Genomic DNA, 144,179 nt, shown 5'->3' on the forward strand with positions numbered 1-144,179 from the left:
ACTCATCTTGATACAGTGAGGGCAGTCGTCGAATCTGGGACGTTTCAAGCAATTCCTTCAGTTGGTAACTGAACACAATTTTCAGTCTCAATTGGTGCTTCGTCAACTGGTATTTGAGTGTTATCATTATGCTCTATCAAATGATAATCACTAACGACTTCCTGTGCATATGATATATCCAGTACTTCTGGTTCAGGTGTTTGAAATATGTTTTGATTATTATGACATTCATTTTTGTCATGAATTCAGTTCATTGAGGAGGCTGAAACTGAACTGAGCTGGCCGGTCACTGGCGACCGGGTGGTACAATACCGAACTGATCGGTCACTGGCGACCGTATAAAATAACACTCCCACATAGTGAATGAACCACAAGCCATATCGCATAAATCTCAAAAATAATCATTTTCTATTTAATGCACGTAAAATAATTAACTGACGTAATGAAAATTCCTGTAATTTTACCAACTGGATTGGATTGGATCGTCCACAGGCTCGCTGCAACCTAACTGTGCCATGAAAAATATGCAATAGCTTAAACTTGACCAACTATGCAATTTACGTTCAAAAGATGCGACTATGATGCCTAATGACTTCGCATTTAATCATGACTCCGAGCCAACCTGAACCGACATCGAACCGACGTATATTCATGATTAAAATACGCTGAAAAATCATAAAATAATGCTCCTAAAATGATAGGGTCGAAATCTAGGTGAAATGGAGGCCAAAACACGAAACGCTCTTTCGAGAGTCAATTTGGCACATCGTACCGTAAATTCTCGTACGACCTCAAAAATGATCCGAATCACGAACGGTCAAAAACTTGACCTTCCTAGCTCAATGAGGCACTGTCTAGTCCAAGGCCATGGGCTAAAAGCCAACCAAGAACTCAAATGAGCCTTCTAAACGACACAGCAACTTGCTGTAAATTTCCAGCAGCTGCACACCCGTGTAACTTGTGTTGTTTTCGAGACTACCGGCCATTGGGGCGTGAATCACCGACCAGAGACTCTTACCAACATCCCAAGGAATGATTTGAACCATGGCTAAGGGCCGTAGGCCAGCCACAATCCGCATCATACCAAAACTCAACCGAAGGGTCTAACCGAGAGCCAACGTGCATGCGTGTGTAGTGTTTTGCTTAGATCGATGTCTTGCGTCATTTCAGTGGCCATTTGATTGACCATGGCATGATCTAGACATCTAGGAGCATGATATGAACCGTGGCTAAGGGCCATAGGCCAACCAAGATCCATACCAAGCAACCAAAAGAAACGAACCGAAAGCTGTCCAACCGAAGTAGCCGAAGGGGTATAGGGGCTGTTGTGATGTTTTTATTAAAAACCGATGAACCATCGACCAAGCCACCAAAAGGGAAACTTAGTCACGTCTTAGACATGTTAGGGAAGTGATCCAACCATGGCTAAGAGCCCTTAGGGCAGCCAAGATCAGATCCAAACCCCTTGACATAAAAACTGAAATTTTCGAACTCAAAAAGGGACACAAATGGTGTTGCTGTCATTTCTTGCTTTCCAGAGAACATGGGCTGAAACCGATGGACAAATGTGGTCCTAATGCATCCTATTACATGTATATAAGTCGCCTTGGGAGCCTGGAGTCGATCCAATACCTGAAACTCACAAACCAAAAGAAACCGTGAAGCTTGCCAAGGAAAATCGAAAATTCTGCATGTGTTGTTTCAAAATGTTTTGACATGGATCTCGATTTTTACTTGAATAAACATGATCATGTACTGAAAAATAAATGATAATATGACTTGATTGAGGTTTAGAAAGAATCTATACATGCCTTGTTATCTTTTGAAATAGAAACGAAAAGAAAAGACGAGACGGCGCGGAGGAGACGGAGTGGCTTCCTTTTCTACCTTGCCTAAGCTCTCGATTTTTTCTTCCCTTCCCTCTAGCTAAGACTCACGATTTTTCTACTGAAAATGAGTGTGAATTCACTCTGAATTTTCGAAAAGGAGAGGGGGGTAAAAATGGTTAGGAGGGTGAGGGAAGTGGGTGCAAGATATAAGGAAGATCCAAGACCAAGTCTTCCCATTTTGAATTTTTGAAGAATTATGGTTTGATATCAAATGAGTTGGTGGATGCTTCTAGGAGGTAGTGGCCGATTTTTGCTTATTTTCTAGTCTAGGATATGTCCATTTATTTAATTAAATTATGCTCCCAAAAATCCTAGAATTATCCTACTAATTACATGCAAAGAATTGGTCAAAGTTGATGAGTTGGAATGAATTGCTTAATAAATCCAAGGGGCCGAAATCATGCTAATAAAATGAGTGGGAAGTGTTGGTTATCTAGTCAACTAATAATCCTTGAAAGCCTTACTAATCCTTTAAATAATTTATTGAGCAAACCTCTTAATTTAATAACTTAAATGAGTTCATTTCTTAATCACCTCAAATAATTTAATCAAATCCTCAAACCTCCCTTTCTAACTTAAATGAACTTAGTTGCTAGCTAAATTAACTTCTGGAAATAATTCTCGAATCTTAAATTCTATCTCAAAACTCCAACTCCGGTCCGGCCTCACTGAAATAACTGAAATGCTAAAAATCAAACTACTGAACTGAAATAATAAATAATTAACTTCAAACAAATGCATTTAAAATATTTATGCAATGAAGTCAATTAAATTTAAAAATCTAGAATTATGCATGGCTTATACGTCTACTGATTTACGGGTTCTACAATCCTCCCCCCCTTAAAAGAAATTCCGTCCTCGAAATTAGAACTCACAGAATAACTCGAGGTATCGATCTCTCATCTCCGGCTCAGACTCCCACGTAGCTTCCTCCTCTGAATGGTTGAGCCATATTACTTTGACTCGCTTAACAAGCTTGTTCCGAAGTTTCTTCTCCTGTCTTTCTAGGATCTGCACGGGTCTCTCCTCATAAGATAAGTTCGGAGTAAGCTGCAACGGCTCGAAATTCAGCACATGCGAAGGGTTCGCCATGTACTTTCTCAGCATGGAGACGTGGAACACATTGTGTACTCCGGCCAGATTCAGCGGAAGAGCCACACGATACGCTAGCGTCCCAACTCTGTCGAGGATCTCAAACGGTCCAATGAATCTCGGAATGAGCTTCCCTTTCTTCCCAAATCTCATGACACCCTTCATAGGTGCCACTTTCACGAAGACATGATCGCCCACTGCAAACTCTAAGTCTCTCCTCCGCTGATCGGCATAACTCTTCTGTCGGCTCTGAGCAGTCCTCATCCTATCACGGATCTTGACTACTACATCTGTTGCCTGCTGAACAATCTCTGGACCCAACTCTACTCTCTCTCCTACTTCATCCCAATGAACAGGAGATCTACACTTGCGGCCATACAGCGCTTCATACGGAGCAATACCAATAGAAGACTGGAAGCTGTTGTTGTAGGTGAACTCAACCAGTGGCAAGTTCGACTCCCAACTCCCTGAGAAATCGATGACGCAAGCGCGAAGAAGATCCTCCAAAATCTGAATAACTCGCTCCGACTGCCCATCCGTCTGCGGATGGAAAGCTGTGCTAAACAGCAACTTCGTACCCAAAGTCGAATGCAAACTCTTCCAAAATGAGGAAGTGAATCTGGGATCTCTGTCGAATACGATCGAAACTGGAATACCATGGAGTCGGACTATCTCTCAGATATACAGCTCTGCATACTGAATCATGGTGAAAGTCGTCTTAATAGGCAAGAAGTGCGCTGATTTGGTAAGACGATCTACAATCACCCAGATGGCATTCGATCCTCTGGCTGACCTCGGCAATCCGGTCACAAAGTCCATGGTAACATTCTCCCACTTCCACTCGGGAATAGGGAGAGGCTTGAGCAAACCTGCTGGTCTCTGATGCTCGGCCTTCACTAACTGGCAAGTCAGACACTCGGACACAAATCGCCTGATGTCCTTCTTCATCCCTAGCCACCAATACAATAGCTGCAGATCCTTGTACATCTTCATACTCCCAGGGTGAATGGAGTACGGGGACATGTGGGCCTCTAATAAGATGTATGCTCGGATAGAATCACTGCTAGGAACCCATATCCTATCTCGGTATCTCACAATACCGTCGCTGACTGTATACAAAACACTGCCCTTGGCTTCATCTCTCTTCTTCCACTGTGCCAACTGCTCATCTGCTGCCTGACCGCTGCAAATACGGTCAATAAGAGAGGACTGGATAGTCAAGGTAGATAAACGAGGAACTCTACCTCGCGGATAAGTCTCAAGATCGAACTTCTGCATCTCAATCTGAAGAGGTTTCTGAATCGTCAAGTGAGCCATCACTGCGACTTTCCTGCTCAAAGCATCCGCAACTACATTAGCTTTACCCTGGTGGTAGCTAATGTCACAATCGTAATCTTTCACAAGCTCCAACCAACGCCTCTGACGCATGTTCAGCTCCTTCTGCGTAAAGAAATACTTGAGTCTCTTATGGTCGGTAAAGATCTGACACTTCTCTCCATACAGATAGTGCCTCCAAATCTTCAAGGCAAAAACTACTGCGGCCAACTCTAGATCATGGGTGGGGTAGTTCTTCTCGTGGATTTTCAGCTGTCGAGAAGCATACGCTATCACTCTCCCATGCTGCATCAAAACTGCACCTAAACCAAACTTCAAAGCATCGGTATAAAGGACAAACTCGCCGGATCCTGACGGTACAGCCAAAACGGGTGCTGAGATAAGAGCTTGCTTCAAAGTATCGAAGCTCTTCTGACACTCCTCGCTCCACACAAACTTCACATTTTTCTTTGTCAGTTCTGTAAGTGGAACGGCAATGGATGAGAATCCCTGAATGAACTTCCTGTAATATCCTGTTATCCCAAGAAAACTGCGGATCTCTGATGCTTTCTGAGGCACAACCCAATCTCTGACTGCTGCAACTTTCGCCGGGTCTACCTCAATGCCACTGCTAGAAACATTGTGGCCCAAGAACGCCACCTTCTCTAACAAGAATTCGCACTTACTGAACTTTGCGAATAGTTTGTGCTTCTGCAATGTCTGCAACACTGTGGTCAGATGCCTGCTGTGCTCCTCCCGACTCTTGGAGTAGACGAGAATGTCATTTATGAACACTATCACAAACTGGTCGAGGTACGGCTGAAATACGCGATTCATTAGATCCATGAAGATCGCTGGCGCATTTGTCAGACCGAACGGCATCACAAGGAACTCGTAGTGACCATAACGAGTCCTGAAAGCTGTCTTCGAAACATCAGCATCTCTCACCCTCAACTGGTGATAACCGGAACGCAGATCTATCTTGGAGAAAATCGAAGCTCCCTGCAACTGGTCAAACAGATCCTCAATCCTCGGCAGTGGGTATTTATTCTTCACTATAACCCTGTTCAACTCCCGGTAGTCAATGCAAAGCCTCATCGAGCCATCCTTCTTTTTCACAAATAAGACCGGCGCGCCCCATGGAGAAAAGCTCGGGCGAATGAACTCCTTGTCGAGAAGTTCCTGAATCTGCTTCTTAAGCTCTGCCATCTCTGTCGGTGCTAGTCGGTACGGCGCTTTGGATATCGGAGCCGTACTTGGCATAAGCTCAATGAAAAACTCCACCTCTCTCTCGGGTGGCATACCAGAGACGTCTTCCGGAAAAACGTCTAAGAAATCTCTGACAATTGGAACATCTGAAGCTGTGTAATAGCCAAGCCTGGTGTACGGTACGGTTTAAGTTTTCATAAGTTTATTGACTACTTGGTCAAGTTTAGGTATAGTTTGGATGTTAAGAGTTTCGATTTATGATTTATAGTATGGTTGGTTATAGATGATGTTTAGTGCTTTTGTAGCGGCGTTACAATTAAATTCATGATAAATTGTATATTGATCCAAATGAGGTGAGGCCTTTTCCATTAGAAATATAAGACATAGAGGTGTAACTTTCTTATTTTGAGTTTTGTTCAAATCATTGTGGAAGGTAAGCCAAAAGTGCCCCGAAGTGTTTCATGTGTTTCGACGTTCCACCAGTGACACATGCTGGGAGAATGGGCATAACTTTTTACTCAGACGTCTAATTGATCTGCAATTTTGAGGGATTCAAGATAGGACATAGAGATACAACTTTGTGGTTTACCACTTTTCCAAATTATGAGAGGAAGAGGCGTTTCAGAAGCAATCTTTAGAGTGGCAGTGCGCAGAGTGCGCGCCCGAGCGGGAATAAATGTCCGCCCGGGCGAGCCTACTTCGAAAATTTTGGATTTCTGGCCGAGAGTTCCACGCCCGAGCGGAAAAATATGTCCGCCCGAGCGGCCAGCGATTTTTAAAAACGTGTTTTCGGATTTTATGTGTTTAAATGCAAGAGTTGGTCACATTTTTCTCATTCTTCCTTCTCACTTTTCGTTTCTTCTTCTCTTGGGAGACTAGGGTTCCAATTTCTCTCCTTTCTTTTCTTTAATCCAAGCTTCTTGTTAGTTATTTGTGTTGAGAGCAAGATTATTTTGGGATCAAGGAAGCTAAGGTAAGCTTTTGGTTTGGTTATTTCTTAGTTTTTAATATTGGAGATGTTATGGGTTTGTGATGGTGCTGATTCTTTGGCTTTTGTGGTATTGTTGTTGGGTTATTGGGTTATTGATGGTGCAAATTATGGTTTATTGTTGCAGGATTGCTACCAAGATTATAGATTCAAGGTGTTCTTGTGGTTGGTAAGTGGAATTTCATCCTTTGTGCTCACATGATAATATATGTATGGTATTTCAATGGTTTTAATGTGTTATTCCCTTTGATTCATGTTTATGTATTGATACACTTGTTATATATATTGGAGGCATTTTATGTCTCAATTATTGAAAAGGAAATACAAGAGAAAAGAGTTTACAAAGTGTTTGTTTAAATGCCAAAGAGAGAATTTAAATTGATTTATGGATTGATAGATACATAGTCAGAGATTGTATGCAATTAGTTGATCAACGACCATAGGCTTATATCCCTCAGAGTTGTCGATTTATATCGATGGGATACGAGCACCACAGACAGAGTTACTATTGATATCAATCCACCATAGTAAAGAGAAATACCATCTCATTGATATGCTATTGCTATGTTATTGATATTCATGTTTCAGAGTTGATGGTATTTTTGATTTCAAAGCCATGTTTTACAGAGTATGATATGTACATTGTTATGTAAGAGTTCAACTTGCTGAGTTTTATACTCATTTCTGTTATTTCATGTGATGCAGATAAGAGCGACGGGCCGGGACGTTGATTGAGGCCGGAGTCATATGCATACCATGTTGGAAGGAAAATCTTTTGATGGCTTTTCGGAGCATGATCATAGGAATGATAGTTTGTATTTTTTTATATCATTTAAATGATCATGTTTTGATGTTGATGTAAACATTTTTATAGAAATGTATTTTGAAACTTCCTTCCATTTGAAAGAAAATTTTAAATTCCGCTGTGTTTTTATTGTAAACGGGTCGAGGTGTCACATTTAGTGGTATCAGAGCACCGTTCTTCGGACCAATGCATATGACTTCGTCTACTTTCAACTGTCCGGGTATGTTTTCTTTTGCATCTATTCATTGTTATTTATTGTTATGTCTTTTGCGAGCACATTGTAGAGTATGCCTTCTAAGCGTAAGGCGTCAGAGGGTGAAGATAGTTCTTCCTCGAGGGTTGTCGACGAGTTCGGCAAGTTGCTTAAAGAGCAAGCCAAGGTTCATAGCGAACAGATCCAGCAGTTGCTTCGTATGCAAGGAGCAGGCCAGGGTAGAGGCCAAGTGAGAGGCCAAGTAGCTCAGGCAGTTGGAACTGATGCCGTCTTTTCTGCTTTTAAGAGAATGGATCCACCGGAATTCGCAGGTAGCACTGATCCGTTAGTGGCTGTCGAGTGGGTCAAGGCGCTTGAAGCAATCTTCGACCATCTTCAGTATGAGGATAAAGACAGGATCAGCTGTGCAGTATTCATGTTGATAAAGGCTGCACGTATCTGGTGGAATGCCACTAAGGTTGGTGTAGATGTTTCAGCTTTGAAGTGGCAAGAGTTCACAGACCTGTTCTATGACAAGTACTTTCCCGACGCACTTCGAGCTAGGAAGGTGACTGAGTTTCTGGAGCTTCGACAGGGAGGCATGAACGTTGATGAGTACATTCTCAAGTTCGAGGAGGGTTGTTTATTTGCTCCGTATATTGCTTCAAATGACAAAGATAAAGGTGTTCATTTCATTCGAGGCCTTAGAGCTGAGATCAGGAGAGATATCAACATGTCCAAGGCTGTGACTTTCAAAGAGATTGTGTCTAAGGCGTTGTTGGCCGAACAAGACGAGAAGGATATCGCCAGAGAGAGGAAGGAGAGGCATCAAGCTGTTGCTCAGAGAGGCCAGAGCTCGAATCAAAGAGGCAAGGATCGTTTCAAAGGGAAGGGCAAGATGGAATCGAGTCCTAAACCACTGGCAGTTCCATTTGATCCCGAGAAGCCTTTGTGTCCCAATTGCAGCAGACATCATCGAGGAGAGTGCAGATTTGGCACTCATATGTGTTATCGTTGTGGCACGGCTGGCCACATTGCTAAAGATTGTCCAAGGGGAGCGAGCAAGGATAAGGTGCAGGGTCGCATCTTTACGATGACCAAGGAAGGTATAAACCATGATTCTTCTGTGATCTCTAGTACTATTTTAATTTCAGGCAGAGTAGCTACGACTTTGATTGATACAGGTGCTACTCATCCTTTTATGTCTGAATTGTTTTTGAGATCTTTGGGTATAGTTCCTTCTGTTCTTTCCCTCCAGTTCAATGTTGTTTTGCCTTCGGGAGATGTGTTGTGCCCGACATCGATTGTGTATGCGTGCTCTGTTCAAATTGATGGGCGTATGGTTTTTGCTGATTTGATTGTCATCCCGATGGTTGCATTTGATGTTATTCTTGGCATGGATTGGCTATCAACCTATCGTGCAGTGATTGATTGCGTTGCTAAGACGGTGACTTTTGCAGATGATGGCAATAGGGAAGGTATGCTCGCCAGTGCACGTACTTCGCTGGCCCTTCTTTTTATTTCTTGTCTTGAGGCTGAGAAGTTTTTGTGTAGAGGTTGTGATGGGTTTCTGGCTTCGATTGTGGATGTTGATAGAATGATTAAGTTGAATATAGATGATATCGATGTTGTGAGGGAGTTTGCTGATGTGTTTGAGGATGATGTGCCGGGTTTGCCGCCTGATAGAGATGTGGAGTTTGTGATTGATCTGGTTCCAGGTACGGTTCCTATTTCTAAGGCTCCGTACAGAATGGCCCCTACCGAGATGAAGGAGTTGAAGACGCAGTTGCAGGATCTTTTGGATAAAGGTTTCATTCGACCGAGTTCTTCACCTTGGGGAGCTCCGGTTCTTTTCGTCAAGAAGAAAGATGGGTCGTTGCGGCTGTGTATCGACTATAGGGAGCTCAACAAAGTGATTATCAAGAACAAGTATCCGTTGCCACGGATAGATGATTTGTTTGATCAGCTGCAAGGTGCCACTGTATTTTCGAAGATTGATCTTCGGTCTGGCTACTATCAGTTGAAGGTTAGGGAATCTGATATCCTTAAGACAGCGTTCCGGACCAGGTATGGTCACTATGAGTTTCTTGTGATGTCTTTTGGTCTGACCAATGCTCCTTCAGTTTTCATGGATCTGATGAACCGTGTGTTCAAGCCGTATTTGGATAGCTTCGTCATTGTCTTCATCGACGACATTTTGATCTATTCCAAAACCAGAGAGCTTCATGCAGAGCATCTCAGAGTTGTTCTTCAGTTGTTGAGAGAGAAGAGGTTGTATGCTAAGTTGAAGAAGTGTGAGTTTTGGTTGGAGCATATTTCTTTTCTAGGCCATGTTGTTTCGAAGGATGGCATAGCTGTTGATCCAGCAAAGATTGAGGCGATTCAGAAGTGGCCTATTCCTACCACTGTCTCAGAGGTACGCAGTTTTCTTGGGTTGGCAGGTTATTATCGTCGTTTCATCTCAGATTTTTCTAAGATTGCCCTGCCGTTAACCAATCTGACGAGGAAGACTGTGAAGTTCGAGTGGTCCAATGATTGCCAGAGTGCATTTCAAGAGTTGAAGGAAAAGTTGACGACAGCTCCTGTTCTTTCATTGCCCAGTGGTTCAGAGGATTTTGTTGTGTACACCGATGCATCGAAGAAGGGTCTTGGTGCAGTGTTGATGCAGCGTGGTAAGGTCATTGCCTATGCTTCTCGCCAGTTGAAAGATTATGAGAAGAATTATCCGACGCATGATTTGGAGCTAGCAGCTGTGGTTTTCGCCTTGAAGATTTGGAGACATTACTTATATGGCGAAAAGTGTGAAATTTTCACGGACCACAAGAGCTTGAAGTATCTGTTTTCCCAGAAAGAGCTCAACATGCGACAGAGGAGGTGGTTAGAGCTTGTCAAAGACTATGATGTGACGATCAGTTATCACCCGGGGAAGGCGAATATAGTCGCTGATGCTTTGAGCCGTAAATCGAGTTCTTCTTTGAGTTTGATGATTCAGCAGCCGTTGTTGTTAGACTTGCAGCGAGAGGAGATAGCTTTGGTGGTTCCGGGGACCATTGCTCGCCTTTCAGCGTTGGTCATTCGGGCTACATTGACGGACAGGATCCGTAGAGAGCAGACTGTTGATGTTCAGTTGACAGAGATGAGAGCTAGAGCAGAGGAGAAAGGTAACTCAGAGTTTCGGGTGAATGGAGATGGTTTGGTGACTTTCAGAGGCCGTATTTGTGTTCCTATTGGCGATGATATTCGACGAGACGTCTTGACAGAGGCACATACCGCACCATATTCGATACATCCAGGCAGCAGCAAGATGTATCAGGATCTTCGTAGACTGTACTGGTGGCCAGGTATGAAGAAAGATATTGCCATGTTTATTTCTCAGTGTCTAACTTGTCAGCAGGTGAAGATTGAGCACCAGAGACCTGCTGGGACATTGCTATCTTTGCCGATTCCTCAGTGGAAATGGGAGCATATTACGATGGACTTCGTGACTGGTCTTCCCAGAACGCAGAAAGGTTTTAACTCTATTTGGATTATTGTCGATCAATTGACCAAGTCAGCGCATTTTCTCCCAGTCAAGACGACGTATTCCATGAACCAGTATGCCGAGGATTATATAGCAGAGATTGTTAGACTTCACGGTGTCCCTGTGTCGATTGTGTTTGATCGTGACCCTAGATTTACCTCAGAGTTTTGAAAGAGTTTGCACAGAGCTATGGGTTCACGGTTAGCTTTCAGTACAGCATATCACCCTCAGAGCGACGGTCAATCAGAGAGAGTTATTCAGATTCTAGAGGATATGCTCAGAGCTTGAACTATTTATTATTCTGGTAGCTGGGATTCTAAATTGCCTCTTGTGGAGTTCACGTACAATAACAGTTACCAGGCGACGATTGGGATGTCACCGTAAGAAGCACTTTATGGCAGGAAGTGTAGATCTCCCTTGTATTGGGATGAGATTGGTGAGAGGAAGATGTTGGGTCCAGAGTTGGTCCAACAGACTGCTGATGTAGTTACTGTTATTAGAGAGAGGATGAAGACAGCGCAGTCGAGACAGAAGAGCTATGCGGATGTACGTCGTAGACCTTTGCAGTTTGAGGTTGGCGATCACGTGTTTTTGAAGATAGCACCTCTCATGGGTGTGATGCGGTTTGGCAAGAAGGGCAAGTTGAGTCCGAGATTTATTGGCCCCTTTGAAATTTTGGACAGAGTTGGTGATCGAGCCTACATGTTAGCCCTACCGCCAGATCTTGACAGAGTCCATAATGTTTTTCACGTATCGATGCTCAGGAAGTATATTGCGAATCCTTCCCATGTTCTTCGCCACGAGCCATTGGACTTGACGCCGAATTTGACGTACCAAGAGATTCCGCTTCAGATACTGGACCGCAAAGTTAAAGTTTTGAGGAACAAAGATATCAGCATCGTTAAAGTCCTTTGGAGGAATCATTTGATTGAAGAGGCTACGTGGGAACCAGAGGATGAGATGAGAGAGAAGTATCCTGAGTTGTTCGTGCAATGACGTCAATTTCGAGGATGAAATTCCTCTAAGGAGGAGAGATTGTAATAGCCAAGCCTGGTGTACGGTACGGTTTAAGTTTTCATAAGTTTATTGACTACTTGGTCAAGTTTAGGTATAGTTTGGATGTTAAGAGTTTCGATTTATGATTTATAGTATGGTTGGTTATAGATGATGTGTAGTGTTTTTGTAGCGGCGTTACAATTAAATTCATGATAAATTGTATATTGATCCAAATGAGGTTAGGCCTTTTCCATTAAAAAGATAAGACATAGAGGTGTAACTTTCTTATTTTGAGTTTTGTTCAAATCATTGTGGAAGGTAAGCCAAAAGTGCCCCGAAGTGTTTCGTGTGTTTCGACGTTCCTCAAGTGACACATGTTGGGATAATGGGCATAACATTTTACTCAGACGTCTAATTGATCTGAAGTTTTGAGGGATCCAAGATAAGACATAGAGCTACAACTTTGTAGTTTAACACTTTTCCAAATTATGAAAGGAAGAGGCGTTTCAGAAGCGATCTTTGGAGTGGCAGTGCACAGAGTGCGCGCCCGAGCGGGAATAAGTGTCAGCCCGGGCGAGCCTACTTAGAAAATTTTGGATTTCTGGCCGAGAGTTCCGCGCCCGAGCGGAAAAATATGTCCGCCCGAGCGGCCAACGATTTTTAAAAACGTGTTTTCGGATTTTAAGTGTTTAAATGCAAGAGTTGGTCTCATTTTTCTCATTCTTCCTTCTCACTTTTCGTTTCTTCTTCTCTTGGGAGACTAAGTTTCCAATTTCTCTCCTTTCTTTTCTTTAATCCAAGCTTCTTGTTAGTTATTTGTGTTGAGAGCAAGATTATTTTGGGATCAAGGAAGCTAAGGTAAGCTTTTGGTATGATTATTTCTTAGTTTTTGGTGTTGGAGATGTTATGGGTTTGTGATGGTGTTGATTCTTTGGCTTTTATGGTATTGTTGTTGGGTTATTGGGTTATTGATGGAGCAAATTATGGTTTATTGTTGTAGGATTGCTACCAAGATTATAGATTCAAGGTGTTCTTGTGGTTTGTAAGTGGAATTTCATCCTTTGTACTCATATGATAATATATGTATGGTATTTCAATGGTTTTAATGTGTTATTCCCTTCATTTGATTCATGTTTATGTATTGATACACTTGTTATATATATTGGAGGCATTTTATGTCTCAATTATTGAAAAGGGAATACAAGAGAAAAGAGTTTACAAAGTGTTTGTTTAAATGCCAAAGAGAGAATTTAAATTGATTTATTGATTGATAGATACATAGTCAGAGATTGCATGCAATTAGTTGATCAACGGCCATAGGCTTATATCCCTCAGAGTTGTCGATTTACATCGATGGGATACGAGCACCACAGACAGAGTTACTATTGATATCAATCCACCATAGTAAAGAGAAATACCATCTCATTGATATGCTATTGCTATGTTATTGATATTCATGTTTCAGAGTTGATGGTATTTATGATTTCAAAGCCATGTTTTACAGAGTATGATATGTACATTGTTATGTAAGAGTTCCACTTGCTGAGTTTTATACTCATTTCAGTTATTTCATGTGATGCAGATAAGAGCGACGGGCCGGGACGTTGATTGAGGCCGGAGTCATATGCATACCATGTTGGAAGGAAAATCTTTTGATGGCTTTTCGGAGCATGATCATAGGAATGATAGTTTGTATTTTTGTATATCATTTAAATGATCATGTTTTGATTTTGATAAAAACATTTTTATAGAAATGTATTTTGAAACTTCCTTCCATTTGAAAGAAAATTTTAAATTCCACTGTGTTTTTATTGTAAACGGGTCGAGGTGTCACAAGCTGCCTGGCTGGGTTCCTCGGGGACAGATAAAAAGGTCGCTAGAAATGCTCGACACCCTCTATGCATGAGCTTCCTAGCCTGAACATATGGAATAATGCGCGGTAAAGGAAAGTACCTGTCCGGCTCAAATAAGAACTGCTCCATTCCAGGCGGTCGGACAAGAACGGATCTCCGCTGGAAGTCTATCAACACTTTGTTCCTCAATAGCCAATCCATCCCTAGGATGATGTCAAATTCAGGCATCGGTAGCACAATCAGATCCGCATAAACAAGATAACCGTGCAGCTCAAGGTCTATATCTCGGATAACATTGGTAGCTGCCATCTCCTCGCCTGACGGCAACACTACTGAAAAGGCTGTATCTAGCCCGAAGGTCTGGATCTTGAGAAAGTTTGCAAAGACCTCCGAAATAAACGAGTGTGTGGCCCCTGAATCTATCAAGGCCTTGGTAGCGGAACAAGATATAAAAACTCTGCCTTGGGTAGGCAGATTCCTCTGAGGGCACTGCAGCAACATGTGGTCTGGACTGCCACACTTAAAACACTTTCCTGAGCCAGCCATACATGCTCCAGGATGGCGACTTGAGCACCTGGGACAGACTGGGTGCTCCTGAGTCCTCGGGGCTGGGCGTCCCCGCTGCTGCTGCTGGCCTCGGTTCCTGGGCGGTCCATGAAAAGGCCTCTTATTATGCTGCTGATGCTGATGAGGAGGAGGGCGGTGCGGTGCCTGGACTGGGCGCTTGCCCTGGCGATCCCTCTCGATATCCCGCAGATCCTGCTCTGCGGCTAAGGCCTTGGAGACGGCAATCTCATAAGTAGCAGGGTCAGATACCCTAACATCCCGGTGCAAGATCGGCCGTAAACCCACCAGGAAGTGCATCAGCTTAGCTCTGGCATCATTCGCGATCAAGGGCACAAAGTGGCAGCCCCTCTCGAACTTACGGATGAACTCCGTAACCGTCAAATCCCCCTGCCTCAAACTCATGAACTCGGTGGTCAGCCTGGTGCGAACCTCCTCAGCAAAATACTTGGAGTAGAAAACTTCCGTAAAGCGAGTCCACGAAAGTGTAGCCAAAGTCAAGGCTACCGAAGCTCCTTCCCACCATAAGCGGGCGTCTCCAGTTAACAGGTAGGTGGCACATCGGACTCGGTCTGCGTCTCCCAGCTCCATAAACTCGAAGATAACCTCGAGGGATTTGATTCATCCCTCGGCAACCATGGAGTCAGATGTCCCAGAGAATTCCTTCGGGCGCATCTTCATGAATCGCTCATAAACAGCCTCGGGCCCTGTCGGCCTGGCTGCGGCTGCGGCTACGGCTGCGGCATTGTTCCCCGCAAACCGTGCGAAGAACTGTGCCATCCCAGCTAACATGTGGGCACTCATGTCCGGTGGGGGTGGTGGAGGAGGTGGTAGGTCTCCCTCCGGTCTACGCTCCTCCCTGTCCTCTCGGCGAGGCTCCTCCTCTCTGTTGCGCTCTAAAATAAGTCTAGGGGGCATACTGTTCCAACATAACCCATACGTAACTAACATGCATAATTCCATAGTTTATTTTAAATGAACACTGAAATACTGAAAATTTGGAAGCATGCTGACAAAATAATTCATGCTTTAACTGAAATGCTGAACAAAATGCTGAACTGAAAAACTTACAGACCAAAGGCGTGGCTTCGTGAGCTTCTCGCGGTCAGTAGTAGTGAAACCCTATACAGAACCACCGCTCTGATACCAACTGTAAAGGGCCAAAAACTCCTTTCTTGAAAATTTGCGGAAAATTAAAAATTTTTATTTTTTAAAAGAACTTAAATGGCCTCATTTATAAAATCGACTGATGAATCAAGTTCAATGTTTAAAATAATAGCAGCAGAAGAAAATAAAATTTTGCCAGCAATAACAATTTAAAAATTATCCAACGACTGATAAAAATTGTTTGCGGAATAAAATAACAACTGCTGCACTGAGGTCCTCGGGTGCCACTACTGCCGACCCAAGCTGGCTCACTGGTCCCTGCCCTCGGCCCTGGCCTCATCAGTACCTACAACAATCAAGTCTAGTGAGCCTAAAGACTCAGCATGCATATATCGCAAGTAACGAGTAAAAATCTAAATTAAAATATGCATGGGATAAAATATCATGTCATGAGGCATGCTGAAAATAATCTGTACTGAGCAATTATAATACGTGCATAACTGAACTGAAAATCACTGTAAAAATATTTGCTCCTTGGAGCCTGTACTGAAATATCTGGTAAAATTTTCTGTTGAGATTATGTTTTACGCCTGTGGCCACTGCACTAAGCTGAACTGATCGGTAACTGGCTACCGGGGAGGCTGAAACTGAACTGAACTGGCCGGTCACTGGCGACCGGGTGGTACCATACTGAACTAATCGGTCACTGGCGACCGTATAAAATAACACTCCCACATAGTGAATGAACCACAAGTCATATCGCATAAATCTCAAAAATAATCATTTTCTATTTAATGCACGTAAAATAATTAACTAGCGTAATGAAAATTCCTGTAATTTTACCAACTGGATTGGATTGGATCGTCCCCAGGCTCGCTGCAACCTAACTGTGCCATGAAAAATATGCAATAGCTTAAACTTGACCAACTATGCAATTTACGTTCAAAAGATGCGACTATGATGCCTAATGACTTCGCATTTAATCATGACTCCGAGCCAACCTGAACCGACACCGAACCGACGTATAGTCATGATTAAAATACGCTGAAAATTCATAAAATAATGCTCCTAAAATGATAGGGTCGAAATCTAGGTGAAATGGAGGCCAAAACACGAAACGCTCTTTCGAGAGTCAATTTGGCACATCGCACCGTAAATTCTCGTACGACCTCAAAAATGATCCGAATCATGAACGGTCAAAAACATGACCTTCCTAGCTCAATGAGGCACTGTCCAGTCCAAGGCCATGGACTAAAAGCCAACCAAGAACTCAAAAGAGCCTTCTAAACGACACAGCAACTTGCTGTAAATTTCCAGCAGCTGCACACCCGTGTAACTTGTGTTGTTTTCGAGACTACCGGCCATTGGGGCGTGAACCACCGACCAGAGACTCTTACCAACATCCCAAGGAATTATTTGAACCATGGCTAAGGGCCCTAGGCCAGCCACAATCCGCATCATACAAAAACTCAACCGAAGGGTCTAACCGAGAGCCAACGTGCATGCGTGTGTAGTGTTTTGCTTAGATCGATGTCTTGCGTCGTTTCAGTGGCCATTTGATTGACCATGACACGATCTAGACATCTAGGAGCATGATATGAACCGTGGCTAAGGGCCATAGGCCAACAAAGATCCATACCAAGCAACCAAAAGAAACGAACCGAAAGCTGTCCAACCGAAGTTGCCGAAGGGGTATAGGGGCTGTTGTGATGTTTTTATCAAAAATAGATGAACCATGGACCAAGCCACCAAAAGGGCAACTTAGTCACATCTTAGACATGTTAGGGAAGTGATCCAACCATGGCTAAGAGCCCTTAGGGCAGCCAAGATCAGATCCAAACCCCTTGACATAAAAACTGAAATTTTCGAACTCAAAAAGGGACACAAATGGTGTTGCTGTCATTTCTTGCTTTCCAGCAAGCATGGGCTGAAACCGATGGACAAATGTGGTCCTAATGCATCCTATTACATGTATATAAGTCGCCTTGGGAGCCTGGAGTCGATCCAATACCTGAAACTCACAAACCAAAAGAAACCGTGAAGCTTGCCAAGGAAAATCGAAAATTCTGCATGTGTTGTTTTAAAATGTTTTGACATGAATCTCGATTTTTACTTGAATAAACATGATCATGTGCTGAAAAATAAATGATAATATAACTTGATTGAGGTTTACAAAGAATCTAGACATGCATTGTTATCGTTTGAAATAGAAACGAAAAGAAAAGACGAGACGGCGCGGAGGAGACGGAGTGGCTTCCTTTTCTACCTTGCCTAAGCTCGCGATTTTTTCTTCCCTTCCCTCTAGCTAAGACTCACGATTTTTCTACTGAAAATGAGTGTGAATTCACTCTGAATTTTCGAAAATGAGAGGGGGGGGGGGGGGGGGGGAATGGTTAGGAGGGTGAGGGAAGTGGGTGCAAGATATAAGGAAGATCCAAGACCAAGTCTTCCCATTTTGAATTTTTGAAGAATTATGGTTTGATATCAAATGAGTTGGTGGATGCTTCTAGGAGGTAGTGGCCGATTTTTGCTTATTTTCTAGTCTAGGATATGTCCATTTATTTAATTAAATTATGCTCCCAAAAATCCTAGAATTATCCTACTAATTACATGCAAAGAATTGGTCAAAGTTGATGAGTTGGAATGAATTGCTTAATAAATCCAAGGGGCCGAAATCATGCTAATAAAATGAGTGGGAAGTGTTGGTTATCTAGTCAACTAATAATCCTTGAAAGCCTTACTAATCCTTTAAATAATTTATTGAGCAAACCTCTTAATTTAATAACTTAAATGAGTTCATTTCTTAATCACCTCAAATAATTAAATTAAATCATCAAACCTCCCTTTCTAACTTAAATGAACTTAGTTGCTAGCTAAATTAACTTCTGGAAATATTTCTCGAATCTTAAATTCTATCTCAAAACTCCAACTCCGGTCCGGCCTCACTGAAATAACTGAAATGCTAAAAATCAAACTACTGAACTGAAATAATAAATAATTAACTTCAAACAAATGCATTTAAAATAATTATGCAATGAAGTCAATTAAATTTAAAAATCTAGAATTATGCATGGCTTATACGTCTACTGATTTACGGGTTCTACAGATTCGATTAATTCCAACTGATTTTTTATTTAAAAGTCTTTTGAAAAGCTTTATCAGTTGTGAAGCAGTATGGTCTTTAGATTTGAGAAAAATAACTCAAGTAAATCTTGAAAAATCATCTACGACTACCAAGGTGTATTTCATTCCCCCTAAGCTCATGACTGGTATAGGACCAAAGAGATCCATGTGCAACAGTTCTGAGCATCGGGATGAAGATTTACAACCCTTGTTTTTAAAAGAAGATCGTACTTGTTAACCATACTGACATGCTGAGCAAAGTTTTTCTTTTGAAAAGTCTATTTTGGGCAAACCAGTTACAAGTTCATGTTTACTCAGATAGGCAATGGTTTTAAAGTTTAAATGGTTTAGTCTCTTATGCCACAACCAGTTTTTAGATGATTTGGAAGCAATAAAACAAACTGGTGCATAAGTTTGATCATTCCAACTGATTTTATATGTGTTTCCACAACGTTTGCCAGTTAGTATGATTTCATCAGTTGAAGTTTTGACTGAACATGAGTTTTTGTCAAAAAGTACTGAGAATCCACTGTCGCATAACTGACTGATGCTGATCAAGTTATACTTCAGGTTTTCTACTAATAGAACATCTTTAAAAGTAAAGTTACCGTGGATAAGCTTACCCTTACCCACATTTCTACCTTTGGAATTGTCCCCAAAACTGACATTTGGACCATTGTATTTGATCAGTTGAGATAGCACACTTGCATCTCCTGTCATATGTCGCGAACATCCACTGTCCAAATACCATATTGAGTTCTGTTTGTACCTGTTACCTACAGTCACACACATAATATAATTTGGTACCCATATCTATTTGGGTCCTGAACTGATTAGTCTTTTAGGAACCCATACTTGGATTAGTCTAACAGACTTTCCAGTAGCTGTATTCCAAATGGTTTTTCTCGGCTTTTGTGTGCTTGTGTAGTGTAAGGATGATACAATTTGTGTTTTAGCTTTATTCAACTGATTGTTCGTTCAGTCTATATCTCTTCTGAACAGGCTTGGAGTTATAGTAATTGGAATAGCCATTCGAATAGTTTTTGTAAAATCTCTTTGATGACTGACTTTGTGAATTAGTTGAGAATTTTTTACTATAACCAATCCCATATCTTCTAGCCTTGTTCATATTCTCAGTAGGTTGCTCAATCAGTTTACTGGGCTCAATTTGTTCTTGTACCACTGCTGATTTGACAAAGTGAATGTATTTCCCTTTGTCTATTGTTAGCTTTAGTTGAGTATCATTTGGATACATTTCTCCTTGAGTGTTGAACCCTAAACCAGTTTTATCAAAAACTGATTTTTGTGAAATCTGCATCTCATTTAGTGCAATAGATGATTTGTTCCAAGACTGAATAAGCTCAGTTTGTTTTGAGTTTTCAAGCATCAACTTCTGTATTAATGACTGATTTTTGTTTCTTTCTGCTTTTAACTCAGCAATTTCCCTTTTTAGACTCAACCCATCAAATGATTCATCAGTTTTGGTTTTATTGTCTGTGGGATCAGTTTGCTTTGCTTTGATTTCTTCAAATGATGATGCAAGCTTTTGATACTCATTTACCATGTCATGTAGTGTTAGAATGAGTTCTTCTCGTGTGAAATCAGTTGAGCTGAAATCAAATACCTGTTGGCTAGATGATTCTTCTGCTCCATCATTAGCCATCAAGCACTTTACTTCCTCATCATCACTAGAACTGCATGAGCTTTCTGGTTCCGACTCTTCACTGTCAGTTTCTGCCCATTTAGATTTGTTTTCTTCAGCTAAGAGTACCTCATGTTTCTTTCTGAAGACCTTCTTATCTTCCTTGGGTCTTCTTTTGCGTTCATATGATTTCTTTCTTCTGTCAGTTGAGCCTTGACTGTCCTTCTTGGGTTTAGGACAATCAACAATGAAGTGACCTGATTTGCCACAGTTATAGCAGCCATTTGGTTTGTAACGCCCAGACATTCGTATGCATATGATGTAAGGTAAAGATTATGATTAAGTATGGTCATTATTCCTCTTATGGTTTATTATGATAATCATTCGGAGATATGTGATGTAATGGTGATGGTTTATGGTTTCAAGATGTGATATGAATGGTATTGAATGATTTAGAATGAAACCGAGAATGTATGGGTAGAATAGAAAGTTGATATTTAGCCAAATAAGTAATAGAAGTGCTAAAACGGTAAGAAACTGTGGCAGTAGTTGTGGTTTTTAGAATAATATTTTGTATATTGATCCAAATGATGTGAGGCCACTTTCATTAGAAAGATAAGACATAAGGCTATAACTTTTTTATTTTGAGTTTGGTCCAAATCATTGTGGAAGACTAGCCAAAAGCGCCCCGAAGTGTGTCGTGTGTATCGTCGTTCCTCCAGTGACACATGTTGGGAGATAGAGCATACATTTTTACTCAGACCTTCAAATGACATGAAGCCAAGTGGAGAAGCAAGCCAAGACATAGAGCTACAACTTTGTAGTTTACCATTTTTCCAAATTATGACGGGAAGAGGCGTTTCGGAGGCGATCTTTGAGGAGGCTGTGCGCAGAGCGGCGCCAGAGCGGTAAGAAACTACCGCCCGAGCGCCACTGGTTCTGAAATTTTGTGTTTCGGGCAGAAACGTCCGCGCTAGGGCGGTAATGTATGACCGCCCGAGCGCCCAGTACAGTACAAAAGCGTGCTTTGGGTGTTTTAAGGTATAAAATCGGTTGAGACTCTCATTTTTCTCATTTCCCTTCTCCTAATTTCTCTTTTCCATCGATTCTTAGCCAGGGTTCCTCATCATCATCTTCTTCTCTTATTCAATCAAGCAATTAATCTTCAATCCGGAGTTGGAACTTCATCTTTTTAGTGTGAGGGGCAAAGGTAAGTGGTTTTTATTCTTGTTCTTGAGTTAATGAAGATGGAGAAGTTAGGGCATGATGGTTGGGATTCTTGTATTGTATTAAATGATCATCTAATGTTGTTATTTTGGTGTTGATGGTTGGTTATTGGGTTTATTATTGTAGGATCACCATAAAGATTTAGGAAAGCAAGTGCTCCAAGTGTTGTAAGTGGAATCATTTCTTCAATGCATCACATGATCCTATATGTATGTGTTTTGATGATTTTATGATGTTAACACCTTTCAAATTCCATTCATGATATATATATATATGTAAATATGTATATATGGTAGTTCAATTATATGCATTTTGAATGAAAGGAGTTAAACTTTTCAAGATACCTCTAATGTGTTTGATAAAATGCTTGAATGATGTTTTATATGATTGAATGATTGGATTGATAGTGATAGTAGTGGTGTTGCCTTTGGCAATTCTAAGTCCGCAATGTAATTGGCCAATTAAGGATGAAAACATGTGCTCTCTTATAAGATGCATTTTATACAGAGGTACGTGTCCCTCCTATAAGATTCGTTTTTACGGAGAAGGTTAGCAATGAATGAACTATCTTATAAGAACTATCAATTCTTCAGTTAATCAATGAAATGAATATCATCCCTGTGTATTGTTGTAATATGATTCTTGACTGATGATATTAATGATGATTCGACGTTTATGAAATGAGATGGTTAATGTTTTCAAGAAAATAAAATTGAGGCTATCCCTTTTATGTTTTACAATAAAATGATATATATGTATCTTGTTAGTATTGATTCCATTTGCTGAGTTTTATTCTCATTTTAGTTATGTTCATGTGATGCAGGCACATGTAAGAAAGACTGATCATCCCTGAGTTGTCGAAGCGAGAGAAGGGAATATGCCAAACCTTGGAGATTTTGAATGGACGTTATTTTGTTATTATCAAGCTTTTGGCTAGTTTGGAAAAACATTGAAAATCTTGTTTTGCGCTTTGGTTTTGGCAAGATGTGTAGATACTTTACACACTGGTATCTGATGTATATGAAAATCTTTTGCATGTGTATTATGTGTTGTTTGAGGCAGGTGGCATGTCCTATTTACGGGGAGATGCTGCCCAAATTTTTTTTTAGATTAAAACATTTTCTCCAATTATATTTTAAAGCTTCCGCACTAATTATGCATCTTAGTCACGAGTGTTACATTTAGTGGTATCAGAGCCGAGATTTTCGGACCAATGATTTGGCATATGACTTTCTCTGCTGTCGACAATTCGGTGTGTATGTACCTTCATCATTTGATATAATATGGATGTGTAGCCTCAATAATTATGATATGTTATGTATGGAAATGGTTTTAAATTAATATTTATCATAGGATCATGCCGCCTAAGAGTAAAGCACCAGAAGGGGAGGATAGTGCATCATCTAGAGTGGTTGGTGAATTTAGCAAGTTACTGAAAGAACACGCCAAAGTACACGGCGAGCAAATCCAGCAGCTCTTGCGAATGCAGAATGCATGGCGAGGGAGAGAGAGAGAGCAAGTGAGGCCCGAGCCCAGTATGGAAGGCGCATTCGAAAGATTTCGTAAGATGAAGCCACCAAAATTTGATGGTAGCACTGATCCCATGGTCGCCTTGGAATGGGTCAAAGCTGTGGAGGCCATATATAATTATCTTCAGTTTCAAGATATAGATCGAGTCAGCTATGCCATTTTTCTACTGACCAAGACGGCGAGGACTTGGTGGGACGCCACCAAGATATCAGTTAATGTCTCGGCACTCAAGTGGCAGGAGTTTAAGATTTATTCTACGACAAATATTTTCCTCGAGATGTTCGAAGTCAGAAAGTGAAGGAATTTTTAGAACTGAAGCAAGGAAATATGTCAATGCAAGAGTATATTCTCAAATTCGAAGAGGGGTGTCAGTTTGCCCCATATCTGGCCAGCAATGACATCGAAAAGGGCGAGCATTTTCTTAGAGGTGCCCGGGCTGAAATTAAAAGAGACGTTCGAATGTCTAAAACTACTTCATATAAAGAGACTGTTGAAAAAGCAAGGATGGCCGAGCAGGACGAGAAGGAAATTGAAAGAGAAAGACAATTGAAGCCCCAAGATTTTTCTACTAAAGGCCAAGGATCCGGATGGAAAGGTAAGGGCAAGTTCAGAGGCAAAGAAAAAGAGGAGCATCGATCCAAAGCTCCTATGCCACCGCCTACATATGATCAACCTGTATGTCCAAAATGTGGCAAAATGCATATAGGTGAGTGCTTGGTTGGAAGTAATCGATGCTTTCAATGTGGAGGTGTTGGACATGTTATCAAAAATTGTCCAGTGAAAGGTGAGAAAGGGAAAGATAGAGTTCAAGGCAGAATCTTCATTATGACCAAAGAAGGCGCAAATCCTGATTCTTCTGTTATATCAGGTACTATCTTAATTTCAGGCAAAGCCGCTATTACATTGATTGACACTGGTGCTACGCATTCCTTTATGTCAGAAATTTTCTTGCGCTCTTTGAATGTTGTTCCATCTTTTGAACCCCTCCACTATAGTATTTTGTTGCCGTCGGGAGACGAATTATGGCCTTCTAGTATTCTTAAAGGTTGTACACTGCAAGTAAATGAGAAAATCTATTTTGCTGATCTTATTATTATTCCCATGGTGGCGTTTGATGTTATTTTGGGAATGGACTGGCTATCGTCATATCGTGCCGTTATTGACTGCGTGGCTAAAACAGTGCGATTTCCTGCAGAAGTTGATGATAGCGGGATTTTCCAGAGTTCAGGTATTTCGCTTGACACTCCTTATATTTTTTGTCTCAAAGCTCATGAAATATTGTCAAAGGGGTGTCATGGGTTTTTAGCTGTTGTGATAGATTTGAATACTGAGATGAAGATTGAGTTGAATGAGATTGAGGTAGTTCGGGATTTTCCTGACGTATTTGCGGATGATGTGCCTGGATTGCCACCTGACCGTGAAGTTGAGTTCGTGATTGACTTGGTTCCAGGTACTGCTCTGATTTCAAAAGCTCCTTACCGAATGGACACGACTGAAATGAAGGAACTGAAGAATCAGTTGCAAGATCTATTAGACAAACATTTTATTCGTCCGAGTTCTTCTCCGTGGGGAGCTCCGGTTTTATTTGTCAAAAAGAAAGATGGATCTTTGCGGTTGTGTATTGATTACAGAGAGATCAACAAAGCCACGATCGAGAATAAATATCCATTGCCGAGGATTGATGATCTCTTTGATCAGCTACAGGGAGCGAGTGTGTTTTCAAAGATCGACCTGCGTTCTGGTTATTATCAGCTGAAAGTTAGGGAAGCCGACGTCCCTAAAACTGCATTCAGAACCAGGTACGGCCATTCTGAGTTCTTAGTCATGTCATTTGGGTTGACGAACGCTCCGTCTGTCTTCATGGACCTAATGAACCGGGTCTTCAAGCCGTATCTGGATAGCTTTGTTATCGTTTTCATTGACGATATCCTGATTTATTCCAAGACTCAGGAACTTCATGTCGAGCATCTCAGAACTGTATTGCAGTTATTAAGGGAACAACAGTTATATGCAAAGTTGAAAAAGTGTGAATTCTGGTTAGAGCAAGTATCATTTCTGGGCCATATCGTTTCGAGAGAAGGCATTGCAGTGGATCCCATGAAGATTGAAGCTATTAAGAAATGGCCTATTCCTACGATAGTCTCCGAGGTGCGTAGTTTTCTTGGTTTGGCAGGTTATCGACGTTTTATTGCCAATTTTTCAAAAATAGCCCTGCCATTAACCAATCTGACGAGGAAAGCGGTGAAGTTTGAGTGGACAAACGATTGCCAGCACGGATTTCAAGTGTTGAAAGACAAGTTGACATCAGCCCCTATCCTAGCACTTCCGTGTGGTACTGAAGATTTTATTGTTTACACTGATGCGTCAAAGATGGGACTTGGAGCTGTACTGATGCAGCGTGGGAAAGTAATCGCTTATGCTTCTCGCTAGTTAAAGGATTACGAAAAGAATTATCCCACCCACGATCTTTAGTTGGCTGCAGTGGTCTTTGCTGTGAAAATATGGAGGCATTATCTGTATGGCGAGAAATGTGAAGTTTTCACAGACCATAAGAGCTTGAAATATCTATTCTCTCATAAGGAACTCAATATGCGGCAGAGGAGGTGGTTAGAACTTGTTAAAGATTATGATGTGACCATTAGCTACCACCCAGGTAAAGCAAACGTCGTTGCAGATGCTTTGAGCCGCAAGTCAGTTTCTTCTTTGAGCTCAATGATTCAGAAGCCGTTGCTATTGGATCTTCAAAGGAGCGAGATCACTATGGTAGAGCAAGGGACCATCGCTAGAATTTCAGCTTTGGTTATTCGACCTACATTGACAGATAGGATACGACGAGAGCAACCTAATGAAAATCAGTTGATGAAATTGCGATCTAAAGCCAATGAGAAAGGAAACAGAGTTTGCGATGAACACTGATGATTTTTTAACGTTTAGAAGTCGGATATGTGTTCCCAGTGGTGATGAAATTCGACGGGATGTTTTGACAGAGGCTCATACCGCGCCATACTCGATACATCCAGGTAGCACCAAGATGTATCAGGATCTCCGACGTCTCTACTGGTGGCCAGGTATGAAAAGTGATATCGCAAAATTCATATCCGAATGTCTAACATGTCAGCAGGTAAAGATTGAACATCAAAGACCTGCTGGAACTTTGAAATCCCTCCCAATACCTCAGTGGAAGTGGGAGCACATCACCATGGACTTCGTAACGGGACTTCCAAAAACACCAAAGGGTTACAACTCCATCTGGTTGATTGTTGACAGGTTAACCAAGTCGGCTCATTTTCTTCCAATCAAGACGACATTTACAATGAACCAGTATGCTGAAGTTTATGTAGCTGAGATTGTGAGACTTCATGGTATCCCTGTGTCAATTGTATCTGACCGTGACCCGAGGTTTACTTCCGAATTTTGGAAGAGCTTGCACAGAGCCTTGGGCACCAGGTTAGCTTTTAGCACAGCTTATCATCCTCAGAGTGACGGGCAGTCAGAGAGGGTGATTTAGATTCTTGAAGATATGCTACGAGCCTGCACGATTGATTTTCCTGGTAGTTGGGATTCTAAATTGCTACCTGCGGAATTTACTTATAACAATAGTTATCAGGCGACGATTGGCATGGCACCATACGAGGGATTGTATGGAAGAAAATGTAGGTCACCGTTGAATTGGGATGAAGTCGGTGAAAGAAAGATGTTAGGACCAGAATTGGTTCAACAGACAGCTGATGTGATTACTTTAATCCAGGATAGAATGAAGACGGCCCAAACCAGACAAAAAAGTTATGCCGATAACCGAAGAAGGCGTTTGGAATTTGAAGTTGGAGATCATGTATTTGTAAAAATTGCCCCTCTCAAAGGCATTATGAGATTTGGCAGGAAAGGAAAGCTGAGCCCAAGATTTATCGGCCCATTTGAAATTCTGGACAGGATAGGAGAAAGAGCATATCGTCTAGCCTTACCGCCGGATTTTGATAGAGTCCGCAATGTATTTCACGTCTCAATGCTCAGGAAGTACATCTCGAACCCTTCCCTTGTTCTCAGACATGAAGCGTTGGATCTGATGCCGAACTTGACTTATCAAGAAGTAACAATCCAGATTTTAGATCGCAAGGTTAAAGTACTAAGGAATAAGGAGATCGGCATTATCAAGATTCTTTGGCGTAATCAGTTGGTTGAAGAAGCAACGTGGGAACCAGAGGAGGAAATGAAGCAGCGATATCCTGAGTTATTCGCACAGTAATGGCAATTTCGGGGACAAAATTTCTTAAGGAGGGGAGAATTGTAACGCCCAGACATTCGTATGCATATGATGTAAGGTAATGATTATGATTAAGTATGGTCATTATTCCTCTAATGGTTTATTATGATAATCGTTCGGAGATATGTGATGTAATGGTGATGGTTTATGGTTTCAAGATGTGATATGAATGGTATTGAATGATTTAGAATGAAACCGAGAATGTATGGGTAGAATAGAAAGTTGATATTTAGCCAAATAAGTAATAGAAGTGCTAAAACGGTAAGAAACTGTGGCAGTAGTTGTGGTTTTTAGAATAATGTTTTATACATTGATCCAAATGATGTGAGGCCACTTTCATTAGAAAGATAAGACATAAGGCTATAACTTTCTTATTTTGAGTTTGGTCCAAATCATTGTGGAAGACTAGCCAAAAGCGCCACGAAGTGTGTCGTGTGTATCGTCGTTCCTCCAGTGACACATGTTGGGAGATTGAGCATAACTTTTTACTCAGACCTTCAAATGACATGAAGCCAATTGCAGAAGCAAGCCAAGACATAGAGCTACAACTTTGTAGTTTACCATTTTTCCAAATTATGACGGGAAGAGGCGTTTCGGAGGCGATCTTTGAGGAGGCTGTGCGCAGAGCGGCGCCAGAGCGGTAAGAAACTACCGCCCGAGCGCCACTGGTTCCGTAATTTTGTGTTTCGGGCAGAAACGTCCGCACTAGGGCGGTAATGTATGACCGCCCAAGCGCCCAGTACAGTACAAAAGCGTGCTTTGGGTGTTTTAAGGTATAAAATCGGTTGAGACTCTCATTTTTCTCATTTCCCTTCTCCTCATTTCTCTTCTCCATCGATTCTTAGCTAGGGTTCCTCATCATCATCTTCTTCTCTTATTCAATCAAGCAATTAATCTTCAATCCGGAGTTGGAACTTCATCTTTTTAGTGTGAGGGGCAAAGGTAACTGGTTTTTCTTCTTGTTCTTGAGTTAATGAAGATGGAGAAGTTAGGGCATGATGGTTGTGATTGTTGTATTGGATTAAATGATCATCTAATGTTGTTATTTTAGAGTTGATGGTTAGTTATTGGGTTTATTATTGTAGGATCACCATCAAGATTTAGGAAAGCAAGTGCTCCAAGTGTTGTAAGTGGAATAAATTCTTCAATGCATCACATGATCGTATATGTATGTGTTTTGATGATTTTATGATGTTAACTCCTTTCAAATTCCATTCATGATATATATATATATGTAAATATGTATATATGGTAGTGCAATTATATGCATTTTGAATGAAAGGAGTTAAACTTTTCAAGACGCCTCTAATGTGTTTGATAAAATGCTTGAATGAAGTTTTATATGGTTGAATGATACGATTGATAGTGATAGTAGCGGTGTTGCCTTTGGCAATTCTAAGTCCGCAATGTAATTGGCGAATTAACGATGAAAATATGTGCTCTCTTATAAGATGCATTTTATGCAGAGGTACGTGTCCCTCCTATAAGATTCGTTTTTACGAAGAAGGTTAGCAATGAATGAACTATCTTATAAGAACTATCAATTCTTCAGTTAATCAATGAAATGAATAACATCCCTATGTATTGTTGTAATATGATTCTTGACTGATGATATTAATGATTATTCGACGTTTATGAAATGATATGGTTAATGTTTTCAAGAAAATAAAATTGAGGCTATCCCTTTTATGTTTTACAATAAAATGATATATATGTATCTTGTTAGTATTGATTCCATTTGCTGAGTTTTATTCTCATTTCAGTTATGTTCATGTGATGCAGGCACAGGTAAGAAAGACTGATCATCCCTGAGTTGTCGAAGCGAGAGAAGGGAATATGCCAAACCTTGGAGATTTTGAATGGACGTTATTTTGTTATTATCAAGCTTTTGGCTAGTTTGGAAAAACATTGAAAATCTTGTTTTGCGCTTTGGTTTTGGCAAGATGTGTAGATACTTTACACACTGGTATCTGATGTATATGAAAATCTTTTGCATGTGTATTATGTGTTGTTTGAGGCAGGTGGCATGTCCAATTTACGGGGAGATGCTGCCTAAATTTTTTTTAAATTAACACATTTTCTCCAATTATATTTTAAAGCTTCTGCACTAATTATGCATCTTAGTCACGAGTGTTACATGGTTCATCTTTGGAATTGTTCCTTTGGTATGGCTTCTGGAAGTTCCCTTGATTCTTTCTCATGAACCTTCCAAATTTTTTGATGAATAATGACATAGCATCATTACTCAACTGATCAGCAGATTTTTCAACTGAACTGATTTGTTCAGTTCTGACAGCAGCTAGAGAAGTTGTGGCTGCAGAGGTAGATGGTTCTCCTTCTCTGGTCTGCAGCTCAAAATCATAAGCCTTTAAATCAGCAAACAAATCATGAAGTTCAATCTGATTCAGATCTTTGGAATCCCTCATTGCCATGGTCTTGACATCCCATTCTTTGGGAAGACCTCTGATTACTTTTAGTGCAATTTCTTTATTGGTATAAACTTTTCCAAGTGCATTTAACTCATTGATGATACTGTTCACTCTTTCATCATACTCGTGCATTGATTCTCCTGCTTTCATTTTAATGTTATCAAACTTTTGAACAGCAACATAAAGTTTATTTTCTTTGGTTTGATCATTTCCTTCACACAGCTGGATCAGCTTTTCCCAAATTTCTTTGGCTGTTTTACACATCTTTATTTTGTTGAAAGTTACTTTGTCCAGCGTTTTGTACAGAATGTCTTTAGCCACATTGTCAAGATTTGCTTTTCTTTTGTCTTCAGTTGTCCATTCATCTCTGGGCTTTTCTGTTCTTTGTGGTGCCCCTTCTGTTATGGCAACTGCTGTATTTGCTTTTATAGTCTTCATGGGTCCATCAGTTATGAAATACCACATGTCATCATCTTGTGCAGCCAAATGAGCCTGCATTCTGATTTTCCAATCATCAAATTCTTCTCTGGAGAACATGGGAATTTTGTTGAATGAAGTCATGCTGGCAAGTTTTTAGATCAAAAGTATTCAAGAACAATATTCAACCGCTCTGATACCACTTGATAGGATCGATTAACGTATCAAGATTGTTTAGAAAGGGGGGGTTGAATAAACACTCACAATTAAAACTGATCTTTTCAAATTTTGAGTTCAGTATGGTGACAAACTGATTCTCGGAATCTTGTTTGTCAATGACAATCATTTAAACTAAAGTAGTTGCGGAAAATAACTGACTGAAAGATAGAATACGAAACTGAAATAAAATAGGCAAGGGTTGTTTCTGGATTTTCGAAGAATTTAATTACTCCTACGTCACCCCTTCTATCTCAAGGATAGGATATCCACTAAAAGACTTTGATCAAATACAAGAATTGTACTGACCCACTTCAGTTTGGACTTAACACTGCCAAAAACTGAAACTCTTAGTTTAACAGAATGTTCTCAGTGCGTAACTGATCTTAGCACTATCGAATTTTAACGATTATTACAACTTGCTAGTGAGCTCAAATTGTAGCCTTAACTGCTACGAATATATCAAGTAAGATTGAGCTGAGATTTTGACAGAGTGACAACAAGCTTTTTGAATAGTGTTGACTCTCTTTTCTTCAGCTGTTCTTCTTTCATATTTATAAGCTTCTTTTCTCCAACGGTAACTTGAGATGAATTTGAATCTTTGTATCCGTTGATTTCTACTTGATTATTCCTTGGACATTGTTTGCTTCATTTATTGTGATGCGGCGGCTTAATTGCTTTCGCCGAAATGCGTTTTTCTAAGCTGAATTGATTGAAGTGCGGCGTTGCAATCTTCTATGTGTTCTTTCCCGAGATATGTTCAGTTGAAGGGTGCTTAGCATACGGCTGAATATATCAACTGATCAGTTTCCAACTGATCAGTCAGTTGATTTCAGTTATTAAGTCCAGTTGCTGAGTTCAGTTTACTCGATCAATTGGTTCGTATTTTCAGGTTATTCATATTTTGTCAAACGCCGGAATTTAGTTTCCAACAAATTGGATTGAAGAACGAATACCGTATGATATTGTTTTCATTTTTCATATTTGATTTGATTGAGAATATACAAATTTGGTATTGGAATTGTGTTTATCAATCGATTATGAGTTGTTGAGATTGGTATCTATTGATATTGTATAGCCGGTATCTCGAGATTGTGCTGTTATGCCGTCGAAACAGAATTAGATTGAGATTGATCAACTCATGTCTTGAATTGAGTGGTATATTGATGTTGTACTTTTCGAATGTCAATCCACAGTTGGTATTGAAGGCTTTGAAGAACGATCAGAGCCAGATTGATATTTGATTTCGTTGACCAGACTGATCTACGAAAAAAAAAGGTATAAATCAATGTTAAACCGGGAAGATACGAGTCGAGTTAGAGAGAACTTGAGTTTCCCAAAACCACATACTTTATTGTAATTGCCTTGATGTTTGCAATTCATGAGATTGATATGCTTAGTTTATTGATTTATAGCAAAGCATGTATTGAGTCTTTGCCAGAGGTGCCAGGTCATTGGACATTTGGTGTATATCGATGTGCTTAGGAGTAGATCGACTCCTATTGTAGAGATTCGATATAGAGGGCCAATGTCTGGAAATAAGAACGTACCACCACATAGCTGAGAAGAGTAGGTGGGAGACTTGTTGCGTTCTTATTCAACCGGGATCCCTAGATAAGAGTCGAGTTAAGATTATGAGTTAAAGAGTTTGATTTATTGCTTTGTATGGATTTATGCTTTTGTAGACTACAATGCATATTGTTTTCCATATGTTATATGCTTTGGTATATGTTTGTTTGAAATGCATGTATACGTTGTTTATACTGGGAATATATTTCTCCCCGGAGTTATCCGGCTGTTGTTGTGTTTGTATGTGTGCATGACAACAGGTGGGACATGATCAGGGTCGAGAAGAGGATGAATGATCGAGATTAGAGTGGAGATCCGGGCCTAAAAGTAGAATTGATTTTCAGCACTTGATATGTAGTGGATGAACATTAGTTTGTTATGACTTTTTTTCGTACAAGACTTGTACTTTGATCTTGTTGTAGACATTAAACTTGATCTTGTATTTGAATGAGATGGGACCTAACTTATTATAGAAATATGTACACTTGTTTATAAGGTGTTCAACATTAAAAAAAAAAATTACGACCCAGATTATTTGAATTGATCCATTTAATCTTAATGATGATTGGAAGATTGAATTAGCGTCCGAGTCCCCACAAGTTGTGACTGACGATGTATATGTATACGATGACATGATATATGATGAGCTGAGGCCAAGGCTCAGTGGACGGGTAATGCTGTCGCTGATTTCCCCACCGTCCGGTACCGTGGTTACACGTAGATGGATCTATCAATAGAGTTGGTATGATAGAGCTGATACGAAAGTCATGACTAATTAACTGAATTCAATTAAATGAAAATTTATACGCATACGATGACACGAGATGATATGTTTTGACACGAGATGATTTTACACGACATGTTTATGTTATGCTTTTATGTTCATGAAAGATATGTTGAGTATGGTATTTTTCACTGCTACGTGCCTTGTATATGTACGTGTTATTCTTGGTACAAGTGTGTTGAGTTTTTAGACTCACTAGACGTGTGTGATGCGGGTGAACTTAATGATGAGAAGACTGGAGATTCCGAACTCTGAGTAGGCAGAACTGGTGCGGTGACACGACCCGAGGACCGCATATTTTCCGCATTATTATTTACGAGTTTTGAGAGCTTATGAACATTTGAGTTTGGTTATTTTAAACTGCACTATTTTTACTCTCAAATATTTAAGATCATTTTTTAATGTTATATTTTCTGTAGAGCGCATGCATGCAAAATGTTTAAATTTTATTTCGAAAATGCAAGCTTTTAAATAATTAAAAAATATATATATTTCCGCACTTTTAAATGAGTAGACGTTTCACATACACCCACACGTCTAAGGCTCAGTTCACGTGATTTTGAGGGAAAACCTCAGCAAAGATATTCCTCGTCTCTTCGAAAACATTCCTTGGAGTCGAGACTTGAATATTCGTGCATGAATCATGCAATGGCAAGCCTTATTCCTTCTTTTCTCATCATCCGTACCATATTATGTGTGGATATGTATCTTTGCATCAAAAATCTAAAAGCCTCATAGTATTTTAGTTTGTAAGGGTTTATACAGAGAAAAACTTGATTTTTCTTGCATAAGTTGATGTTCCTTGTTGGTTTGAAAAGGGCTGACAGGTAAGGGACGATATGGGAATGATTTAGGGGCTGTGTAGGAGTCATAGATTGGGTTGATCAAGACTAGAAGGAGGCGAGGGGAAGGAGCGTTCGGTCGTGCCTCTTAAGGGGTCTAGGGCTTGCTTTGTTTGGAAAAGAAAAGAGGGCTGTATAGGGGCTGTCCAGGGAAGGGGTTGGGATCATGAGGGTCCTAGCCACGAGTCATGGGGGTCCAAGCAAGGCTGGGGGGTCGAGGAAGGGTAGGTGCACGACTAGGGCTCAATCTAGCCTTGCGCGTGTGTGTTTGGGTCGCACCATGAACGTCCTTGTGCATGACGCATTAGGGCTGGTCCAGCAGCGTGCTAAGGGTTTGGTTATAACCTAGGATGGTTGGTTAGGGTCTGGTCTCGTCGATATGGGGCTAGTATCGAAGGAACTTGGGATTTGTTGGGCTAGAGTTTGGTTCGAACATATGCTAAAAATTCAATGGCTTTCTAGGCATTTCCAAGGGTTCTAAAAGGCTTCAATTGGGTTGAAATGAGGTTGATTAGTTGTTAGTAAACTATGGTTAAGTTTCGGGTTGATTCGGGTTAAAACCAGGATTTCGGTTCAAGTTTAAAACAAATTGCGAGTTTAGTCGACGAGCTTAAGTTTACGTCTAAGAAATGTTCATGGGCATGTTTTAAGGAGTTATGGTAAGTTCAGATGGATTCGGGTCGAAGTTTAAGGTCAAGAGATAAAAAGGGAAAATTAGGGTTTCAGTAGCAAAACAGTCATTTTACACCTGAAAAATGTTAAGAGTCCTGGAATTCTCTTGAATGTTGTAATGAATGTTAAAATGCTTATTTTAAAAGGTTATGGAATTTTATGATGAAAATGATAAATGCTAAAATACATGATGCGTTATTTGTTTAAAAGAAAAATGATATTTATGCATGTATTTTATAAAGCGATGGAAATGACTGGAAATGATGAAAAATGTTTTGAATGAAGTGACTTAGTAGTGACGGTAAGGAAATGTGGATTCGTGAGGGACAAAGCCCTAGTAGAACCCATTTACAGGACAAAGCCCCGTAGGAACCCAATACTTATTGTAATGCCAGGATACTCGTAAAAATGATAATAATGCGTTTATGTAATTTATTATGTAGTTATTAGCTCATTATGTTTTACATGTTGATTGAGGTATAGATATTGAGATTGAATATGATTTCTAGATTGTCAATAGTGTATTGAGAAAGAATATTTGTGTAAATAGTGATAGTAGGAAGGGTAGGTAAAAGTAGTGTAATGGGAAATGTAGGAAATGAGATTAAAATATGGCAGTTCTTACGGGTTTTAGTATATTGATTTGAATATTGATCCAAATTGTGTGAGGTTACAACAATTAGAAAGCTAAGATATAATACTACAACTTTCATGTTCTGGGTTTTGTCCAAATCATTGTGGAAGACAAGCCAAAAGTGCCCCGAATTGTGTCGTGTATATAGTCATTCCTTCACTGACATATGTATGGAGAATAAATATAACTTTTTAATCAGACCTCCAAATGACATGAAACTAATTGGAGATTCAGGCCAAGGCATAGGGCTACAACTTTTACGTTTACCACTTTTTCAGATTATGAAAGGAAGAGACGTTTTTGGAACGATCTTTTATGAAACAGTGTGCAGGGCCTTAAGTTTCTTGCCCGGGATGAAGAGAATGTCCGCCTGAGCGCCTTTATACAATATTTTCCCAAAAGTTGCTCGCCCGAGCGGAAGAAAATGTCGGCCTGAGCGCTGCCTCATGTATAAAAAGATAACCATCGACTTTTCCAAGCATTTCCACCATTCTCCACTTCATTTACAGCAAGGAACTCGAGAGCAATAAAGAATTCTTCCTCCAAAAAGCTCCTTTCTTCATTTCTTTAATCATTTTGAAGTTAGAATTAAGTTCTCCATCACAAGGAGTTTCTAAGGGTGTAAGTTTTCTTCTCTTTTAGTTGTTCTACATGTAGAGGGGTAACTTTCACCTAGTATAAACATTAGTGACTGAATTATTGATGTATTTGACAGTATAGGAGCGCGAAACATCACCTCAACATAATATTCATACACTTGGACTGTAAGTTGGCATGTTCTTGAAGTAATATATGAGTAATATTATGAATTTCAAATGCTTCCCATTGTTTATTGATATATGTATATTGTTAGTATGTTTATCGATGAAAAACACCATATTCCAATGTTATGTATTAAATATGAAAGAAAGTCATAAATATTGAAAATGGGTGCTATGTCATCAACATGAAAGGAAAATGACTGATTTTTATATGATATAGAGCTTGTTGACATCATGGGTGGTTTTAAGTCCACGAAACCTATTGGCCAATATATTTTCATGGGGTGTGGGGTAGCCAAAGGTGCTCCCTGACCTCCAACATAGTAGTAGCTATATAATAAAGCAAGCACAGTAGTATATGTCAACTAATGAGGCTCAAGTACAAACATGAACATGAATATATGATATGATATGACATTGTTTAAAGACTCATTGTTGATCACGACTCGATATGTGTGGGGACCCGGGCTCTAACTCCATTCTTTTCGGGATTAATTGGATCTATATTCAAAATGTGGGTCAAATTTTCGCTTTTTAACATTAGTTCAAATGTAAATACTAAGCGTAATATCTTTCTTTATTTAATTACAACACATATAATATACATGTCATGTTCTACTACAAACACATCACTAGTGTTTAATACAAACCATAAACTACAAGTAATACAAATCTAGTACAACATCACTAGTGATCTTCTGCGCCCGTAGTCACCACGCTATCTTGATCTCATCTCTGACGTGACCCAGATCCTGCCCCACCTGTTGTTATGTACACATACAGACATAACAACAGCCGGAAACTCCGGTGAGAACAAATCCCAGTATAAGACATGTATACATGCTGATACGAAATCATAAATCATGCATGAAAGCAATAACCATGGCTCCATAGTCTATGAAACCGATCTATCTAAACATGCAATTCAAATCAAATCATGTCTTGACTTGAATCGACTCTACTCTAGGGATCCCGGTGTGAATAAGACGTCAATGGCTGTCACCTACCCTCCCAATCGGGGTGACTGTACGTCTTATTCCTAGACTTCGGTCATATCTGTATCGAATATCTACAATCGGATTGAATCTGGTCCGAAGCGTCGATACCACCGAACATCTAGTTTGGCAAGTCTGCCAATGACTCTCCTATCTCAAAGGCTTGAATGTAAATCTATAAATAAGACATCATCATATCAAAAGATGTGAATATAAATCTATAAACACATCCAATTCATATCAAAAGATAAACAACAATTCTAGTATGTGATTTGGTTGGGAAACTCAAATTGAATCTCATTTGAGTTGTGTCTTCCCCAAACAAAACATGAATTATACCTTTCGTCGCACAATGTCTGTCGATGTCGAGTCTCGATGACGAATTTGTCACTATCAAATCTGAAATGGAAATGTTGATACATATTCTATCAATCTCTAATCTCAATTAACACATATCCAATTCAATACTTGACCTCGGTACCATTTGACGGCATAACAACGTAGTTTCTCAATACCGGTCAATCCAACTCTCAACATATATCACAAATTCATAAGTCTCAACTCATAATCATCATTATAAGCACATGATAGTACTCAAAATCTGCATATTTAACTCTAAATATGCTGGAAAATCATAACAATTGCATATGACATCCGATAATCGATCTATTTACGAATATATAGTCACTAACTTCACAATAACACATAATCTAGTGTAATTCACAATTTCCCCAACATCAATATTTCAAATCATGCAGGAAATGAATGAAACTTACATCTCCTTAAAGCCTTTGATGAGAGGAGTTCAAAACCGAAATCGGATTAACGTTTGGATGTGAAATTCTTGTACAAACTAGCTTTAAAAGAAGAGAACTTTCCCTTTCCTTTAACTTTTCCCTTTCTCTCGGTGGTCTCAGCTGTGCTAGGAGAGAAATGAAGACACACACTATATATATCTTGCATGTTGAGGGGCAAGTGTCATATTTTTCAAGTAACACGCATGACCGTGGGTGCGGTAGTTCATGAACCGCGGGTGCGCTCAAGCTTCGGCGGTCCATCCACTTTCCAAAATCGACGACCGCGGGTGCGCTACATATAAAACCGCGGGTGCGGTGACATCAACGTGGGTGCGGTTACGTTTGAACCGCGGGTGCGGTGTCATTTCTGTAAATACTTTCCAACTCTCTGTCCATCAACCGCGGGTGCACTCTTTCTTGGACCGCGGGTGCGGTGACCCTACTGTAAAAATGGCTAACTTTCTGTCCATGCACCGCGGGTGCGGTGCTTCTCTAAGCGCGGGTGCGGTCCCTTTCTTCAAGCAACACTTCATCTTTTTATTTTATCCACATACAATCTAGGGCATTACATTTCTCCCCCTTTTAGATATTAGTTCGTGCTCGAACGTGAAATTAATTAATCAAAGTATGTACAAACAGCAGTAAAATCAAAAGTTGAATAAATACTCACATCATGAGAATAACTCGGGATATTTCTGTCTCATATCTGCTTCTGTCTCCCAAGTCGCTTCCTCGGTGCCATGACGACTCCACTGGACTTTCACTAGTGGAATAGTCTTCGTTCTGAGCTGTTTCTCTTTCCGATCAAGAATCTGTATCGGTTGTTCAATATAACTCAACGTTTTATCCAGCTCAGCTTCGTCAGGCCGAATGACATGAGAATAATCTGGCATGTATCTACACAGCATCGATACATGAAAAACGTCATGTATCCCGGATAGAGAAGGAGGAAGAGCTAGTCGATATGCTCGATCGCCAATCTACTCAAGAATCTCGTATGGACCGATGTATCTAGGAGACAATTTCCCACGCTTGCCAAATCTGACAATGCCTCTGAAGGGAGAAATCTTCAAGAATACTCTGTCCCCTTTTTCAAATACAAGTGGTCTACGTCTGATATTGGCATATTTGGCTTGCCTATCCTGTGCTGTTTTCATTCTTCTCTGAATGATCTTCACTTTCTCAATCATTTCACGGATCATATCAGGTCCAAGTTCTGGTGCCTCAGAGATATCATCCCAATATAGAGGAGATCTGCATTTCTTGCCATACAAAGCTTCAAACGGTGCCATCTCGATGCTCGTTTGATAGCTGTTGTTGTACGAGAATTCACACAACGGTAGTGAATCTTGCCAACTAGTGCCAAAGTCTAGCACTACAGCTCTCAACATGTCCTCTAAAGTCTGGATAGTCCACTCTGACTGTCCGTCTGTCTGGGGATGATAAGCAGTGCTCAGGTGCAATGTCGTACCTAAAGCCTGCTGCAGACTGTGCCAAAAGTGAGAAGTTAATCGTGGATCACGGTCTGATACGATAGACATCGGCACACCATGTAATCTGACTACTTCTCGGACAATAATCTCCGCCATCTGATCATGTCTGTACGTCATTCTGTACGGAATAAAACACGCTGATTTGGTTAATCTATCTATCATAACCCAAATCGCATCACAACCCCAGGATGATCGAGGTAACTTCGTCACGAAATCCATGGAAATGTGATCCCATTTCCATTCAGGAATAGACAAACTCTGAAGTAAACCTCCGGGCTTCTTTCTTTCGGCCTTCACCTGTTGGCAATTTAAGCACTTAGACACATATTCGGCAATATCTGATTTCATCTGTTTCCACCAGAATTGTGTCTTCAAGTCGTTGTACATCTTTCTGCCGCCAGGATGAATGCTGAACCGACTACAGTGCGCTGCTGACAATATATGTTGTTTCAACTCTGAAACATCTTGCACTACAATACGGTTATTCACATACAGGACAAAATCACGTACCAGATATTCAGACTGATGTCCTGATCTGATCCCCTGAATTGATTTCTGTATATTCTGATCTGTTCTTTGAGCTTCTTTGATTTTCATAATCAAATCTGGCTCAACTTGAATCGTGGCAATTCTCAATGGTCTGCTATCTGTGTCAGATGCTAAACCAGACAAACAACAATCTTCAACTAAATTCGAAACACCTATCGTCGATAAGGATAGGGCACAAACCTTTCGAGTCAAGGCATCTGCTGCTGCATTTGACTTCCCTGGATAGTACTTGATCTCGCAATCAAAATCTTTCAGTAGATCAAGCCATCTACGCTGCCTCATGTTCAGCTCTGACTGAGAAAACAGATACTTCAGGCTTTTATGGTCAGAGTAAATCTCAAATTTCTCACCATAAAGATAGTGACGCCAGATCTTCAAAGCAAAAACAATAGCCGCCAATTCAAGATCATGAATGGGGTATCGAATCTCGTGTGGCATCAGCTGTCTAGAGGCATATGCGATCACATGACCTCGCTGCATAAGAACACATCCCAGCCCTCTGTGAGATGCATCACAATATACAACGAAACCGCCAGTACCTGAAGGAATCATCAAGACAGGTGCACTGTTCAGCCTCTTCTTCAATTCTAAGAATCTAGACTCACAATCCTCAGACCACACAAATGGTGCATTCTTCTATGTCAACTGGGTATTCGGCTTTGCAATACTGGAAAAATCTTTGATGAATCGTCGATAATATCCTGCCAGACCCATGAAACTGCGTATCTCAGGCACAGAAGTCGGTCTCGGCCAACTGATCACAGCTTCAACTTTACTCGGATCTACAGAAATACCATCTCCCGATATGATATGACCCAAGAAGACAACCTGTCTTAGCCAAAACTCACACTTTGACAGTTTAGCAAATAATCTTTCATTTCTCAATGTTTGCAACACAATTCTTAAATGATTGGCATGCTCATTCAGATTCTTTGAATACACCAAAATATCATCAATAAAAACAATCACGAACTCATCCAAGTACCTCTGAAAGACACGGTTCATCAGTCCCATAAACACCGCTGGAGCATTCGTTAAACCAAAAGGCATGACAACAAACTCATAATGTCCATACCTGGTTCGGAATGATGTCTTTGGTATATCAGTATCTCGTACTCGCAGCTGGTGATATCCAGATCTCAGATCGATCTTGGAATTGATAGATGATCCCTGCAATTGATCAAATAAGTCGTCGATACGAGGCAAAGGATATTTGTTCTTTATCGTTGCCTTGTTCAGTTGTCTGTAATCTATACACAATCTCATAGAACTGTCTTTCTTTCGCACAAATAGCATTGGTGCGCCCCAAGGAGACACACTGGGTCTGATATATCCCTTGGCTAGAAGATCTTCTAGTTGTGCTTTCAATTCCTTCAATTCTATAGGCGCCATCCTATACGGAGCTCGAGATATAGGAACGGTACCTGCAATAAGATCAATGCTAAAATCCACCTCTCGAGCTGGAGGTAACCCTGGAATCTCGTCAGGAAATACATCTGCAAATTCCCGTACTACTGGCAAATCTGCCAATGTTGGGCTCGATTTCAGTAAATCCACTGAATAAATAAGGAACCCTTTTGCTCCTTGTTGCAATAATCTACTCATAGTCAGAGCAGATACTAAGGGAATCCGAGATCTGGAACCCTTACCATAGAATTTCCACTCCTCTGTCATTTCAGGTCTGAATCTGACAATCTTGTGAAAACAGTCTACAGTGGCTCTGTACTTAGCCAACATGTCAATCCCGACAATACAATCAAAATCAGATAAACCAAGTACAACACAGTCTAAATCAATCTCATGTCCCTCAAACTGTAGTATACAATGTCTAACTGAAGTTACAGATATCAGACCACTTCCCAACGAAGAAGAAATAGACACTACAGTAGACAATGACTCTACAGGCAATGCATGTGTCAATGCAAAATGTTTTGATATGAATGTATGTGATGCACCTGTATCTATCAATACATATGCAGGATAACCGCAAAGAAAACAGTTACCTGCAATCACCTCGTCTAGTGCATCTTGGGCTTGCTCTTCCGTCAATGCAAACACCTGAGCTTGTTGTCTGGGAGGTTGGCTCGATGTCTGGCCACCTCTGGCTCTAGGCTGGGACTGTGTTGGCGTGGGCTGGAAGGAATGGACAGACGAAGCTTGCCTCTCAGGCTGAGTCACTGATGCTGATGACCCTGCACTCTGAAATCTCTGTGCACCTCTCTAGGGACAGACTCTGGCGAAATGTCCCTGTTGCTTACATATGTTACATCTGCCCATCACCCCCTGACACTGCTCTGTGGCATGTCTGCCTCCACAAGTAGTACAATACACACCTGTCACATCTGTACTCTGACCAGAACCTCTCTGTCTTGACCCACTGGAGCTCGATGAACTGCACCCTGCTCTCTTGAACTGCTTACCCTTAGCTTTCAAAGAATCTTTCTTCCCACTACTACTGATTCCACTATCAAATCGAGGAGGAGGTGGTGGAAACTGTGTGGCGAGCGGTGGCGGTCTCTGAACCTGAACACTATAGGAAGCTCCTCGCTGCCTAATCAAGCCAGCCTCTGCTCCCTTCGCTCGATTCAGCGCATCAGAAAAAGTGTTGGGTCGCCCTGTGTTCACTAGGGTAAAGATATCCGGATTCAAACCATTTATGAACTGATCGGCTACTGCCTCATCATTCCCTGCTACATGAGGTGCAAATCGAAGCAAGGACGAGAATTTGGCAACATACTCCTCTATGTTCCACTGGCCCTGTCTCAAGTTGGCAAATTCGGCCCCTTTGTCTTTTCGATACGACACTGGAAAGAAACGTTGATAAAATTCATCTTTAAAAACTTTCCAAGTAATATCAATACCTCGATGTTCTAAGGCTCGTTTCGCCGTTAGCCACCAACTCTTGGCTACTTCTTGCAATTGATGCCCAATCAGCTTCACCCTACGTTCATCTGTATAGGCAAGTGATTCAAATAACATCTCTATATCATCCAACCAGCTTTCACAATCCACTGCATTTTCTGTGCCCTTCAAGGTAGGTGGATGGAATGATTGAAATCTCTTCAACAAAGTCTCCATCGGTGTCGCAGTCACATTCATCTGAGTACCCGACGTACTACCCTGTTCTGGCACTTGACCTGCAGCTGGTTGTGGTATTCTTCTAGGCGGCATATCTGATTATCAAACAGATTAGGATACAATCTATACAATCTATCTCAGCCCTCTTCTGATCATATACCTCTGATCCAGAATCGGTTCTGATTCAGTCTTTACAAGTATATGATGTAAATCAACTCAGAACAATACAACATATAATAGGGAAAGGATTAAATCATGCTAGCACATCAAAAGCAAGGAAGAAGACTCGATCTACCCCGCTTATTCTATTCTATCTCAATCTACAGAAACTACTGCTCTGATACCACGTGTTGTGGGGACCCGGGCTCTAACTCCATTCTTTTCTGGATTAATTGGATCTTTATTCAAAATGTGGGTCAAATTTTCGCTTTTTAACATTAATTCAAATGTAAATACTAAGCGTAATATCTTTCTTTATTTAATTACAACACATATAATATACATGTCATGTTCTACTACAAACACATCACTAGTGTTTAATACAAACCATAAACTACAAGTAATACAAATCTAGTACACCATCACTAGTGATCTTCTGCGCCCGTAGTCACCACGCTATCTTGATCTTATCTCTGACGTGACCCAGATCCTGCCCCACCTGTTGTTATGTACACATACAGACATAACAACAGCCGGAAACTCCGGTGAGAACAAATCCCTGTATAAAACATGTATACACGCTGATACGAAATCATAAATCATGCATGAAAGCAATAACCATGGCTCCATAGTCTATGAAACCGATCTATCTAAACATGCAATTCAAATCAAATCATGTCTTGACTCGAATCGACTCTACTCTAGGGATCCCGGTGTGAATTAGACGTCAATGGCTGTCACCTACCCTCCCAATCGGGGTGACTGTACGTCTTATTCCTAGACTTCGGTTATATCTGTATCGAATGTCTACAATCGGATTGAATCTGGTCCGAAGCGTCGATACCACCGAACATCTAGTTTGGCAAGTCTGCCAATGACTCTCCTATCTCAAAGGCTTGAATGTAAATCTATAAGTAAGACATCATCATATCAAAAGATGTGAATATAAATCTATAAACACATCCAATTCATATCAAAAGATAAACAACAATTCTAGTATGTGATTTGGTTGGGAAACTCAGCAGCATTGGTATTTGTGTTGAAAATATGGTGCCATTATCTGTATGGTGAGCGGTGTTAAATAAACACGAACCACAAGAGTTTGAAATATTTATTCACGCAAAAAGAACTGAATATGCGACAACGACGTTTGTTGGAATTATTGAAATATTATGATTGTGTTATTAATTATCATCCAGGTAAAGCCAATGTTGTTGCAGATGCGTTGAGTCGAAAATCCAGTTCTATTTCCGCAATGCAAGTACAAGAAAAAATCTTATGGGATTTACAGAACTTGAAGATTGATGTTATTCTAAAGGAAGCTGCAATTCAGTTATCATCCCTCGTGGTTCGACCAACACTTGCAGACACGATCAAGGAAGAACAAAGTGCGGATAATGAATACAACAACTGATATAGCGAGATGAGGAAAAAGGAAATTTGAAATTTGGATTGAATGGGGAAGGAATATGGACATATCGAGGTAGATTGTGTGTGCCAAAACAAGGAACAATAAGAACCGACATTCTTATATATGCACATGCTACACCCTACTCGATCCATTCAGGAGGCACGAAAATGTACAAAGATTTGAAACCATTATTTTGGTAGCAAGGTATGAAAAAGGACATTGCTCAATTTGTTGCACAATGTCTAACTTGTCAACAGGTCAAGACTGAACAACAAAGACCATCAGGACTCCTGAAACCACTACCCATTCCTGAGTGGAAATTGGAACATATCACAATGGATTTCATCCTTGGTTTTCCTAGAACACAAATAGGATTCAATGCTATATGGGTTATTTTGGATCGACTTACGAAATCAGCTCACTTTCTTCCGGTGAAAGCCACATACACGATGAATCAATATACTGAAGAATACATCAAAGAGATAGTGAGGCTTCATGGCATCCCAGTGTCCATTGTATCTGATAGAGATCCAAAATTTACATCTTCATTTTTGAAGAGTTTACATCATGCTATGGGAACTCTATTGGCATTCATTACAGCATTTCACCCTCAAACTTATGGACAATCAGACCGAGTAAATCAGATCTTAGAAGACATGTTGAGGGCTTGTACTATTGACTTCCAAGGTAGTTGGGACAGTAAACTACCATTGGCTGAGTTTACATTTAACAATAACTATCAGTCAAGTTTTAGAATGGCACCATATATTGCATTATATAGTAGGAAATGTCGATCTTCAGTACATTGGGATGAAATAGAAGAAAGAAAGTTATTAGGCCCTGAATTGGTATAACAGACAGCCGAATTGGTAACCACGATTAGAAAAAGAATGCACACTGCACAGAACCGACAGAAAAGTTATTGAAATGTCTGTCCTTTTTATTGCTTTAAAAGTACTAGAAATTTTTTTGTTTTCCAATAATATTTTCGGCCATGCACATATACCACATAAAAATATTTTACCTATTAAAATAAAATATCAACCAACTAGCATTTTAAAAGTCAAATGAAATAGTCATAACAATGAAATCGTCAAACGATTACCAAACCTAAAAAGCAATAAATTTGAAAAGTATAGCCCATACTAAAACTCTCAAAATCTATCAAAATCATAAATAAATAGTCTTAAAATCTTTAACTTAAATCATGAATCATAAATGCGGAAAAGTAGAAGCGCTGGTCCTTGGGTTGTGTGCACCTTCAGTCCATTCAGTTCATCTATCAAGACCTCCCTCAAACTCAACTACATCCATCACACCTAGTGAGTCTAAAGACTCAATACATCATAATCTTTATAACAAATAATAAGTAAAAAAATTGCATGCAATAGTGAAAATACTTTGACATAAAAATAACTTTTTCATGACATGCAAACATAAACTTAACTTTTTCCTCAACATGACATGACATAAAACCTTTTTGATGATCATAAACATTTTCCTTTTTCCTTTACTGAATTCAGATCGTTAATTGTGACATTCCTCAAACCTCAAAAAGTCGATGGATCCATCTACATGTAACCACAGTACTGGGCGGCGGAGGACACCAGCAACACTCTCACCGGTCAACTGGGCCCTGGCCTATCCTCTTCGAATAGAATACAATCGTCGGGGCTCTCTCTGGTGCCTTTTTCCATAAATGGGCTCCCTCTAGGGCCTTCTCCCCTCACGATATTCTCATTATTACCTTAAACCTCATACCTCAATAGTCACAATTACTTCACTTCCTTCAATGTTTAGATTCTCATTACTTTATAAAAATCATGCATAACATAACCTTTTTGTTTTTGAAACCAAGCATGCAACATGTCTTATAAATGTCTTCCTTAAATCATAAAAATCCAATAGACATTTAAAACTCATAATTTCATCATGTAAAATTTCATAAACATTCACAAATAATCATAATATCACACAAACAGTATTTAGAGCACTGCCATAATGTTTACTAATTTTTAGGTGTAAAAAGACCGTTTTACCTCTGGACGTGTCATTTTACGTTTTTAACTTTTTCTTGATTTATTGACTCTAACATGTCCCAAATAATTATTCAAGCTTAAATTAAAATTCCCATAACTTTATTTAGCTTAAAAACTAGGCTTTTTAACGAATTCGTGATTAATCGTTTTGACGGTGTTTTAATTCCGAAAATCCCCAAACATTAATATAAAATTCCTAAATTCAAAACTTAGTCTTTTTATATTATTTTAACCCTCGTGAACCACGACTCGCCCCCGTGAGCCGTATTTCAATTTATTTTAGCTATTAAAACCCTAACTTGACCCTTATTGGTTAGCACCGAGCCAGCTTTCGATTTCTCGAGCCACCCTCGAACCATGTTGAACCAAACCCTAACCAACACCCTTAGACACCCTACTGGACTTTAGGAACCCTTAAGAACAAGCCCCAAACCAAAAACGTGACCCCCTTACCAATACCATGCAGTAGCCGAGAGATGCAATTTGTGTCGACTCTAGTTTTGTGGTCTTAGAAACCTAGCCGACGCCCCAGCTCCCAAACCAACCTCTAGTGCACCTACCTAGGATCCTAAAGACTTGTCATAGCCCAGCCCTTGAGCCCTGGACCCAGCCATTGCTTCCCTGTAAGCCGCGCAACCCCTGCGCAAAAACTGCACAAGGTTCTCGGGTAGGAGTCCTTGTGTGCAAGGACTCCTCCCAGCCCTCTAACCCGAGTCATTGCTTGGCTAGGACTCTACCCTAGACTCAACCAAGCCCCTGTCCAGCCCTGAACCCAAGCCAAGGCCAGCCCTCCCCTTAACCATGAAACCCGAACCCATAAACCCTTGACAACAAAAACTATTCCAACATGTTGCTTATTTCCTTCGACTTTGAAGTTTTTTAGGCGTGAGTATATGACTCTAAAACAGGTGTACTAAACCACTCTTGATCTTAACTTACGTCATGGCAGCCCCTTAACCAAATAATATACAAGTTATTTTAATCATAAACCATGTTTTAACATCACATATGCTTGAAAAACAAAATATAATCAAGGGCTCCTTGTTTAATCATGCAAAAAATTTTAAATATTTATTATGATGTGAAAGACGAGAAAAGGAAGAAGTATGGCGTGCCTTTGTGTTTTAAACGCACAATTAAATATTGACGATGCAAGGAAATTTGACGTAGGAGACCCTAGGATGATTTTCTTCCAAGCCTTGATTGTTTTCTCCCTTCCAACTTTTGTGTGTGCCATGTCTAGGGTGGGAGAGAGTTTCTAAATTTTAATGAGTGAGAGGCGTGTACAATGGTAGGGTTTTGGGGTGATTAATATATTATATATACTAATCAATTCTTTAAGCAAGGCTTTAGGCCTATTAAGTAGGTAAATAGGCCCATAGTGCTTAATTATACTTTAATTAAAAATATAAAAATTGTGGGGACCCGGACGCTAATCATCTTCTTAACCGTCATTGGGATAAATGGATCATTAATTAATTTGGGTCTAAATTTTTTTTTAAAATTTGCGGAACGTAATGTAATTCAATCTAATATACATATCAGTATAAAAGTACAAGTCTTGTACAACAAACATCAAACTCAAACTAAGGTTCAACAACTAAATGTCAAGTGCTGAATCCTTTCTACAGCAACGTCAAAGTTCGTAGTTTCCACTCTAATCACGATCTCTCATCATCTCCTCGACCATGATCCTGTCCCACCTGTTGCCATGTACTCATACAAACGCGACAACAGCCGGATAACTCCGGTGAGAATAAAATCCCAGTATAAGCAATGTATACATGCGATGCATAAAATCATATACAAAAGCATAAACCATGTATTAAGAACATGAATCATAATTTATGACACATTAGTAAATATAGATAAAACTCTCTAACTCGTCATCTCCGACTCGACTCATCTCTAATCTAATGATCCCGGTTCCTGGACATTAACACATATATCGAATCTCAGCGATAGGAGTCGATCCGCCCCTAAGCAATATCAATATAAGTCAATAATCCAGTGTCTTGGCATATCCGCCAAAGCTATCCTATGACAATGTGCAATGGGCCAATGACCACTCTATCACTGTCTGGCCCTTCTGTCAATGACGCTCGCTCAATAGCTATCGGCTATTCTATACTTTCTATAAATCAATAGTTTAATCATATCAATGTCAAAAAATTGCAATAAAATAAAGTATGTGGTTTTAGGGAAACTAGAGTCCAATCTGACTCAAGTTAATCTCCCGGTTAACATCGACTTATACCTTTCATTCCTAGTCTCGGTATGAAGAATTGGAAATTCTGAATTCAAGATTGTCTCTGTCAATATGAAATGACATATCGAGAATAGTAATATCAACATTCCATTCCCAATTCAATACTAAATCCGATCAATCTGAATCTAATTCAAAATTAACAGCATAACGGCACAATCCCGATATCCCAGTCAATACAATATTAACAGAAATCAATTACAAATCATAACCAATATCCGATACAATCCAGAATCAGTCAATAATCCAAATCTGTTCAATTTCCAATTAATATAATCGGAAAATCATAACAATTTCATAATCAATCTGTTATTCTATCTGACTTCGATTCTACGATGTCTACATATCCAGAATACCATATAATGATCAAATAATAATTCCTCCAATATCATAATTTCAAATGATAACAGAACTCAATAAAACTTATGTCCAGTTGTAGCTGTTGAAAAGAGGAGTACAGAACCGTGCTCGGATCAAACTTCGGATTATCGGTGCATGTAAAATCAAATATTTAAACTTGGAGAAACTTGGAGGAATTGCTGGGAATCTTTCGGTTTTCTTCCTTGAAAAGGCTTGGGGAAATGATAACTTTATATATCAAATGCATGACAAGTGTCCCACTCAAGTTCGAATATTATTACTTCAGCCCCTGAACTCTTCACTATTTGCAATTCAGCCCTCAATAACTCTTTTTAATTCCATTTCAATCCTAATTAATTACAAAAACCATGGAATCTAATTCAACATTCCAAAATTCATAAATTAAATAATCTCGGATTAAAATGATAAAATCTCGGGCCTTACAATTCTCTCCCTCTGAGACATGATTTCGTCCTCGAAATCGTAGGCAATCAGATCACATAAGATAAGAAGATATAACAGAAGCTAAAAAAAAGACTCACATCAGTGAAATAACACTGGGAATTCCTGTCTCATATCTGATTCAGTCTTCCAGGTAGCTTCCTCAATGCCATGACGACTCCACTGGACTTTCACAAGCAAAATAGTCTTCGTTCTGAGCTGTTTTTCTTTACGATCAAGAATCTGAATAGGTTTCTCAACATAACTCAGACTTTCATCAAGTTCGGCCTCGTCTGGCTGAATAATATGAGAATCATCAGGGAGATATTTCCGCAGCATAGATACATGAAAGACATCATGTATTACAGATAGAGAAGGCGGAAGAGCAAGTCGATAAGCACGAGTACCAATCTTCTCTAGAATCTCATAAGGACCAATGTAACGAGGAGACAACTTCCCTCGTTTGCCAAATTTGATAACGCCTCTAAAAGGAGAAATTTTAAAAATACTCTATCTCCTTGCTCAAACTCTAGAGGTCAGCGTCGAATATTCGCATATTTGGCCTGTCTGTCCTAAGCTATCTTCATTCTCTTCTGAATCATCTTCAGTTTCTCAGTCATATCTCTAATCATATCGGGTCTAAACTCAGGTACCTCAAAGATATCATCCCAATAGAGAGGGGATCTGCACTTCTTGCCATACAACGCTTCAAACGGTGCCATCTCTATACTCGTCCGATAGCTGTTGTTATAAGAAAACTCACAAAGTGGCAAAGAATCTTGCCAACTAGTGCCAAAATCTAACACTACAGCTCTAAGCATATCCTCCAATGTCTGGATAGTCCTCTCTGACTGACCGCTTGTCTGAGGATGATATGCAGTACTCAAATGCAATGTAGTACCCAGAGCATGCTGCAAACTGTGCCAAAAGTGTGAAGTAAATCGAGGATTACGATCTGATACAATCGACTTCGGCACACCATGCAATCTGACCACTTCTCTAACATAAATATCTGCCATCTGGTCATATCTGTACGTCATTCTGTACGGAATAAAACATGCTGATTTGGTCAATCTGTTAATAACGACCCAAATCGCATCACAACCTCGGGGGGATCGCGGTAGCTGCGTCACAAAATCCATGGAAATGTGATCCCATTTCCATTCCGGAATCGATAAGCTATGCAGTAGACCTCCTGATTTCTTTCTTTCTGCTTTCACCTGTTGGAAATTCAGACACTTGGAAACAAATTCTGCAACATCAGTCTTCATCTGTTTCCACCAAAACTTTCCTTTCAAATCATTGTACATCTTTCTCCTACCAGGATGAATGCTAAAACAATTTCTGTGCGCTTCTGCCAGTATCCGCTGTCTCAATTCTGAAATATTCGGCACAACAATACGATTGTTCATATACAGTACATCATCACGTACCTGATACTCTGATCGATGACCTGATCTGACCATCTCAATTGAGTTCTGTACATTCTGATCAACTTTCTGAGCCGCTTTTATTTTCAAAATCAGCTCTGGTTCGACTTTAATAGCATACAATCTCAGAGGCTGACAATCTGTTTCAAATACTAATCCAGACAAACAGCAATATTCTATCAAATTTGAAACACCTATTGTCGATAAGGACAAAGAACATACATTACGACTCAGTGCATCAGCTGCTGCATTGGACTTTCTCGGATAGTACTTTATTTCACAATCGAAATCTTTCAGCAAATCAAGCCATGTTCTTTGTCTCATATTCAATTCAGACTATGAAAACATATATTTCAGACTTTTATGATCAGAATAGATTTCGAATTTCTCACTGTACAGGTAATGTCGCCAAATCTTCAATGCAAAGACAATTTCCGCCAATTCAAGATCATGAATTGGATAGCGAGTCTCATTTGGCTTCAACTGTCTCGAAGCATAGGCAAAGACATGCCCTCGCTGTATCAACACACAACCCAACCCTCTGTGAGAAGCGTCACAATATACAACAAAATCACCAGTACCTGACGGGATAGTCAACACCGGAGCACTGGTCAATCTCTTCTTTAACTCAACAAAACTGGACTCACACTCCTCAGACCAGACAAATGGAGCATTCTTCTGAGTTAACTGCGTAATGGGTTTAGCAATATTCAAGAAATCTTTAATGAATCGGCAATAATATCCTGCCAAACCCATAAAGCTGCGTATCTCTGGTACAGATGTCGGTCTCGGTGAACTGATCACAGCCTCAACCTTACTAGGATCAACTGAAATTCAATCACCAGATATGATGTGACCTAGAAATACAACCTGTCTCAGCCAAAACTCACATTTCGACAGTTTGGAATACAATTTCTCAGCCCTCAAAATTTTCAACACAGTTCTCAGATGTTCAGCATGTTCTATCATATTCTTCGAATAAATCAAAATATCATCGATGAATATAATCACAAAATCATCTAGATATTTCTGAAACACACGGTTCATTAATCCCATAAACACAGCTGGAGCATTTGTTAAACCGAAAGGCATGACAATAAACTCATAATGTCCATACCTGGTTCTAAACGCTGTCTTCGAGATATCAGAATCTCTGACTCTCAGCTGATGATATCCAGATCTCAGATCGATCTTGGAATAAACAGATGATCCCTGCAACTAATCAAACAAATCATCAATTCGAGGCAAGGGATATTTATTCTTTACCGTTGCTTTGTTCAGTTGCCGGTAGTCAATGCAGAGTCTCATTAAACCGTCTTTCTTTCTCACAAACAGTACTGGAGCACCCCAAGGAGACACGCTCGGTCTGATATACCCCTTGGCTAGTAAATCCTCCAACTGTTCTTTCAAATCGGTGCCATTCTGTACGGAGCCATCGAAATCGAAACTGTACCTGGCATCAACTCAATACTGAAGTCTATCTCTCGAATCGGAGGCAATCCCGGAATCTCGTCGGGGAGAACATCTGCAAACTCGCATACCACTGGCAAATCAGCCAATGATGGGCTCGATTTCAGTAAATCAATTGAATAGACAAGGAATTCCTCCGCTCCTTTCTGCAATAATCGAGTCATAGACATGGCAGATATCAAAGGAATCCTAGATCTAGAACCCTTACCGTAAAATTTTCACTCCTCAGCCATCTCAGGTCTGAATCTAACAATCTTATGGAAACAATCAACGGTAGCTCTGTACTTGGTCAACATATCGATACCGATAATACAATCAAAATCAGACAACCCAAGTACAATGCAATCTAACTCAATCTTATGCTCATCATACCGCAGTATACAAGATCTAACAGATGTCACTGATATCAAACATGTCCCCAAAGGAGAAGAGACAGATGCTACAACAGCTAGGGACTCAACAGGAAATGCATGCATCAATGCAAATCTCTCAGAAATAAATGTATGTGATGCACCAATATCAATCAATACATAAGCAGGATAACCAGAAATAAAAGAGTTACCTGCAACAACATCATCAGGTGCATCCTGAGCCTGCTCCTCTGTCAAGGCAAATACTCTGGCCTGCTGTCTAGGAGGCTGGCTAAAAGACTGGCTTCCTCCTGGCCTCTGCTGTGATTGGGTTGATGAAGCTGGCTGAAAAGAGTGAACAACTGATGGTCGTCTCCCTGTCTGAGCCACTGATCCAGATGACTCTGCTCCCTGGAATCCCTGGGAACCTCTCTGGAGACAAACTCTGGCAAAATGTCCCTGCTGTCTGCATATACGGCAACTTCCAAACACTCCTCGGCACTGTTCTGTGCAATGTCTCCCTCCACAAGTGCTGCAATAAGCTCCTGTATAACTCTGGCCCTGACCGGTCTGTCTCGAGCCACTAGAACTGGATGAACTGCTTCCATATCTCTTGAACTGTTTCCCTCTAGCTTTCAACTGATCTTTCCTTCCACTGCCATTGCCACTCTCAAATCTGGGAGGAGGTTGTGGAAACTGAGCTGAGGATGGTTGTTGTGGTCTCAGTGCTGGTGCGACATACGAAGTTCCTTTTAGTCTAATCAGACCAGCTTCGGCTCCATTTGCTCTATTCAAGGCATCAGCAAAGTTGTTCGGTCGTCCAGTGTTCACCAATGTAAAAATGTCAGGATTCAAACCATTGATAAACTGATCAGCAATAGCTTCTTCATTCTCAGCCACATGCGGAGCAAATCGCAACAATGTAGAGAACTTGGCCACATACTCCTCAATGTTCAGCTGACCCTGTCTCAAATTTGCAAATTCTGCCCCCTTGTCTTTCCTGTACGATACTGGGAAGAATTTTTGATAAAACTCAGTTTTAAAGACATTCCAGGTAATAGTCGTACCTTGATGCTCCAAAGCCCTCTTTGTCGTAATCCACTAGTTCTTTGCAACGTCATGCAACTGGTGCCCAATCAGTTTCACTCTCCGCTCATCTGTATAATCCAATGAGTCAAACATCATCTCAATGTCATCTAGCCAAATCTCGCAATCAACTGAAGTCTCAGTACCCTTCAGAGTCGGTGGATGGAACGACTGAAATCTCTTCAGCAATGTCTCCATTGGTGTTGCTGTCACATCCATTGGAGGATTCGAAGTATTGCCCTGTTCTGGGATTCGTCGGGGAGGCATATCTGATTATCAAAAGTGTTAGCAACCAAATGTGACAAACCTGTTTCAGTCTTCCTCTGTTCATCTTACTGCTGATCAAGAATTGGTTCTGATTCATTCTCAATTAATAAACATTACCAATCAAATCAGCTAATTCAGGTAAATATTTATTAAAGCAGTAATACATGCTAGCAATCACAAGCAGGAAAGAAAACTCAATCTACCCCGCTCACTAGCTTCTATCTCAATCTAGAGGATCTATAGCTCTGATACCACCTGTTGTGGGGACCCGGACGCTAATCATCTTCTTAATCGTCATTGGGATAAATGGATCAATTAATTAATCTGGGTCTAATTTTTTTTTTAATTTGCGGAACGTAATGTAATTCAATCTAATATACATATCAGTATAAAAGTACAAGTCTTGTACAAAAAACATCAAACTCAAATTATGGTTCAACAACTAAATGTCAAGTGATGAATCCTATCTACAGCAACGTCAAAGTCCGTAGTCTCCACTCTAATCACGATCTCTCATCATCTCCTCGACCATGATCCTGTCCCACCTGTTGCCATGCACACATACAAACGCGACAACAGCCGGATAATTCCGGTGAGAATAAAATCCCAGTATAAGCAATGTATACATGCGATGCATAAAATCATATACAAAAGCATAAACCATGTATTAAGAACATGAATCATAATTTATGACACATTAGTAAATATAGATAAAACTCTCTAACTCGTCATCTCCGACTCGACTCATCTCTAATCTAATGATCCCGGTTCCTGGACATTAACACATATATCGAATCTCAGCGATAGGAGTCGATCCGCCCCTAAGCAATATCAATATAAGTCGATAATCCAGTGTCTTGGCATATCCGCCACAGACTTGGCATATCCGCCAAAGCTATCCTATGACAATGTGCAATGGGCCAATGACCACTCTATCACTGTCTGGCCCTTCTGTCAATGACGCTCGATCAATAGCTATCGGCTATTCTATACTTTCTATAAATCAATAGTTTAATCATATCAATGTCAAAAAATTGCAATAAAATAAAGTATGTGGTTTTAGGGAAACTAGAGTCCAATCTGACTCAAGTTAATCTCCCGGTTAACATCGAATTATACCTTTCGTTCGTAGTCTCGGTCTGAAGAATTGGAAATTCTGAATTCAAGACTGTCTCTGTCAATCTGAAATGACATATCGAGAATAGTAATATCAACATTTCATTCCCAATTCAATACTAAATCCGATCAATTTGAATCTAATTCAAAATTAACAGCATAACGGCACAATCCCGATATCCCCGTCAATACAATATCAACAGATATCAATTACAAATCATAACCAATATCCGATACAATCCAGAATCAGTCAATAATCCAAATTTGTTCAATTTCCAATTAATATAATCAGAAAATCATAACAATTTCATAATCAATCTGACTTCGATTATACGATGTCTAACATATCCAGAATACCATATAATGATCAAATAACAATTCTTCCAATATCATAATTTCAAATGATAACAGAACTCAATAAAACTTACGTCTAGTTGTAGCTGTTGACAAGAGGAGTACATAACTGTGCTCGGATCAAACTTCGGATTATCGGTGCATCCAAAATCAAATATTTAAACTTGGAGAAACTTGGAGGAATTGCTGGGAATCTTTCGGTTTTCTTCCATGAAAAGTCTTGGGGAAATGATAAATTTATATATCAAATGCATGACAAGTGTCCCACTCAAGTTCCAATATTATCACTTTAGCCCCTGAATTCTTCACTATTTGCAATTCAGCCCTCAATAACTCTTTTTAATTCCATTTCAATCCTAATTAATTACAAAAACAATGCAATCTAATTCACCATTCAAAAATTCATAAATTAAATAATCTCGGATTAAAATGATAAAATCTCGGGCCTTACAAAAATATTTTTGTTAAAATAAGTTTGTGAATTTATTAGCCGAGTTACCAAAAAGTTCGTATTTTTGTTGAAAAACCAACATCGATAAAATTTACTTCCCGACGTATAAAATCACCTCGAAACTCCTTATTTTCAAAAATATGAAAACCATCAACCCTATTTTAAAAAATTAAAAATAATTATTAAATAAAAACATTTTACGTTTTTCAGCCCTCGGTCTCCGTTCCTCGATCGCAACTCGAATAACCTTTAAAAATATATTTTAATGCAACCATGTAGAAAAATATATTTTAAACATGTAAATATGCACAACATATTTAATTAATGCAATTAAAACAATTTAATTAAAATACAAAGAATTTAATAATTACATGTATGTGGTTTACGTGAACCTTTAAATTTTCGGGGCATTACAATCTTCCCCCCTTAAATTGATCGCTTATCCTTAATAACCCAAAGTTTAGATTCAGTTCTAGTATCCCAAAATTCACGCTTCCGCAGCGCTACTCTGATCAAACTTAAGTTCTAGAATGTCCTTACGTCTCCTTGATCCCTATTAAAATTTTCTTCTAAATCCTTATTTTAAAATCGCAACTTAAAAAGACCCATAATGCTTAGTGTTATTACTATTATAATATCAAATTTCAATTTTTCTTACAATTCCCAATATTAAAGATGGATGACCATACTTATCGTGTATTAATTTCCTTATTTTATACCTAAAATATTCATCAAACTATCATATTTCAACCTTAAAATCCCAAACGCATCCGCTAACGCTTAAATTTTCAAGCCTAATATCGATTCATCCTTAAAAACTCTTGATTAACATTCCTTATAACATTATAACCAAGATATCCCAAGGTTCCAAATATTCTTAAAAATCTAAATCATTGGAAACTCTTATCAATTAACCCATTCAATTCTTACTTATTGTTATACTAGTTTCCAAATTCCGTAATAATTTCAAAATAAATTCTTAAATTCCTAAAAAATCATCCTAGTTGGTCCCAAATTTTGAAAAAAATCCTACGATTAACCCATAAGTTCTTGGTATTCTTAATTTCCTTCTACAGTTTCCCATAACATAAATTTCGAAAATTTAAACTTATTTACCCAAAATTCAATTCTCATAACCAATCTCAACTTTCATCAAAACTTAAATCCCCAATTTATACATTTCTATACTCACGAAGTCGTTTAAATCCTCGAATCATTATTACTTATGAGTAATTCCCCAAAAATTAATTCATCTAGTAACCACGAATCATAAATATTTTCTTAGAAAATCTACATGTCCCAAAAGCATTCATAATATTCACGAATAACATATAGCCCAAAAAGTAGAACGTCAATACTAAAACCCAAAAATTAACATAGTCCAATTCCACCACGAAGCCAACATGCATTGAAATCAAATCATTTCTTATTTCATATCGTATCACGTATAAAAATTCTAATACATATAAATCATATATCCTCATAATGCTTTTAGACATGTGACGTAAACATATAATTCATATAATTATGCAGGTAACATCATAAAATCATATAAACCATGTAAAACTTACAACTTTGAGGCTTGACGACTGATCTTCCCGGCGCTGATGGTGGCACAACCCTTTACAGGACCTTTGCTCTGATACCAACTGAAACGTCTGCCATTTTTATTGCTTTAAAAGTACTAGAAATTTTTTTTTTCAATCATATTTTCGGCCATGTACGTATACCACATAAAAATATTTTTTATAAAATATTTTACCTATTAAAATAAAACAAGAACCAACTAGCATTTTAAAAGTCAAGTGAAATAATCATAAAAATGAAATCGTCAAACGATTGCCAAACCTAAAAAACAATAAATTTGAAAAGTATAGCACATACTAAACCTCTCAAAATATCTCAAAAGCATAAATAAATAGTCTTAAAATCTTTAACGTTAATCATGAATCATAAATGTGGAAAAGTAGAAGCGCTGGTCCTCTGATTGTGTGCACCTTCTGTCCAGTCAGTTCATCCATCAAGACCTCCCTCAAACTCACCTGCATCCGTCACACCTAGTGAGTCTAAAGACTCAACACACCATAATCTTTATAAGAAATAATAAGTATAAAAATCGCATGCAATAGTGAAAATACTTTTACGTAAAAATAAATTTTTCATGACATGCAAACATAAACTTTAATTTTTTCCTTTCTTTTTCCTCAACATGACTGACATAAAACCTTTTTCATAGTCATAAAAATTTTTCTTTTTCCTTTATTGAATTCAGATCTTTAATTGTGACTTTCCTCAAACCTCAAAAAGTCGATGGATCCATCGACATGTAACCACAGTACTGGGCGACGGGGGACACCAGCAATACTCTCATATGTCAACTGGGCCCTGGCCTATCCTCTTTGAATAGAATACGATCGTCAAAGCTCTCTCTGGGGCCTTTTCCCATAAATGGGCTCCCTTTGGAGCCTTCTTCCCTCACGATATTCTCATTCTTACCTCAAACCTCATACCTCAATAGTCACAATTACTTCACTTCCTTCAATGTTTACATTCTCATTACTTTATAAAAATCATGCATAACATAACATTTTTGTTTTTGAAACCAAGCATGCAACATGTCTTTTAAATGTCTTCTTTAAATCATAAAAATACAATAGACATTTAAAACTCATAATTTCATCATGTAAAATTTCATAAACATTCACAAATAATCATAATATCATACAAACAGCATTAAGAGCACTGTTATGACGTTTACTAATTTTTAGGTGTAAAAAGACTGTTTTACCCCTGGACGTGTCATTTTACGTTTTTGACTTTTTCTTGATTTATTGACTCTAACATGTCCCAAATAATTATTTAACCATAAATTAAAATTCATATAATTTTATTTTGTGGGGCCCCAGGTACGACATCTAATATTAATGATTGTAAATATAACAAATCCAAATGATTGAGTAAAATACATAATTTGTGGTTCACAAATCCACGTAAACATCGTCAAAATAATTTAAAATGTCTCAAATATTTGAAATATAAATTTTGAACATGCCCAAAATAAACTAGTGAGCCAAAGTAATCCAAACATCATCACATAGCTCCTAAGACCCGAGAATCCCACTCTAACTCGTATCTCCTCGCTTGGAGCTGGACTCTGGCATCCTAAGCCTCGCCTCACCTACCGTCAAGCACATGAAAACAAGAGGTAGCCGACGTGCCGGTGAGTATAAACCCAGTATGATACAATCAATAACATATGAGAATTAAAATTTCAAATATCTCATATAAAATTCATAAAGATGCAATATAACGTAATGTATGATCAGAAGCTGTGGGGTATCAATAAATCTCAAGATCAAGTGAATCATCTGGTCACAGGGTACTCAAGGGAATAGAATCACCCAGCAACATCCACCGACTCATCCGCTCGGGGTGGGGTGCTATGTTCTATAATCCCAGGACTATGGTGCGCCTATAGAGAGTGTTCAGGCCATAGCAGCAACCTCCGCATACACTATGCCAACTCAACTATAGCCCCATACGTCCAACAAATCAATAAATCAAGGCGACCTCCGCCATATCAAATCTGAATCAAAAAGAGGCTCAATATGCAATGTAATGATGCAAATCAATATCATCATCTCAAGACAACAATCATCATCAAATCACAAGTTATTCATCGAGCCATAGAAATTTCAAATTAAAATAAAAATGATACTTTTACCTCGTATGTTACCGACCGTAACATACCTTTCAAATATTACCAAATGAAGATCGAAATGTGTAGTTGAGAAGTCTTGAACCTCTGAATTCTACTATAACTCAAGAACTCAGATCATTTATCAAAACAAAGCAGTTTCTTTACAAAATTCATAATTAATACAATACTGCTTCAAATAAAAATCCGCAAATTGGATATGCAAGAAACTCATATCCCAACAATTCTTCTTCACAAACGTTTGTCAAATAAAGTCATTTAATCAGTCGTTCATAATCTGAAACATACAACATAATTTTCGAAATCCTGCATCAGTACAAATCTGGCATAGTTTAGTATTTGGCGCATAACTCCCTCAATACTCAATGGAATCAAGCCCATTTTATCTCATTTTGAAGACAAGATAATGTTCTATAACTTTCATTTGAACATCAAATTCCAAATCCCAACCAATAAATCCCAGAATTCGGATAAACAGAAGGCATGTACACAAATCTGCTCTAACTCGGATTTCCAGACCAGTTTTAGTAAACATAGCATATCTCTTTAATTTCGTCATGGAACTAAGTGATTCAAGAACCAAATCGAAGCTAACTCAATTGTCTACAAGTTTTATGAAGACCATAACATCAAAATCCAAATAGAACCATCCCATATACCCGAAATATAGTAGGCATAAAAACTGATCTGACACAGAAACAAGAAACCATGCTCATATCCATTTTAAATTCAAACCAACTTACATACAACATCTTCAACATCTTAATATCTCAAATATCAACTCAAATATCAATTCTATACTTCAACCCATTTCCAAACTTGAATAAAAATGGGAAATACTTACATCATCTTGAAGATCTTGAAGAGATGATCACAAATCTATACTTATTTCAAAATTTCCTTGAGCAAATCTCCCTTAAATTGAAGAAAAAATATAGAAATGGAGAGGAGAGAAAAGTTTCGATGGAGGAGGAGGAGAAAATGATTGGAGGATGAATGGTGGAAGTCAAAGTGTGCTTAAAAAAATCGATTTTCGCATCTGTTAGCGCCGCAACACCACTTTTCAGCTCCTCAGCGCCAAAGTTGCGCAACTCTAGCGCCTAGGCGCCACTATTCTAGCGTCGCAGCGCTTGAATAGTGTCGATGAACAGTAACTTTTTTTTTTATAAATTTGAGCATTACAATTCCTCCCCTCTAAAAATAGATTTCGTCCTCGAAATCAAGTCATCAATTTCAAGTCTACGATGTAATGATCAATACTTAAAGTAAGACTGAAAATAGAAGCATACTTCATTTGAATAACTCTGGATATTTACGTCTCATGTTGTCTTCTAATTCCGAAGTTGCCTCCTCGACACCATGTCTATTCCACTGTACTTTAGTAAATGGTATAAATTTATTTCTGAGTTTCTTATATTTTCTGTCTAGAATCTGAATCGGTCTCTCAATATAGCTCAAAGTCTGAACTAACTCAACCTCGTCGGGTGGAAGTACATGAGAAGGATCTGGATGATATTTCCTCAACATAGACACATGAAAAACATCATGAACAACTGATAATGCTGGAGGAAGAGATAATCTATAGGTCAAATCACCAACACGTTCCAAAATCTCATACGGACCTATGAATCTCGGTGATAATTTACCCTTCTTTCCCAATCCAACTGTACCACGAAAAGGAGATATTTTCAGAAAAACTATGTCACCTTTCTCAAAAATCAACGGTCGTCTCCTGATGTTCGCATACTTAGCCTTCCTATCCTGAGCAGCTCGCATACGACTTTGAATCAATATCACCTTCTCTGTCATATCTCTTCTCATATCAGGTCCTACAATTGGTGCTTCAGATAAATCGTCCCAATACAAAGGAGATCGACACTTCCTGCCATATAGTGCTTTGAATGGTGAAATTCCAATGCTCACTTGATAACTGTTGTTATAAGAAAACTCGACAAGTGGTAACGAATCCTGCCAACCAATACCAAAATCCATTACTACAGCTCTCAACATATCCTCTAGTGTCTGAATAGTACGTTTTTATTGTCCGTCTGTCTGAGGATGATATGCTTTACTCAAATGCAAACGAATACCAAGGGCCTTTTGTAAACTCTGCCAAAAATGAGAAGAAAATCTGGGATCACGATCTGATACAATGGACTTAGGCACACAATAAAATCCCAAAACTTCTTTGATGTACAATCTGGCCATCTGATCATGCCTATATGTCATCTGATAAGGAATGAAACACGAAGACTTAGTTAATCTGTCAACGATAACCCAAATTGCATCGCAACCACTCAACGACCTCGGCAATTTCGTGACAAAGTCCATGGTGATATGGTCCTACTTCCATTCTGGAACCTTAAGGCTATGCAAAAGACCTCCTGGTCATTTCCTTTCTGCTTTCACTTCTTGACAATTCAAACAATGAGATACAAATTTTGCTATGTCAGATTTCATTCTTTTCCCCCGAAATTGTTTCTTCAAATCATTGTACATCTTCTTACTTCTAGGGTGTATACTAAATTTACTGCAATGAGCGTCACGCAAAATCTATATCCTCAACTCTGAAATATTAGGAACTACAATATGATCATTTACAAACAAAATACCCTCATTATTGACCTGAAATTCTGATCGATGTCCTGATCTGACAAGTTCAACTGATTTCTGAATGCTTTGATCTAACCTTTGGGCCTCTTTAATTTTTACAAACAACTCTGGCTCTGCCTGAATCGTAAATACTCTTACAGGTTGAGTATCTACCACAAAATCCAAACAAGTAAGACAACATTTTTCTACTAGATCAGATACACTGCTAGTGATCAATGACATATTGCATACTTTTCTGCTCAAAGCATCGATTGCTGCATTAGACTTTCCTGGATAATATTTTATTTCGCAATCATTGTCTTTCAACAAGTCTAACCAACGCCTCTGTCTCATGTTTAGCTCTGCTTGTGAAAAGAGATATTTCAAACTCTTATGATAAGTGAATATCTCAAATTACTCCCCATACAAGTATTGACGCCAAATCTTTAAGGCAAAAACCACTGCTGCTAGTTCCAAATCATGCACTGGGTATCTAGACTCATGTGGCTTCAACTGTCTTGAAGCATAGGCGACCACACGACCATGCTGCATTAATACACAACCCAGTCCTTGATGTGAAGCATAAGTGTGCACTGTAAATCCTTCTACACCTAATGGGATAGTCGGAACTGGAGCACTAGTCAATCTCTGCTTAAGTTCAACAAAACTAGCCTCACATGGCTGCAACCAAATAAATGGTATATTCTTTTGTGTCAGGTGGGTAATTGGCCTCGCAATCTGTGAGAATCCTTCAATAAATCTGCGATAATATCCTGCCAAACCCATAAAACTACGCATCTCAGGAACTGATGTCGGTCTACACCAATTGATGACTGCCTCAACTTTACTCGGATCAACTGATATACCAGCACTTAAAATCACATTTCCAAGGAAAACCACTCCATCCAACCAAAACTCGCATTTGGATAATTTAGCATACAACTTTTCTGTTCTCAAAATTTGCAACACAGCTCTCAAGTTCTCGGCATGCTCAAATTCAGATTTTGAATAAATAAGAATATCATCAATGCAGATCACAACAAATTGATCTATATACCTTTGAAACACACGGTTCATCAAATCCATAATTATTGCATGTGCATTGGTCAACCCAAAAGGCATAACCAAAAATTTAAAATGCCCATACCTGGTACGGAAAGCAATCTTAGGCACATCTGCCTCTCTAACTCTTAACTGATGATATCCGGATCTTAATTCAATCTTAGAATATATTGAAGAACCCTGCAAGTGGTCAAAGAGATCATCAATCCTTGGCAAATGATACTTATTCTTTACTGTGGCTTTATTCAACTGTCTATAATCGACACAAAGCCTCATAGACCCATCTTTCTTCTTCACGAATAAACAGAGCACCAACCCTTTAGCCAATAGATCCTCAAATTGTTCCTTTAATTCCTTCAGTTCAATTGGCCTCATCCAATACGGAGCTCTAGAAATAGGCTGTGTACCTGGCATCAACTCAATGTTGAACTCAATCTCTCGGACTGGAGGAAATCCTGGAATCTCATCTGGAAATACATCTGAAAATTAACTAACAATTGGAATATCTGCCAATTTAGGTACTGACCTTGAAATATCAATTGCATAAACCAAGAAACATTCTGCTCCTTTCTACAACAAACGAGTCATGGACAAAACAGATATCAAAGGAATCTTAGCTCGAGAACCCTTACCATAGAATGTCCAGTGATCCCTCATATCAGGCCTAAACTTAACAATCTTCTGAAAACAATCTACAGTAACCCTGTATCTTGTCAATATGTCAATACCAAATATGCAGTCAAAATCAGACATCTCCAACACAATTCAATCAAGCTCAATAACATTATCCTCATAACTAAATTCACAACCACTTATCATTTCAGCTGACCTCATCACTTTGCCCAGTGGAGTACAAATAGATAATTTAGATGATAATGGCATAGAATTCAACGAATGCAATGGGACAAGTGCTCATCTATGAAAGTATGTGATGCACCAGTATCCATCAAAACATAAGCAGGATAACCTGAGAGAAGACAATTACCTGCAATGACATTATCTGGAGCATTATGTGCCTCATCCTCAGTGCGTGCAAAAACTCGAGCCTGTTGTCGAGGTGGCTGTCCTACCCTGTGGCTACCTCTCTATTTGTTCTGATCTGATCGGTTTGACTGCTGATAGGAATGAACTGTCGAGGTCTGGCGATTTTGGTGAGGTGTCTGTCTTGATGATCCCCCACTCTAAGATATATCAATGCCACGGTTATGACACACTCGAGCATAGTGTCCCACCTGGTTGCACAAGTGGCAAGCTCCCAAGACTCCTTTTCACTTATCGGTATAATGTCTACCACCACATTGACCACAAGTCGGACCTGAATAACCAGTGCTCTAAACTGAACCAGATTGTCTTGATCCACTAGAACTCGAAAAATTACTGTCATGCCTCTTAAATTTTTTCCCTTTAGCCCTAAACTTCTCTCTTATGTTGCCACTGTTAGCGCCACTATTACCATGTCTGAACTACTGTCGATACAATGGCTGTTGGGGTTGTTGCAAATACTGAGGACCTCTCTGTCTAATGATCCCAGTTTCAGCTCCCTTGGCTCGATCAAGAGCCTCAGGAAAAGTATTATGCCTTCCAATATTAACCAATGTAAAAATATATGGGTTAAGACCATTTATGAATTGATCGGCCTTATCTTCTTCATCGGATACTACATGAGGAGCAAATCTCAGTAAATTTGAGAACTTAGCAACATAGTCCTCAACATTCAGATTTTCCTGCTTTAAATTTTGAAACTCGGCTCCCTTATCTTTCCTGTAAGAAGTAGGAAAGAAACGCTGATAAAATTCATATTTAAACATATCCCAGGTAACAATCGTACCTCGACCCTCTATAGCTTACTTAGTCATGATCCACCAACTCTTAGCAACATCCAATAACTGATGGACAACTAATTTAATTCTACGATCATCTGGATACTCGAGAGATTCAAATAATTGATCCATATTCTCCAACCAGTTCTCACACTCTAATGCATTCTCTGTACCCTTCAACATCGGTGGGTGCAAAGACTGAAATCTAGCTAACAGTATCTCCATCGGAGTCGGAGTTATATCCATCTGAGTATGAGTAGCATTGCCTTGATCTTGTGCCACTAGTTCGTTCTGTCTAGGTCTACAACGACCTATACCTCGAGTAGCCATGTCTGATATACAATAGATCAAACACATATAAAATCACAATATCATAATAATCTCAATCTTATATCAATCATCTCTGGATCTTGAAAAATCTAAAAAATCTCGAATAAAGCTCAACAATATAGTATCTCAATTATGATCATGTATTTCACATTATAGCACAATGAAAATTCCAGCAAATATATCACATGATCAAGCAATTCGAACTGACTCGATCTACCTTGTTCCAAAATATCTTACGCTCTAATACCACCTAATGTGGGGACCTGGGTACGACATCTAATATTAATGATTATAAATATAACAAACCCAAATGATTGAGTAAAATACATAATTTGTGGTTCACAAATCCACGTAAATATCATCAAAATAATTTAAAATGTCTCAAATATTTGAAATATAAATTTTCAACATGCCCAAAATAAACTAGTGAGCCAAAGTAATCCAAACATCATCAAATAGCTCCTAAGACCCAGGAATCCTACTTAACTTGTATCTCCTCGCCTGGAACTGGACTCTGGAATCCCAAGCGTCGCCTCACCTACCGTCAAGCGCATGAAAACAAGAGGTAGCCGACGTGCCGGTGAGTATAAACTCAGTATGATACAATCAATAACATATGAGAATTAAAATTTCACATAGTTCATATAAACTCATAAAGATGCAATAGAATGCAATGTATGATCAGAAGCTGTGGGCTATCAATAAATATCAAGATCAAGTGAATCATCTGGTCATAAGGTACCCAAGGGAATAGAATCGTCCAGCAATATCCACTGACTCATCCGCTCGGGGTGGGGTGCTGTGTTCTACAATCCCAGGACTATGGTGAGCCTATAGAGAGTGTTCAGGTCATAGCAACGACCTCCCCATACACTATGCCAACTCAATTATAGCAGCGACCTCCGCAAACACTATGCCAACTCAATTATAGCCCCATACGTCCAACAAATCAATAAATCAAGGCGACCTCCGCCATATCAAATCTGAATAAAAAAGAGGCTCAATATGCAATGTAATGATGCAAATAAATATCATCATCTCAAGACAACAATCATCATCAAATCACGAGTTATTCATCGAGCCATAGAATTTTCAAATTAAAATAAAAATGATACTTCTACCTCGTATATTACCGACTGTAACATACCTTTCAAATATTACCAAATGAAGATCGAAATGTGTTGTTGAGAAGTCTTGAATCTCTGAATTCTACTATAACTCAAGAACTCGGATCATTTATCAAAACAGAGCAGTTTCTGTACAAAATTTAAAATTAATACAATACTGCTTCAAATAAAGATCCGCAAATTGGATATGCAAGAAAACTCAAATGCCAACAATTATTCTTCACAAACTTTTTTCAAATAAGTAATTTACTCAGTCGTTCATAATCTGAAACATACAACATATGTTTCGAAATTCTGCATCTGTGCAAATTTGGCATAGTTTAGTATTTGGCGCATAACTCCCTCAATACTTAATGGAATCATGCCCATTTTATATCATCTCGAAGAGAAGATAATGTTCTATAACTTTCATTTGGACATGAAAATCCAAATCACAACTAATAAATCCCATAATTCGGATAAACAGAAGGCATGTACACAAATCTTTGCTAACTCGGATTTCCAGACCAGGTTTAGTAAACATCGCATATCTCTTTCATTTCTACATGGAATTGAGTGATTCAAGAACCAAATCGAAGTTAACTCGATTGTCTGCAAGTTTTATGAAGACCATAACATCAAAATCCAACTAGAACCATCCCATATACCCGAAATACAGTTAGGCATAAAAACTGATCCTGCACAGAAACAAGAAACTATGCTTATATCCATTTTAAATTCAAACCAACTCAAATACAACATCTTAATATCTCAAATATCAACTCAAATATCAATTCTAAGCTTCCACCCATTTCCAAACTTGAATAAAAATGGGAAATACTTACATCATCTTGAAGCTCTTAAAGAGATGATCATGAATCTATACTTATTTAAAAATTTCCTTGAGCAAATCTCCCTTAAATTGAAGAAAAAATATAGAAATGGAGAGGAGAGAACAGTTTCTATGGAGGAGGAGGAGAAAATGATTGGAGGATGAATGGTGGAAGTCAAATAGTGCTTAAAAAATAATTTTCGCATCTGTTAGCGTCGCAGCGCCACTTTTCAGCGCCTCAGCGCCAAATTTGAGCGCCTAGGCGCCACTATTCTAGCGCCGCAGCGCTTGAATAGAGCCGATGAACAGTAACTCTTTTTTTTTCAAACTTTTTTTTAAAAAATTCGGGCATTACATATTTAGCTTAAAAACTAGGCTTTTTAATTAATTCGTGATTAATTGTTTTGACGGTGTTTTAATCCCGAAAATCCCCAAACTTTAATATAAAATTCCTAAATTCAAAACTTAGTCTTTTTATATTATTTTAACCCTCGTGAGCCATGACTCGGCCCCTGTGAGCCGTATTTCAATATATTTTAGCTATTAAAACCCTAACTTGACCCTTATTTGTTAACACCGAGCCATCTTTCGATTTTCTCGAGCCACCCTCGAACCATGTTGAACCAAACCCTAACCAACACCCTTAGACACCCTACTGGACCTTAGGAACCCCTAAGAACAAGCCCCAAACAAAAAACGTGATGCCCTTACCAATATCATCCAGTAGCCGAGAGATGCAATTTGTGTGGACTCTAGTTTTGTGGTCTTAGGACCTAGCCGACGCCCCAGCCCCGAACCAACCTCTAGTGCACCTACCTAGGATCCTAAAGACTTGTCGTAGCCCAGCCCCTGAGCCCTGGACCCAGCCCTTGCTTTCCTGTAAGCCGTGCAACCCCTGCGCAAAAACTGCACAAGGTTCTCGGGTAGGAGTCCTTGTGTGCAAGGACTCCTCCCAGCCCTCTAACCCGAGTCCTAGCTTGGCTAGGACTCTACCCTAGACTCAACCAAGCCCTTGGCCAGCCCTGAAACCAAGCCAAGGCCAGCCCTCCCCTAAACCATGAAACCCGAACCCATAAACCCTTGATAGAAAAAACGATTCCAGCATGTTGCTTATTTCTTTCGACTTTGAGGTGTTTTAGGCGTGAGTATATGACTCTAAAACAGGTGTAAACCACTCTTGATCTTAACTTACGTCATGGCAGCCCCTTAACCAAATAATATACAAGTTATTTGAATCATAAACCCTGTTTTAACATCACATATGCTTGAAAAACGAAATATAATCAAGTGGTCCTTGTTTATTCATGCAAAAAAATTTTAAATATTTATTATGGTTTGAAAGACGAGGAAAGGAAGAAGTATGGCGTGCCTTTGCATTTTAAACGCACGATTAAACGTTGACAATGCAAGGAACTTTGACGTAGGAGACCCTAGGATGATTTTCTTCCAAGCATTGATTGTTTTTTTCCTTCCAACTTTCGTGTGTGCCGTGTCTAGGGTGGGGGAGAGTTTCTGAATTTTAATGAGTGAGAGGCGTGTGCAATGGTAGGGTTTTGGGGTGATTAATATATTGTATTTACTAATCAATTCTCTAAAAAGGCTTTAGACCCATTAGGTAGGTAAATAGGCCCAATAGTTCTTAATTAGACTTTAATTAAAAATATAAAATAGTTTTGTTAAAATAATTTTGTGAATTTATTAGTTGGGTTGCCAAAAAGTTCGTATTTTTGTTGAAGAACCAACACCGATAAAATTTACGTCCCGGCATATAAAATCACCTCAAAACTCCTTATTTTCAAAAATATGAAAAATCACCAACCCTATTTTAAACAATTAAAAATAATTATTAAATAAAAAAATTTACATTTTTCAGCCCTCGGTCTCCGTTCCTCGTCGCAACTCGAATAACCTTTAAAAATATATTTTAATGCAATCGTGTAGAAAAATATATTTTAAACATGTAAATATGCACAACATATTTAATTAATGAAATTAAAACAATTTAATTAAAATACAAAGAATTTAATAATTACATGCATGTGGTTTACGTGAACCTTTAAATTTTCGGGACGTTACAGTTATGCCAATGTGCGACGTCGTCAATTGGAATTTCAGGTTGGTGACCATGTATTTGTAAAAATATCACCATTGAAGGGCATTTTGCGTTTCGTTAAGAAGGGGAAATTAAGTTCAAGATATATCGGTCCTTTTGAAATCTTGGACAGAATAAGAGACAGAGCCTACCCAGTTACTTTACCACCGAATTTGTCTAATGTTCACAATGTTTTTCACGTTTCATTGCTACGAAAGTATTTGGCCAACCCATCTCACGTTCTTTATTACGAACCATTGGAGCTTGCATCGAATCTCTCGTATGAAGAACGGCCGGTTCAAATCCTCGATAGGAAATCAAAAGTGTTATGAGGCAAGGAAATACCCTTAATGAAACTATTATGGCGCAATTATGCAATCGAAGAAGCAACTTGATAGCGAGAAGACGGAATTCAACATAGATATCCTGAACTATATGGTACGTCAAATTTCGTCTTTGAAGGAGGGGAGAATTGTAATGCCCGGTTACTCGTGCAAATGATAATAATGCGTTTATGTCATTTATTATGTATTTATTTAGCTCATTATGTTTTATATGTTGATTGAGATATTGACATTGAGATTGAATATGATTTCTAGATTGTCAATAGTGTATTGAGAATGAATATGTGTTTAAATAGTGATAGTAAGATGTGTAGGTAAAAGTAGTGTAATGGGAAATGTAGGAAATGAGATGAAAATATGGCAGTTTTTACGTGTTTTAGTATAATTATTTGAATATTGATCCAATTTGTGTGAGGCCACAACTGTTAGAAAGCTAAGATATTATACTACAACTTTCATGTTTTGGTTTTGTCCAAATCATTTTGGAAACAAGCCAAAAATGCCCTAAAGTGTGTCGTGTATATCGTCATTCCTTCACTGGCACACGTTGTGAGAATAAGCAGACTCAGACCTCCAAATGACATGAAACCAATTGGATATTCAAGCCAAGACATAGGGCTACAACTTTCGTGTTTGCCACGTTTTTAGATTATGAAAGGAACAGACGTTTTTGGAACGATCTTTGATTAAACAGTGTGCAGGGTCGAAAGTTTCTCGCCCGGGCAGAAGAGAATGTCCGCCCGAGCGCCCTTATACAATATTTTCCTGAAAGTTTCTCGCCCGGGCAGAAGAAAATGTCCGCCCGCGCTGCCTCATGTATAAAAAGATAACCATCGACTTTTTCAAGCATTTACACCATTCTCCACTTCATTTACAGCAAGAAACTCAAGAGAAATCAAGAACCCTTCCTCCAAAAAGCTCATTTCTTAATTTCTTTCATCATTTTGAAGTTAGAATTAAGTTCTCCATCACAAGGAGTTTCTGAGTGTGTAAGTTATCTTCTCTTTTAGTTATTCTACATGTAAAGGGGTAACTTTCACCAAGTATAAACAATAGTGACTGAATTATTGATGTATTTGACAGTATAGGAACGAGAAACATCGCCTCAACACAATATTCATACACTTGGACTGTAAGTTGGCATGTTCTTGAAATAATACTTGAGTAATATTATGAATTTCAAATGCTTCCCATTGTTTATTGATATATGTACATTGTTAGTATGTTAATTGATGAAAACATAGCACCATATTCCATTGTTATGTATTAAATAAGAAAAAAATCTTGAATATTGAAGATGAGTGCCATGTCATGAACATGAACATGAACATGAAAGGAAAATTACTTATTTTTATATGATATAGAGCTTGTTGACATCATGAGTGGTTTTAAGTCCACCAAACCTATTGGCTAATATATGTTAATGGGGCGTGGGGTTGCCAAAGGTGCTTCCTGACGTCCAACACAGTAGTAGCTATATAATAAAGCAAGCTCAGTAGTACAGGTCAACTAATGAGGCTCAAGTACAAACATGACCATGAATATATGGTATGATATGACCTTGTTTAAAAACTCGTTGTTGATCTAGACTCGATATGTATGTTCTTTTATGCATATTGATACGTATAAATGCAAACTTATTGAGTTTTATAAACTCACATAGCTCATGTATTACAGGATCAGGTAATGAAGATACATAGGATGCCGGTTCGCCAAGGAATTCTTGTGAAGTGCCTTACCTCGACAAGAACCTGGACCTCTTATTGTATAGCTTCCACATATGTATTAGTGAATGCAATGTCAGGGTTTGAAACAAATTTGACAATGTTATGTCTATGTGTATAATGATACCGAGTATGGTTGTTTATAAGAATACGATTATATGCACGTATTTTTGTTGTTGCTTGAGTTATTGGTGGTTACAAAATATAGGGACATCATTCCAAAATTTTTATAAACCGTCAAATTGATGCCCCTTGTTTGAATTGGTTTATAATATAGATATATCATTCAAATCCTATTTTGATTGTGGTAATCATGTCAAGTATAAAGAAAGGGTGTGACACTTAGTTTCCATAGGCCAAGGCCGAGTAACGGAATAGTGGTTGCTAGTGTCCTCGCCAACTATAGACCAAGGAACATAACGGAAAAGTGGTTATTGTTGCCTCATCATCTGGTACCATAGTTACATCTGAAATTGATCAATTGATTGAATGATGAAAGGATTGTCATAATTAATGAACTGATTTCACCCAAAAGAAAATGTATACGTATATATATATGATGAAAGAAAAGGTTTAAGGTTATGCATGTTCATGTTAAAGCTATTTTATTAAAAACATTTTTACTGTTACATGTTAATGTATTTGTATTACTAGGTGTGAATGATGCAGATGAGAATATTTATGTTGAAACAGGAGGGTTAAATGATTGAACTGGCTAAACTGATGGTGCACTAATCCGAGGACCTTTGATAGTTTTCTGCACAGTTATGCTTTTGCACTACTTTAAATATTTTCATGAAGTTTATTCGTAGGAGTTATTTTTGAGAGGATTTATGATGTTTAAATTGCTTTTGAAAAATGATAGTTTTAGATTTGGTTTGACGTTTACATTTTATTGACTTTTACTTCACTTACTGAGTGTTAAAGAAAAACGAGTTAGAGACATTTCATATATAGTGAATTTATAATATACTAATTAAATAATAAATTAGTAATAATGACTACTAAGCATTAAATTCTCGTAGAATATTCTAGAAAAGTCTAAAATCAATTTACATGTGTATATATATAAAAATATATGTCATGTATTATCAAGAGTTGATAATGACTTATTTTATGCATAGTATTTTCAAGAGTGAAAAATACCATATGAGAGTTCTAAATGATGTAAAATATAGAATCCTAGTAGGATTGAAAGATTGTATTTTTTTAATACATGTTATCTAAAGTTTATAACAAGCAATTATTAATACACAACAAAAGTTTTGAATTCTCTAAAAAAATTCATTTCTCCTCCCGATAATATGATAGACTCGGCCAATTTGTTGATTAAGAATCAATAAACCTTAGAAAATTATTGATTAAGAATAAAAAGGAAAAACTTGGACAATTTTGATAGGGAATCAAACACAATATACGGCCATGATGGAATTAATTCAGGACTTGGGAAATTTTGATTCGGAATCAAAACCAGACTAGGCCACTTTGATTGGAATCAAAAGGTGTTTCAGCCACTACTTATAACACCGTCAGTTTACGACGATCCAGTGTCAACATAAATATTTTCTAATATTCTTTTGTGAATTAGAAAAAGAACACCATCTTCAATCATGGTCATAATTTGAAGAATTGAGAGAGTTTTTCAAGTAGATCTTTCGTTGAGATTGACAAAAAAAACTATATCACCTTAAAATCCGGAATAGTTTGGAGCCGATATTTAAAACGCAAAGGTAAACATCTAAGCATCCTATTTATGTTTGATATGAATAATACGACACTAAATAATATTTCATTGTCAAATTTAAATTTTTTAAAAAAATTTAAACTTATGATGCATCATTGGCGTGAGAAAACAATATTCCAATAAATTTAGCCTAGATAACATCCGAATTACTCGAGCTTCTCTGATATATGACTTGTATAAAATTGAGTTTTATGTTCAGCTGTTTTGCTCGTAGGTCATTTAAATCATTGAGCTATGAGATATCATCGAAATATATCAATTTTCCAGATTTTCAACTTGACTAAATTTGAGTTACAACTTCTCAAATCTTCCAATTTGACATTTAGAAACTACACACTTAATGAAATATCTTAGCAATGCTGTAACAAGTTTTGTTATAATCAAAATCAGTATTACTAGTGTCTCCGCTACTCAAAAATTTCTGCTTTTTTGATGATCACATAAATTGGTTAAAAAATATTTTTCTAACATATTTCTCTCCTTTTTTGTTAGAATTAAAAAGGTTGATCCAAAATAAATTAAACACAAAGTTTATCTTACTTAAAGATTTAAATACAATCTCCCTCTTAAAATTATAATTAGTTCTCCCCAATATTTTTGAATGTTGGAAATTGATAAAAATATATGGTGATTAATCAATGAAAATATTTTCAAAATAGAATATTTCAGAATATGCAATGTGCAAATAATAACACTAATCCAATCTCAACTCACATTGAAATATATTTGACACATAGATATATCAAGTTAAGTAAACAAGATACAACAAGAATAGTAATATTAAATCAAAATTTCAAGAAACACAATATCAAGACATATTTTCTAATCAAATATTCATTAGACATTTTAGAGATTTCCTTATTAAATACTGAGCACAATCATAAATGAAAGGGAATTGGTAAGCATGCTAACACAAGGGAGAATATCATGTTGGAAACAAACTCAAGTACTTAATGCAAATTAATATGAAAATTTTAAAACGAGTTTACCAAGTTTTCTTGATGATGTATGACTAAAATTTTAATATAATTGTATCTTCGATTGATGAGTGCAACATTCTTGAGATTCTTGACAAAAACTCCAACTTTGTCCATGCCATGTTTTCTTCCATAACACACATGCTCTGAATTCAACAAATAAACTGTTTTTGTTCAGTCATGATCAAGCTGAAAATTTTATACCGCTGAAATCTTCTAAAAGTCTAGTTTTTTTAAAAAAACAGTTTATCGTTTGAGAAATCGATCAAGGAATCATGACATTTTTCCCAAACAAGTTGCAAGTTGAAAGAAATTCTCAACTATGTATACACATGTTAAAAATTATGAAAATTTTAATTTTAAATATAAAATCAGTTTCAAATGCTCTTTCAAGAACAACCCGCTATAATAACTCTTTTTGAAATCATATCAGAGTTTATTCATTTTAGAGAGGGTTAATAAACTATTTTTAAAAAATTTCTTCAAATTTGAACAACAATAGCTCGATCTTAAAATGTTCAAAAATGAACTAAGCGTAAAAAAATTTAATCGAATTTGATTTTATAACCAAGCGAAAAAAAATCTGAATAGTCCGTCTAAAAACTGATTAAAATTTTTTGAAACATTTAAAGAATATGCAAGTTTAAATAATAAAAACGATTTGATCGAAGCATTTTGTCACACTTTGTATGAAATATTTTGGCATTTAAAAGAACAAACAAAATGCTTTAACAATGCTACTGAAATCTCTACTAAACTACTGATTTGTTTATTCTTTTTAAATAATCCAAGCCTTGGCTGAAACCAAAATAAATATAAAAATTATAAAATCCAAAACATGTTCCATAAAATAATTCCAACTACTGAGTAAGATCAACTGCAGTTGAAATTCTAAAACGTGAATCCAACTTAAAAGTTACCGTTTAAATTAAACATCAACATATTACTAAAAATCTGTCAACCATCACAGCGTAAAAATCATGAAAATTTTGAAATACTATTTCAACCATAACCTTAATAAAATCATAATTTGCGAAAGAATCACAAGGTCATCGGGCTTCTCGTGCACCACCAGCTCAGTCCACTCAGTCCTCAACACCTCCAGTCTCCTCAAAAACTTGCTCACCTATATCAATCACACCTAGTGAGTCTAAAAACTCAACACACCTGAACCGTATAACAAAGTACATATACATATCAAGTAATAGTGAAAAGTACAGTAATTAAAATAACTTTCATGATATTCATAAACATAATAATAACATAAACATATTCATATTCAAATACATAATCATATACGTATTTGTTTTCCATTTATTGAATTCAGATCATTAGTTTTGACTTTCGTATCAGCTGTTGGTCGATGGATCCATCAGCGTATAACAATGGTACAAAGCGGCGGGGACATTAGCGACACTCTCACCCGTGAACTAAGCATTGGCCTTACATGTTTCGTGTTCGTGTTTGTATTAGTCACAATAAATTCACCTCCTTCATATCATGTCATCATATTCATCACTTGTATAAATTCATGCATATGTATACATTTTCTTGAAACCAAGCATGTAACATATTTTCAAACTTGGTTCGACCTAGACACTTCCTAGAATGGTCCTATGAAAATCAGCCCATTGCCAAAACCCAATCGCCTCCAACACATCCAAACTGAGCCAAAAACATGAAGTCCGATTAGCCACCTACAAGGACTTGTTCCAGATCTTATATTTCTACCTAAACCCTCTCTAAACCTCCTGTATATTGTCCCATAACCATCAAAATCTGGCAGCCCCTACATCCATGTAAAAAACATGAGCCATAAACAAGTTTTTCAAAGATCTTTCATGTCAAAACCATGTAAACCAATGCATATCAGTGGATCTATAATATATCATGCAAGATCAATCAAAATTTCATAGTATGTAGTTAATGACGAGAAAAAAAGGTTTAGGGCATGCCTTTGCCTCCAAACGCACGAAAAATCTCAAGGACGATACGTAAAACTAACACCGGAGGGCTGGTACGATTTTCATTTCACTTTTACCTTGGAAAACCGACCAAAATCTGCTAGTGTGTGTGAGTTTTTGTAGACGCGATGTTGAGGGGAGGGAGGCTAGGGTTTTAGGGTGTGTGGACTGATGGGAAATAATAAAGAGATGAGCCAAATCCTTATATACAAAAGTGCAGTAACCTAGGCACAAAAATTCTACTAAAACAGGCCCATCAAGCGCAATGACGTGCACGTAAAAAATTTCATTTTGGTATTTTTTTCAAAAATATTATCCGAGTCCTCAAAAAGTCCTCAATTTTGCCAAAAATCGATTACCAGTTTTCAATATGGCTCGACGTGTAAAAATATCATAAAATCCTTATTTTAAAAAATTACCTATTAAATACATCATATATTAAATAATTAAAAACAATTATATAATAAGAACATTTTCCTTAAACTGTCTTTGGTCTCCATTCCTCGTTCGAGCATCGAATAATGCAAAAAACCCTATTATACGCAATCTAGTAAATCATGCAGTAAAACATGTTATCATGTCCTAAAGATGCATTTAAAACATTTAATTAAGTATTTTTAATAATACCCTAGATTTGCATGCAGTCAGGTTACGTTGTTTGAATTTCTAGATCTTACAGCTACCAAAACAACAATGACAATTAAATTGAATGAAATAAAGAGACAAAAATTTGTTTATGGATTTTTGGAAATTAATAACTCTTACGTTATACATTCCTCTACTCAGGAAGGATCCACTAGAAGACTTTGTTATATAAAACCTCTTGTCCAAACCCATTTCAACTTAAGACTGAAACGACTCGTGCTACTAAAATACTAATAGAATTTTTTTGTAAACTATTTTCAAAAATTACATTTAATGCATGCATGCAATAACAATTGTGAATCACACATTTTAAAATAAAATATTCAACTACTGGTAAAAATACAGCAGTAAAAAAGAATATCTCAACACCAAACCTTAGACTATTATTTTAAATAATTCAAATATGAAACATGCAAAGTCTTGTCAAACCATCTACATATAAAAGCGAAAGTGTATAAAAATATCCATGTTTACTATTAACTCATAAACATAATGTCCGGAAAAAATATAGTTGTAACGTCCCAGATTCGACGACTGTCCTCACTGTAGCAAGACAAATCTTTCCAGCGTGCTTATGTCCTCACTCACACGCACCATGGGAAACTTCCCAGGAGGTCACTTATCCCAAAATTGCCCCAAGTCAAGCACGCTTAACTTTGGAGTTCTTATGTGATGAGCTACCGAAAAAAAGATGCACCTTCGTGATATGAGTAGTACAAATCAGATCTTTTAAGCCCTCTTCAACTGTACAGTCCATCACATTGAACAGTCTCGGAATCCCTCTCATTCTCGTGTGAGTTCGGTTCATTCATGTTCCCTTCACCTAGAAGCCTGCCAGGAGCCGCTCATTGTCCGTGCAACTGATGGCACCAGCGGTCACCCCCCGCCCTCTTCGGCCCCGGGCCTCACATGCCCATCAGCTTCCGCTTGGTTCGTCCCCGAACCACACCGTACTAAGAGAGGTCGGCTCTGATACCAATTGCAAAGGCCCTAGAACTTCTTGCTTGAAAATTTGCGGAAAATTAAAATTTTCTTTTTAAAAGAACTTAAATGGCCTCATTCATAAAATCGACTGGTGAATCAAGTTCAATGTTTAAAATATCGCAGCGGAAGAAAATAAAGTTTACTAAAAATCACAATTTAAAAATATCCAACGACTGATAAAATGTTTGCGGAATAAAATAACAACTGCTGCACTGAGGTCCTCGGGTGCCACTACTGCCGACCCAAGCTGGCTCACTGGTCCCCGCCCTCGGCCCTGGCCTCATCAGTACCTACAACAACAAAGTCTAGTAAGCCTAAACACTCAGCATGCATATATCGCAGGTAACGAGAAAAATCTGAATTAAAATATGCATGAGATAACATATCATGTCCTGAGGCATGCTGAAAATAATCTGTACTGAGCAATTATAATACGTGCATAACTGAACTGATAATCACAGTAAAAAAAATGTTTGCTCCTTGGAGCCTGCACTGAAATAACTGGTAAAATTTTCTGTTGAGATTATGTTTTACGCCTGTGGCCCCTGCACTAAGCTGAACTGAACGGTAACTGGCTACCGGGGAGGCTGAAACTGAACTGAGCTGGCTGGTCACTGGCGACGGGTGGTACCATACTGAACTGATCGGTCACTGGCGACCGTATAAAATAACACTCCCACATAGTGAATGAACCACAAGCCATATCGCATAAATCTCAAAAATAATCATTTTCTATTTAATGCACGTAAAATAATTAACTGGCATAATGAAAATGTCCCGTAATTTTACCAACTGGATTGGATTGGATCGTCCCCAGGCTCGCTGCAACCTAACTGTGCCATGAAAAATATGCAATAGCTTAAACTTGACCAACTACGCAATTTACGTTCAAAAGATGCGACTATGATGCCTAATGACTTCGCATTTAATCATGACTCCGAGCCAACCTGAACCGACACCAAACCGACGTATAGTCATGATTAAAATACGCTGAAAAATCATAAAATAATGCTCCTAAAATGATAGGGTCGAAGTCTAGGTGGAATGGAGGCCAAAACAGGAAACGCTCTTTCGAGAGTCAATTTGGCACATCGCACCGTAAATTCTCGTACGACCTCAAAAATGATCCGAATCGCAAATGGTCAAAAACATGACCTTCCCAACTCAAAGGGGCACTGTCCAGTCCAAGTCCATAGGCTAAAAGCCAACCGAGAACTCGAACGAGCCACCAAACCGACACAGCAACTTGCTGTAAAATTCCAGCAACTGTACCATTGCGTAACTTGTGTTGTTTTCGAGACTACCGGCCATTGGAGGCGTGAACCACCGACCAGAGACTCTTACCAACATCCAAAGGAGTGATTTTAACCATGGCGAAGGGCCCTAGGCCAGCCACAATCCGCGTCACACCATAACTCAACCGAAACTCCAACCGAGAACCAACGTGCATGCTTGTGTAGTGTTTTGCTTAGATCGATGTCTTACGTCGTTCCAGTGGCCATTTGATTGACCATGGCACGATCTAGACATCTAAGAGCATGGTATGAACCGTGGCTATGGGCCATAGGCCAACCAAGATCCATACCAAGCAACAAAAACCGAAACCATATGCTGAACCAATGAAGAAGCCGAATGGGGAAAGGGGCTGTTCTTGTTGATTTGATTAAAACCGATGCACCATGGACCAAGCCACCAAAAGGGCGACTTAGTCACGTCTTAGACATTCTAGGGGAGTGATCCAACCATGGCTAAGAGCCCTTAGGGCAGCCAAGATCAGATCCAACCCCTTGACATAAAAACTGAAATTTCGAACACCAATCTGCGCCTATGGGAAACTTGCTGTCATTTTGGTTTTCCAGCAAGCATGGGGGCTGAATGAATGGGCCAACATGGTCCTAATGCATCCTATTACGTGTCTAGGAGTCGCCTTGGGAGCCTGGAGTCGAACCAATCACCTGAACTCACAAACCAAGAAAAACGTGAAGCTTGCCAAAAAATATCAAAAATTCTGCATGTGTTGTTTTCAAAAGTTTTGACATGGATCTCGATTTTTGCTTGGATAAACATGATCATGTACTGAAAAATAAATGATAATATGACTTGATTGAGGTTTAGAAAGAATCTAGACATGCCTGGTTTCGTTTCGAAAGAAAACGAACGAAACGACGACGACGCGGCACGGAAGAGTGGAGCGCTTCTCTTGTTCTTTCTAGTTCTCGATTTTTTTTCTCCCTTTCTCCCTAGCTATTACTCACGTTTTTTCTACTGAAAAGGGGTCTGATTTCGGTGGGGAAGGAGTGTGATGGAGTGGTTATGAGGGGTGAGGAGGATGGTGCAAGATATAAGGATCATATCAAGACCAAGTCTTCATGCATTTGAATTTTGAATTTGAATTGCTATCAAATGATCTCTTGGGTGATTCTAGAGTATAGTGGCCGATTTTATCATGCCAATCAAAGGTTAGGATAGTGGTCTAGTATTAATTAATTAAGGTGGAAAAATAGCTAAAAGAATTAGCATGCTAATCAACCAAGAATGGGTCAAAGGTGAGTTGGCAAGTTCTAGTTTGTTCTTCTAGGGGTGTGGCCGAAAATCTACAAATAAAATGAAGGGGAAATATTGCTATCTAGTTGATAATTAATAACTCTTAAAAGCCTCACTAATCCCTCAAATAATTTATTGAATATAACCCTTAATTAAGTAACTTAAATGAGTTCATTTCTTAATCACCTCAAATAATTAAATTAAATCCTCAAACCTCCCTTTCTAACTTAAACGAACTTAGTTGCTAGCTAAATTAACTTCTGGAAATATTTCTCGAATCTTAAATTCTATCTCAAAGCTCCAACTCCGGTCCGGCCTCACTGAAATAACTGAAATTCTAAAAATCAAACTACTGAACTGAAATATGAATAATTAACTTCAAATAAATGCATTTAAAATAATCATGCAATGAAGTCAATTAAATTTAAAAATCTAGAATCATGCATGGCTTAAACGTAGACTGATTTATGGGTTCTACAATCCTTCCCCCCTTAAAAAAAATTTCGTCCTCGAAATTAGAACTTACCGAATAACTCAAGGTATCGATCTCTCATCTCCGGCTCAGACTCCCACGTAGCTTCCTCCTCTGAATTGTTGAGCCATTTGACTTTGACTCGCTTAACCAACTTGTTCCGAAGTTTCTTCTCCTGCCGGTCTAGGATCTGCACTAGTCTCTCCTCATAAGATAAGTTCGGAGTAAGCTGCAACGGCTCAAAGTTAAGCACATGCGAAGGGTTCGCCATGTACTTCCTCAGCATGGAGACGTGAAAGACATTGTGTACTCCGGCCAGATTCGGCGGAAGAGCCACACGATACGCTAGCGTCCCAACTCTGTCGAGGATCTCAAACGGTCCAATGAATCTCGGACTGAGCTTCCCTTTCTTGCCAAATCTCATGACACCCTTCATAGGTGCCACTTTCACAAAGACATGATCGCCCACTGCAAACTCTAACTCTCTCCTCCGCTGATCGGCATAACTCTTCTGTCGGCTCTGAGCAGTCCTCATCCTATCACGGATCTTGACTACTACCTCTGCTGCCTGCTGGACAATCTCTGGACCCAACTCTGCTCTCTCTCCTACTTCATCCCAATGGACAGGAGATCTGCACTTGCGGCCATACAGTGCTTCATACGGAGCCATACCTATAGACGACTGGAAACTGTTGTTATAGGTGAACTCAACCACTGGCAAGTTCGTCTCCCAACTCCCTGAGAAATCAATGATGCAAGCGCGAAGAAGATCCTCCAAAATCTGAATAACTCGCTCTGACTGCCCATCTGTCTGCGGATGGAAAGCTGTGCTAAACAGCAACTTCGTACCCAAAGTCGAATGCAAGCTCTTCCAAAATGAGGAAGTGAATCTGGGATCTCTGTCGGATACGATCGAAACTGGAATACCATGGAGTCGGACTATCTCTCGGATATACAGCTCTGCATACTGAATTATGGTGAAAGTCGTCTTAATAGGCAAGAAGTGCGCTGATTTGATAAGACGATCTACAATCACCCAAATAGCATTCGATCCCCTGGCTGACTTCGGCAATCCGGTGACAAAATCCATCGTAACGTTCTCCCACTTCCACTCAGGAATAGGAAGAGGCTTGAGCAAACCTGCTGGTCTCTGATGCTCGGCCTTCACTAACTGACAGGTCAGACACTTGGACACAAACCGTCTGATTTCCTTCTTCATCCCTGGCCACCAATACAATAGCTGCAGATCCTTGTACATCTTCGTACTCCCTAAATGAATAGAGTACGGCGACGTATGGGACTCTGATAAGATGTTTGCTCGGATAGAATCACTGCTAGGAACCCATATCCTATCTCGGTATCTCACAATACCGTCGCTGACTGAATACAAAACACTGCCCTTGGCTTCATCTCTCTTATTCCACTGTGCTAACTGCTCATCTGCTGCCTGACCACTGCGAATACGGTCAATAAGAGAGGACTGGATAGTCAAGGTAGATAAACGAGGAACTCTACCTCGAGGATAAGTCTCAAGATCGAACTTCTGCATCTCAATCTGAAGAGGTTTCTGAATCGTCAAGTGAGCCATCACTGCGACTTTCCTGCTCAAAGCATCCGCAACTACATTAGCTTTACCCGGGTGGTAGCTAATGTCACAATCGTAGTCTTTCACAAGCTCCAACCAACGCCTCTGACGCATGTTCAGCTCCTTCTGCGTAAAGAAATACTTGAGGCTCTTATGGTCGGTAAAGATCTGACACTTCTCTCCATACAGATAGTGCCTCCAAATCTTCAAAGCAAAAACTACGGCCGCTAACTCCAGATCATGGGTAGGGTAATTGTTCTCGTGGATTTTCAGCTGTCGAGAAGCATACGCTATCACTCTCCCATGCTGCATCAAAACTGCACCCAAACCAAGCTTCGAAGCATCGGTATACAGAAAAAAACTCACCAGATCCTGACGGTACAGCCAAAACGGGTGCTGAGATAAGAGCTTGCTTCAAAGTATCGAAGCTCTTCTGACACCCCTCGCTCCACACAAACTTCACATTTTTCTTGGTCAGTGCTGTGAGTGGAACGGCAATGGATGAGAATCCCTGAATGAACTTCCTGTAATATCCTGCCAACCCAAGAAAACTGCGGATCTCGGATGCATTATGAGGCACAACCCAATCTCTGACTGCTGCAACTTTCACCGGGTCTACCTCAATGCCACTGCTAGAAACAATGTGGCCCAAGAACGCCACCTTCTCTAACCAGAATTCGCACTTACTGAACTTTGCGAATAGTTTGTGCTTCTGCAATGTCTGCAATACTGTGGTCAGATGCCTGCTGTGCTCCTCCCGACTCTTAGAGTAGACGAGTATGTCATCTATGAACACTATCACAAAATGGTCGAGGTATGGCTGAAATACGCGATTCATGAGATCCATGAAGATCGCTGGCGCATTCAACAGACCGAACGGCATCACAAGGAACTCGTAGTGACCATAACGAGTCCTGAAAGCAGTCTTCGATACATCAGCATCTCTCACCCTCAACTGATGATAACCAGAACTCAGATCTATCTTGGAGAAAATCGAAGATCCCTGCAACTGGTCAAACAGATCCACAATCCTCGGCAGTGGGTATTTATTCTTCACTGTAACCCTGTTTAACTCCCGGTAGTCAATGCAAAGCCTCATCGAGCCATCCTTCTTTTTCACAAATAAGACCGGCGCGCCCCATGGAGAAAAGCTCGGGCGAATGAACTCCTTGTCGAGAAGTTCCTGAATCTGCTTCTTAAGCTCTGCCATCTCTGTCGGTGCTAGTCGGTACGGCGCTTTGGATATCGGAGCCGTACCTGGCATAAGCTCAATGGAGAACTCTACCTCTCTCTCAGGTGGCATACCAGAGACGTCTTCGGGAAAAACGTCTAAAAAATCTTTGACAATCGGAACATCTGAGGCTGACTGGATGGGTTCCTCGGGGACAGATAAAAAGGTCGCTAGAAATGCCCGACACCCTCTATGCACGAGTTTCCTAGCCTGAACATAAGGAATAATGCGCGGTAAAGGAAAGTACCTGTCCGGCTCAAATAAGAACTGCTCCATTCCAGGCGGTCGGACAAGAACAGATCTCCGCTGGAAGTGTATCAACACTTTGTTCCTCAATAGCCAGTCCATCCCTAGGATGATGTCAAATTCTGGCATCGATAGTACAATCAGATCCGCATAAACAAGTTTACCGTGCAACTCAAGGTCTATATCTCGGATAACATTGGTAGCTGCCATCTCCTCGCCTGACGGCAACACTACTGAAAAGGCTGTATCTAGCCCAATGATCTGGATCTTGAGAAAGTTTGCAAAGACCTCCGAAATAAACGAGTGAGTGGCCCCTGAATCTATCAAGGCCTTGGTAGCGGAACCAGATATAAAAATTCTCCCTGTCAACAACATAGACTCAGGGTTGGTTTCCGCGGCATGGAGAGCAAAAACCCTGCCCTGAGTAGGCAGATTCCTCTAAGGGAACTGCAGCAACATGTGGTCTGGACTGCCGCACTTAAAACACTTTCCTGAGCCAGCCATGCATGCTCCAGGATGGCGACGTGAGCACCTGGGACAGACGGGGTGCTCCTGAGTCCTCGGAGCTAGGCGTCCCCGCTGCTGCTGCTGGCCTCGGTTCCTGGGCGGTCGATGAAAAGGCCTCTTATTCTGCTGCTGATGCTGATGAGGAGGAGGGCGGTGTGGTGCCTGGACTGGGCGCTTGCCCTGGCGATCCCTCTCGATATCCCGCAGATCCTGCTCTGCGGCTAAGGCCTTGGAGACGGCAATCTCATAAGTAGCAGGGTCAGATACCCTAACATCCCGGCGCAAGATCGGCCGTAAACCCACCAGGAAGTGCATCAGCTTGGCTCTCGCATCCTTCGCGATCAAGGGCACAAAGTGACAGCCCCTCTCGAACTTACGGATAAACTCCGTAACCGTCATATCCCCCTGTCTCAGGCTCATGAACTCGGTGGTCAGCTTGGTGCGAACCTCCTCAGCAAAATACTTGGAGTAGAAAACTTCCGTAAAGCGGGTCCATGAAAGTGTAGCCAAAGTCAAGGCTACCGAAGCTCCTTCCCACCATAAGCGGGCGTCTCTAGTGAACAGGTAGGTGGCACATCGGACTCGGTCTACGTCCCCCAGCTCCATAAACTCAAAGATGACCTCGAGGGATTTGATCCATCCCTCGGCAACCATGGGGTCAGATGTCCCAGAGAATTCCTTCGGGCGCATCTTCATGAATCGCTCATAAACAGCCTCAGGCCCTGTCGGCCTGGCTGCGGCTGCGGCTACGGCAGCGGCATTGTCCCACGCAAACTGTGCGAAGAACTGTGCCATCCCAGTTAACATCTGGGAACTCATGTCCGGTGTGGGTGGTGGAGGAGGTGGTAGGTCTCCCTCCGGTCTACGCTCCTCCCTGTCCTCTCGGCGAGGCTCCTCCTCTCTGTTGCGCTCTAAAATGCGTCTAGGGGGCATACTGTTCCAACATAACCCATACGTAACTAACATGCATAATTCCATAGTTTATTTTAAATGAACACTGAAGTACTGAAAATCTGGAAGCATACTGACAAAATAATTCATGCTTTAACTGAAATGCTGAACAAAATACTGAACTGAAAAACTTACAGACCGAAGACGTGGCTTCGTGAGCTTCTCGCGGTCAGTAGTAGTAAAACCCTATACAGAACCACCGCTCTAATACCAATTGTAACGTCTCAGATTCGACGACTGTCCTCACTGTATCAAGACAAGTCTTTCCAGCGTGCTTATGTCCTCACTCACACGCACCCTGGGAAACTTCCCAGGAGGTCACCCATCCCAAAATTAGCCCAAGTCAGGCACGCTTAACTTTGGAGTTCTTATGTGATGAGCTACCGAAAAGAAGATGCACCTTCGTGATATGACTAGTAAAAATCAATTCTTTTAAGCCCTCTTCAACTGTACAGTCCATTACATTGAACAGTCTCGGAATCCCTCTCATTCCCGTGTGAGTTCGGTTCATTCATGTTCCCTTCACCTAGAAGCCTGCTAGGAGCCGCTCATTGTCCGTGCAACTGATGGCACCGGCGGTCACCCCCCGCCCTCTTCGGCCCAGGCCTCACAATAGTCCTCGATTAGCGTGCGCACATCCAGCCCCGCCTACTCAGTATTCCGTGCCTTCAGTCTCCATATAAATATGCTCACCTGCATCATTCACACTAGTAAGTCTAATGTAATGCCCGAATTTTTTTTAAAATTTTTTTTACTGTTCATCATGTTACTTTTCAAGCGCTGCGGCACTAGAATAGTAGCGCCTAGGCGCTAAAGACGCGGGTTTTTAGGCGTTAGAAAGTGGCGTTGCGACACTACAGACGCAAAAAATCAATATGTAAAACCACTTTCACCTCATCTAGTCATTATCTCAATTTTTCTTCATCCTTCTCCATCGAAACCCTTTCTCTCCTTCCATTTCTACACTTATTCTTCAATTTAAGGGATATTTGCTCAAGAAAAATATAAAATGAAGGTAGATTTGTAATCCTCTCATCACGGGCTTCAAGATTACGTAAGTATTACCCAATTTTATTCAAGTTACGAAATGGGTTGAAATTTTGAATTGATATTTGAGTTTATATTTGAGATATTAAGATAGTTGTATTTGAGTTGGTTTGAATTTAAAAAGGATATGAGAATGGTTTCTTGTTTATGTGCAAAGAACATTTTTTACACCTTATGCATTTCATGTATATGGGACAGTGTTGTTTGGATTTTGGAGTTAGGGTCTTCATAAAACTTGTAGATCATCGAGTTGGCTTTGACTTGGTTATTAAATCACTCAATTCCAGAAAGAATTGAAAAAGATACATGATTTTTACTAACATTGTTTTCTATTCGAAACTGGTCTGGAACTCCAATTTAGTGCAGAATTGTGTACATGCCTTCTGTTTATTCGATTTCTGGGATTTATTGGTTGGAATTCTGGATTTGATGTTAAAATGAAAGTTATAGAACATTGTTTTCTATTCGAAATGATACCAAATTGGCTTGATTCCATTGGATATTGAGGAAGGTATGCTCAAAATACTAAAATGTACCAGAAATATATTGAAGCAGAATTCATGGGAATTATGTTATATGTTTCATATTATGAACGACTAGATCAACGACCTTATTTGAAAAAATGTTGGGATGAATAATTGTTGGACTTTGAGTTCTCTTGTATAATTAATTTTGCAGATCCCGGTTTGAAGCAGTATTTTTATTAATTATGGTTTTTTTTACAGAAACTGCTCTGTTTTGATAAATGATCCGAGTTCTTGAATTATAATAGGCTTCAGGGGTTCAAGACTTTTCAACTACACCTTTCAATATTATTTTGGTAATATTTGAAAGGTATGTTACGGTCGGTAACATACGAGGTAATAGTAACATTTTTATTTTAAATTGAAAATTCTATAGCTCGATGAGTTACTTGTGATTTGATGATGATTGTTGTCTTTCAGATGAATTTAATATAATATCGAGATGATGATATTGATTTGTATCATTACATTGCATATTGAGCCACTTTTTGATTCAGATTCAATATGGCGGAGGTCGCCTTGATTTATTGATTTGTTGGATGTATAGGGCTATAGTTGAGTTGGCATAGTGTATGTGGAGGTCGCTACTATGGCCTGAACACTCTCTATAGGCGCACCATAGTTCTTGGATTATTGAACACATCACCTCACCCCGAGCGGATGAGTCGGTGGATATTGCTTGGAATTCTCTTCCTTTGGGTACCATATGACATATTGATTCACTTGATCTTGAATTTTTATAGCCGCAGCTTCTGATCATGCATTGCATTATATTGCATCTTTATGAATTTCATATGAACTATCTGTCATTTTAATTCTCATATGTCATTGATTGTATCATACTGGGTTTATACTCACCTACACGTCGGCTACCTCTTGTTTTCATGTGCTTGACGGTAGGTGAGGCAAGGCTAGGGATGCCAGAGTCCGGCTCCAGGCGAGGAGATACGAGTTAGGGTGGATTCTCGGGTCTTAGAAGCTATTTTATGATATTTGGATTATTTTGGTTCACTAGTTATTTTGGCATGTTAAAATTTATATTTCGAACATTTGAGATCTTTAAATTATTTTGACAATGTTTATGTCAGTTTGTGAAACACAAATTATGTATTTTACTCAATCGTTTGGTTTGTTACATTTATAATTATTAGTATTAATGTCGGACCTGGGGCCCTACATTAGGTGGTATCAGAACGTAAGATATTTGGGAACAGGGTAGATCGAGTCAGTTCGAATTGCTTGATCATGTGATATATTCGCTAGCTGTTTCACTGTGCCATAATGTGAAATACATGATTATAATTGAGATATTATATTGTTGAGGTTTATTCGAGATTTTTGAGATTTATTGGGTCTCGAGAGCCAGAGATGATTGATATAAGATTGAGATGATTATGATATTGTGATTTTATATGTGTTTGATCTATTGTATATCAGACATGGCTACTTGAGGTAGAGGTCGTTGTAGACCTAGACAGAACATGCCAGTTGCACAAGATCAGGACAATGATACTCATACTCAGATTGATATAACTCTGACTCTGATGGAGATACATTTAGCCAGATTTCAGTCTTTGCACCCACCAATGTTGAAGGGTATAGAAAATATATTAGAGTGTTAGAGCTGGTTGGAGAGTATTAATCATTTATTTGAATCTCTTGAATATCCAGATGATCGTAGAATCAAGTTAGTTGTTCATCAGTTATTAGATGTTGCTAAGAGTTGGTGGATCATGATCAAGAAAGCTTTAAAGGGTCGAGGTACGATTGTTACCTGTGATATCTTTAAATTTGAATTTTATCAGCGTTTCTTTCTTACCTCTTACAGGAAATATAGGGGAGCCGAGTTTGCAAATTTAAAGCATGGAAATCTGAATGTTGAGGACTATGTTGCTAAGTTCTTGAATTTACTGAGATTCGCGCCTCATGTAGCATCTGATGAAGAAACTAAGGATGATCACTTCATAAATTGTCTTAACCTTGATATATTTACCTTGGTTAATACCGGAATGCATTACAATTTTGCTGAGGCTCTTGGTCGAGCCAAGGGAGCTCAAACTGGAATCATTAGACAGAGTGGTTCTCAGTATATGCAATGACTCCAATAGCCACAGTATCGACAGCAGTTCAGACATGGTAATAGTAGCGGTAACAGTGGCAACATAAGAGAACATTTTAGGGCTAGAAGCAAACAATTTAAGAGGCATTGAAGTATTTTTTGAGTTATAGAGGATCGAGACAATCTGGTTCAGTTCAGAGCGCTGGTTATTCAGGCCGACTTGTGGTCAGTGTGGTAGTAGACAATATATCGATCAGTGCAGGGGATTCTCGAGAGCTTGCCATTTGTGTAACCAGGTAGGACACTATGCTCGAGTATGTCCTAACCGTGGCAATGATATATCTCAGAGTGGGGGATCATCGAGACAGAAACCTCAACAGAACAGTCAGACCTCTAAAGTTCATTTCTATCAGCAATCAAACCGGTCAGGTCAGAACAAACAGAGTGGTAGCCACATGGTAGGACAACCACCTAGACAACAGGCCCGAGGTTTTGAACTCACTGAGGATGAGGCACATAATGCTCCAGATAATGTTATTGCAGGTAATTGTTTTCTATCAAGTTATCCTGCTTATGTTTTGATGGATACTGGTGCATCACACACTTTCATTTCGGAGCACTTTGTCTCCTTGCATTCATTGCATTCTACGCCATTATCATCTACATTATCTATTTCTACTCCACTGGGCAAAGTGATGAGGTCAGCTAAAATGATAAGTGGTGTGAATTTCGTTATGAGGTTAATGTCATTGAACTTGATTGTATTGTATTGGAGATGTATGATTTTGAGTGCATAGTTGGCATCGACATGTTGACAAGATACATGGCTACTGTAGATTATTTTCAGAAGGTTGTTAAATTTAGGCCTGATATGACAAGCCACTGGACGTTCTATGGTAAGGGTTCTCGAACTAAGATTACTTTAAAATCTGTTTTGTCCATGACTCGTTTGTTGCAGAAAGGAGCAGAATGTTTCTTGGTTTATGCAATTGATATTTCAAGATTAGTACCTAAATTGGCAGATATACCAATTGTTAGTGAATTTTCAGATGTATTTCCAAATGAAATTCCAGGATTTCCTCTAGTCCGAGAAATTGAGTTCAATATTGAGTTGATGCAAGGTACACAACCTATTTCTAGAGCTCCTTGTAGGATTGCGCCAATTGAACTGAAAGAACTAAACGAACAACTTGAGGATTTATTGGCTAAAAGATATATAAGACTAAGTGTTTCACCTTGGGGTGCTCAGGTTTTATTCGTGAAGAAGAAAGGCTGGTCTATGAGGCTTTGTGTCGATTATAGACAGTTGAATAAAGCCACAATAAAGAATAAGTATCATTTGCCAAAGATTGATGATCTCTTTGACCAGTTGCAGGGTTCTTCAGTATATTCTAAGATTTATTTAAGATCCGGATATCATCAGTTAAGAGCTAGAGAGGCAGATGTGCCTAAGACTTCTTTTCGTACCAAGTATGGGCATTTTGAATTTTTCGTTATATCATTTGGGTTGACCAATACATCTGCGGTATTTATGGATTTGATGAACCGTGTGTTTCAAAGGTATATAGATCAATTTGTTTTGTTCTTCATTGATGATATTCTTATTTATTCGAAATATGAATTTGAGCATGCCGAGCACTTGAGAGCTATTTTGCAGATTTTGATAACTGAAAAGTTGCAGGCTAAATTATCTAAATGCGAGTTTTGGTTGGATAGGGTGGTTTTCCTTGGACATGTGATTTAAAGTGCTGGTATATCAGTTGATCCGAGTAAAGTTGAGTCAGTCATCAATTGGTCTACACCGACATCAGTTCCTGAGGTGCGTAGTTTTATGGGTTTGGCAGGCTATTATCGCATATTTATTGAAGTGTTCTCACAGATTGCGAGACCAATTACCCAGTTGACACAAAAGAATGCACCACTTATTTGATCACAAGCATGTGAGGCTAGTTTTTGTTGAAATTAAGCAGAGATTGACTAGTGTTCCAGTTTTGACTATCCCATTAAGTGTAGGAGGATTTACAGTTCACACTGATGCTTCACATCGAGGACTGGGTTGTGTATTAATGCAGCATGGCCTTGTGATTGCCTATGCTTCACGAAAGTTAAAGCGACATGAGTCTAGATACCTAGTGCATGACTTGGAACTAGCAGCAATGGTTTTTGCCTTAAAGATTTGGCGTCACTACTTGTATTGCGAGACATTTGAGATATTCACTGATCATAACAGTTTGAAATAACTCTTATCACAAGCGGAGCTGGACATGAGACAGAGGCTTTGGTTAGACTTTTTGAAGAACTATGATTGTTTAATAAAATATTATCCAGGCAAGTCCAATGCAGCAGCCGATGCATTGAGCAGAAAAGTATGCAATATTTCCTTGATCACTAGAAATATATCAGATCTAGTAGAAGAATGTTGTCTTTCTGGTTTGATTTTGTGATAGATACTCAACCTGTAAGAGTATTTATGATTCAGGTAGAGCAAAAGTTGTTTGTAAAAATTAGAGAGGCCCAAAGTTTAGATCAGCATTCAAAAATCAGTTGAACTCGTCAGATCAGGACATCGATCAGAATTTCAGGTCAATAATGAGGGTATTTTGTTTGTGAATGATCGTATCGTAGTTCCTTATATTCCAGAGTTTAGGATACAGATTTTACGTGATGCTCATTGTAATAAGTTCAGCGTACACCCTGGAAGTAAAAAGATGTTCAATGACTTGACGAAACAATTTTTGTGGAAAAGAATGAAATCTGACATAGCTGAATTTTTATCTCGTTGTTTTAATTGCCACATGTGAAAGTAGAAAAGAAATGACCAGGAGGTCTTTTGCATAGCCTTAAGGTTCCAGAATGGAAGTGGGACCATATCACCATGGACTTTTTCAAAAAATTGCCGAGGTTGTCGAGGGGTTGCGATGCAATTTGGGTTATCGTTGACAGATTAACCAGGTGTTCATGTTTCATTCCTTATTAGATGATATATAGGCATGATCAAATGGCCAGATTGTACATCAGAGAAGTTTTGAGATTGCATGGTGTGCCTAAGTCCATTGTGTCAGATCGTAATCCCAGATTTTCTTCTCATTTTTGGCAGTGACTGATTTTGGTATTGGTTGGCAGAATTCATTACCATTTGTCGGGTTTTCTTACAACAACAGTTACCAAGTAAGCATTGGAATGTCACCATTTGAAGCACTATATGGCAGGAAGTGTCGATCTCCTCTGCATTGGGACGATATATCTGAAACACCAATTGTAGGACCTAAGGGATATGACAGAGAAGGTGAAATCTATTCAGAGTCGTATGCGAGCTGCTCAGGATAGCAGGATAAGTATGCAAACATCAGGAGACGACTGTTGATTTTTGAGAGAGGTGACAGAGTTTTTCTAAAAATATCTCATTTCTGTGATACAATTAGATTTGGAAAGAAGGGTAAATTATCAACGATATTCATAGGTCCGTATAAGATTTTGGAATGTGTTGGTGATTTGGCTTATAGATTAGCTCTTTCTCCCGCATTATCAGGTGTTCATGATGTTTTTCATGTGTCTATGTTGAGGAAATATCATCCAGATTCTTCTCATGTACTTCCACCCGACGAGGTTGAGTTAGATCAGACTTTGAGCTATACTTAGAGACCGATTCCGATTCTAGACAAAAAGATAAGCAACTCAGAAATAAATTGATACCATTGATTAAAGTACAATGGAACAGACTTAGTGTCGAGGAGGAAACTTGGGAATTAGAAGACAATATGAGACGTAAATATCCAGAGTTATTCAAATGAAGTATGCTTCTATTCTTGGTCTTACTTTAAGTATTGATAATTATATCGTAGACTTGAAATTGATTATTTGATTTCGAGGATGAAATCTATTTTTTAGAGGCGAGAAATTGTAATGCACGAATTTTAAAAAAAATTGAAAAAAAAAATTTATTGTTAATCATGTTACTCTTCAAGCGTTGCGGCACTAGAATACTAGCGCCTAGGCGCTAGAGATGCGGGATTTTTGGCACTGAGGCGCAAGAAAGTGGCGCTGCGGCGCTATAGACGCGAAAAATCAATATGTAAACTCACTTTCACCTCATCTAATTATCATCTCCATTTTTCCTCCTCCTCCATCAAAACCATTTCTCTCCTTCCATTTCTAAACTTATTCTTCAATTTAAGGGAGATTTGCTCAAGAAAAATATAAAATGAAGGTAAATTTGTAATCCTCTCAACACGGGCTTCAAGATGACGTATGTATTTCCCAATTTTTTTCAAGTTTGAAAATGGGATGAAATTTGAAATTGATATTTGAGTTGATATTTGAGATATTAAGATGTTGTATTTGAGTTGGTTTGAATTTAAAAGGATATGAGAATGGTTTCTTGTTTATGTGCAAATTTACACCTTCTGTATTTTGTGTATATGGGACATTTTTGTTTGGATTTTGGAGTTAGGGTCTTCATCAAACTTCTAGATCATCGAGTTCGCTTTTATTTGTTTCTTGAATCATTCAATTCCAGGAAGAATTGAAAGCGATACATGATTTTAACTAAAACTTGTTAGGAACTCCGAGTTAGTGCAAAATTGTGTACATGCCTGCTGTTTATTCAAATTATTTGATTTATTGGTTGGGATTCTGGATTTGATGTTCAAATGAAAGTTATAGAGCATTTTCTTGTCTTTGAAATGATACCACATTGGCTTTATCCATTGGATATTTAGGAATTGTTGCTCAAAATACTAAAATGTGCCAGAAATGTATTGACGCAGAATTCATGGGATTATGTTATATGTTTCAGATTATGAATGACTAGATCAACGACCTTATGAATTTTGTACAGAAACTGCTATGTTTTGATAAATTTTCTGAGTTCTTGATTTATAGTAGACTTCAAGGGTTCAAGACTTCTCAACTTCACCTTTCGATCTCCTTTTGGTAATATTTGTAAGGTATGTTACGTGCGATAACATATGCAGTAAAGGTACCATTTTTATTTTAAACTAAAAATTCATTGGCTCGATGAATTATTTGTGAATTGATGATGATTGTTGTCTTGAGATGAGTTTAATATGATATTGTGATGATGATATTGATTTCCATCATTACATTGCATATTGAGCCACTTTTCGATATAGATTTGATATGGCGGAGGTCGTCTTGATTTATTGATTTGTTGGACGTATGGGGCTATAGTTGAGTTGGCATAGTGTATGCAGAGGTCGCTGTTATGGCCTGAACACTCTCTATAGGCCCACAATAGTTCTGGGATTGTAGAACACAGAACCCCAACCCGAGCCGATGAGTCGGTGGATGTTGCTTGGGATTCTCTTTTCTTTGGTACCCTATGACCAGATGATTCACTTGATCTTGAGATTTATTGATGCCGCATCTTCTTATCATGCTTTGCATTATATTGCATCTTTAGGAATTTCACATGAACTATTTGTCATTTTAATTCTCATATGTTATTTAAATTTTAAGGTCCAAAATTAAAACGACGTAACTCAACTGCATGCGAATCTAGTAAATATGAAAAATGGCTAATTAAATGATTTTAATTGCTTAATTTATTATGTGACATACATGATTATGTGTTAAAAAGAAATTTGTTTTCATTATGCATAAAACTGTATTTTTAAGGATTATTCAAGTTGCGATCGAGGAACGGAGACCGAGGGCTGAAAACGTAAAATGTTTTTAGTAAATAATTGTTTTGAATTATTTAAAAGATGGTTGTTTGGTTTTTCATATTTTTGAAAATAAGTGTTTTTGAGGTGATTTTATACGCCAGGACGTAAATTTTATCAGTGTTGGTTTTTCAACAAAAATACGAACTTTTTGGCAACCTGACTATTAAATTTACAAACTTATTTTAACAAAACTATTTTTAAAACATTAATTAAGCACTAATGGGCATAATTGCCTACCTAATGGGCCTAAGCCTTATTAGTGACTAATTAAGTGTATTTAAAGTGTTAAATCGCCCCAAACCCTACCATTAGTCTCACGCCACTTTTTCAGAATACCCTACATCATACACATGCACACACGTTACTTTCAAGGGGAAAAACAAGCAAGGTTTTGAAGAAAATCATCCTAGAGTCTCCTCCTAGTCAAATTTCCTTGCATCGTCAACGTATATTCGTGCGTTTATAACGCAAAGGCACGTCATACATCTCCTTTTTCTCGTCTATCACATCGTACTATCGTTTTTAATTACGTTATATGAATTTTCAGTTTTTTGCATACACATGAGTCAAACTAATGGTTTTATGTTCCAAATCATGTTCCATATGTTTCAAGGGGCTGCCATATGTTAAGCTATGATCAAGCAATGTTTTACATGATTTAGAGTCCTAAGTCACCATACATGCCTCACATCAAGAAAACACTAGCTAGAGTCGATTTTCCTGCCTTGGGGTTTGGGTGATCGGGTTTCTTGTTCAAGGGGCTGGGTGAGTCTTGGCTTGAGCCAGAGCTTAGCCAGGGTCTGCGAGGGATCAAGGGTAGAGTCCTAGCCATGCTAGGACTCGAGTTAAGGGCTGGGGAAGGAGTCCTAGCCATGCTAGGACTCCCACCCGAGAGAGCGCAAGGGGCTGCGCATGAGTGCAGCAGCGCGCAAGGCTAGGAGCTCGGCCTGGGGGGCTTCAGGCTGGGCTAAGGTGACTCACTAGGGTCCTAGGTGGGTGCACAACATGCTGGTTCATGGGTTGGGTCAGTGGCTAGATTCCTAGGCACCAAAAAGAAGAGTTCATCCTCCATAGTAGTTCTCGGCCAGCATAGGGTTGGGGTTGGGGGCTTCGTTTTCTTGGTTTGTGCTGGTTCCGAGGGGTTCCAAGGGTCCATTAGGGTGCACTAAGGGGTTGGTCAAGGTTTGGTTTGGCATGGCTCGAGGGTGGTGATAAGTGCAATTTATTGCACTTTTATTACTTATATTTAAGTTGGAATTTTGTGATTCTTGAGCAGGTTTTATTGATTTTTTGTTGTTTTTGTTGTTGTAGTTTGGAAGCTTTTGATGAGAGTTTGGTGTATTAAAATGTTGAATTTGAAAGTAAAAAAGATGCAAAAATAAAGAAGCTACAGCGCACCCGCGGTAAAGCACCGCCCCCGCGCTACAAAGCATATCGCACCGGCGCTCACACACCAGTAGAAGCACGGCACCCGCGATGACTTCTTAACTGCACCCGCGTTCCTTGCACGATAGAATCTTTTGGATAATGTATTTTGGTGTGCTGCGCATGGAAGTCCAAGATTTTGGTGTGCTGCGCATTGAGGCTTGTCTGGACTATAAAATACATCATTTACTTACCATCTAGGGTATGGGGGAGCTAAGGGAAGAGTGGAGGCTGCTGCTAGAAGATTGAAGACTTAAGTTCTTCAAGTTTTTGGGATATCTTTTGCACAACTCCGGGGACGGAATCAGAACTTCAAACTCTTGTTCTAAGTTCTTCTTTCTTTTACTTTTCATTTGATATGTCTTGTTTTAGAACCAAGTTTTGTTGTTTTTCTTGTGTTATTATGAACTAATTTTTATTTCTAGAGGAAAGATGGAACAAAACTAAAAACCATGTGTTAGAATCTATGAACTTAGCTATTTAAATTCTTCATATTGTTCATTTGTATTGTTCTAATCTTAATGCTTTTAATTTATTGGCCATAATTTGAATGATTTATATGTTTACAATTTATCACTCGGAAGAGGAAATTATAAACAAAAAATGGGAAAAATACATCAATGGTATTTATAGAGTTCGGGAGGGCCTATAATGCTATCGAAGCCCATAGAGAATCTAGTGCTTGATGTGTTATTTATTTGTAGACTGTTGATAGAAACGTTGCAAACCATTTTTAGATAACTAATATCTACTTAACATTTGGGAGAGGGAGTAGATAATTATAGGATTCTTGGCTAATGAATAAGAAGGAATTTTATAACATAGCTACAAGAAATTACACATGGTGGACATTCGCGTGAAATCGGACCTCTTGATCTTTTATTCCATTGTTATTTGTCACAATTTGGTGTTACATTTAAATCCATTTTCAATTTATTTATTCTTGCAACCAAATCTTTTAATTGATTTTTCTAAATAAAGTCGAGACTATTTTAATCACAAACACTAATATACATTTATATACATACTCCTCGTTGGATCGACACTTGTACTCAGAAATACATTTTACTATAACTTGACGTCGTGCGCTTGCGAGCAATTAAGAAAACACGCAACAAGTTTTTGGCGCCGTTACCAGGGAGTGTTTATTTTAAATTTATATTAGTATTGTTACCAATTAGTCTAGATTTTAATTTAGAGCTGCTTTTATTGTATTACATTCAACATTGATTTGTTTCTTATCTTTGTTTGACAGTGCATGCGAAGATTGCAAAATCTTGACTTGCTTATCTTTGATCCCGAGATCGAAAAAACCACAAGAAGATTAAGAAAGGCAAGAAGAGAATCGATTCAAGCAATGGCTGACAACATAGATAACGAAAATCCACCCCCTGCAATACCCATCAGCGATCATTTTAGGCTGGTACTAAATGCTCATTATTCGAGCATAGCACGAGGGACTATTAATGCAAAGAACTTTGAGCTCAAGCCTGCATTGATAAACATGGTTCAACAGAACCAATTTGGGGGAGCCGCTAATGCATATCCTCATCTACATCTCAGAACATTCCTTGAAATCACTGACAATGTAATAATAAATGGTGTTTCTGATGATATAATTCGATTGCGCTTGTTTCCTTTTTCTCTTAGGGACCAAGCAAGAGGATGGCTCCAATCGCTTCTTTTGGGTAGTATCACTACATGGCAGGAGTTAGCAACCAAGTTCGTTGCTTAATATTTTCCACCTGTGAAGTCTGCACAGTTGAAGATTGAGATAAGTACTTTTAGGCAGACTGAATTTGAGCAATTATATGAGACATGGGAACGGTATAAGGAGTTGTTGATGAGGTTTCCAAACCATGGTTTTGAAGATTGGGTACAAATTGAATTGTTTTACAATGATTTGAATGGACAAACAAGAGGCACTGTGGATGCAGCAGCTGGTGGAACGATATTTGCCAAATCACTTGATCAAGCATATGATTTTCTTGAACAGATGACCATTAACAGTTATCAGTGGCCGTCTGAGAGGTCAGGAGTAAAGAAGCCAGCTGGAATTTATGCCGTAGATCCTATTACATCACTCACCACACAAGTTTCAGCTTTAACAACTCAAATTGCAGCTATGAATAAAGCTAGTACAGCAGAGGTTGAAAATGCATCGGTTGATATTGAAGAACCACATATTCTTGATGAGGCTCATTATATCAACAATAGGAATTTTGGCTCATTATATCAACAATAGGAATTTTGGTGGCTACGGAGGATATCGAGGTAACCCTCCTCCTAACACTTATCATCCTGGTTTGAGAAATCATGAGAATTTTTCATATGTTAATAATAAGAATATGTTGAATCCTCCACCAGGGTTCAGTAAATCGAAGGGGGAAGGAAAACCTTCATATGAGGATCTTGTTGGGACATTTGTTGCTGAATCTAGTAAAAGGATGGCTAGGACTGAATCTCATCTTGATGGCATGGAAACTCACATGGGAAATATGGGTGCACAATGAAATAATTGGAGACACAAATTGGACAGTTGGCTAATGCATTGAGAGATCAAAATAGAGGTCAATTCCCAAGTAATACTGAAGTGAATCCAAAGGAGCAATGCAAAGCTGTAACTTTGAGAAGTGGAAGAGAACTTGAGATTGAAAATTCCAAAGAGAATAATGAAAATGAGAAGAGAGTTGAAGAAGATGAGTGTGAAAATGGAAAGGAGGACAAGGTTAAGGAGTCTCGGATTGAAATTGAAGTTGAACAGATTCCTATTGTAACGTCCCAAATTCGACGACTGTCCTCACTGTATCAAGACGAGTCTTTCCAGCGTGCTTATGTCCTCACTCACACGCACCTTGGGAAACTTCCCAGGAGGTCACCCATCCCAAAATTGCCCCAAGTCAAGCACGCTTAACTTTGAAGTTCTTATGTGATGAGCTACCGAAAAGAAGATGCACCTTCGTGATATGAGTAGTACAAATCAAATCTTTTTAAGCCCTCTTCAACTGTACAGTCCATTACATTGAACAGTCTCGGAATCCCTCTCATGTGGGTCGGTTCATACATGTTCCCTCCACCTAGAAGTCTGCCAGGAGCCGCTCATTGTCCGTGCAACTGATGGCACCGGCGATCACCCCCCGCCCTCTTCGGCCCCGGGCCTCACATGCCCACCAGCTTCCGCTTGGTTCGTCCCCGAACCACACCGTACTAAGAGAGGTCGGCTCTGATACCACTTTTAACGTCCCAGATTCGACGACTGTCCTCACTGTATCAAGACGAGTCTTTCCAGCGTGCTTATGTCCTCACTCACACGCACCCTGGGAAACTTCCCAGGAGGTCACCATCCCAAAATTGCCCCAAGTCAAGCACGCTTAACTTTGAAATTCTTATGTGATGAGCTACCGAAAAGAAGATGCACCTTCGTGATATGAGTAGTACAAATCAAATCTTTTTAAGCCCTCTTCAACTGTACAGTCCATTACATTGAACAGTCTCGGAATCCCTCTCATGTGGGTCGGTTCATTCATGTTCCCTCCACCTAGAAGTCTGCCAGGAGCCGCTCATTGTCCGTGCAACTGATGGCACCGGCGATCACCCCCCGCCCTCTTCGGCCCTGGGCCTCACACCTATACTAAAAACCGACTCTTCTATACCCACAGAGATTTAGGAAGAAGATTATAGATGATCAATTTGCAAAATTTTTGGAGATTTTCAAGAAGATTCACATCAACATTCCATTTGCTGATGCTTTAGAGCAAATGCCAAACTATGCTAAGTTCATCAAAGATGTGATGTCAAAGAAGAGGAAGTTGCAAGAGTTCGAGACAGTGAAGTTGACCGAAGAGTGCAGCGCCATTCTCCAAAAGAAATTACCACAAAAACTAACAGATCCAGGTAGTTTTACTATTTCTTGTATTATTGGTGGTACTCATGTTAATAAAGCTTTATGTGATCTTGGAGCGAGCATTAATCTTATGTCTTTTTCTATTTATAGGGACTTGGAGCTTGGGGAGGTAAAACCAACCACTATAACTTTGCAACTTGCAGATAGGTTACTCACCTATCCTCGTGGAATTGTTGAATATGTTTTGGTAAAAGTTGACAAGTTTATCTTTCCTGCTGATTTCGTAATACTTGATATGGAGGAAGATCAAGATGCTCCATTGATTTTTGGGCGACCCTTCTTAGCAACTGGAAAAGCATTGATAGATGTACACAAAGGAGAACTCACCTTGAGTGTTGGTGGGGAAGCTGTGATATTCAGCATCTGTATGGCTATTAAAGGTAACGATGAGGTGAGTACTTGTTAAAGCATTGATATAATTGACTCTTGTGTTGCTGAGATTTGTATAGGTCATACAGTAGAAGATCAATTAGAAAGATGCCTTTCTAGTACTGTCAGTAGAGTTGATGATGATGATTGGGAATTGAGAGAGCAACTTTTAGCTCTTGAAGAGTTGCCAAAGATGAAGGAAGCCGCACAGGAGAAGTTGGAAGAAGAAAAATGTTCTTAGATAATACATTCATCCCCTGTTTTGAAGGAATTGCCAAACCATCTTTGCTATGCTTTCTTGGGTGAGAAGTCGACATATCCGGTAATTATCTCTTCCTCTTTTACTTTAGATGAAAAAGAGAAATTGTTGAGAGTGTTGAGAAAATTTAAAACTGCATTTGGGTGGTCGATTTCTAATATCAAGGGGATTAGTCCCACCATATGCATGCATAGTATTTTAATGGAGGAGTCATACGCTCCTTATGTGGATCATCAGAGAAGGCTAAATCCAGCCATGAAGGAGGTAGTGAAAAATGAAGTGTTGAAATTGTTAGATGCTGGAGTTATATATGCTATTTCTGACAGCAGTTGGGTGTCTCCTGTGCAAGTAGTGCCTAAAAAGGGTGGAATGACTGTGGTAAAGAATGAAAATGATGAACTAATGTCTACTCGCACTGTGACTGGATGGCGAGTATGTATTGATTATAGGAAGTTGAACAATGCCACACGTAAAGATCATTTTCCATTACCTTTTATTGATCAAATGCTTGATAGACTTGCTGGTTATTGTCACTACTGTTTTTAAGATGGTTATTCAGGTTATAATTAGATTTCTATAGCACCAGAGGATCAAGAGAAGACAACATTCACGTGCCCCTATGGAACATTTGCTTTTAGGAGGATGCCTTTTGGGCTATACAATCCACCTGCTACTTTTCAGAGGTGTATGATGGCCATATTTGCAGACATGGTGGAAGACATCATGGAAGTCTTCATGGATGATTTCTCGGTATTTGAATCTTCAATTGATCACTGTTTACATAACATTTTCCTCGTTTAGCATAGATGTCAAGAAAATAATTTAGTTCTTAATTGGGAGAAGTGTCATTTTATGGTCCAAGAGGGTATTTTTCTTGGACATAAAGTGTCTTCTAAGGGATTAGAGGTAGACATAGTCAAAGTGGTAGCAATTGAAAAGCTTCAACCACCAAAGAACATCAAAGGGATAAGGAGTTTCTTAGGACACGCCGGGTTTTATCGTAGATTTATCAAAGATTTTTCTAAGATTACTAAACCTTTGTGTAATTTGCTTGAAAAAAAATCGACTTATATTTTTTATGATGATTGTCTGCAGGTATTTGAGAAGATCAAGAAGGCATTGGTGACAGCACCAATCATGATAGTACCAGATTGGAAGGAGCCCTTCAAGTTGATGTGCGAAGCTAGTGATTATGCAGTAGGTGTGGTGTTGGGCCAAAGGCGTGATAAATTTTTTAGATCAATCTACTATTCAAGTCGAACCATGGATGCTGCACAGCAAAATTACACAATTACTAAAAAGGAGATGCTTGCAGTACTGTTTGCATTTGACAAGTTTAGACACTACTTGTTCGGCACATATGTAATTGTTTTCACTGGCCATGCAGCTATTCGATACCTATTTGCCAAAAAGAATGCAAAACCACGCTTGATAAGGTGGATTTTATTGCTCCAAGAGTTTGATTTTGAAGTGAAGGATAGGAAGGATTGTGAAAATAAAGTGGCTGACCACTTGTCACGGCTCGAACTTGAAGATAAAATAGATGAAGGAACCATAAAAGAAGCATTCTGATGCGAACACGGAAGTTCAAGCTCCAAGGAAAGCATGGGATCCTTTAGAGTTTCCGGAGGGACCAATCACGAGAGGACGACTAAAGAAATTCAAAGAGGCACTACAATGAGTGATGATCAAGGAAAAAGGGCTCGTGATGCATGCGTGTAAGTTTGGGGGCCAAAGGAACGTTATTCAAGCATCTTTTTGAACGACCGAGGCTACGCGGACCTTTACACGGGGTCCGTGTCCATTACACCCGAGAAGGAAGAAATCCAGTGCCTACACGGACCAGAGAACGGACCTGTACACGGGGTCCGTGTCCTATGTTTTCCGTGAAGACAGTGTCTACACGGACCCATTTCCGGACCTCTACACGGGGTCCGTGTCCCCTCGCAGATTTGGTGCAGATTTTTCCTAAGATAGAGTTTTCTTTATTTTGGTAACTAGATTTGGTATCTTTATGATATGTAAAAATACTTGGACAAAAATTTAGACACAATTCAGATTTTATTTGATTAGATTACATTGTTCTTGAGTTTATCTCTCAAACAATTAAAGCTTTTGCTTTGTTAAAAATAAAACTTATCAAAGTTCATACTTTGTGGCATTTGTCGATCGTTCTTACGCGGATTGTCAAAGACGAGTTCTTTGAAGGTTTGTCGAATGTCGATTGTTCTCTTGTGATTATTTGTTGCTAAATTTTTAATAGTTTTAGAGGTGAATATCACACAATTACTTGATTCAAAAAGTCATGACAACACAACACGGATTTTTAAACGTTATTGAATTGAGGGCACGATTCCAATTAGTCGTTCTCTTGTGATTATTTGTTGCTAAATTTTTAATAGTTTTAGAGGTGAATATCACACAATTATTTGATTCAAAAAGTCAGGACAACACAACACGGATTTTTAAACGTTATTGAATTGAGGGCACGATTCCAATTAGTCGTGTTTGCTTTTCCTTCGTACGAGGCTTCATATCATTTGGTATCAAAGCATCAGGTTCCTTGAATTCAAGTAAGTATCTTTCGTTATTAAATTCTCAAATCTGCAATTATCCTTTCGTTTGTTTCTCAGATATGCAATTATATCGTTTATTCGTCAGTTTCTAAAATTTGGTGAATTTTTCTTTTTTTGTTGGGATTTTCGAGTAGTACTCGGCCTTGCAAAAAAAAAAACAAAAATTCCGAAAATTCATCATTATTTCTTTTTGGTATCTTGTTCTATTTCCTTCAGATAGTCATATTCCATTGCCTCTCACAGTAAAAAACAACAAAAAAATTATATATTCAAATTGCTTGCCTACGCAGTCCAAGTGAGTCGGTCACAATTGTTCACGAGTTGAAACTTGATTGTTTGATATACTCAAATACGAAGCTTGAGCACCTCAAGAGAACTCTCGAATTTGAGCGACATTACGTGAGTGCGAGTGAATTTTCTTTGAAGTGACTGGTGAGTATTTGTTGTGAGCAAAAAAATAAGAGACGAGAGACGAGTGAAGTTTTTTTGGAGTGACCGTGAAACTTTAGGTGAGGAATTTTTTTTTTTACTAACGTTTTCTTGCAGGTACAAATCTAAAATTAAAATGGAGAGGGAGGTAGGAGATAATTCGAACCAAGGGTTGTCTAAGGTTCAAATGGAGGCATTATTCGATCATTTTAGTAGGATGATGAGTACCGAGTTAGAGCCCTTACATGAGAGGTTGGATAAACTTGAAGTTAGTACAAGTGGGTGTAAGAATAAATCTAAAGATGTGGGTAGAGGAGGAGAAGATGAGGAATATGATTTGGGAGGAGACGAGGAGAGCCAAAATGAGAATTGGGTTAGGAATGGAAAAGGTACAGGATTTGGGAGAGGAAGAAGAGAACCTGTACGGGGTAGATATGATGGGAATAGGGAAGATGGTAACGTGGGTAGTATTAAGATGAAAATTCCTTCGTTCCATGGGAAATCTGACCCGGAGGCATATTTGGAATGGGAAAAGAGTGTAGAGTTCGTGTTTGATTTGAATGTCACCACTACTTCGAACAAAAGAAGGTTAGGTTGGCGGTAGTTGAATTTCTAGACTATGCTCTCATTTGGTGGGATCAATTAGTGACCACTAGGAGGAGGTATAATGAGAGACCCATTGAAACTTGGGATGAGATGAAGAGGATCATGAGGAAGAGGTTTGTGCCCAATCACTACTATAGGAAGATGTTTAAGAGGCTCCAAACCTTGAGGCAAGGAGTTAAGAGTGTTGATGCCTACTATAAAGAGATGAAAGTAGTCATGATTACGGCAAATATCGAGGAGGATAGTGATGCGACGATGGCACGTTTTCTTTGTGGTTTGAACAGGGAGATTCAAGATCAAGTAGAGCTTAGGCACTACTTGGATCTAGACGAGATGGTGCAAATGGCCATAAAAGTGGAGCAACAACTCAAGAGGCGAGGAGTTGGCCGCACCAATCAAACAGGGAGTTTGTCATCTTCTTGGCAACCAAATGTGCAAAACGTGATGAAAATAAGTTGGTGACCAAGCCCAAGATTGAGACCAAGCAAGAGACGCTTAAACAAGGAGTGCAAGGTAAATCTGAAACTCCTCTTAGTCGTTCTAGATATACTAAATGTTTTAGGTGTCAAGGGTTGGGCCATATTTCTAGCCAATGTCCTAATAAGAGGGTGATTATTTTGAATGACTGTGGTGAATATGAGTCTCAAAGTGAGGGTTATGACGAGGGTGATGATGATGAGATGCCTGCGTTAGAAGATCCTGATGAGGGATATGGGGCAGTTTTAGGCAAAGCACTAATGACTAGGCGGATCATGAGTGCCCAAGTCAAGGAGGAGGAGACTAACCAAAGGGAAAACTTGTTCCATACAAGATGTTTTGTGAATAGAAAGGTTTGCAATCTTATCATAGATGGGAGGAGTTGTACTAATGTGACTAGTAGTGAGATGGTAGAAAAATTGGGTTTGCCTACATTAAAGCATCCTCAACCATATAGGTTTCAATGGTTGAATGATTGTGCGGAGGTGAAGGAGAACAAACAAGTATAGGTTTCTTTTTCGATTGAGAAATATGTTTATGAGGTCCTATGTGATGTAGTGCCAATGCATGCTTGTAATATCCTGTTGGGGAGGCCGTGGCAATATGATAGGCGAGTGACACATGATGGGTTCAAGAATAAGTGTTCATTTGTATTGAAGAAGGAATCCATTGTATTACTTCATTTGTCCCCAAAGCAAGTGTTGGAGGACCAATTGAAAAAAAAGAAGAGAGATGAGGCCGAAAAAAAGAGTGAACTAAAAAGTGATATGGCATTTGAAAACAAAAATGAGATGGCTGAAAAAAAATGATAAAAAGAGTGAGATAGCCATACAAAAGAAAATTGAGAGGAAAGAAAATGAAAGGAAAGAGGCCAAAAGGAAAATATATATGGCCCAAAAGAGTGAGTTGAAGCAATTGATGCACACACATGAACCACTTATGTTGATTCTTTACAAAGAGATCCCCAATAACACAAGTGATATAGTCGGGTCCGTTCCGAGCATTGTTGTTTCACTTTTGCAGGAATTTGATGATATATTTTCGAAGGAGCTACCTCAAGGACTACCACCATTGAGGGGGATTGAGCACCAAATTTATTTTGTGCCTTAGAGTGCATTGCCAAATTGTCCAGCTTTTAGGAGCAATCCGGAGGAGACTAAGGAGCTTCAATGGCAGGTAAGTGAGTTGTTAGATAGAGGGTTTGTGCGTGAGTCCATGTCACCTTTTGTTGTACCTGTTTTACTAGTTCCTAAGAAAGATGGCTCATGGCGTATGTGTGTAGATTGTAGAGCAATCAATAACATCACCATTAAGTATAGGCATCCCATACCTAGCTAGATGATATGTTAGATGAATTGCATGGTGCATGTGTCTTTAGTAAAATTGACTTGAAAAGTGGTTATCACCAAATTAGAATGAGAGAAGGTGATGAGTGGAAAACTGCTTTTAAAACCAAATACGGGTTATATGAGTGGATGGTCATGTCTTTTGGCTTAACTAACGCTCCTAGCACCATTATGAGGTTAATGAATCATGTTTTGCGTACATACATAGGAAAATTTGTTGTTGTTTACTTTGATGATATCTTAGTGTATAGCAAAAACTTGGATGAGCATGTTAAACACTTGAAACTTATGCTAATCACATTAAGGGAAGAAAGTTTGTATGCTAACTTAAAGAAATGTGATTTTTGTACAAATAAACTTGTCTTTCTTTGTTTTGTGGTAAATTCACAGGGTACACAAGTTGATGAAGACATGGTAAGAGCTATTCGAGATTGGCCAACGCCTACTAATGTTGGTCAAGTTCGGAGTTTTCATGGTTTTGCAAGCTTCTATAGGAGGTTTGTAAAGGATTTTAGCACACTGGCAGCACCCCTGACGGCGGTGATCAAGAAGAATGTTCCATTCCATTGGGGCGAGGAGCAAGAGGAGTCCTTTAATATTATTAAGCAAAAATTAATTAATGCTCCTTTACTTGTTTAACCTGATTTTTCTAATACCTTTGAAATTGAATGTGATGCTTCAGGTGTAGGTATTGGTGGAGTGTTGATGCAAGGAGGCTGGACGGTGGCATACTTTAGTGAGAAGCTCAATGGAGCAGCGTTGAATTACCCGACATATGACAATGAGTTCTATTCACTTGTGAGGACTCTAGAGATGTGGCAGCACTACTTGAGGCCTAAAGAGTTCATGATCCATCTAAAGCACCTTAAGGGTCAACAGAAGTTGAAAAAACGACATGCCAAGTGGGTGACATTCATAGAGACATTCCCCTACATCATCAAGTACAAACAAGGTAAGGAGAATGTAGTGGCCGACGCACTATCACGGAGGTATGTACTAATCTCTACCTTGGAGTCAAAAATTTTGGGGCTTGAGCATGTAAAAGAGTTGTATGTGCTAGATGAGGATTTTAAGAGTGTATTTGAAACATGTATGCATGGTCCACATGACAAATTTTATTTGCATAATGGTTTCTTATTTAGAGAAGATAGGTTGTGCATTCCAAAATCTTCAATTTCTGAATTACTTGTTAGGGAAGCACATGGGGGTGGTTTGATGGTACACTTTGGTGTGGCAAAAACCTTGAGTGCTTTACATAAACATTTTTATTGGCCACATATGAGACGTGATGCTGAGCGTGTGTGTGATAAGTGCATAACTTGTAGACAAGCTAAGTCTAGGACACAACCACGTGGATTGTATACTCCACTTCCCGTCCATAGTGAACCTTGGGTTGATATTTCTATGGACTTTGTTTTGGGATTACCTAGGACAAAGAAGGGGATGAATTCTATATTTGTTGTTGTGGATAGATGTTCTAAAATGGCACATTTTATAGCTTGTCATAAAACTGATTATGCTTCTAACATTGCAGACTTATTCTTTAGAGAAGTCGTTAGGTTGCATGGCATGCCAGGACTATTGTTTCTGCCCGTTATGTTAAGTTTTTGAGTTACTTTTGGAAAACATTGTGGGCTAAACTTGGCACAAAATTTTTGTTTTCTACAACTTGCCATCCTTAAACGGATGGAAAAACTGAAGTTGTTAATAGAACTTTAGAAACACTTTTGCGTGCTATACTTAAAAAGAACTTAAGGAATTGGGAAGATTGTTTGCCATTTGTTGAGTTTTCTTATAATCGTTGCATGCATTCTACTACTAGTTATTCGCCATTCGAGATTGTGTATGGTTTTAATCCTTTAACTCCGTTGGATTTGATATCTTTACCTGTGAGTGAAAGGTTAAATATGGATGGCAAGAAAAAAGTTGAATTTGTTAGGAGTTTGCATGAAAAAGTCAAGGCTAATATTGAAAAGAAGAACGCCCAAAACACAAAGCAAGCCAACAAGGGGAAGAAGAAGGTGGTCTTTGAGAAGAGTGATTGGGTGTTGCTACACTTGAGGAAGGAAAGGTTCCCTGAGAAGCGATGTTCGAAACTATTACCTAGGGGTGATGGACCATTTCAAGTTCTAGAAAGGATCAATGACAATGCCTACAAACTCGATCTACCAGGTGAGTACAACGTGAGTTCCACTTTTAATGTTAGTGATTTGTCGTTGTTTGATGTAGGCGATGAACAAGATTTGAGGACAAATCATTTTCAAAAGGGGAGGATGATGCGAACACGGGTGGTCAAGCTCCAAGGAAAGCATGGGATCCTTTAGAGTTTTCGGAGGGACCAATCACGAGAGGACGACTAAAGAAATTCAAAGAGGCACTAGAAGGAGTGATGATCAAGGAAGAAGGGCTCGTGATGCATGCGTGTACATTTGGGGGCCAAAGGAACGTTATTCAAGCATCTTTTTGAACGACCGGGGCTACACGGACCTGTACACGGGGTCCGTGTCCCTTACACCCGAGAATGAAGAAATCCAGTGCCTACACGGACTCGAGCACGGACCTGTACATGGGGTCCGTGTCCTATGTTTTCCGCGAAGACAGTGTCTACACGGACCCCCTTCCGGACCACTACACGGGGTCCGTGTCCCCTCGCAGATTTGGTGAAGATATTTCCTAAGATAGAGTTTTCTTTATTTTGGTAACTTGATTTTGTATCTTTATGATATGTAAACATACTTGGACAAAAATTTAGACACAATTCAGATTTTATTTGATTAGAATACATTGTTCTTGAGTTTTGCTCTCAAACAATTAAAGCTTTTGCTTTGTTAAAAATCAAACTTATCAAAGTTCATACTTTGTGGCGTTTGTTGATCGTTCTTATGCGGATTGTCAAAGACGAGTTCTTTGAAGGTTCGTTCGAGTGTCGATTGTTCTCTTGTAATTATTTGTTGCTAAACTTTTAATAGTTTTAGAGGTGAATATCACACAATAACTTGATTTAAAAAGTCGGGACAACACAACACGGATCCTTAAACGTTATTGAATTGAGGGCACGATTCCAATTAGTCGTGTTTGCTTTTCCTTCGTACGAGGATTCATATCACATTCCCAGATGAACAGCTCTTTGAGGTAAATTCTATACTCCCTTAGTTTGCTGATATAGCTAATTTATTGTATTGTGGTACTCTCCTTCCAGATTTGAGTTATCACCAAAAGAAAAAATTATTTCACGACGCAAAGTTTTACCTATGGGATGATCCATACGTCTTCAAGAGATGTGCAGATCAGATGATTAGAAGATGCGTAGCGGAGGAAGAAGCAAAAGTTATTCTTGAACAATGCCACTCTTCATCATATGGCGGCCACTTTGGAGCATCAAGAACAGCATCAAAGGTATTAAAGTCTGGTTTTTATTGGCCTACTTTGTTCAAAGATAGTTATATCTTAGCCAAATCATGTGACAGATGCCAAAGGGTTGGCAATATTTCTAGACGCCATGAGTTCCCATTGACAATTATTTTTGAAGTTGAACTTTTTGATGTTTGGGGTATTGAATTCATGGGACCATTCCCATCTTCTTTTGGTCATCTTATATTTTGCTTGTTGTGGATTATGTGTCAAAATGGGTGGAAGCAATTACCACTAATACTAATGATTCTCGAGTGGTTGCTAAGTTTGTTCATAGAAACATCTTCACAAGATTTGGGACACCAAGAGCCATAATTAGTGATGAAGGTACACATTTTTGTAATAAAATATTTAACTCACTTTTGGCTAAATATGATGTGAAGCATAAGGTGACCCTGGCATACCACCCACAAGCAAATGGACAAGCCGAAGTATCCAATCGGGAGATTAAGCAGATATTGGAGAAAACGGTGAAGACAAACCAGAAGGATTGGGCACTGAAGTTGGATGATGCTTTATGGGCGTACAGAACTGCAAACAAGACACCTATTGGGATGTCACCCTATAGGTTGGTCTTTGGTAAGGCATGTCACTTACCGCTGGAATTGGAACACAGAGCTTTTTGGGCCGTGAAAAAGCTCAACTTTGACATGGAAGCATCTGGTGAGCAACGGCTATTGCAATTGAATGAGATGGAGGAGTTCAGAAATGAGGCTTAAGAGAACGCAAAGATCTACAAGGAGAAGACCAAGAAGTGGCACGACAACCATATCTTGCACAAAAATTTCGAGCCCGGGCAACAAGTACTGTTGTTCAATTCGCGCCTCAAACTATTTCCTGGTAAGCTAAAATCAAGATGGTCGGGGCCATTTACAATAGAATCAGTCCAACCATATAGAGCCATTGAGCTAAAGTTCAATGACGGAAGAAAGTTTAAAGCAAATAGACAACGGATCAAGCATTATTATGGGACTGAAGTACGGCATCTTGACAACATTCCTTTGGGCGGATCAACTTGATGTAGACTGGTGGTAGTCGGGCTGACGACGTTAAACCAAGCGCTTATTGGGAAGGAACCCAAATTTTTGTTTCTTTATTGCATTTCGTTTTCGGTTTTGCTTCTACTCTTGTATTTTTATTTTTGGTTGTGATTTTTTGGTTTAGTGTGCTCTTGTATTCCCCCAAATCATATGAATCCCAATTGTGTTTCTCAGAACTAACAATTAGAGGAGAAAACCATTCAAAGAGTGCAGCCGCGCTGGAAATATACCGCACCAGCGGTCGTTGAAGGCAGAAAATAAAAAAATTTCTAGTAGCCATACCGCACCCGCGGTACTTTATTGAGTGCCCCCGCAGTGTTTGTTGAATGAAAACTGAAAATTTTCAGTAGGCAAAGCGAACCCCCGGTCTAGTTTGTAGTGCACCAGCGATATGTTTCCAGAACCAACACCGCACCCGTGGTAGAATATTCACCGCACCCGCGGTAGCTGAAGGTCAAAAATTTAAAAATTTCCAGTAGCTACACCGCTCCCACGGTATGTTCTAGACCGCACCCGCAGTCAATGATTTTAAAAACAAGAAAGCGCAGTTGATGAGGATGGCAATGACCACTGACGCTCGTTGCCCGAGGTATGTGTATTCCTCTAGCTTTCATGATCATTTACATCGAGGGCAATGCACATATTTTAGTTTGGGGGAGATGTTATTTATTTTATTTTGTGTGTTCAATTATTTATTTAGTTTTATTTGAGTGTTTTATTTACTTTTGAGTTATTTGCTTGGGTGTTTGTTGTGGCATAGTCATGAAAATTTTTTAAATGGCCAATGAAGAACAAAATTTGTGTATTGAGAAGAAAGGTCATGTATTTCATTCATGTTTGTAATGCCCGAGATTTTGATTATTGTAATCTGAAATGATTTGTTGATAAATTGATGTGATTGTAGCCGGAACGGATTAGACCGGGATAGGCAAAAAGAAGAAATGTTATGTGCGAGGACTGAGCACCTCGCGCATATGCGCGACCCATCCAGGCATACGCTCATATGCGCGAGGTAGGCAGAGAACCTCGCGCATATGCGCAACATGGACCCATGCATATGCACGAGTATGGCAGAGAGTTGCAAAGAACCTCGCGAATATGCACCGAGCGAGGGCGCGCATATGCGCGAGTTGCCGTGATGATACGCGCCGAGACATAGTGTCTCGCGCATATGCGCCGAAGGAGGTCGCGCATATGCGCGAGACGTGCAGCATGAAGGAAGAACCACCTAGCCTTACATGCATGATATATATATCCTAATCCTTCATTTCTAAGGGCTGGCAAGAGGAAAGAAACGAAAGAAGCTCCCAAAAGAAGTTTTCAATTCTTGTGATTTCGTAAAATCCGTCCGTCTGATTTTCGATCCGGGTGCAGTACCGTGTTCCTATCAACAAGAGAGTCAACTGGACATAAATTGTACTAAGTTTTGTTATGATTTGAAAATATGATATGGAAAGAATCGGATATGATTCATATATGGAGTTCTTGACATAGTAGACATCGTATAATCGAAACCGGATTGAAGAACAGATACCGTACGAAATTGTTATGATTTTCAGAATGGATTTGATTGAGATTTGATATCAGATTTGTATTGTTATCGATCATGAGTTTAGATTTGTATCTGTTGATATTTGTATTGCTGGGTATATTGAGATTGTGCAGTTTTGCCGTTAAAACAGAATTAGATTGAGTTCTGATTATATCCAGTATTGATTTGAGTGGTGTATTGATATTGTACTCCTCGATATTGTCATTACCAGATTGAGTATGGACAGATTTGAATTCGAGACTACGACTTCGTCAGACCGAAAAGAGAAAGGTATAAATCAATTTTGATCCGAGATTGCACAACTCGAGTTTGATTTAACTTGAGTTTCCCAAAATCACATACTTATTTGTCCTTGCCTCGATATGTTGCAATGTTTGAGATTGATATGCTTATTCTATTTATTTATAGTTAAGCATAGGTTATGTGAGGAGTCATGGGCAGATGTGCCTAGCCCTTGGGCTGATGTGCCTGATATTTGGCGGAAATGCCAATTTGGCGGAGATGTCAAGACACCGGACGTTTGGGCATATCGATGTTGCCTAGGAGTAGAGCGACTTCTATCGCTGAGATTCGATATGGACAGGACCAAAGTCCGTAAATAAAAACGTACCGTCACCGCGATCGGGAGAGTAGGTGAGAGATTGTTACGTTCTTATTCAGATCAGGATCCATAGATTAAGAAAGAGTCGAGTCAAAGATTGTGAGTCAGATTTGATTGACAATTTTATATCGATTCATGTCTTTCAGATTTGATACATGTTATTGATATTTGTTTCATGCTTTGATATCTGTTTATATGATTGCATGTATGCATGATTTATACTGGGAATGTATTTATCACCGGAATTATCCGGCTGTTGTCGTGCTTGCATGTGTGCATGACAACAGATGGGACATGATCAGGGTCAAGAAGAGGATGAGAGAGGACAAGTTAGCGTGGAGATCCGGATCAGAAGTAGATAGGCTTTAGCACTCGATATATAGTAGTTGAACCCTAGTTTCATTTTAATGTATTGAGTACAAGACATGTACTTTACTTTTGATATGTATATCACATTGATTACATTACGTTTCCGCGCATGTATTTAAAAAAAAAATTAGACCCTGTTTATCTTAATTGATTCAATTATTCCCAAAAATGATTAAGAAATGAATTAGCGTCTGGGTCCCCACAGCAGGTGGTATCAGAGCAGTAGGTTACCTTAGCCTGAGATAGGAACTAGTGAGCGGGATAGAATGAGTTTTCTTTCCTTGCTATTGATTGATAGCATGTGTTACTGCTTTATATAATACATGTTTACTTGACTATCTGATTGATTGGTAACGTGTATTATTTGAGAATGAATCAGAACCGATTCTTGATCAGCAGTAAGATGATCAGATGAGGACTGAAATAGGTTTGTTGTATTTGGTTACTAATTCTTTTGGAAATCAGATATACCTCCTCGAAGAATCCCAGAACTGGGTAGTAACTCGACTAATCAGATGGATGTGTCAGCGACTCCGATGGAAACAATGTTACAGAGGTTTTGGTCATTTCAACCGCCGATTCAGAAGGGTACCAAAATGTCTGTTGATTGTGAGAGTTGGCTAGATGATATAGAAATGCTGTTTGATTCACTTGATTACCCAGATGAACGTAGAGTTAAACTGATTGGGCACCAGTTACACGAGGTCGCGAAGAGTTGGTGGATCGCTACCAAGGAAGCCTTAGAACAGCGTGGTACGGTGATTACGTGGAAAATCTTCAAAGCTGAATTCTATAAAAGGTTTTTCCCAATATCGTACCGAAAGGACAAGAGTATAGAGTTTGCCAACTTGAAACAGGGCCAGCTGAATATTGAAGAATATGTAGCAAAATTCTCTACCTTACTACGTTTTGCTCCTCACGTGGCTGGGAATGATGAAGCTGTAGCTGATCAGTTCATTAATGGATTAAATCCTAAGATATTTGCATTGGTAAATGTGGAGGGACCCCATAATTTTGCTGACGCCTTGAATAGGGAAAAGGGAGCTGAGGCAAGTTTGATCCAATAGCGAGGAATGTCGTATGTTGCTCAACCACAGAAACAGCAACAACCTCCAGCTCAATTCTTGCAATCACCATCTAGATTTGATAGCGGCAGTAGTAGTGGTGGAAAGAAATATTTTCTGAAAGCTCGAAGGAAACAGTTTAAGAAGTTAGGGAATAGTTCATCTAGCTCCAGTAGTTCTAGCCAGAGTTATACAAGGGTTTATTGCAGAACTTGTGGAGGAAGACATCCCACAGAGCAATGCCGAGGTGTGTTTGGTAGTTTCCGTATTTGCAGACAGTCAGGACACTTTGCTAGAGTTTGTCCACACAAGGTTCCTAGGGATCCCAGGGAGCAAAATCATCTGAATCAGTGGCACAGCCTGATAGACGATCATCTGTTGTTCACTCTTTCCAACCACCACCGACGACTCCTCAGTCACAGCAAAGGCCAGGAGGAAGCCAGACAATTAGCCAACCTCCTAGGCAGTAGGCCAGAGTGTTGCCTTGACCAAGGAACAGGCCCAGAATGCATTCTATAATATTGTGGCAGGTAATTGTTTCCTGTGTGGTTATTCTGCATATGTATTGATAGATACTAATGCATTCCATATGATTATCTTTGAACGAATTGCATTGATATGTGCTTTGCCTGTTAAATCCTTATCTGCTGTAGTATTTATCTCGTTACCTTTGAGGAGAGGTTTTGTATCAGTGACATCTGTTAGGCATGGTATACTACAGTATGACGGGAATGAGATTGAGTTCGATTGTATTGTACTTGGGTTGTCTGATTTTGACTGCACTATTGATATTGATATAATGACCAAGTACAGAGCTACCGTTGAATTGTTTCCATAAGATTGTGAGATTCAGACCTGAGAGGGCTGAAGAGTGAAAATTTTACGGTAAGGATTCAAGATCTAGAATTCCTTTGATATCTGTGATGTTTATGACTCGATTATTACAGAAAGGAACAGAGGGATTCCTTATGTATTCAGTTGACGTACTGAAATCGAGCCTATCATTGGCTGATTTGCCAGTTATATATGAATTGCTGATGTTTTCCCAGATGAGATTTTAGAATTGCTTCTAGTCAGAGAGATAGATTTCAGCATTGAATGCGTACCAGGTACAGTTCCTATCTTGAAAATATTGGACAGAATAGTACTGATTGAATTGAAAGAGTCGAAAGAACAGTCTGAATTTTTACCGGCAAAGGGTTACATTAGACCAAGTGTTTTCCTTGGTGTATTTCAGTTATGTTTAGAGGTTAATGAATCGTGTATTTTAGAAGTACTTTGATGATGTTATGATTATTCTATTGATGATATTCTGATATATTCGAAGAATATGACTGATTATACCGAACATTTGAGAATTGTGTTGAGTACTTTGAGAACAGAGAAATTGCATGAAAAACTGTCAAAATGTGAATTTTGTCTGAGACAGATTGTATGCTTGGGGCACAGTATATCCAAAGATGGTATAGCGGTTGACCTGAATAAGTTGAAGACGTGATCAGTTAGCCAAGACCGACATTAGTGTCAGAAATTCACATTTTTATGAGTTTAGCAGATCAGTATCGATGATTGATGTTTCGAATCTGATAGAATATTGCCGTTGTTCTGAATCCGTGTTTGAAACAGATAGTAGACCGTGGAGAATTTATATTGTGCAGGCCGAACCCGAGCTGATTTTGAGAATTAAAGCGGCTCAGAAATTTGATTCGAACGTTCAGAATTCAATATCGATGGTCAGAGCAGGGCATCAGTCAGAATATCAGGTACGTGATAGTGTGTTTTATGTGAATAATCGTCTTGTTGCGCTAGATGTTTCATATTTGAAACGACAGACATTGTCAGAAGCACACAGTAGTCGATTCAGTATTCGTCCTGGTAGCAGGAAAATGTACAATGATTTGAAAAGACCGTTTTGGTAGAAACAGATGAAAGCTGATATTACTGAATTTGTATCCAAGTGTCAGAATTGCCAACAGGTGAAAGCCGAAAGAAAGAAACCAGGAGGACTGTTATAGAGTTTGTCTATTCCTGAATGGAAATGGGACCACATTTCCATTGACTTTGCGACGAAGTTACCGCGTTCCTCCCGAGGTTGTGATGCGATTTGGGTTGTGATTGACAGATTGAACAAATCAGCATGTTTTATTCCGTACAAGATGACGTACAGACATGACCAGATGGCAAAGATTTATGTCAGAGAGGTGGTCAGATTGCATGGAGTGCCGAAGTCGATTGTTTCAGACCGTGATCCTCGGTTTACTTCGCACTTTTAGCAGAGTTTACAGCAGGCTCCAGGTACGAAGTTACATATTTGTATCGCATATTGCCACAGACCGACAGACAGTCAGAGCGGACTATCCAGACACTGGAGAATATGCTTAGAGCTGTAGTGCTTGATTTTAGCACTAATTGGCAAGAATCTTTGCCACTTTGTGAATTTTCGTACAACAATAGCTATCAGACGAGTACTGAGATGGCTCCTTTTGAGGCGTTGTACGGTAAGAAGTGTAGATCCCCTCTTTATTGGGATGATATCTCTGAGGTACCTGAGATTGGACCTGATATGATCAGAGATATGACAGAAAAAGTGAAGCTGATTCAGAAGAGGATGAAGATAGCTCAAGATAGACAGGCCAAATATGCCAATGTTCGACGTAGACCGTTGGTATTTGAGGTAGGAGACCGAATATTCTTAAAAATTTCACCTTTCAGAAGAGTTGTTATATTTGGCAAGAAAGGGAAGTTGTCTCCACGTTATATTGGGCCGTATGAGATTCTCGAGAAGATAGGAGATCGTGCCTATAGACTCGCGTTACCGCCTTCTTTATCTGGGATACATGTTGTCTTTCATGTTTCTTTATTGAGGAAATATCTTTGCGATGCTTCACATGTCATTCAGCCAAACGAGGCAGAACTTAATGAGACACTGAGTTACTTCGAGAAGCCGATTCAGATTCTTGATCGTAAAGAAAAGCAGCTCAGAACGAAGACTATTCTGCTTGTGAAAGTACAGTGGAGTCGACATCACATTGAAGAAGCTACCTGGGAAACCGAATCAGACATGAGACAGAGATTTCCCGAGTTGTTTCACTGATGTGAGTTTTCTGTTTAACTTCTATTATACATTTCTTTCTGATATGAGTTGATTGCCTGTGATTTCGAGGACGAAATCGTATCTTGGGGGGGAGAAATGTAATGCCCTTATTTTAATCTGAAATGATTTGTTGATAAATTGATGTGATTGTAGCCGAAACGGATTAGACCGGGATAGGCAAAAAGAAGAAATGTTATGTGCGAGGACTGAGCACCTCGCGCATATGCCTGACCCATCCGGGCACATATGCGCGAGGTAGGCAGAGAACCTCGCGCATATGCGCGACATGTACCCGTGCATATGCGCGAGTATGGCAGAGAGTTGCAAAGAACCTCGTGCATAAGCGCCGAGCGAGGGCGCGCATATACGCGAGTTGCCGTGATGATACGCGCTGAGACATAGTGTCTCGCGCATATGCGCCGAAGGAGGTCGCGCATATGTACGAGATGTGCAGCGTGAAGGAAGAGCCACCTAGCCTTACATGCATGATATATATATCTTAATCCTTCATTTCTAAGGGCTGGCAAGAGGAAAGAAACGAAAGAAGCTCCCGGGAGAAGTTTTCAATTCTTGATACTAGAATTGTGATTTCGTAAAATACGTCCGTCTGATTTTCGATCCGAGGGCAGTACCTTGTACCTTGTTCCTATCGACAAGAGCGTCAACTGGACGTAAGGTTTTCTACGTTTTTTTATGATTTGAAAATATGATATGGAAGGAATCGGATATGATTCATATATGGCGTTCTTGACATAGTAGACATCGTATAATCGAAACCGGATTGAAGAACAGATATAGTACGAAATTGTTATGATTTTAAGAATGGATTTGATTGATATTTGATATCAGATTTTTTTTGTTATCTATCATGAGTCAAGATTTGTATCTGTTGATATTTGTATTGCTGGGTATATTGAGATTGTGCAGTTTTGCCGTTAAAACAGAATTAGATTGAGTTCTGATTATATCCAGTATTGATTTGAGTGGTATATTGATATTGTACTCCTCGATATTGTCATTACCAGATTGAGTATGGACATATTTGAATTCGAGACTTCGACTTCGTCAGACCGAGAAGAGAAAGGTATAAATAATTGTTGATCTGGGATTGCACAACTCGAGTTTGATTTAACTTGAGTTTCCCAAAATCACATACTTAATTGTCATTGCCTCGATATGTTGCAATGTTTGAGATTGATATGCTTATTCTATTGATTCATAGTTAAGCATATGATATGTGAGGAGTCTTGGGCGGATGTGCCTAGCCCTTGGGCTGATGTGCCTGATATTTGGCGGAGATGCCAATTTGGCGGAGATGCCAAGTCTTTGGCAGAGGTGCCAAGACATCGGACGTTTGGTCATATCGATGTTGCCTAGGAGTAGAGCGACTTCTATCACCGACATTCGATATGGACAGTACCAAAGTCCATAAATAAGAACGTACCGTCACCGCGATCGGGAGAGTAGGTGAGAGATTGTTACGTTCTTATTCAGATCGGGATCCCTGGATTAGGAAAGAGTCGAGTAAGAGATTATGAGTCAGAGTTGATTTACAGTTTTATATCGATTTATGACTTTCAGATTTGATACATGTTATTGATATTTGTTTCATGCTTTGATATCTGTTTATATGATCGCATGTATACATGATTTATACCAGGAATGTATTTTTTACCGGAATTATCCAGCTGTTGTCGTGTTTGTATGTTTGCATGACAATAGATGGGATAGGATCAGGGTCAAGAAGAGGATGAGAGAGGACAAGTTAGCGTGGAGATCCGGATAAGAAGTAGATAGGCTTCAACACTTGATATATAGTAGTTGAACCATAGTTTGATTTAATGTATTGAGTACAAGACATGTACTTTACTTTTGATATGTATATCAGATTGATTACATTATGTTTTCGCGCTTGTATTTTAAAAAAAAATTAGACCCTGTTTATCTTAATTAATTCAATTATTCCCAAAAATGATTAAAAAATGAATTAGCGTCCGGGTCCCCACAATGTTCATCAATCAATTTGAAAAATTTAGAGAACAATCATGAGATTTGGTACGTTTGAGACTTATAATTTCTAAACAACTCTGTGATTTTCATTTGACATTGAAATAAATTTTTGCATACACATATATGATTGAGGCAATCTTTGATTTTATTTGGGCCTATTTATATTGTTCATAAATATTCATTTGAAGCCCTCTTGAGCCTATATGAGAAAAAAATTGTGTTCTTGAAATTTCGTGGAAGCCAAGCACTTTTTTTTTGAATATATATGTATTTGGTTTATGCATTCAGACACCATTTTTCACAATGATTAGATTCTGCTTTGTGTTGGTGAATTGAGATTTTGTCTAGAACTATCCAAACAACACTCGAGGTGAAATACGGACAAACTATGATTTATGAATGATTTAGGTGATTTTTTTGGATCGATTGAGCCTTTCAAGCCACCAAATAAAAATAATTCATCATTTGTCACTTCTTTGTAGCTTATATGAATTCGAATGGCACATGTAAATATGTGTAAAAGACCCCCATTCGATATCCTTTCAAATATCCCACATTTACCACCACTTTGAATATCTTATTCATTAATTTCCTATCTTTTCAAAGGAGTAAGAATTCAAAGGATTAAAGAAATTGAAATTCTCCTACAAAAAAAAAAGAAAAGAAAATGAATGATATTTGATTGAAGAAGTTGGAGAAAAAGAGATGAAAAAAAAATTGGAGATAAAAGAAAAAGTGGAGTATGCAAAAGAAATAAAAATTCAACCTACTCCCTTATTTGAATTTCTAATCTTCATTTGTAGCCATAAGACAATGCCTAACATTACAAGCATTGTAAATCCTATTGACTAAGTCATAGTTGTCCAATATACTAGTGGAGAGGGATTGGGAGGATCAAGCATATGAACAACCGATAAACAATTCCATTGAGTACGAATTTTGATCAACTTTACACACATCTCATTGCATCAAATATTTATTGGGTACTTCTTTCTTGAATGAATATTACTTTGAACCCAATTTTTACCGAAAAAGACCTCTTGATTTGTGTTTGTAAAAATTGAAATCTATTGAGAATGTTTTGAAACATGAGTTGAAGAGATTAGAAGTTAAGAAAATTAACCGATTGCATGATTATATCCGGATGAAAAATTGGTTGGATTGATTTGAATTGTGAATGTATGAAGAGTTAGTTAAATTATCTTGAGGCCAAGTTCTTTTAAAAATATTTCATGACTTGTTTGTTGTGTTGTTTTATTTTTCTCGGGACAAGCAATATCCTAAGTTTGGGGGAGTTAGATAAGTGCAATTTATTGCACTTTTATTACTTGTATTTAACTTGGATTTTGTGATTCTTGAGCAGGTTTTATGCGATTTGTTGTTGTTTTTATTGTTGTAGTTTGGAAGCTTTTGATTAGAGTTTGGAGTATTAAAATGTTGAATTGGAAAGTACAAAAGATGCAAAAATACAAAAGCTACAGCGCACCCGCGCTTATACATACACCACACCCACGCTACAAAGCATATCGCACCCGCTCTCACACACCAGTAGAAGCACGGCACCCGCGATGACTTCTTAACCGCACCCGCGGTCCTTGAACGACAGAATCCGAAAAATCTGTATTTTGGTGTGCTGCGCATAGAAGTCCAAGATTTTGGTGTGCTGCGCATTGAGGCTTGTCTGGACTATAAAATACATCATTTACTTACAATCTAGGGTATTGGGGAGCCAAGGGAAGAGTGGAGGCTGCTGCTAGAAGATTGAAGACTCAAGTTCATCAAGTTTTTGGGAAATCTTTTGCACAACTCCGAGGACGGAATCAGCACTTCAAACTCTTGTTCGAAGTTCTTCGTTCTTTTATTTTTCATTTGATATGTCTTGTTTTAGAACCAAGTTTTGTTATTTTGCTTGTGTTATTATGAACTAATTTTTTTTCTATAGGAAATATGGAACAAAACTAGAAACCATGTGTTAGAATCTATGAACTGAGCTATTTAAGTTCTTTATATTGTTCATTTGTATTGTTCTAATCTTAATGCTTTCAATTTATTGGCCATAATTTGAATGATTTATATGTTTACAATTTATCACTCGGAAGAGGAAATTATAAACAAGAAATGGGAAAAATACATCAATAGTATTTATAGAATTCGGGAGGGCCTATATTGCTATCGAAGCCCATAGAGAATCTAGTGCTTGATGTGTTATTTATTTTTAGACTGTTGATGGGAACGTTGCAATCCATTTATAGATAACTAATATCTACTTAACACTCGGGAGAGGGAGTAGATAATTATAGGATTCTTGGCTAATGAATAAGAAGGAATTTTATAACATAGCTACAAGAAATTACACATGGTGGACAGTTGCGTGAAATCGGATCTCTCTAGATCTTTTATTCCATTGTTATTTGTTACAATTTGGTGTTACATTTCAATCCATTTTCAATTTAGTTATTCTTGCAACCAAATCTTTTAATTGATTTTTATAAATAAAGTCGGGACTAATTTAATCACAAGCAATAAATAGACATTTATATACATACTCCTCGTGGGATCGACACTTGTACTCAAAAATACATTTTACTATAATTTGACATCGTGCGCTTGCGAGCAATTAAGAAAACACGCAACAAGTGGCTTGACAAAATCGAGACATGGCTCGGGTGGGACTTTTATGGGTCATATTAGGGTTTTTAGAGCTAAAATAAATCAAAACACGGCTCACGGGGGTCGAGTCGTGGTTCACAAGGGCTAAAATAATACAAAAAGACTTTTGAATTTAAGAATTTTATATTACAGTTTGGGATTTTTCGGGATTACAACGCCTTCAAAACGACTAATTACGAATTAATTAAAAAGCCTAGTTTTTAAGCTAAATAAAATTATGGAAACTTTAATTTAGGCTTAAATAATTAATTGGGACATGTTAGAGTCAATGAATCAAGGAAAAGTAAAAAACGTAAAATGTCGAGCTCAGGGGTAAAACGGTCTTTTTACACAAAAAATTATTAAAGGTCGTGACAGTGCTCTATATGCTGTTTTTATGATATTATGATTATTTATAAATGTTTATGAAATTTTACATGATTAAATTATGATTTTTAAATGTCTATTGGATTTTTATGATTTAATATGGACATTTAAAAGATATGTTGCATGCTTGATTTCAAAAACAAAATGATATGTTACGCATGATTTTATAAAGTGATGAGAATGTAAAACGTTGAAGGAAGTGAAGTAATTGTGATTATTGAGGTTATGAGGATTTGTGGTAAGAATGGGAATGTCGTGAGGGAAAAAGCCCAGAGGGAGTCCATTAATGGGAAAAGGCCCCAGAGGGAGCCCAACAATCGTATTTCCATTCGAATGAGGATAGGCTAGGGCCCAGTTGACCGGTGAGAGTGTTGCAGGTGTCTCCCGACGCCCAGTACTGTGGTTTCATGGAGATGGATCCATCGACTTTTGAGGTTTGAAGAAAGTCACAATTCACGATCTGAATTAAATAAAGGAAAGGAAAATGTTTATGATCATGATAAAAGGATTTATGTCATGTTATGTTGAGAAAAAAGGAAAAGGTTAAGGTTTATGTTTGTATGTCATGAAAATGTTATTTTTTACGTAAATGTATTTTCACTTTTGCTTGTGATTTTTATACGTATTATTTGTTATAAATATTATGGTGTGTTGAGTCTTTAAACTCATTAGGTGTGATGGATGCAAGTGAGTTCAATGGAGGTCTTGATGGTTGATCTGACTGGACTGAAGGTGCACACAACTCGAGGACCAGCATTTCTACTTTTCCGCATTTATGATTTACGTTAAGGATTTTACGACTATTTAGTTATGCTTTTGAGGGATTTTGGATAGGTTTAGTATGGGCTATACTTTTCAAATTTATTGTTTTTTAGGTTTGATAAACATTTGAAGATTTCATTTTTATTACTATTTCACTTGATTTTAACTACTAGTTGGTTGATTTTTTATTTTAAAATGGGCAAAATATTTTATTAGTATGGGTGATCAGCCGAATTAAGCTAAGTTTAAAAAAAATAAAAAATTCTAGTACTTTTTAAGCAATAAAAAGGGCATATGTTTCAGTTGGTATCAGAGCCGACCTCTCTTAGTACGGTGTGATTCGGGGACGAACCAAAAGGAATTTGGTTGGCATGTGAGGCCCGGGGCCGAAGAGGGCGGGGGTGATCGCCGGTGCCATGAGGTTGCACGGACAATGAGCGACTCCTGGCAGGCTTCTAGGTGGAGGGAACATGAATGAACCGATCCCACACCGGAATCAGAGGGATTCCGAGACTGTTCAATGTAATGGACTGTACAGTTGAAGATGACTTAAAAGATTTGATATGTACTACTCATATTAAGAAGGTGGTGGTGCATCTTCTTTTCGGTAGCTCATCACATAAGAACTCCAAAGTTAAGCGTACTTAACTTGGGGCAATTTTAGGATGGGTGACCCCCTGGGAAGTTTTCTAGGGTGCATGTGAGTGAGGACATAAGCACGCTGGAAAGACTCGTCTTTGTACAGTGAGGACAGTCGTCAAATCTGAGGCGTTACAGTTAGTATCTGAGCAAAAGTCCTGTAAAGTGTTGTGCCACCATCAGCGCCAGAAAGATAAGTTGTCAAGCCTCAAATTTGTAAGTTTTACATGCTTTATATGATTCAGTATGATGTTACCTGCATGACGACATGAAAAATATGTTTACGCTACATGTATACGAGCTTTTTGAGTATTTATGCTTTTCATGCATAAATTGCTAAATGAGTTAGGATATGTCACATGATTAGAAAACATAGATTTAAATGCATGTTGGTTACGCTAGAATTTGGAAAAAATTCAGATAAAATGCCTCATAGACGTGCCCCTATTATTGAGAATCAAGAAGAAAACAGTGTGAATCATCAAGGGAATGCACCCCCATCACCACCTCCAGGGGATGCTACTACCGGTGCTTTAGAGGCGATGGCTCGTCTCTTCGAGCAGCAGATACAGCAGCAGTTTCAGCAGGCACCTAGGCCACAGCATGACATTTATGATCAGTTCCGGAGGCTAGGGCCGAAGGAATTTTCTGGCACCACCGATCCCTATGCTGCTGAGAGTTGGATCCGTTCACTTGAGGTACACTTTCGTTATCTGGATATGGGGTATGCGGACCGTGTTAGGTGTACCACTTAACTGTTTAGATATGATGCTTCTTTATGGTGGGAAGGAGCCGAGCACAGCGTTAATCTTGCTACTATTACTTGGGCTCATTTCAAGGAAATATTCTCTGAGAAATACTTTACTGCCAATGTTAGAGGGCGACTGATGAGGGAGTTTATGACCCTCCGCCAGGGAGACTCGACAGTTGCTGAAATTTTGAGGAATTTTGATAGGGGTAGTCATTTTGTACCCCTTATTGCCGGGGATCCTGCAAAGAAGCTTAGGCATTTCATGGATGGCCTACGACCTACCCTTCGAAACAATGTTATGATGATGCGTCCATTCGATTATGCTACCGCTATTGTTTATGTTTCCAGTCTGAGCAGTCTTTGATGGACATTGATTTTGAGATTCAGCGCAAGAGGCAGCACTTTCAGAACAATAATCAGCCAAATAAAAAGCCATACACGGGTCATTCTAGACCTCAAGGGCCTCAAAAGCCCCAAGGTCAATTCAAGAAGCAAGCACCACAAAAGCCACAGAATCCTGGAGCACCAAAGCTTGCTGAGAGGCAACCATGCAAGGAGTGCAATCGTTTACATCTTGGAAAATGTGAATGGGGATCATTTAAGTGTTTCTACTAGAAGGAGGCTGGGCACAAGGCCGCTGATTGCCCGAAGAGGAAAGCACCTACTGTTGGACGAGCTTATGTTATGAATGCAGAATAAGCTGAGGAGGAGGCAGACACTACACTTATCACGGGTAACCTAGTCATTTAAAATTTTTATATTGTTTAGTATTGCATGAAATTTTAAATTGGTAATTGGATTTAAATTGGTATTGAGCTTAATCTAGTAGAAATTAGGTTGCATGTTCTACTTAGTTGAATTTAAGTTATGATTTTAGAAACCATAGAAAATTATATTAATTTTGTGCCTTATTTTATGTAAAGGATGTTTTGATTCCAAATAAAAAGTTTGAGGGCCAAATTTTAAAGAAAATCATAACTAAGGGATTTATAGGGGTTTCGAAATTTTTGGGGTCAAATGTGCAATTTTCGAAAGTTTGTGGACTAAAATGTAATTTTTGATAATTATGGGACCAAAGTGCAATTAACCACCTAAATGAAATTATCGAATTCTTAAGGACCACAAATCCAATTTTCGAAACTTAAGGGACTAATTAAGAATTTTCGAAAAAATTTAAGGGTTAAAATGTAATAATTCGAAAATTTGGATACTAGAATGCAAATTTCGAAAAATTGAAGGGGCTAAAATGCGATTTTTCAAGAAATGCTTAAGTTCGACGCGCAATCTTCATATAAATTTGGGGAAATTAATGATAGAAATTTCTTAAGCTTCAACACGAAAAGATTTAAAAAGTTTTTTCGCCGCAGGAATGATTAACATTCAGGGGGTAGCTCCCTATGCATTGCTAGATTCAGGAGCTACACATTTATTCATATCTGAAACCTTCGTCAAAAGACTGAATATTACTCCTCAAGATATGGGTTTGGGTTTCAAAGTTTCTATTCCATCCGGGAATCAAATGCTCACCTCTAAAATTGTCAAGAATCTAGAGTTTCGTTTATACAAAGATGTAGTTCGGGCAGATCTTATCGTGCTTCCTATGCCTGAATTTTATATTATACTCGGTATGGATTGGCTATTAGCGAATGGAGCTTCGATTGATTTTCGTCAGAGATCAGTGTCTTCTAGGCCACCTAGTGGTAAATATTTTGTCTTTGAGGAGTCAAGGAACAAGCAAATGCCGCACATTATCTCTTGTCTATGTGCGAGGAAGCTTATTAAACGTGGATGTCAAGCTTTTATAGCATGTGTCACTACCACACATGATCCTATTAGTCAGAAATTGGAGGATGTTGATATTGTCAGAGATTTCCTAGTGTCTTTCCCGAGGAAGTATCTGGTATTCCACCCGATCGTGAAGTGGAATTCTCTATTGATCTAATGCCGGGCACTGTTCCTATATCTAAAGCGGCTTATCTTCTAGCATCTGCTTAAATGAAAGAATTAAAATATTAAATCCAAGAATTGCTAGACTAGGGTTTTATTCGCCTAGTTATTCTCCATAGGGCGCTCCGGTATTATTTGTGAAGAAGAAAGATGGTAGTATGCGTCTTTGCATTGATTATCGAGAGCTTAATAGGGTCACTATCAAGAATAAGTATCCACTGCCAAGAATTGAAGATTTATTTGATCAGTTGCAAGGAGCATCGTTATTTTCTAAGATTGACCTGCGATCTGGATACCATCAATTGAAAGTGAAAGAGTCAGATTTTCACAAGACAGCATTTCGCACGAGATATGGGCACTATGAGTTTATGGTCATGCCATTTGGGTCGACCAATGCGCCAGCGATCTTCATGGATCTCATGAATCGTGTATTTTAGACGTATCTGGATCAGTTCATTATAGTCTTTATTGATGATATATTGATCTATTCAAAGAACAAAGAGGAGCATAGTCGTCCTCTGAGGACAGCACTGCAAGTACTACAAGACAGGAAGCTATATGCAAAATTCAGCAACTGCAAGTTTTGGCTTGATAGAGTGGCCTTCTTATGCCACATCATCTCTAGTAGTGGAGTGGAAGTCGATCCAAGTAAAGTTGAGGCAGTGAAAGAGTGGCCAGTACCGAAGAGTGTTACCGAGATTCGCAGTTTAATGGGACTAGCTGGCTATTATCGCAAGTTTATTCAGGGGTTCTCATCTATAGCGGTACATATGACCGCCTTGACAAAGAAAAATTCAAAGTATGTTTGGGGACCCGAGTGTCAAGACAGTTTCGACAAGTTGAAGCAAGCCTTGATTTCAGCGCTAGTGTTATCTATGTCGTCAGGGCAAGGGAAGTATGTTCTTTACAACGACGCTTCTAAACTTGGTTTGGTTGCACTTTTGATGCAAAATGACCGAGTTATCGCCTATACGTCGAGACAGCTGAAAATTCACGAGAAAAAATACCCTACTCATGATCTTGAGCTTGTAGCAGTAGTTTTTCCACTAAAGATTTGGAGACACTACCTTTATGAGGAGAAGTGCAAAATATTCACCGACCACAAAATTTTGAAATACTTCTTCACCCAAAAGGAGTTGAATATGAGACAGCGCAGATGGCTTGAATTAGTAAGGATTATGATTGTGACATTAGCTACCATCCGGGAAAAGCTAATGTAGTGGCAGACGCATTGAGCAGGAAATCAGCAGTTATCACTCATTTACACTATAAGACTGTTGCAGTCCGTGATGCAGCGATTTGAGCTAGCAGTTTATGCTAGGGGCAAGGCCTCTAATCTTGTCACATTATCAGCACAGTCGACTTTGAGGGACAGAATTCGTGTGGGTCAGTCTACCGATGAGCAGTTGCAAAAGTGTAGGGCTAGAGATGAAGCCAAGGGAAAGAAATTATATTCGATAGTATAGTTCGTTATCGAGATCGGTTATGGGTTACTAGTGACCATTCCTTGAGAGATTTTATTATGAAGAAAGCCCATGACACACCTTACTCCATCCATCCGGGAAGTACGAAGATGTACAAAGATTTGTAGTTGTTATATTGGTGGCCAGGCACAAAGAGAGACATTTTGAGATTTGTATCCGAATGTTTGACTTGTCAGCAAGTTAAAACAGAGCAACAAATATCAGCGGGGAAATTGAAGCCACTCCCTATTCCCGATTGGAAATGGAAAAATATCACTATGGACTTTGTTGTGGGATTCCCAAAGACTGTTAAAGGATTAAATGCCATATAGGTGATAGTGGATCGTCTTACAAAATCAGCACATTTTCTACCTATTAAGATGACATTCACCATGATTTAGTATGCAGAGTTATATATTCGGGAGATAGTTCGTCTGCATGGGATTCCAGTGTCTATTGTTTCTGATAGATATCCGAGATTTACGTCATCTTTTTGGAAGAGTCTGCATGTAGATATGTCAAAATGGGTTGGCGGGGCGGGCCTGCCCGCCATTTTGGCGGGCCTCTAAATGGTAAACCCAGCCCAACCCACCCTGGACCGCGTGTAAGGCGGGCCGACCCGCTTATTTTTTTAAGAAAAAAATGCTAAACATATTTCAGTCAAGTAGTTTCATAAAATAATTAAAAACATTGAAATAAGAACTTAAGAAAGCATACAACATAATCCATAAAAAGTAAAGTGTTTAAAGCAAACATGAAGATTGAGACATGGAAGAGAACATAAAGTCGAGGAAAGAGACGGTTGTAAATTTTAAAAAAATATTATGTTTTCAACAATACACATAATTAGCAAACCTCCGTCGGGTCCACAAAATTTCACTGCAACTCGTCGGACTTCAAACGAAACCACTCTTGGGTTAACAAACAACTGCTATGCTTAAAAATTATTTTAAGATTCATAAATAAAATTTACAGGAATTTCTTCTCTTTTGTTTTTTTATGTATATCTGTAAATTTCTTTTTTTTTCATTTTCTTTACGTATATTTGTTGTAAGAGTAAATTATCAATAAATTTGTTCTAAGAGTAAATTATCAATATATTTGTTCTAAGACATGGAGGCGCATAAAATTATTCAAATTTTTATATAAAACTTAAAACTTAAAGATATAAAATTTTATTCTAATTTGGCGGGCCAGCCGCCCCGTTTGGGCTCGACCCGTCTTGGCCCGTAACCCAAACGGGCTCAGCCCATTTGGCCCGCCTCCAAACGGGCTGCTATTTTATCAATCCAATCCATTCAATTTTTGTAGCGGGGGGGGATTTTTGTAGCGGGGGGGGGGGGGGGGGGGGGGGGGGGGCCGGCCCGACGGGCCTAACCCAATTTGACAAGTCTATCTGCATGCAGCGATGGGGACCAAGTTATTATTCAGTACAGTATTCCATCCTCAAAGAGATTGTCAGTCTGAAAAAGTTATACAAATTTTGGAATATCTCTACTACGAGCATGTGTTATTCATTTCCAAGGCAGTTGGGAACAAAATTTGTGGGCACCCGGACGCTAATTCATTTCTTAATCATCTTTGGGAATAATTGAATCAATTAAGATAAACAGGGTCAAAAAAAATTTTTTTTAATACAAATGCGAAAACATACTGTAATCAATCTAATATACATATCAAAAGTAAAGTACATGTCTTGTACTCAATATATTAAAATCAAACTAGGGTTCAACTACTATATATCAAGTGCTGAAGCCTATCTACTTCTGATCCGGATCTCCACGCTAACTTGTCCTCTCTCACTCTCTTCTTGACCCTGATCCTGTCCCACCTGTTGTCATGCACACATACAAACACAACAACAGCCGGATAACTCCGGTGAGAATATAATCCAAGTATAAACAATGTAAACATGCAGTCATATAAAAGCATGAAACACATATCAATAGCATGTATCAAATCAGAAAGACATGTATCGATATAAAGCTGTAAATAAACTCTGGACTCATCATCTCAGACTCAACTCATCTCTAATCTAGGGATCTCGGTTCCTGGATATTACAATATACCGAATCTCAGCGATAAGAATGAATCAACTCCTCAGCGACATCGATATAAACCACATATCCAGTGTCTTGGCGACTCAGCCAAAGACTTGGCACATCAGCCAATGACTAGGCACATCAGCCCATAACTCAATACATACTCTGCTATAAATCAATAGAACAAGCATATGAATCTCAAACATTGCAACATATCAAGGCAATGATAATTCGGTATGTGATTTTGGGAAAACTCAATTTAAATCTAACTCGAATTGTGCAATCCCGGATCAACATTGATTTATACATTTCTCTCTGTTAATCTGACTCTGTTGAAGTCTCAAATTCAAAGCCTGTCAATGTCAATCTGGCGATGACAATAACGAGGAGTAAAATATCAATACCCCACTCAAATCAATACTGGATATAATCAGAATTCAATCAAATTCTGTTTCAACAGCATCACTGCACAATCTCAATATACCCAGTAATACAATATCAGTCAGATATCGATTCCCACAACTCATAATCAATAACGATACAAATCTGATATCAAATCTCAATCAAATCAACTCGAAAAATCATAACAATTCTATTCAGTATCCGTTCTTCAATCCGGTTTCGACTATACGATGTCTAACATGTCAGAAACACCATATATGAATCATATCTGATTCTTTCAACACCATAATTCCAAAACATAACACAACGTAGTAAAACTTAAGTCTAGTTGAAGCTCTTGTCGATAGGAACACAGTACTGAAGTGAGATTGAAATTCTGACGGGCGGATCTTGCACAAACTTCAAATTCTTAAAATAAAATGCGTAAGCATTTTCAACAACTTTTCTGAAGCTTTTCTCGATTCTTGCTCGTTCATATAAAGGAATGAAGTGATTTAATATATATATCATGCATGTAGAGACCAAGTGGCTCATTCTTGGTTCAGCACGTCTCGCGCATATGCGCGACCATCCTCGGCCATATGCGCGAGACAGTATGTCTCGGAGCATCATCCTCACAGTAGCTCGCGCATATGCGCGCCCTCACTCGGCGCATATGCGCGAAGTTCTTCACAACTCTCTGCCACCCTCGCACATATGCGCCTGTCCATGGCGCGCATATGCGCGAGGTGCTCTGCCTACACCGCGCATATGCGCACGGTCTGGTCGCGCATATGCGCGAGGCTCATTCCTCGCACAATAATTCGGTCTTCTTTTTTCTAACTCGGTCTGATCCGTTCCGTCTATAATCACATCAATTTATCAACCAATCATATCAGATTACAATAATCAAAATCTCAGGCATTACAAAATTACATCTAGTGGAGTTCACTTACAATAATAGCTATCAATCATCTATCGGGGTGGCTCCTTTTGAGGCACTTTATGGAAGAATGTAGATCTCCTATTCATTGGGACGAGGTTGGTGAGAGAAGAGAGATTGGTCCGGATGTGAGTGAAGAGACTGCCGAACTTGTAGTCAAAATTCGTGAGAGAATGAAAACAGCACAAAGCCTACAAAAGAGTTATGCGGACAAGAGATGAAGGGACTTAGAGTTTGCAGTGGGCGACCATGTATTTGTGAAAATAGCATCTATGAAGGGCGTTATGCGCTTTGCCAAGAAAGGCAAGCTTAGTCCATTATTTATTGGTCCGTTTGAGATTTTGGAGAGGATTGGGACACTAGCTTATAGAGTGGCATTGCCACCGACGCTTTCTGGAGTGTACAATGTGTTCCATATTTCAATGCTGCGGAAGTACATGTAAAATCCATCACATGTGTTAAATTATGAACCTCTACAATTAACTTCAAATATGACATATGAAGAAAGACCTGTCCAAATCTTGGCAAGGCAAGAAAGAAGATTGCGAAACAAAGTCATTCCAATGGTCAAGGTCAAGGGGCTAAATCACTCGGAAGAGGAAGCTACTTTGGAAACTGAGAGGGACTTGAAGAGTCGCTATCCAGAACAATTCGGTAAGATCTAATTTCGAGGACGAAATTTTATTTAAGGGGAGAGGAATTGTAAGATCCAAAATTAAGACGACGTAACTCAAATGCATGCAAATTTAAGAAATATGAAAAAGGACTAATTAAATGATTTTAATTGCTTAATATATTATGTGACATACATGAATATATGTTAAAAAGGAATTTGTTTTCATTATGCATAAAACTGTATTTTTAATGATTATTCAAGTTGCGATCGAGGAACAGAGACCGAGGGTTGAAAACGTATTAAAATTTTAGTAAATAATTGTTTTGAATTATTTAAAAGATGGTTGTTTGGTTTTTCATATTTTTGAAAATAAGGGGTTTTGAGGTGATTTTATACGCCTTGACGTAAATTTTATCGGTTTTGGTTTTTCAACAAAAATACGAACTTTTTGGCAACTCGGCTATTAAATTTACAAACTTATTTTAACAAAACTATTTTTAAAACTTTAATTAAGCACTATGGGCCTAATTGCCTACCTAATGGGTCTAAGCCTTATTAGTGACTAATTAAGTGTATTTAAAGTGTTAAATCACCCCAAACCCTACCATTAGTCTCACGCCACTTTTTCAGAACTCCCTACATCATACACATGCACACACGTTACTTTCAAGGGGAAAAACAAGCAAGGTTTTGAGAAAATCATCCTAGGGTCTCATAGTCAAAGTTCCTCACATCGTCAACGTATATTCGTGCGTTTAAAACGCAAAGACACGCCATGCATCTCTTTTTTCTCGTCTATCACATCCTACTATCATTTTTAATTACGTTATATGAAAACATGGTGTTCTTGTTATGAATTTTCGGATTTTTGCATACACATGAGTCAAGCTAATGGTTTTATGTTCCAAATCATGTTCTATATGTTTCAAGGGGCTGCCATGATGTTAAGCTGTGATCAAGCAATGTTTTTACATGATTTAGAGTCTTAAGTCATCACCATACACGCCTCACCTCAAGCAAACAGCAGCTGGAGTCGATTTTCCTGTCATGGGGTTTGGGTGATTGAGTTTCTTGTTCAAGGGGCTGGGTGAGTCTTGGCTTGAGTCAGGGCTTAGCTAGGGTCTATGAGGGGTCAAGGGTAGAATCATGGCTAGGACTCGAGTTAACGGCTGTGGAAGGAGTCTTAGCTATGCTAAGACTCCCACGCGAGAGCGCGCAAGGGGCTGCGCATGAGTGCCAAGGCAAGGGGCTCAGCCTGGGGGGCTTGAGCTGGGCTAGGGCGAGTGACTAGGGTCCTAGGTGGGTGAAGAACATTCTGGTTCATGGTTTGGGTCAATGGCTAGAGTCCTAGGCACCAAAAAGAAGAGTCCATCCACCATAGTAGTTCTCGGCCAGCATAGGGTTGGGGGCTTTGTTTTCTTGGTTTGGGCTGGTTCCTCGGGGTTCCAAGGGTCCAGTAGGGTTCACTAAGGGGTTGGTCAGGGTTTGGTTCTTCATGGCTCGAGGGTGGCTCGACAAAATCGAGACATGGCTCGGGTGGGACTTTTATGGTTCATATTAGGGTTTTTAGAGCTAAAATAAATCGAAACATGGCTCACGGGGGTTGAGTCATGGTTCACAAGGGCTAAAATAATATAAAAAGACTAAGTTTTGAATTTAGGAATTTTATATTAAAGTTTGGGATTTTTCGGGATTAAAACGCCTTCAAAAAAACTAATTATGAATTAATTAAAAAGCCTAGTTTTTAAGCTAAATAAAATTATAGAAATTTCAATTTAGGCTTAAATAATTAATTGGGACATGTTAGAGTCAATGAATCAAGGAAAAGTAAAAAACGTAAAATGTCACGCCTAGGGGTAAAACGGTCATTTAACACAAAAATTAGTAAAGGTCATGACAGTGCTCTAAATGCTGTTTTTATGATATTATGATTATTTTTAAATGTTTATGAAATTTTACATGATTAAATTATGATTTTTAAATATCTATTTGATTTTCATGATTTAATATGGACATTTAAAAGATATGTTGCATGCTTGATTTCAAAGACAAAATGATATGTTATGCATGATTTTATAAAGTGATGAGAATGTAAAACGTTGAAGGAAGTGAAGTAGTTGTGACTATTGAGGTTGTGAGGATTTGAGGTAAGAATGGGAATGTCGTGAGGGAAAAGGCCAGAGGGAGCCCATTTATCGGAAAAAGCCTAGAGGGAGCCCGACGATCGTATTTTCATTCGAATGAGGATAGGCCAGGGCCCAATTGACCGGTGAGAGTATTGCTAGTGTCCCCCGCCGTCCAGTACTGCGGTTACATATAGATGGATCCATCGACTTTTGAGGTTTGAAGAAAGTCACAATTAACTATCTGAATTATATAAAAGATAGGAAAATGTTTATGATCATGATAAAAGGATTTATGTCAGGTTGTGTTGAGGAAAAAGGAAAAGGTTAAGGTTTATGTTTGCATGTCATGAAAATATTATTTTTTACATAAAAGTATTTTCACTGTTGCTTGTGATTTTTATACGTATTATTTGTTATAAAATTATGGTGTGTTGAGTATTTAGACTCAATAGGTGTGATGGATGCAGGTGAGTTCGATGGAGGTCTTGATGGTTGACCTGACTTGACTTAAGATGCACACAACCCGAGGACCAGCGTTTCTACTTTGGATTTAATGAGTCTAATTTTAAGCTTGTTGGACTCAAAATTCTTTTAATACGTTTTAATTTAAAATTAGGGCCCATTAGCTAAATTGTTATCTATATATTTAACACCTAATTATTTCCCTAAACACTCCACTAAACCTAATTATTCTACATCAGCCGCCCACCCTTCCACTCATCAGCCTCCTCGTGAGTGCAGCAACAAGGAAATTCGGTTTCCTCTTTTTCTTCAAGCTCAATATCTCCCCGGGTCTCAGGCATGCATCCCTTCGAGCATTTGTGCACAAAAATCATCAGTCATGCCACGTACTTTTGTTTTGCATCTTATACGCCATATACATACTGATGTATGCTTAATATTATGTGAAATTCTCGATCTAGTATCATGAATGGAGGCAATTCGGTTGCTTCAATTTTATGCATTATTTTCATCCCTTCACGTTTTCTTCATGCTGTGTGCAAGGGGCTGTGTTCTTTAGGTTGCAAGGGGAATGTGCAAGTCGTGTATTCTGATGTCTAAGTGCTAGGGTTTCGAGTTTGCCAAGATCGAGGGGAACCCGTTCGGGTCTAGCGTACGTGAGCGTTTGAGGACAGGATCGAGGTATTAGGAATGATAATTGTGCATGGCTCGAAACCAACCTTGAATCCGACCCTCTTGGGTCAGTGGAAGGGCTGGGAAGGGGCTGAGCACGGCTGGTCTCGTTCCATGGGAAGATCGAAGCAGCTTAGGGAGGGGGCCGTCTGGTGCTTGCGTGGGGCATCTTCTTGGGTAGTAAGGTAGCTAGGGTCGGTCCAGGAGGGCTTGGTGGGTTCGGTCTTGTGTCCAGCAGGGGTGGTTGGGTGCTTGACCAGTTAGCTCGGAAAATGGGACCGATAGAATTAAGATTAATGCCTAGGATTTTCCAAATGAGGGTTGCTGGACTTTTCAGTCACGGTCCAGGGTCACTTTCGAAAGTTTAGGGGTCTGGTTTTTAAGTTTTTAGGGCCTTATAAATGTATACTAAGTACGGAAAGAAGTTGGGAGATAGTTGGTTAAGTTTCGGTTTGTTTCGGGTTAAAACCGGGACTCCGGTCCAAGTTTTAAAACGAATTGATTAAGTTATGAAATAGGCTCGAGTTTACGTCCACGAATGCTCTTAAATATGTTTTGGGACATTTTAAGGAGTTTGGTAAGCTTCGGGTCAATTTAGAGGTCCAGGGGTACAAAGGAAAATTTTGGGTTTTTAGGGGCAAAATGATCATTTTGCACCAGGGGTGAGATTTTTGTCCTTGCAGCTCCCTGAGCATATTTTATCATGTTTTAAATGTTTATGCATCATGTTTATAATTATTATAAAATTATGATAAATACAGTGCGTGCTTGGTTTTAAGGAAAAGTTACGTATATGCATATTTTTATTAAGTGGTGAAATATGATGATATTTTTGTAGGATGAGAATTGGTTGTGACAGACGATGTATATGTATATGATGACATGAGATATGATGATTTGAGGCCAAGGCTCAGTGAACCGGTAATGTTGTCGCTGATGTCCCCGCTGCCCGGTACCGTGATTACACATAGATGGATCCATCGATATAGCTGATACGATAGATCTGATATTAAATTCACAACCAATTAACTTAATTCAATTAAATGAAAATGTATACGTATACGATAACACGAGATGATTTTGCACGACACGTTTATGTTATGCTTTTAAGTTCATGAAAGATATGTTGAGTATGATATTTTTCACTGCTACGTGCCATGTATATGTATTTGTTATTCCTGATATAGCTGTATTTATTTTTTAGACTCACTAGGCGTGTGTGATGCAGGTGAGCTTAATGATGGGTGACTGGAGTTGCCGAACTCTGAGTAGGCAGACCTGGTGCAGTGATACGACTCGAGGACCACATGTTTTCCACATTATGATTTACGAGTTTTGAGAGCTTATGAACATTTTCATACATTGATGATCTTAAGATTTTTATTTGTTTATGTTTACGTATGATTTTGGAGGAGTTTGGTTATTTTCAACTGCACTATTTTTATTGTCAAATATTTAAGATCATTTTTAAATGTTATATTTTTCTGTAGAACGCACACATGCGAAACGTTTAAATGTTATTTTGAAAGTACGAGCTTTTAAATAAATATATATATTTCCGCACTTTTAAATGAGTAGACGTTTCAGTTGGTATAAGAGCAAGGGTCCTGTATAAGGTTGTGCCACCGCTAGCTTCTTTCGCTCAGTCTTCAAACCTCAATTCTATAAGATTTTATGTTTTAAATGGTTTAGTGCTATCACCTGAATGTTTACATAATATATGTTTTATAGTACATGTTGAGCTTTTTTTATGTTTTGGAGATTAAATGTTTTAAAAAACTAGATCGGATTGCATGTTGGTTACGCTTGGAATTGGACAGGTCTAAGAATTCGAATATTGGGCATTAATAGATGTTAAAAATGATTTGACTAAATTTTTTTCTTAATAGTATTGATGTTCTACTTTTTTGGGCAATAAGTTAATCTTGAAGATTATTAGTGCTTTTGGGACTTGTAGATTTTCTAAGAAATTACTCATAGTTCGTGGTTACTAGTTGAGTTACTTTTTGAGGATTTCATGTAAAGAATGATGACTTGAAGACTAGGACGATCCTTGGAAGTATAAAACGTAGCATTTATTTAGGATGCATGCTCTACCTAATTGGATTTAAGGTTTGAATTGCATGAATTGAGAATTTTAAGGATGTAGTTGTAATAACCAATAATTTGAGGACCTAAGTGCAAAATAAATGCAGAGCCCAAATTCAATACACGTAAAACTCATGCATTTATTTAATTGTTAAATTATTTATTTAAGTTTAAAATGATTTTTAGCGATGCATGAATTATGAATTTTCATTATTTTAAATTATTTATATTTATGTGATGCACGTTAAAATGTTTCTTAGGTATTATGTTTCAGGCGACTATTCGATGCGGGATCGAGGAAAAGAGACCAACGACTATTTTGGAGATTTTAAAATGTGATATTTTATTTTAAGTTAGGAATGAGACATTTTAAATTATTTATTTAGTCTTAGAATTTAAAACCTAATTTAATTATTAGGTGAATTTTCAAGATTTTTAAACTTTTAAAGGTTATCAATTGTGTATTTTAAAATTTTAATATGGGATTGTTAGTAAAGTTAATAGTGGGTTAGTATTTTAATTAGCATCGGCATGTATGTGTGTGTGTTAGTGGTGTGTGTGGGTGAGTTTGAAACTAATTAAGAATAGAATTTGCTTAAATGGCATGCTAATTATCATTTAAGCAAATTCTATCCTTAATTAGTTTCAAACTCACCCACACACACCACTAACACACACACATACATGCCGATGCACACACACACACACACACACACACAAAATTCATTTTCACTTCAACTTCATTTCTTTGAGTAATAGACTAGGATTTTTGGAGAGTTCAGCAGCCGCCCCTCCTCTATATTTTTCAGCAAGTTTTCGTCATTTTTTTCCAGAAAATCGTGCCACGTTTGTCCTGGATCAACCTCGCATTTTTCCCGCTTCGGTGTCGTCGTTACGGTAACTTTAAAGATCAAAAGGCATGTATATTCTTCGGTTTATGCATCGATCTCGTTATAGTACATGTGCTTATTTTAATATGTGTAAAAATTTATGAATGTTGTGCAAAATTTGAGCAAAAAATTTGTTGGATCGATTTTGAAACGATTTTAGATCTAGAAACCTGAATTCTGCTATCATTTAGATTTCTGCAAAAATTATGTCGACTTTCTAGAAAACTTTCAACATAAAAAACATAGTACTTTTTAATATCTTCGATTTGACAGTAAATTCGTAATTTTTGGACAAGAAACGAGTGAGTTTTTGTTGGGAGCCGTTGGGTGATCGCTGCTGCGTTTAAGTATTGTGAGTATGCCGTTGGGATGATTTTCGGTGCAGCCTTTTGTGTCGGTAGGCACTTTGTTGCATTTGAAGTCGTAGGAAGCATTTTGGTGTCAAAATAGCGTGTTCACGGTTTGAGTTGCGTTCCATGATTTGTATCATTGTTTGAAGCGTCTTGGGAGTTTGAAACATTGCCATAACATTCTAGGATGGGTCTCGAGGTGTTGGTTCACGGTCCGCACGATCGAGTTAGGAGGATTAAGCCACAAGTGTAGTGATTTCCGTTGGTTACCATTTTTCAGAGTCTACATAGACCCGTAGCCGGACCTTGACACGGGGTCCATGCCCTTGTTTATTTCGGAGTGTGACATTCCAGAGTCTATACGGACCAAGTGCCGGACCCTGACACCGGGTTCGTGCCTTTCTTAATTCCGTAGGTTAAGTTTGTAGAGGCTACACGGACCAAGACCCGGTTTTGTACACGGGGTCCGTGTCTTTCATGTTTGGGAAAGTATAGGGATTGTTTTGGGGTTCGATGTCATGGTTTAGTATGATGATTAAACGAGGTCGAGTCCCGAGAGATTTAGAACGTCATAAGAAATTTGTCATTTTTGGGTGTGAGCATGATTATTACGTCTAAGTTATGAAAGATAAGTGCTTGAACTCATATTAGTATGTGCAGCAGTGGCCCCAAGCAAAATCCAACGAATCCCTCAACGCCATGTAATTATGTTCGATGTGCAAAGGAAAATAAATTTTTATGTTTTGAAGTATGCTAAATGTTTTGTGACCAATTATGAACGGGTTTGGAAGTCGGTGAACGTGGCCGAGGACCTATCCACCTTGGTAAAGCATGATCGGGTTAAGATAAGGATTGAAAAGCGGTAAAGCATGACCAGGGACCAATCCAAACAGTGAAGAATGACCGAGGATCTCATGTATATGGTAGTGGATTTCTCTGCCATCTCAGTATTGTGGTTTAGTCTGATCAGGCGCATTTATGTATGGGTCACCTACTTTGAAATATATCTCTACACAAAATGATGATGTTATGCTTGTTCAAGTATGTATGATGAAATGATGTTTATGAAAAGTTTTGTGTTGATGTCACATCTATGTTTAGGTTATTACGTTCAAGTTTATGTACGTACGTTATCTACTTTTAAGTTGCATGTGGTTTTATTACGTATTACTTGTTATCTCAAGTTTATACGTGTTGAGTCTTTAGACTCACTACATTTGATTAATTCAGGTGAGCACTAGTTTCATGAGACGAGGGGTGGGGACCAATGAGCCGGCTCGGTCTGCGCAGGAGGCTAAACCCGAGGACCGCCCATGTTTTAAGACTTATGCATGTTCAAATACTTGATTTCATGAGTTGTGTTGACAATGTTTAAACGTTCCCTTTTTGCAAACTTTGATGGTAGTTGTTTTATTCCAAATATTTCAGACGATCAAATATTTGTTAACGCAATTTGATGATTACGATTTATTTAACAAAATTTTTATTTTTCTGCAAACTTTAAAATAGTTTAAAAGTACGGTAAGTTACAGTTTGTATCAGAGCGTTGTTCTTGTACGGGGTTATGCCTACTGCCAGTTGCGAGAAGCTCACAAGTCACACCACAAGTTTGTAAGTTTTAAAGTTTTAAATTCTTTTATGTAGTAAGCCTCAAGTCATGATTTCAGCATGTGCTTAATTAAATTAAAATTACGTGCATCTTATGATATAGATATTATGTTCATGCATGTTGGGTAAATTTTGAAACAGTATGCCTCCCAGACGTAGGATTGTGCGTGAAGCAGGCAACGAGAATAGGGAAGCTCAGGAAGAGGAGAGGGCCATTCCTCCTCGTCCACCCACAGGCATGCAGGCTCATATGCTTGTAGGGATGACCCAGTTCTTCGCAAACTTTGCGGAGAACAATGCTGCAGTGGATACAGGGGCGAGGCCCAGACCAGAAGCTGTTTATGAGAGCTTCAGGAGGATGGACCCGAAGGAGTTCTCGGGGGCTGCGGACCCGATGATAGCTGAAGGATGGATTAAGTCCATCGAGGTAATCTTTGTGTTTATGGAGCTGTAGGATGCAGAAAGGGTTAGGTGCGCCACATTTTTAATGATTGGAGACGCTAGACTTTGGTGGGAGAGTGCGTCAGTGTCAGTGAACCTGCAAACACTGACCTGAGATGGATTTAAGGAGGTCTTCTACTCCAAGTACTTCACTGAGGAAGTATGCTCCCGCCTGACCAGGGAGTTCATGACGCTGCGGTAGGAAGACAGTAGCATTATAGACTTTGTCAGGAAGTTTGAGAGAGTGTGTCACTTTGTGCCCCTAATTGCAAATGATGCCCGGGAGAAGTTGAGGCATTTTATGGATGGTTTGCGACCGATCTTGCGCCGTGATTTGAGGGTTTCTGGTCCGACTACCTATGCAACTTCCGTATCTAGAGCCTTTACGGCAAAGCAGGACTAGAGAGACATAGAGGTCGACAGACAGGGCAAGAGGCCCTACCAGGCACCTCAGCAGCAGCAACAACAGCGACCCCAGTTTAAGAGGTCTTTCCAAGGACAGTAGGGGAAAAGGCCATTTCAAGGACCTTTGAAAGGCAAGGGTACTATCCCGCAGCAGAAGGCTCCACAGAAGCCTGGTGAGTACCCATTATGCCAAAAATGCCACCGCCAGCATCCGAGACAGTGTTTATGGGAATCAGACAAATGCTTCAAATGCGGAGCCAGCAATCATAAGTTGAAGGGCTGCCCACAGTGGAGGCAGCCGACCCAAGGTAGGGTGTTCGCCATGCATGCAGAGGAGGCGAACCCAAACACGACCGTGTTGACCGGTAACTTATTTAATTCAGCACCGCATTATTTTTTATATGCGTGTTTTGAATTTTATTGGGATTATTAGTGTGCTAGTTAGTATTTTTGGTGGCTTTGTGTAGAGATTTTACTACAATGCTTGAGGTTAAGATTAGAATTTTGAGATATAAGTTTGTGTGTTGTGCTAACGTCTCTCAGAAAATATTTGCATAAAGAGGGTAGCCACGAAGGCCTTGATAGATTCAGGAGCCACTCACTCTTTTATTTCGGAGATGTTCGCAAATCATCTGGACGTCAAGTCTATTGGACTTGACGTGAGCTATTCAGTGACGGTCCCATCAGGGGAAGAATTATCAGCTACTAGCGTGGTCAGAGACATCGATCTCTAACTACATCGATCTCTAATTACAAGGCCACCTAGTGTATGACAATCTGATCGTGTTTCCAATCCCAGAATTTGATATCATCTTGGGAATGGACTGGCTGACGAAGAACATAGTTCTTATTGACTTTCAGAAAAGGTCAGTGTTGGTAAGACCGTTGAGCATGGAGCAGTTTCTTTTTGAGGCAGATAGATGGAGAAGTTTCTCTCGCATGATCTCTTTCATGCAGGCACGGAGACTTATTCACCAAGGTTGTCAGGCTTTCTTGGCCAGCATTATTTTTGCACCTGACGTACCCACTTTGTCTTTATTTGATGTATCAGTAGTCAGAGATTTTATTGCCGTTTTTCCTGAGTACGTCACATGCCTTCCACCAGAGAGAGAGGTGGAGTTTGCCATCGAACTTGTGCCAGGCACTGTGCCAATCACAAAGACATCGTAACGTTTAGCTCCATATGAGATATTAGAGCTCAAGCAGCAGATTCATGAGCTCCTGGATAAGGAATTCATCCGCCCTAGTTTCTCACCATGGGGCGCACAAGTGCTCTTTGTGAAGAAGAAAGATGGGAGCATGAGGCTGTGTATCGATTACCGAGAGTTGAACAAGGTGACGGTCAAGAACAAATACCCACTTCCACGGATCGAAAACTTGTTTGATCAGTTGCAGAGAGCTACAATGTTCTCTAAGATAGATCTTTGATCAGGGTATCATCAGCTGAAGGTAAAAGATGCTGATGTTCATAAGACGGCCTTCAAAACCAGATATGGGCATTACAAGTTCTTAGTGATGTCGTTTTGACTGATGAATGCTCCAGCAAATTTTATGGACTTCATGAATCGAGTATTTCAGCCCTACTTAGATCAGTTCGTCATAGTGTTCATTGAAAACATTCTTATCTACTCGAAGAGCCACGAGGAGCACAGTCAACACTTGGGTACAAGTTTGCAGGTCTTGCAGAGTCGCAAGTTATTTGCAAAATTCAGTAAGTGTGAATTCTGGTTGGAGAAGGTAGCGTTTTTGGGGCATATAATATCTAGCAGTTGCATTGAGGTGGATCCAGCTAAAGTGGCAGCAGTTAAGAAATGGGTCTAACCGAAGAATGCTTTAGAGATCCACAGTTTCCTAGGCCTTCCAGGCTACTACATGAAATTTATTCAGGGATTTTCTTCAAATGTAGTGCCACTCACTTCGTTGACTAAAAAGAATGCTAAATTTATTTTGAATGAAGAGTGCCAGAAGAGCTTTGATACTTTGAAGCAAGCTCTTATTTCAGCGCCAGTGTTAGCCATGCTGGCAGGGCAAGGCAATTTTGTGCTATACACTGATACTTCTATGCACGGTTTGGGCGCAGTTTTGATGCAGCATGGTCGGGTTATAGCTTACGCCTCCAGACAGTTGAAGGTGCATGAGAAGAACTACCCGACTCATGATCTTGAGTTAGCTACCGTTGTATTTGCGTAGAAGATTTTGAGACATTATTTGTACGGCGAGAAATGCAAGATATTTATTGATCACAAGAGTCTCAAGTATTTCTTCACGCAGAAAGAGCTGAATATGAGACAAAGATGGTGGTTAGAGTTAGTGAAAGACTACGACTGCGAAATTAGCTACCATCCAGGAAAAGCTAATGCCGTGGCAGATGCCTTGGGAAGAAAATTTGCAGTCGGAGCACAGTTGTCAGTGCAGAGATCTCTTCAGTCAGAAATTCAGAGGTTTGGTTTAGAGGTTTATCCCGGGGGCAGAGCTCCTAAGCTTTCTAATCTGACAGTCCAGTCTTCCTTGCTAGACCGGATCCGTATAGACCAGTCTTCAGACGAACAGTTACATAAATGGAGACTGAAGGATGAAGCCAAGGGCAGCGTACTCTACACTGTGTCTGATGGTATTGTGAAGTACAGAGGAAGGATGTGGGTGCCTGGTATTGATTTGATCAGAGAGGATATTCTGATTAATGCACATACATTTCCATATTTCATCCACCCAGGAGCTACCAAGATGTTCAAGGATTTACAGATGTTGTATTGGTGGCTAGGTATGAAGCGGGACATACGCCGATTTGTGTCTGAATGCCTCACTTGTCAGCAAGTGAAAGCAGACCATCAGAGGCCAGCAGAAATTCTTAAGCCACTCCCTATCCCCGAGTGGAAATGGGAGAATGTAACCATGGACTTCATTGTTGGATTGCCGAGGTCAGTCAGGGGATCCAATGCCATTTGGGTCATAGTGGATCGACTTGCTAAGTCAGCACACTTCTTGCCAGTGAAGAAGACTTTCTCTATGACTCAGTATGCAGAACTTTATATCAAGGAGATAGTCCGGTTTCACGGGATTCCGATTTCCATTGTGTCCGACAGAGATCCGAGATTCACATCGTCCTTCTAGAAGAGCTTACATGCAGCCATGGGGACGAAGTTGCTATTCAGTACAGCGTTTCACCCTCAGACAGATGGCCAGTCTGAGTTAGTGATCCAAAATTTGGAACATTTGTTGAGCGCTTGTGTGATCGACTTCCACGGGAATTGAAAAACCAACACCAATAAAAATTACGTCCTGACTCATAAAATCACCTCAAAACCCCTTATTTTCAACAATAAGAAAAAGCATTACCCTTATTTTAAATAATTAAAAACAATTATTCCATAAAAACATTTTCTATTTTTCAGCCCTCGGTCTCCGATCCTCGATCGCAATTCGAATAACCATTAAAAATATATTTTTATGCAACAATGTAGAAAAATATATTTTAAACATGTAAACATG

The 144,179-nt window shown here is 39.0% G+C and overlaps 1 protein-coding gene across 1 annotated transcript; it reads left to right on the forward strand.

The window, feature by feature from the left end:
- Positions 1-23,379: 23,379 nt before the first annotated feature.
- Positions 23,380-100,475, forward strand: LOC142550151 (uncharacterized). The gene is made up of 8 exons (XM_075659387.1): positions 23,380-24,569; positions 24,684-25,225; positions 25,727-25,950; positions 26,174-26,401; positions 26,801-27,291; positions 98,596-98,734; positions 99,956-99,974; positions 100,315-100,475. The coding sequence occupies exons 1-8, from the start codon at positions 23,380-23,382 to the stop codon at positions 100,473-100,475; spliced, it is 2,994 nt and encodes a 997-aa protein (XP_075515502.1).
- The last annotated feature ends 43,704 nt before the right edge of the window (positions 100,476-144,179 follow it).

Source organism: Primulina tabacum, chromosome 6 (genome assembly GCF_025594145.1).
Source record: "Primulina tabacum isolate GXHZ01 chromosome 6, ASM2559414v2, whole genome shotgun sequence".
In the NCBI taxonomy this organism is placed as follows: domain Eukaryota; kingdom Viridiplantae; phylum Streptophyta; class Magnoliopsida; order Lamiales; family Gesneriaceae; genus Primulina; species Primulina tabacum.

Bases quoted from the DNA above. Each gene is read 5' to 3' on its own strand.
- LOC142550151 (XM_075659387.1), top strand. From the start codon at position 23,380: ATGTCAATGCAAGAGTATATTCTCAAATTCGAAGAGGGGTGTCAGTTT. The intron at 25,951-26,173 runs GTTTGCGATGAA...ACATGTCAGCAG, and splicing joins CCAATGAGAAAGGAAACAGA to GTAAAGATTGAACATCAAAG. The intron at 27,292-98,595 runs GTAATGGCAATT...AACTTTGAGAAG, and splicing joins TATCCTGAGTTATTCGCACA to TGGAAGAGAACTTGAGATTG.